At 54.9% G+C, this 140,751-nt stretch overlaps 2 protein-coding genes and 2 long non-coding RNA genes across 7 annotated transcripts; 2 read left to right on the plus strand and 2 right to left on the minus strand.

Moving 5' to 3' along the window:
- Positions 1-17,652: 17,652 nt before the first annotated feature.
- LOC309627771 lies at positions 17,653-20,506 on the minus strand. The gene is made up of 3 exons (XR_014243949.1): positions 19,957-20,506; positions 18,558-18,724; positions 17,653-18,445 (listed from the first exon to the last, which is right to left on the minus strand). It is a non-coding gene; the product is annotated as an uncharacterized lncRNA (long non-coding RNA).
- A 2,985-nt stretch (positions 20,507-23,491) lies between these two features.
- Positions 23,492-25,092, plus strand: LOC309627772. Its single transcript, XR_014243950.1, has 2 exons — positions 23,492-23,644; positions 24,806-25,092. It is a non-coding gene; the product is annotated as an uncharacterized lncRNA (long non-coding RNA).
- A 7,206-nt stretch (positions 25,093-32,298) lies between these two features.
- Positions 32,299-79,902, minus strand: ACOX3 (acyl-CoA oxidase 3, pristanoyl). 4 transcript variants are annotated; one of them, XM_082389947.1, is made up of 18 exons: positions 79,705-79,898; positions 72,844-72,999; positions 72,287-72,517; positions 71,315-71,389; positions 70,733-70,822; positions 68,227-68,370; positions 63,659-63,747; positions 58,391-58,487; positions 56,322-56,504; positions 54,502-54,624; positions 52,852-52,972; positions 50,651-50,773; positions 50,293-50,406; positions 45,398-45,513; positions 39,885-40,059; positions 38,674-38,741; positions 36,280-36,366; positions 32,299-33,043 (listed from the first exon to the last, which is right to left on the minus strand). In XM_082389947.1, exons 2-18 carry the CDS (start codon positions 72,985-72,987, stop codon positions 32,924-32,926), a joined length of 2,100 nt encoding a protein of 699 aa, XP_082246073.1. In that variant the 5' UTR covers positions 72,988-72,999; positions 79,705-79,898; the 3' UTR covers positions 32,299-32,923. The 4 variants fall into 4 exon arrangements, with proteins under 4 accessions (XP_082246073.1, XP_082246075.1, XP_082246074.1 ...); XM_082389949.1 differs by lacking the exon at positions 54,502-54,624 and having other exon boundaries at positions 79,705-79,901; XM_082389948.1 differs by lacking the exon at positions 36,280-36,366 and having other exon boundaries at positions 79,705-79,901.
- Positions 79,903-82,841: 2,939 nt separating this feature from the next.
- TRMT44 (tRNA methyltransferase 44 homolog) lies at positions 82,842-107,504 on the plus strand. Its single transcript, XM_082389946.1, has 11 exons — positions 82,842-84,929; positions 86,617-86,731; positions 89,266-89,485; positions 91,451-91,519; positions 92,317-92,424; positions 93,689-93,760; positions 97,191-97,297; positions 98,594-98,777; positions 100,665-101,070; positions 102,279-102,395; positions 106,783-107,504. The coding sequence occupies exons 1-11, from the start codon at positions 84,221-84,223 to the stop codon at positions 107,010-107,012; spliced, it is 2,337 nt and encodes a 778-aa protein (XP_082246072.1). The 5' UTR covers positions 82,842-84,220; the 3' UTR covers positions 107,013-107,504.
- Positions 107,505-140,751: the final 33,247 nt, after the last annotated feature.

Here is a 140,751-nt window from a genome sequence, read left to right on the forward strand (position 1 = left end):
ACGCCGCCTGCAGTCCCTCCCACGACGCCCCTCCTTCCCTCACTTTGTGGTCATAATTTCCTCCCTTTGCTTTAAAGTTTTATCACCTACGCCCGCATTGCTAAACACAAGTTGAGTTTCACGTGCATCTTACACTATTAAAAATGGGGTCCCATGGTGGGTCCTCATTTGTCTGTTTTACCAAATATGGTGCTTGTCAGCCTCATCCACAGCGATTGTGGCTTTAGTTATTGATGTTCATCAGCACTGCAGAGCGTCTGGTCCACGAGTACCTGTCTCCTGGTGACAGACACTTGGGCTGTTTCCAGCTCGGGGCTGTGCCCCAGCTCCTCCACGCAGCCGTGAGCACGTGTGTGTGTCTCCAGCGACTGGGCGAGCATTTCTGCTGGGTGCCTTTCTAGGAGTGAAACGGCTGGGTCATTGGGTGCATGTGTATCCCGTTTGGGTAGAAATATAAGCTTTTCGAAGTGGTTTTACTAACTTGCACTCCCCGCGCCCCCCGCGTGGATGAGAGTTCTCCCTGCGCCACACCCTCACCAGCGCTTGACGTAGCCAGCCTTGAATGTGAGGCATTCTGTGGGCACGGAGCAGTAGCTCTTGATTTCAGTTTGCAAATCTGTGACTTCTGGGAGCCTGGGCAGCTTTGCAAACACTTGTTGGTCATTTAGATGTGCTCTCTGGTGCAGGACGTTTCACATCTTGCCCGTTACTCTCTAGAACAGCCTTTTTCTTATTGCTTGGTGGTTCTTTTATACACTGTAGAAATGAGCTCTTTTCAGGATTTTTGTGCTGAGAACACCTTCTCTGTCTCTGTAGCTTGCATTGCCACTCTTCAAACGGTATCCTTTGATGAACAGAAGGGTTTGTTTTAATAGCCCAATTTACCCATCTTTTCCTTCCTAGCCAATGTTTTTTATATCTGGCTTAGAAAGTATCTTCCTACCTCAGGATCCCTACCTTCCTGATAGCTTCCTGAAGCTTTATTATTTTACGGTTTACACTTAGATACATAATCCAGCTGGAACTGACTTTTATGTGTGGTGCAAAGGAGAGGTCAAGTCCCATCCTTTTCCATCTGGACATATGGAGATATCATTGTCCCATAAAAGGCAATTATTTCTCCCTTTGTCAGAGCCCAAGCTCCCATATATGCCTGGTCTGTTTCTTGGATCTTCCCCTCTATCCTTGTCCCAACACCATCCAGTCAAAATCACTTTAGTTTTATGATATATTTTATTATTGAGTACAGTAAAACCATCCACATTGTTCTTTTCCTTCAAGGGTGCTTAGCTGTCCTTGACTCTTTGCCTTTCTGCATATATTCTAGAATAAGTTTGTCAAGTTCCACCTCTTGTGAATTTCATTAGTATGGCACTGGATCTACAGATCAACTTTGAGAGAGGTGACATTTATAATATCCAGGCTTCTACTACATGAACATGGGTATTCCCCCATTTATTTAAATTTCCATTAATTTCTCCAAAAATGTCATATAGTTTTCTGTGTAGATAGCTTACATTTGATGTTGTAAATAGTATCCTTCAAAATTTTTAAAAATTTTCTGACTATTGCTGATATATAGCCTTGTTTTTATGATTTTTTTCTTATTTTTCAATAATTTTGTATACTGGTCTTATATCCAGCAACCTTGTTAATTCTAACAATATATATAGAGGGAGTATTTTGGATTTTCTACATACTCAATAATATCATCTATAAATAATGAGTTTTGTTTCTTCCTTTTCAATCTTAATACATTTTACTTGTTTTTCTTGCCTTGTTGCACTGGCTAAAACCGCTAGTTCAATGTTATGTAGAAAAACTGATAATGGACATCTTAATCTTGTTTCTGATCTCAAAAGAAGAGATTTCCACATTTCACCATTAAAAATAATGTTTCCTGTAAGTTTTTTATACTAACCTTTATCAGCTTAAGAAAGTTTCCTTTTATTGCTAGTTTGCAATAATAATAAAAACTATGAATATTGAATTTTAACAAAAACCTTTTCTGCTTCTACTAAAATGATTAAATGATTTCCTCCTTTGCTCTGTTACTGTACTGAAATACCTTGATTTTAAAATGCTATACCAACCTTGCACTACTGGACAAAATCTTATTATGGTGTAATATCCTTTTTTAATATTTTGCTGGCATTTTGTTTGAGTTTTCTGTGTTCATTAGTAGTTGGTCTATAATTTTCCTTTTTCCAGGTGTTCACTTTGGAGTTTTCTATCACGATTATTCTGACCTCATAAAATGACTTGGGCAGTGTTTAATCTTTTTCTGTTCTCTGCAAAAATTTGTATAAGATTGACATTATTTCTCTCTTAAATGGTGATAGAATTTTCTGGTAATGACATCTATTCTTGGAGTTTTCTCAAAGAACCTTCTTGGGAAGGTCTGAACTATGGATTCAACCTCTTTAGTGTAACAGGGACAATTCAAATTTCCCATTTCTTCTTATGTCAGCTTAGGCAAGTTGTGTTTCTCTGGGAATGTGTTTATTTCATCTAAATTTTGCAAGTATTGACAAAATTGTTCATAATTTCCTCTTTTTATTTATTTAATGGCCTCTGTTTCTCGCATTATGTCCCATTTTCATTCTTGACACCACCATTTGTGCTTTCCCCTCTTTTTATCCTGATTAGTCTTATCGGGGGTAATACATTTTATTACTCTTTAAAGAAGATTTGACTTTGTCGACCCTTTCCATTGTATATTTGTTTTCTATTTCACTGATGCACAGACGTGTCTCAGTGTCCAACCCAGAGTGGACACCCAGACCTGCTGTGCCCCAACTCCTTGTTCAGAAGATGAACCATTTCCAAACAGACCCAGCTCTGTTCTCAACTCCCCTTGGCTCACAGCTTTCCCAGGGCTCCTGCCCCAAAGCTGGCATACCTTTGGGCTGGGATGGATATGTCTGAGTCTCTGGGGGTCAAGCTTAGGCGCAGCTGATTCCCCGCCACCTGCAACCTGCTCACACACGCGGACAGTGTGCCATCCCGCCCTCCTCTCTGCCACCCAGGCCCCCCTCTCCATCAGCCAGGGCTGAGCTTTGAGCAAATCTCCTGACAAAAGACTGTGCATGTGAAGAGCTCAGGGACCCAGGGCCGCACCAGCCAGGGGCCAACAAGGCCCTGTGTTTATGCTTACGTTCACTGAAATAAAACTATGAAGACCACCAATCTGTTAGATGATCTGTCACGACCCAGATCACAGGGTACTGAGAGGCAGGGAGTCTGTGAATCAGTGTACTGAGGGGCAGGGCGTCCTGGGCGCCTGCTTTCCCTTCAGTCCAGACCTGCTCTGCTGGCCCCACAGAGAGCAAGAAGCATGCCTCTCTGTGTTCACTCCTCCCGGCCTTCTGACCCAGCATCCTCACTCCTGCCTTCAGGCCCACCTGGATTCCTGAGACCCTGAGCAACTCCGCTGCTTGACATGCTGTGGGTTCATCCATCCCACAGTCACCCAGGGTCGCGGCATCCCCGCCGGGCTGTGCCACTTCCTGCACCCGGTCCTCCTCCCGCACCTGGCTCCCTTCCATGGTTCCAAGTCCAGGCTCACCTGCGCATTCTCAGCCTCTTTGAGGCCCCAGGACTTCTTTGCAAACCCTCTATTCTTCCCAGCCATCGTCTTTACCTTTATCTTCTATCCCCACCTGGGACCTCTTTTTCTGCTTGTTCTAAATAGGAACAACAGACTTGTCAGATAACAGATGTCATTGTCGCTGAGGGGCAGGTGTGCAGGAAAAAACACCATATCCTGGAATTCTCTGAAAAGAAGAGTTGGCAGGAGGTGAGGGTTGGAGGCACACCAAGGTCGAAGCATTTACACACGAGGTGTCTGAGGCCAGGTCCCCCAGATGTTGACCCTGAGCCATGGATTCAGGCGTAGGTGACCCCCAGAAGCCCTGCAGGGAGTGGGGAGTTGGGACAGGGAGGCAAAGGGAGCCAAGAAGCTGGTGACTTCAGAAGCACCTGGGGCGTGATCCTGCTGGGGGAGAAGGGAGATGGGGAGGAGGAAGGGGAGGAGGGGGAGGAGACAGAGGCTCCTGTCTGAGCCTCCATTTTCTCATCTATGAAATGGGATAGCAATGTATCCATCTCATGGGGTGGTTATGTGGCTTGAGAGAGGATTCAGGTGAAGTATTAGTACAGCACCAGCCCGTAGTGAGAATGCAATGAATAACTAGGGGCTATTATGATTTCTGTGTTCCTGAGATGGTCCAAAACTCCCAGTTCCCACATCCAGTGGCTTTCTAACTCAGGGAAGCCATGATAACGATAAACGACATCGAGCACACTCCTTTAGCAAGTAGGATCCACTGTCTGCCTGAGGTCTGCCTCTTCCCACATGCCTGACACCGAGATCTGCCCCGGGAAGAAGTGCCTTTTTATGAGGTTAACTGCAACATGTTTCTGCAAGCATTTTTATACTGTATTTGGGTAGGAAGCATCGATGTGTCCGGGTCATCCAAGGGCGGGGCTGTCTGGATCTGTCCGCTGAAGGCGAAGCCTTGGCCAGCAGGCCATGACATCCACAGATAGAGCCATTTTCTATTTTGGTGTCGCAGAGTGGGCTGCTCGTGGACAGGATCCAAGTTGGCCACTACCTTGACAATGTGTTTGCGTTTCCAGCTGAAATGGGTCTAAAAGTAGGTCTGGGAAAGATGGCTGCTGAGGCCGGCATTCTGAGTGCCCAGTGGCAGGTTTGGGGGCTCAGGATGGAGCCCCGGCTAAGAATGTGAGCAGAGCAAATACAAGACCCTGCCTGCTGGCCTCCCCAAGCCGCCATCTGAGCATGCCTCCTCTTCTCTCCAGGGCCAAAGGCCACCTCCTCCAGGAAGCCTTCCCGACCCCTCAGCTGAGGTGGCCTTCTTGTTCCTCCCCTGTGGTCAGTTTACCTGCCTGTCTCCTCCATGAGACTGTGAGCTCCTTGAGGCAGGGCTGCTGCTTCTTTGCCTTTCTATCACTTGGCCTAGATGCTTAGTGAAAGCTCTGAATCAAGCCCACATGAATTTTCATCTTGTCTCTGAGTCCCCAGCTCTGTGACCTTAGGCACAGGCTCTCCCTCTCTGGGCCTCAGTTTCTGCACCTGGGAGGCAGAACAGCAATCCCTCCTCATAGGGATTGGTTGTGAGGCTCAGAATATCCAGGCATCCCCTTCCTTGGTGCCCTTGCACTCTTACACCTGCAGGAGCAGCTCTTTCACCTGGAGCAATAGGGACATGGAACTCGTGCTGGGAACGATAATGGTGTACACTTAGAGACGGTTCATTAGGAATAAATGGGATAAATCAGGTAAAATAAAATTAATACTGTGCCTGAGACTTAGTAGGTGTCCCCAAGTATTAGGAGCCATCATCATGATTACCATCAACAGTCATCACCATCACCATCACCATCATCGTCACCACCACCATTAACATCACCATCATCATCACCACCATCATCACCATCACCATCACCATCACCGTCATCGTCACCACCACCATTAACATCACCATCATCATCACCACCATCATCACCATCACCATCACCATCACCATCACCGTCATCGTCACCACCACCATTAACATCACCATCATCATTACCACCATCATCATCATCACCATCACCATCACCATCACCGTCATCGTCACCACCACCATTAACATCACCGTCATCATCACCACCATCATCATCACCACCATCATCATCATCATCACCATCATCATCACCATCACCACCATCACCATCATCACCACCATCACTACCATCATCATCACCACTACCCCATCATCAGCATCACTATTGTGATCACCATCTTCTTCAGTATTTCTCAAGAAGAATCCTCTTGCAAACTATATGAGAGAAATATTGACTACTGAAGATTTCGTGGAGAACAAGGGAGGGAAGGTACATCACAGCCTCACAGCAAACAACTTAAAAATGTCTGCAAACTACAATAGGGTTGCTTCCCCTGGAACCCCAGTCCTCACTGGAGGACCGCCTTCCACTCTGACCCCGCTCCACCTGCTCTCTGCATGCTCCCCCTTCTCCTCCCTGGTCTCCCCAAGGAGCAGCAAGTCCCCTGCCCTGGTTTGCAGAGTATCCTCCCAGCAGGCAGGCTCGCCACGAGGCATTCCTTGACTCAAGCACATCCATGGTGGCTTCTACACACTTGTTCCACAGTGTTAATGAACATGCACCCAGCCCCGTGCTAAGTATTCAGGGCACAGCATCTCATCCAGTCTTTCCAGAAGAAACTACAGCTCAGAGATGCCAGAGGACGCACACTCAGGGCACAGCTGTAGGTGGTGGTTCCCACAGGAGCACTGCCCAGCAGGGTCAGCTGTTATGTCATCTGTGCCATTAGTTCAGTGGAACTAATGTGGGGCCTGGAACTGGCTGAGTGGGCCTCAGTTTCCTCACCTGTAAAATGGGGATAATAATACCTGTCCTTGTGGTTTGGGAAGGACGGACACAGGCAGGCGGAGAAGGCATCCACGAGGCTCCTCTGAGGAAAATGGGCCCAGCAGGTTTTTCTGTGAAACTCCGAGGACGGTCACGGCTGGTCTCAGCCACACAGTTCAGTGGGCAGGCCCGAAGTGTCCGAGACAAACCCTGCCCACTGGGGGAGCTGCCCACATACAGAGAGGGACGCCTGACGCAGGCAGAGCCCCTCGTTTCGGGGGACAAATGCTCTGGCCCCAGAGGAGCCCACCTGTGGATTAAGGTGCCGCCTGCCCAGCTGCTTCTCTGACCCTCCTTGAAGCAGGAACAGCTGGGCCCGGGAGGCTGCGGCGGGGAAAGCCTTCCTGGGTTGTCCCCAGCAGGCTGGACTGTGTGCCCCTCCCAGCGCCAATGCTCACCAGCATCATGTTGGTGGCTCAAAATCAGCCACTGTGGGAGAATTTACACGTGACAAGTGGCAGACCCCACAAATCAGGGCTCTGTCTTTGTTTTACCCACGGAGCCAGTGGTTAAACAGGTACCAGCACCTGGCCCTCCCTCTGCACCTACCTCCTGCATTTACACGGGACCCAAGTGTGCCTCTTCCCAGCCACCCTGGGGAGTCAGCCGGACGACCCCCTCCCCCCCTCCCAAAGCCTCAGTTTCCCCATCTGTGAAATGAGGCATCTGGGCTCAGACTTTTGGAGTCTAGAAAATGAAGTCTTTCTAAAACTGGGACAGTTTTTCTGCCTCAGTTCTCCTAGCGCTGTTCTTAAATAATTACCGTAGACTCAGGGCACCTGAGTTACCTTCCACCCTCCTGCCTGCAGGCTTCTGACCCTCTGGGAAGCCAACCGTCCAGGCAGTGGGCTGGTCTGTCTCGTCCTCAGCATCGGCCCCGCAGGCTGCGGTCCCGGCTCCCTGCTCCTAGGGACAAGGCCTCCGCCACCAGAGCCCCAGTGAGCGCTGCTGATGTTCCCCAGAGAGGGGACGTGTCCCCTGCCTGCTTGCACGAGGACAGGGCCAGGCACACCACACAGAGGACAAACAAATGTCAGCAAGCACAAGGGAAGGGGCCAGCGTCACCAAGAATGGGGGATGGAAAGTGACGACCACCACGAGATGCCATGCTACCATCACCAGCGGAGCTTGGAGGCACTTAGGTCCATCCGGGCCCAGGTGCGGAGACAGGCCACACACCCACCGCGGGCAGGAGACCTTCTTGCAGGGCAGTTTGGCCCATGTGTCTATTAGAGGGTTAAATGCTCATCGCTCCAACCCAGAAATCCATACCAGAAAAATACACGTCTGCGCAAAAGTATGTGCACTCCTGGCTGGTCCACTCATTCCACGGCTAACGAGAGCCTCGCAGGGCTGCCCTCGGGAAAACTGTGGTCACTTCCCCGGCTCCTGCTTCCCACAGGCCACCCCTCCCTGCTGCTCTCCCTGGGGCCACTTGCCCTGGCAGGAGGACTCCTGGGCCGGCCACTCTGCAACGTGGCTTCAACCCCTCCGCTCTGCAAGGGCTGGTGCTCCTCCCCCGTCCCCCTGCTCGCCCGGTGCCCTCGGATTTTCCACGGCCGCGCCCAGCTCTGTGTGGCTCGGAGAGACATCTTTCTGCCGGCAAGTGGTTCCCTCCAAGCCCCGCACCCGGCTTGGGGCCTGCACATGCCTCTCCTCTCACCTGGGGCTGGAGGCGCACAGCTCCCGGGCAGCTCGCCCCTGAGCAGCCTCGCTCCGGTCCCTCTCAACCACGATCACCAGAAGCGGGTGACGGCTCGGGTCGGTATGCCCAGCACCCCTTAGTCACCCCTCAGTCACCTTTTCAGAGAGGTTCTGGCTCCTTCTTTAGAAAGGGTGGGCATTAGCCCGCTTTGCTTTCAGAAACAAATTCTGGGTGGGGAGAGCCCCATCTCATGGCCCGTTACCATTGTGATGCTGTGCTGACCACTCGCCAGGTGGAAGGCTGTGCTCTGAGCACGTGATGTCTGGGTGACATGGAATCCTCTGATGACCCTGGAACTGAGTTTGTTTCCCACTTTTGCAGATGAGAGACGTGATCAGAGAGGTTAAGGGTGTGCCCAGGCCACACAGCACAAAGCGGGTGGAGCTGGAATGTGATTCCAAAGTCAAGCTGCGAGCTCCGCGCACACTGCCTGCAGGGCCAGCGCCCCTCCCGGGCCCGAGCCTGTTTTACAGGGACCAAGGGTCCTGCTTTGACTCAGAGTCTTGGAGCTACTACCAGCTCCTGTGACAGCCTCAGGTTCAGGGCCTGGCAGATCTGGGGCTGCCGATAAATATTTGTTGGATGAATGAAAGCTTGTCGCCTCCCCGGGATGGGTCAGAGCTGGCACGGACTCTCCCGGCTCTGTTTTCTTCATCAAACCTCCGGATACCCGCTCTGGGCGCAAGGAGAGAGGGGCTGGGGGAAGTGGCAGGTGGCCTACCCGGGCCCTCAGCCTGCCTTGCATCAAATGCCGCTCCAGGCTAGCGTGGGGGGCGCAGCCTCTGGGGTCCTGTGGTTGCCCCAGGACACGGGAGGAGGCGTGGTGACGCCCCATCCGCACCCCTAGGCCAGCCCACCTGCTGACGGTCCTGTCACTCCAGCCAAAGGCTGCCTCTGTCTGCCATTTCAGGCCAAAGGACCAGCCTGCAAGTGTGCCAGCAGGTGCCCAGGCAGGACGGACATGCCTGGGAGGCTACGCCCAGGAGTGGCCCTCAGCCAGTGAGGGATGGCCGCCTGCGGGTGATGCCAGCTTCCTCATGCCTGGGTGGGACCACTCGAGGTGTGCTCCACAGTCTCCCAGGGGGCCCCACTGGGATTGAGCCCCAGGAGCCTGCAGCTGTGATTCTTGATGCACCCTCCGTCCCCCACTCACTTCCTCACTCCCCTGTCAGGGGTCACTGGGGTCAGCCTGATCCCCTTCCCTAGGTTCCTCCACAAGGAGAAAAAGCTCAGTGACCCAAGACAGGGCAGGTCAAGCACACTAGGACACCAGGCAAAGGGGTGAGCACTGTGGGCCCAGGAAACCAGAGGGGGCTTCCTGGAGGAGGTGGCACTGGAGAAAGGCCTTAAAGCCAGAGCAGAGTCCAAGGAGCAATGCCCTCACAGTCCTTGGGCCTCCTTGGGGCCTTTCCGCTGCAGGCTCTGTGGACAGGGGACTTGACCGTGAGGAACTGCAGTTGGGCTTTTCGGCAGTATCTGCTCCATCATCTATTTCAAAAGCCTTTTAAAAGAAAGGACTCCAGCTGGAGAAATAATCCCCTCTCGGCCCATCCAGACCATAGAAAATGGATGCTTCCCAGGTGTTCCATCTCCGCAGATGTAAAATGCAGAGAGGCCCAGACCCCAGGCCAGTCTGAGTTGAATTTCACTGTGGGACTATCTCTCCAGCAAAGCGCTTGGATGGGGCAGGCTGGGGGCGGGGTGCCCAGACACCGGGAAGGAGACGTATGACAGCTGGCCCCAGTGACACTCCTGGGCCCCGTCCAGCCAACTCCAAAAGGCTCTGCTGCTAAACTCTTCTCCCCGGCCCCTCTCTGCTTACTTTTCTTTCTTGCTGCATTTATTTCTTTTAAAAAATATATAACTTCATTGCTCTTTTCTAATGTTAAAAGCAGCATATGCTCGTGGCAGAAAAATCAGAAAAGCACAAGTAAAAAAATTAAATCACTCGTAATGTCAGGGCGCAGTGGCAGTATCTGCTGACTTTGCTGTGTCCTTCTAAGTCTTTTATCGACGTCCACAACAAAACAGGCTGAGATTTTAATTGGGTTGCTGTGAATCTATAGATCAAGTTGGGAAACTGACATCTTGACAATATAGAGGTTTCCTGTCCACGAACATGAAATATCTCTCCGTTTATTCTCTGATGTTCGTCTTTTTCCTATGTCCGAATCTTGCTGCATTGAGATCACACTGTAGGTAAATTTCAGTGCTGCTTTCCCACTTCATATTATGTAACGTTAAGCCTTTCTTCAAGCACAGATGCTAATTCCTGCCTAATTTTCTGATATGTGGAGACACAAGAATGCACTAATCATCCCCCATTATTGTACCTCTAGGTTGTTTCCAGACTTGTTTTGAACTATAATAACAATAATGAAGAAACGCTTGTCTTCTGTTCACTAAAACTTGAAAGCAGTTCAGCAAAAAGCTCAGAAAACGGCTCATGCACGCTCAGTCAGCTGTCCTTCTCACCATGCAAGCTGCACCCACCCTGTGTGATCACTGAGACCTACGGTGAGCAGGCCCGGGGCACTCAGAGCACAGGAGAGTCCTAAAAGCATGGGGTCAGGACAGGAGACCCATTCACCGATGCTCGACCAGCGTGAGGGCACGGGACTCACCCCCACCCCCACCCCGGGCATAGATCCTTCTGTTTCCAAAGCACCTCAGACTGATTCCCTTGGGGGCTCTTTGAGCCTCTGCACACCGTGGGCATCCTCAGAGCTCGCTGTTGATGTAAGACCCTGAAACATTACGACATGTCCTTCATCCTACTTGCCTGTGATTCCTTTGCTAATGAACCTTCTCCTGGCTATAACGTACATACAGAGCAGCTCTAATCATCAGGGTACAGCTGGTGACTTTTCACAAGGTGACCGTGCCATGCACCCAGCCCCGGATCCGAAAGGGAACGGTACCAGGAGTGCCTAGGGGTAACCTCTAGTCCGGGGCTCTCGGCTGGGGCAGTGTTGACCCCGGGGCACGTCTGGCAAGGGATGCAGACACTTTTGATTGTCACAACTGAGAGGGCGCTGCTGGCATCGAGTGGGCAGGGGCCAGGGACGCTGTTCAAAACTCTGTTCTGCACAGGCTGGTCCCCAAATGGAGGACTATTCAGCCCCAGGTGTCCACAACCCTGAGTTTGGGAAGCCCTGCTCTCGTCTATCCTGACTTCCAACTGCATAGACTAGTTCTGTCTGTCACTTAATTCAATGACCAAACCTGGTTCAATTTGATCTTTCCAGAATCAGTTCACAGTTCCCATCCATTCCTTCCTATCCTCCCCGACCTCTGAGTCCAGACTCTCATCACATCCTGCCTGAGTGAGGGTCAAGCCTCCCCAGCCCAGACGCGGCGTGGTGCCTGACTTAGAGGTCAGGGACGAGTGAATGGAGGAACGATGCCTGCCACATCAAGCGAATGCTCCCCAGGGCTGGGACAGGTCACCAGGGTCCCATCTCTGAGCAGGACCCCAGCGCCAGGCAGGCCCCCGAGTCGGGTTCTAGAGAAACCCCAGGCCCCTGGGAGGAACAACGATACCCCAAGGGAGGAGGGGTGGTCAGGGACTCTCCCACGCTGGGCACCCGGACATGGACCCAGGAGGCCCGTGCCCCTCAGGAGCCCCTGTGCCGAGCCCGACCAGGAAACAGTCAGGGGACCTGCAAGAGAGTGACTCTGGCCAGTGGCTGGGGGGCAGCAGAGGCAGATGGAGAAGCGGGAGGAGTGTCAGCCTGGGAGGAGGCCGGAACGGGGGAGACCAGGAGAGATGGGGAGGCCGTGACTTCTCAGGGAAGCAGGAGGCTAGGTGACGGTCCTGGGGGAGGGGACAAGCCAGGCCCAGGAGCTGGATGCCGGGAACAGGGGCCAGGCAGGCACACGGGGTGTGGGGGACGAGGTGCAGCTGAGCAGCAGGGCCACCGGGCCGGGTCCCTGGCATCGGGTGACACCCCCATCCACACTCCTGGCAGGCTGGGGGCTGCCTGGCAACCCAGGAGAGGCAGCTCTGCCCTCTCCGTGTGCCACAGCCGCTGGTCACCCAGCTGCCGAGCAGGCATCAGGCTACACCTAGGATACCCAAATCACGCCTCTGCACTTGCACGCCCCCGAGAGTGGGCACCTCGTTAACCTGTGCCCTGGGCACCCACCCTAGTCCAGCCCTGCGTGAGCCACTGGGAACAGGGACCCATTAGCACGTGAGGCCCCCTGGGTAGGGCCTCACCCTTCACCTCCCGAGCGCCAGGCCCAGGAGGACGGCACCCCGCATGGAGCTGGCTCGTGAGGGAGCCGTGTGGTGGAGACACCCGGGACCTTCTGGGGTGTCAGCGTCTCCCCAGAAGCCAGCAGGGAGCAGATGGGCTGCCGATTGAGGGTGCGGGTGGGGAGGAGGGCGGGTTTCAGGCCCCTGTCCCAGTCGGCTGGGCTGCGGTACAGACCGCATGCTGCTTCTGAGGGCACTGGAGGTGGCACGTTTGAGGAGACTATGTTATTCTTCAAACCAGAAAGAAATAAATTGTATCTAACCAAAAATTAAAGTCTGAGAATGTTTTAGCACTACAGCCCTCCGGGGAGAATCGCTCCTGGAACCAGAGATCAGACTCCGCAGCGTGAGACCGGACCAGCTCTGGAACATCGAAGCCTGGAGTCCTGGATGCCTCGGCTGGCCCTCGCGTTCTTTTTTTTTTTGGCCGTGCCGCGCGGCATGTGGGATCTTAGTTCCCCGACCAGGGATCGAACCCGCGCCCCCTGCACTGGAAGCACGGAGTCTTAACCACTGGACCGCCAGGGGAGTCCCCTGCCCTCTTATTCTAAACAGGTCCTTGCTGCCCAAACCATGACTCCTGGCCCCCACTCCCACCCCCTACCTGGGGGGGACCAGACAAGGAAAGTGAGGCACCCGGCGCAGCACCGGAGGAGGTGCCGCTCGCAGGCCGACTCCCGAGAGAGAGAGAGCTCGGCCTCCTTAAACGTTGCCCCTGGTGCCTCTCTCCCCTCGCCTGCCCCACCCTGGGCTCAGGCCTCGACCTTGACTTCTGGACCACAGAAGACAGCGACCTGTCACCTCCTCACCACATGAAAGGCTCCAGCAGGCTCCACGCTCAGCCTGAGGCTCGTTGGTGGCATTTCAGGAGGTCATTGGGCCTGCTGTCATCAGAAGGCAGGGAGGTGCATCCTGGCCCCTCCACCCACGGCTCTGAGACCCTGAATTGATCAGTGTACTTCTCAGACCTCAGTTTTCTCATCTGTTAAATGGGTACGGGCTCTACCCCACAAGGTCACTGTGAAGAGTCTCCGAGACCACCCCTGGGCGAGCGGTCCAGCGCTGCACGTGCTGCCTGCCCCTCCATCCTCATGATGTGAGTAGCAGGATGAGTCTGAGACATGAAACACACCCACCCCCAGATCCCACACCCAGCTCGAAGCAGACTCAGGAACTTTTGTCCCCTCTCTTAGGCTGGCCGGCTGGCTGTGGCCATGGTCCCGCAGCTGGCAGCCCTGGGCGGGTGAGGTAGTGTCTGTGCCGGGCCCTGCTCTGGTGCCCGCATGATGTGGGTGCAGGAGTGGGGGGCTGGCGGTGCAGAGCGGAGGTCTTTGGGGAGACTCAGGGAACAGCAAGCTGGCTCCCTCAGGCAGGGGCCCAGGTGGAGGGCACTGGGCCACCCCTCAGCCCCTTCCCCTCGTGGGACCACCCCCCCACCTGTGCTGCAGGAGAGAAAACTGAGCTGGCCTCCTGCCCAGGGGACTGAGGGAGGTGGGCAGAAAGATGAGGTCACAGGGACAGAGGGCGTCACTTGTTTACAGTCAAACACCCACAGCCAGAGACACTGCATGGACACACACGCAATCCTGTGGACAGACAGCCCTGCACGGAGAGGGTCGGGCAGGCAGGGCCTCAGTCGTCAGCCGGCTGGCATGTCTGGACAGCAAGGAGGTGACACATGTCACATGCGAGCAGCGGGCTATCAGGGCTTCCGCCACATGGCCCAGTAGGAGCCGTGCACAAGGCCCCCTGCTGGGCTCCACACGAGGGGCCCAGGCACGGCCAGGAGACCTGCACGGGGGAGGGGCCCAAGGGAGAACCTGGGCGGCCTCGGACCCATAGACAGAGAGACCCCGCAGGCCTCAGAGGGACCACAGGCCTCGGTCTCCCCAGGGCACCCGGGGGAGCAGATGACAGAGGTATCAACCCCTCCTGGGTTTTTTTTTTGTTTGTTTTGTTTTGTTGTTGTTTTTGGTTTTCGGGTTTTTTGGCCAGGCCGCGCAGCTCGTAGGATCTTAGTTCCCCGACCAGGGATTGAACCCGTGCCCCAGCAGTGGAAGCGCTGAGTCCTAACCACTGGACGCCAGGGAATTCCCAACCCCTCCTGTTGTAAAGCAGGAGCCACTAAGGCACGTTAAGCGGGAGTGAGGGGTGACCAGGCGTGTGCCAGGTGGCCTGGGTCCCCCTGCAGCCCTGGGAGAGGGGGAGGCGGGCAAGTCTGGGGGCTGCAGGGGTGGGCAGCCAGGAGGTCACCAGCCAGGAAGTGACACACCCCTACTGATCTCACATGCACGCTGGGCGGACTCACAAGTTCCCACCCACTGAACTCACGCTCACACACACACACACCCCGTGCGGTCCAAGCCCCAGGAAGACGTGGGCGGCCCTCCTCTCAGCTCACCAGCTGGCACCGCATCCCACACGCAACGCCTGAGCCTCCGCCGCCCAGAGGAAGGGAATGAGAACACCACGTCCACTTCAGCCTGGTGTCGGGACCTGTCCTCACCGCTCAGGACGCGCACAGCTACCTCCCGCCCAGAAGCCGCCAGAACCAAGGAGGCTGCCCTCAGACGACCCCTTGCCTGTGGTTGGCAGGAGGAAATAGAAGGAAGGGAGCAGGTTGACCCGCCCACAGGTAAGATCAACATATTGCAGCCCCTGAAGCACTGCTTGAGCACCATTTATGCACCAGGCCCAGTGCCTGTCCCACGAGACAGAAACTACTACTCACTGCTAACCAGGGGCTCCCAGGGCTGTGGAGGGGTGGTCTTCACCACTGGGGCAGCCGAGCTGGCACTGTGGGACTGCTGAGAGAAAAGAGGGCCCGTCTGAGAGGCACGGTGGGGCCTGGGCCCTGACAACACTGTTTGAGCCCTGGATCCAGCAGTGCCTGAATCCTGACGTGCACTTAGACTTATCAGTCACTGAGTCAATCAGTCACCCTTTGCCTGAAGCTGGTTTGAGTTGTGTTTCTGCACCTTGTGACCAAGAGGGTCCAAATGAACCCAGTAAACGTCTTCTGAATCTGAAAGTCATCATTTGAAGACCTGTGTCCTGAGGAAGCACGAGGAGGCACCGCACGTGCACCCCACTTAGCCCACATGCCTACTTTGCCCAGGGCTGTATGATGACCTCCGTGGTGCTCAGCACTTTTGCTTTCGTGGATTCCTTCCTTCATTAAAAAATATTAAAATTATATCTTACAACTGTGTTGGTACAAGTGTGAATGTGATCCAGGCCAGATTCGTTATTACGTATTTATTCTTATTTTCACTTTTTATTCTATTTTAAAAAAGAATTAAAATCGAACATTTCCAGGGGCCCCTAGGAGCCTGTCAGGCCCTCAGGTATGTGGGTGCTGTGTCTTCTGGAGAAGTCGGCCCTGACCTAGCCCAGAGGAGACTGGGTGCTGTGCCCACCCAGCAGCCCACCCTAAATGCGGGGCGAAGCTGACACAGAGGAAAACCACCCTCCTGGCAAACTGTGTTCATGGAGGGGGCAGGAGGGGGCAGAAATCCTGCTCAAAACTCCCACAAAGGCACCAATACTCGAGGACCCCGCTGACTTGGACCCGTGGACCACCAGGGAAGGGAAAATCCCGAGGATGGAGACCCGAGAGGCGTGATCCAGGAGACAAAGATCAGAGCATCCCAGGCAGGCCTTGGGGACACAGAGGGAGTCCTCTCCCCAGCACCTGGCCAGGTACCCAGTGACCTCCTGGATCCCTCCCCCCATCAGCCCCACCTGCCCCATCCCGTCACAGAAATCATTCTGGACACCGCCCACTCCCTCAACCCCACGTCCAGGAAATGCACACTGTCCGGCGGCCCCTGGGGTCCCCAGGGTAAGGGCCGGTTCCTTATTCCAGGGTTCCAGCCTCTGCCCATCTCTGCCTCGGGTCCATCCTCTGTAGCCACGCTCACCTGCCTGCAAGAGAGGCTTCCGACGCGATCCTCACCCACGCCTGGAAGGCCCACAGGCCCCCCGGTTCAGCGCCAGTGGTCCAGCCCAGGCCTGCTCACGGACCCCGAGTCCACGTCAGGCCCGTCTCCACCTCCTTTCTGGAAGGTGCAGGTCCCCTGGCTTGACCCTGGTGAGCTGACGGCACTCGGGCTGTGACGGTCCCAAGGGGACTGTGAGCCATGGCGCTGCCCAACAGGGAGGGGTAAGGGAGGTGACAAGTCCTGATGAAAACCAGAGGGGGAGGGTGGCCCAGCCTTTCTTGGCGGGAGTTCCCCGGCCTCCCAGAATGCCGCAGCTCCAGGTCGGGGACAAGGGGGCTGTGGTCCGCATCAGGCTCCAGCTCCCTGGGGACAAGCCTGGACCCTCTCTAAGTGGAGCCTCAAGGGCATGTATCACAAATGTTAGGCCCACCAAGGACCCCTGGCTCCTTGGCAGACAGTCCGACGGTGAGTGTGAGGACCCACCTTGTGCCACTAAGTGCTTATCAAACCATACCTCGTTATTGCTTTAATTTTCAAAACAGCTCTCCTCTCCCCACTTTACAGGTGTGGAAACTGAGGCCCAACGGGTCAAGCCCCTAACCTTGGTTTACACGGCTGTGAGGGTGGCCCTGTGATTTTAACCTTCTAACCCATGCTCTAACCCAACCCAGCACGATCCCACTCAAACCCAAGGCAGACAGGAGGAGGGGACACAGTCTGCCTCCCTCGGAGGGTCGCGTGCAGCATCGGGGGCCTCACGTGCTCCCCACTGCACCCCGAGTTGGGAGAGATGCACACCGTCAGCTACCTGAAGGGCCGTGGGGACCCGGGAGGCGGCTGATGTAGAGGCGGCTGGGCCAGGTGGGCGCTCCCGCGGGTGCACGGGCGGAGGAGGCAGGTGCCCTGGCGCAGGGGATGATGGTGCTGGGCGCTCCCCCTGCCAAGGGCCACTGCGTACCGGGCACTCCACGCAGCGTCCGCGGCCAGTTCTACAGCGCACAGACCCACAGGGGTAAGATTCGTGACAACAAGGTTCACCCCCCCACCCTCACATCACCGTGCCCGCTGGCTCCACACTAGATGGAACATAAAGCCAAGATTTACTCCTGAGATTAATCTGGGGCGTGAAGTCAGCTCCCCCGGACATACGTAAAACCAAGACTTGCTTTTGCCTGTTTGAAAGATGCAGGCGTGAGGGCCAAATGAGAGCATTCACAATTATTTTTTTTAATTACTTTAATTTTTGAATAAGTAATAGAAGAGCAAAAGGTCACACGTGCAGGCGTGAGGGCCAAATGAGAGCACTCACAATTATTTTTTTAAATTACTTTAATTTTTGAATAAGTAATAGAAGAGCAAAAGGTCACACGTGAAGTATTAGGGATCAGGATGGCTTTGGACTTGACAATGGTTATACCAGCAACTAGAAGATGATAGAGAAATTCCTGCAAAATTGGCCTCTGACCACCCTTTTCTATAGGGAAGTGATTTCCAAATTAGAATTTTATACCCACTACGATAGACTGAATGTTTGTGTCCCCCACCCCCAAATTCACAGGTTGAAATCCTAACCCCCAATGAGATGGTGTCGGGAGGTGGGGTCTCTGTGAGGTGATTGGGCCACGAGGGTGGAGCCCTCATGAGTGGGATTAGTGGTCTTATAAAAGAGACCCCAGAGAGCTCACACACGCCTTCCTCCACATGAGGTCACAGCAAAATGATGGCATCTACGAACTGGGAAGCTGGTCTCACCGGACACTGAGTCTGCTGGCGCTTTGATCTTGGACTTCCAGGCTGCAAAACTGTGAGAGGTAAGTGCCTGTTGTTTCTACGCCGCCCAGTCAACGGTATTCTGCTGTAGCAGCACGGACGCCCTGGGACAGCCAGCCAAACTATCAATCAAGTGTAGGATGGCATGGACCTTTCCAGACGGTTGAACTCTCCCCTGCACTCTTGTTGGAAAGCCAGCAGACTACAAGCTCCCAAGACAAGGGAGTAAATCCAGACCAAGGAAGATGCAGAACACCCCATGTGTCTGAGGTCTGGAGATTTAGACAAGAGGCAGAGGGTCTGAAGCTGGATTAACAATAAGCACATGAAGAAAAAAAAAAAAACAGATAAAACAACATAGCGATTGATAACCGTAGGGGAAAAAGGTAAGGCAGGAAAAGTAATGATAGTATATTACCTGGCTCTGCCGTAGGCTCCATTTACATGATCGTGTGAATGTAACTGAAACCACGCTCTCTGCATCGCTGGGCTGGTGCTGGGAAGGAGGTGGTAGGGGTAGGGGCAGTGGATGAGGGGAAATTTATGCCCCTTCTCCATAAGGGAAGTCAGTAGATCCTGATTCAGCTGAAAAAACAAGAAGGAGCAATACAAGAATGTTATTTAGGAATACAGACAGAAATACCAAAAGAATTACTTTTTTAGAAAAGAGGAAGTGGCTGCCTCTGGGGAAGAATAACTGGGGTGGGTGGGGTGGGGGGTAGGGGATTGCTGTTTTTTTATAAGAAGCCCTGGGAATGACTTAACTCCTTAGATTATATGCACATACAACTGTGATTTTAAAAGACTTTAAAAAAACGTTTTCCTGTGAGCTGTGGATAAGCGAGAGCTCAGACTGCAGCTCAAGGGAAGTAGGCCCAGGGAGGCGGATGGAGACCCTGACTTGCCTGAGAGGCACGGGGGAGGGAGGACGAGTGAGAGCCAAGGGCCCTGGGCTCCCTGGTGGAGACGGGGATCTCAGAGACCACCAGGCAGTGTGGCGGGTACCCGCTCCGTGGGGCATGTCCACCTCCCGTTGCAGGTCCGGAGGAAGACCCTTGGCAGCAGGGCCCTGAGATGCTCAGGGAAGTCACAGCGGACAGGCCGTGAGGGGTGGGACCCAGGTCTTCCCCCCCTGGTCTTGCCTCCCCTTAGATCCTATCTGGAGACCCTTAGGGGCGGGGACACAGGCTTGGGCGACGCTGGTGCCCCGTACTGAGCTGACTTGGCCGCCCTCAGGCCATTCCGGGGACTCTGTCCTCCCGTTTCCAGATGCAAAACCAACACTGGATTTTTGCCATTTGAAGGACGCGGGAGTGAGGGCCGAGATTCCTTTGTGTTCTGAGAAAAATACAACATCTGGCTCCTCTGCCCCCAGCGTGGGAACAAACAACCCTCAAAATGTGTGGGCGTGCGTGCGTGTGTGTATGTGTGCAGAATCACACTCCTAGGCCCCATCTGTCCTTTGGGCTTCAGGATAGTTTCCTCCACGTTGCTGACAAATTCTGCAGTTCTGACAACAGCTGTGAATACTCCGCTTAGTCTCTGTGAGCCCCATGGCCACACAAAGGGTTCAGTCTGCCGGCCCCTAAACCTGCCCCCAGCGGTGTGCCGGGCAGTGACACGGGGGGTGAGGGGCCAGCTCGGGGGCCTCGATGTGCTGGGCCCGTGTCCTTGCTGCTCAGAGTGTGACCGCAGTTGGGCAGCTGGGTGTCACTTGAGAGCTTGTTGGACAGGGGGCTCGCCAGTGGCACCCCCAGATCTACCCACTCGGGACCCACGTTCAAGCAGATACCTGGGAGGTTAAAGTCCAGGGCTACCTGGTTTATAGGACTTAATGCTCACCCCAATCATGCAAGGTTGGGCTGTCACCTGAGGGTGAGAAAAGTGAGGTTCAGTGAAGCTGGGTGACTGACCCCCCTCACCCAGCCATGAGTAAACGCACTGGCCTTGACCCCAGGGCCGGGCCAGCTGGGCTCAGAAGGGCTGCCGGCTGGTCTGGACATGGCCTCTGGTGACATACAAGGGACACCAACTGTCTGGGGCCATTTCCTCAGCTGGAAGGTGGGGAGGATCGGATCTAAGGGCACCTTCATTTCACACACGGTTATGAACCCCACTCCGCTGTGGGCCAGGCAGGCCCGGCCAGAGCCTCCGAGGGGCCAGACACAGGCACGGGGCAGACAGGCGGTGGGCGGGCAAGGACCCAGGCGGCCAGATGCACGCACCAGGTGCCTATCTGCATCCTGACTCTGCTCCCGGCGGGCTGTGTGACACTAGGCAAGCGACCTGCCCTCTCTGTGCTTCAGGTTTCCTCCTCTGTGAATGGAGAGTAACTGGAGATGAAATACTTTACTACCTGTAGGGTGCTTCCAAGGGAGCCTGGCTTGACAAGCACTCTACACTTGTTTCTTAAACAGGTATTAAAAAAAAAAAGCGCTAGGCCAAGTTCAGCTCAGGGGCAAGAAGGAGCGGGGGGTGAGGGGGTGGTACGTAACAGCCAGAAGGGAGGTGGGATCAGGGGAGGCTTCTGGGAGGAGGAGACCCCCAGGCTGAGATCACCTGGGACAGAAGGAGCAGGGGTGAGGGTCCAGTGGAGAGAAAGGAGACCAGGGGCCCCTCGGGGATGGGATGCACCCCCGGGAGCTGGCTGGTCCCAGTGGGGTGGGAACAGGCTCCCAGGCAGGTGGGGAGAGATGAGGGAAGGCGGGCCTGCTGGACCCAGTGCCCACCTGGGGGGTGAGATACCAGGTCCTCAAAGTCAGAAACGATGCCCGACCCCTAAGTGAGATGTTTCCAAAGAGCTTCCTTTGTCTTGTAGAAAGAGCTGAATGAAGGACGTTGCCAGGAGTGAACGCTGGGCTTGGGTTTGGACTGCTGACGGCTGCAGCCCAGGGCGCAGCTCACGGGAAGGATCCCAGGCCACTGTGGGCACAGAACCACACTCCATTACGGGCACCCCCTCTTTGGGCACCCCTCCCAGCCTCTCTTCCTTCCCAGGTGGGGCAGGTGTGGACCGGTGGACCGGGAGATGCCCAGGTGAAGGGTCCCGAGGTCCAAGGACACAAGCTCCGGACTGGGCAGGGGCAGGGAGGTCATGCAGGAGCAAGCTGGGCCGCGGTGGTGGAGCTGGGGGACCAGAGTGACCCCTGGGAGCTCCAGGAAACGGTGCCCAGGGATGGGGCAGATGACCAGCCTTCAGAGGAACGGCACCAAGCACGGACGTGTAGGTGAAAGGCTTCCCGCGCAGGGGATGCGCCCAGACCTGTCCAGCGGCACGTGTGTCTCCTGAACTGTCAGGAAGCAGACTCAGGACTTGTCACCTGTCCCAAGTCACAAGGTAACAAACGGCTGGGTTCAGGCCCATCCGAATCTGCCTCCTGGCCACCTTCAAAGTCAATCTATCCCCTTCAGGGTCTACCTCCTGGAGACTGTCATCTGACCGGCTGTCACCCCTCTGTCTACCACCATCTCAAGCATCTGACCAGCAAGTCCCAAAGGCCTCACCACCCGCAGACCTAGAACTTTCCCACCACCTCGCTCGGAGCCACCATCAGCTGGTGGCTGTCTGCCTATCTCCCTGCTTCCGCCCTTGCTGCCCGCGGCCTAGCCCTGCCCCGTCTTTACTTTCCCCAGAGGACATGGCGTGCTCTGTTTACTGTTTACGCTTTAATCTAATTCTCCCCATGGGGATGTCAGCGCCATGGGAGCAGTGCTCTCTGCTTTCTCCCTTTGTGCCCCCATCCTACAACAGCATCAGAGAGGGCGCATGCGCAGGCAGGGAGGCCAGCTGGGGGGCTGCAGTTCTGATGGAGAGAGTAGGGGTGCTGACCCAGGGGCCCAGGAGGGCTCCCTGGAGGAGGTGTGACTCAGTCGAGTGGGCTTGGCTGTGCACGCTCAGTGACTTACATCAGCAGAGGCTCAAGAAGGACGCCTCACCTCCCTGCTAATCAGGACGCAGCTCTGAAGGAGCATCTGCAGAGGCCCGGCCCTGGCCACTCAGCTTTGTGCCTCAGGAGTCAGCAGGCACCCAATGCGGTAGGACTCCGTCCCGCAAGTATTAAAAGGACTCTGTCATTTATATGCGAGGCTAGAGGAACCTGGAGGGGAACCACAAAGCCGACTTCCGCGCGAGAGCACGTTTCCGCGCGAGAGCACGTTTCCGCGCGAGAGCACGTTTCCGCGCGAGAGCACGTTTCCACGAGAGAGCACGCCTTCCGCGCGAGAGCACGTCTTCCGCGAGAGAGCTCGTCTTCCGCGCGAGAGCACGCCTTCCGCGAGAGTATGTTTCCGCGAGAAAGCACGGCTTCCGCAAGAGAGCCGTCTCTGGAACGCAGGCAGGCCACCTGGGGCACAGAGACGGGGAGGCAGAGTGAGGGTCGGTCTGGGAAGAGGAGCTGCTGGGAGGACAACGAAGGGAATGGTGTTGGAGGCAGAGGGAACAGCCTGTGCAAAAGCTCTGAGCAGGAGGCCCCAGCTGCCTCTCTGTCCTCCCAGGGACCTGGCGGGATTGTGGGAGGACAGCGCTGGGCCCGCCATACCGCAGTTGCAGCTCTAGGGGTGGGTGCAGGGCCCTGTCAGGTGGACTTTCTCCAGCACAGCTGTTGGCTTTGCTCACGTGTCCGCCAGCGGCCTGGCAAACGTGCCGCTGAAACCCCACTTGGTTGTTCTGGTTTGGGTTTGTGTTTTTCTTTTTAAGGAAAAACAGCTGCAAGGCCAGGAGAGAATGGCCGTTTTGGAGAAACTTCCGATGCCGCGGGCCTGGCTTATACACTCAGGGCCAGGCCCCAGAGCCACCCCCTCCCACAGGCCTGGGCACTGGGCTCCCCCGTCCAGCAGGATGCCAGCCCTGCCCCCTCAGGCCTCGGGCTCAGGCCTGCACGACATCGATCTCCCTTCAGCTTTCTCAGACGAGGGCCTCCCTCTGGGCGGAGCCCAGACCAGCTGCTCAGCGTGCTCTCCGGAGCCCAGCTCGCCAGGCCGGGCTGAGCCCAGGGCCCGTGCGCGGCCGCCCTAGCCGGGGCTCCACCCTGAGCACCTGCCGGGCCTGGGGCTGCCCTCCATGCCCCCAGAGCCCCAGACGGCACCATCCTCCCCGCCGTGACCCTGCACAGCAGCAGGTGGTCACCACCTGCTAGACGTCTCATGGGAGCCCGGCCCACTATCTCCTCAAACCCTCACAGGAGCCCTGCCATGTAGGCGGGCCGCCCCATTCTACAGGTGTGGAAACTGAGGCACCAGCAGTTTGTGTCGCTTGCCTGATCCCGGGAGCAGGGGTCGGGACCCCTGATGTCAACACACAAGTTCTCTCCCCTCCGGGTATCTGGATCCAGCCTAGAAAAGGGACGAGAAGAGGCACGGGCCCGGAAGTCCGAGCCTGGGATTGCAGGCTGGGCTCTGACGTCACTGCCGCCGGAGAGGCTGGGGATGGAGTCCCCACCTCCCTCACCCTCCACCTCTGCCGTCCCACGACCAGTGCGGGAAAGAGGGTCCCCATGTGCCTCTGAGGTGAAGCGGAGAGGGAGGGGCTATGGTGGCCGTGGGGGCAGAGGCAGGGGAAGGTCTCAGAGAGGGTCCAAGCCGAGGCTGGCCAAGGGCTTGGTGAGTGGCCTGAGGTGACTGGTGCTAGGCTGCAGGGGCAAGAAGGGGAGCAGGTGGGGGGTGGGGGGCGTGGAGGCTGCCATGAAGGGCCCTGAATGCCGTCCAAGGAGCTCCCCCCTGGCCCCCAGGGGCGGGGAGCACGGGGAGGCCTCTCCATCAGGCCCAGGTGATGGGCGCTGGCTCAGAGAGCTTCACGGGTGGGCACGGAGAGGAGGGGCTTCTGAGGGAGGGGGCACCCCGGGGCCTTGTCAGGACCAGGTTGCTAGGGGCCAGCGGTGACTCCAGGGTGTCTGGCTGGGGCTCCCACAGCTGTGCCCTTCCCTGGGGCGGGACCTGGGGAGCAGAGGTGTAAGCTGACCATAGCCATTGGGGTGGGTGAGATGGGACCCCGGGGCTCCCGGCCTGCCCAGCGCTCTCCACGTCCACCCTGCCTCCCTCTAGTCCTGGCCCACCTACTAAATTTAAATGTCCTGCAGTAGCAGTGCCTGCACTGGGGGGTAAGCTGACAGCCGCATCCCCAAGCCTCACTGTTGACTTGACAAATTGGGGTTTAACAAGTGTGAAAAGCAAACTTATATGAGCCGGTAAACATCAAAAATGTGCATGGACCTCGACCCAGAAGTCCCACTCTGGGAGGGCACCGTATAATCCCAAATACACAGGGGAGGACACGCACATGACCTTGTCCACCCCTCGCTGGGCCATTTGTCATAGTGGGAATCAGAAAACAGCCTTCACATCCAACCACAGGGAAATGGCTACAGCAGCCGTGGCTCTGCTCGCTTGATGGAATATCATGCAGCCACTTGAAAAGATGGGTGTGAGCGCTGTACGGTGCCATGGAGAATACTTAGAATCGAATATTAACAGAGGAAACAAGAAAAACCACGTGAGCCCAGGAGTGTAATGACGTCCAGAAAACCCACTGCAGGTGAAGGTGCAGGGTAGAGCTCCCCACGATGAAGGATTTGCTGTTTGGAGGCGTGTGGCTCAGGCTGTGGGTGATTCTCTTCCTTGAGCTGAGAATTTTATATGATGTGTTTATATTGTTTTTCTGATTTTAAAAAGAACCCTTGGGCTTCCCCGGTGGCGCAGTGGTTGAGAATCTGCCTGCTAATGCAGGGGACGCGGGTTCGAGCCCTGGTCTGGGAGGATCCCACATGCCACGGAGCAACTGGGCCTGTGAGCCACAACTGCTGAGCCTGCGCGTCTGGAGCCTGTGCTCCGCAACAAGAGAGGCTGCGACAGTGAGAGGCCTGCGCACCGCGATGAAGAGTGGCCCCCGCTTGCCACAACTAGAGAGAGCCCTCGCACAGAAACGAAGACCCAACACAGCCATAAATAAATAAATAAATAAGTAAGTAAGTAAGTAAAGTAAGTAAGTACGTAAGTAAGTACGTAAGTAAGTAAGTAAGTACCCTTAACAGAGAGAGATGATGTCAGCTGGAAGGCTCAGGGTAGAGCTTTGAGTTCACACTCGCTCCTTTGGTAGACGGGGAAGCTGGGGTGCGGAGGGGAGGTGAGGTCCGCCCAGGCCAGGGGTGCTGCTCCAGCACCAGGGCCCCCCTCTCGCCCCCGACCCTCTGCTGGGCCAGGAGCTGTGGGGGCCTCCAGGGGGCCCGACCCGGAGGCAGGGATGGGGTGGGGGAGGGACTAGGAGACGCCCTGGGGAGGGGGGGGGAGATGAGCACTCCCGCGGACCCGCTCTCCTCGACCCGGAACCACGTGCTTCCCCGACGCTGACAGGCAGGCAGGTGGGCTAGGCAGAGGGGCTTCCCAGAGTCTATCCCTCTCTTAAAACGTCCCCCAGAAACCCCACCCCCAAACTTCTGATTACACCTCACTGCCCAGACCCACCAGGCACGGTGTGCTGGTTTCCCGGGGCCCCCGTAACACAGAACCAGACTGAAGTTTATTTCCTCACAGTCCTGGAGGCTGGAAGTCCGAGATCAAGGTGTGGGCAGGGTTGTTCCTTCTGAGGCCTCTCTCCCTGGCTTGCAGACGGCTACCTTCTCCCTGTGTCCGCACAGGCTCATCCCTCTGTCCCTGTCTGTGTCCTGATCTCTTCTTACAAGGACACCAGTCATACTGGACTCAGGCCCACTCTCAGGACTTCATTTTCCCTTAATTGCCTCTTTAAAGGCCCTAACTCCAAATGCAGTCACTCTGAGATATTGGGGCTGGGGCTTCAACATATGGATTTCGGGACAGAATTCAGCCCGGAACACACGGCCATCCCCAGCTGCAAGGGAGGCTGGGAAAGTAGGCCTGTCAGGCCCAGCCACAGAGAGGAGACGACAGCTGTAAATCACGCACACGTGGTTCTGTGAACCAGCCCCGAGTCTGGTGAAAGGCACACGAGAATCAGGAAGGGAGCTGCGGCCCCGCGTGTCTGTGTGACCCTTCGTGCCCAAGGCTTACTGTTGATCCATTTAGGCTAAGATTTCTGTTACGATGCCGTGGTTTCAGCTCGACTGTATTCATGGGCTCTGCCGCGGTGGGAAGTTTGCACAAAGGTAGCAAGTCGTGAAATTCCATCGGCTTCCTTCACAGCCAGAGCTTCTGAAACTCCGCTGCTGTTGACAGAGCCCCTAGCTTGTGCCCGGCACGGCGGAGCGCTGGGAGCACAGAGGAGGGTCCCTGAGGGTGGCTTTCGCGAGGGTCCAGGGTAAGCGGGAGCTGTCCAGAGGCAGCGGGAAGGGTGTTCCAGGCAGGGGGAGCAGCTCGTGCAAACAGTCTGCGGAGGGGCTGGAAGGGGCGTTGGTTTGAGGGCAGGGGGAGCCCGGGGGAGAAAGGAGTTGGGCTAGGTGGTGGGGGCGGGGCGAGGTCTGAACAGAGGTGCCGTGGGGAGTGGAGGCGTGAGGCTGGGACAGAGGGACACTGGGCAAGAACCATGAGCGGCTGCAGTGAGAAGGGAGGCAGGGCGGGTTCGCCCAGACATCTGGCGTGAGTGGACGCACGGTCATCGTGGCTTAGTTAAATTTTTAAAAATTGCTTTAAGAGGCCCCATGGTGCCAGCCTTGCAGGGCAGTGGCGCTCCCTGCAGGTCCCCGTCCTGCTGCGTGGGGCCCCCTGTCTGCCTCTGCAGGCTCCCGGGGTGGAGGCACGCCTGCCCACTCACCACCGTCCTCCATCCTTCTGGCGCTAGGCGGGAGGGAGACCCAGGCTGCCCGGCCCTGCCCACCCCGTCCTGACGCTGGCTCTGGGCTGAGCACCCGGCAGGTCTGCCCAGGCTGCTGACTAGGGGACCCGAGGCAGCAGGCCTCGTCACGTGACCCGGGGTGAGTCTCGTGACCTTGCTGAGCAGGGGACCCGAGGCAGCAGGCCTCGTCACGTGACCCGGGGTGAGTCTCGTGACCTTGCTGAGCAGGGGACCCGAGGCAGCAGGCCTCGTCACGTGACCCGGGGTGAGTCTCGTGACCTCGCTGACTAGGGGACCCGAGGCAGCAGGCCTCGTCACGTGACCCGGGGTGAGTCTCGTGACCTCGCTGAGCATACCTACTGAAATCTGGGGGAGTGGGGGGTTCAAGCGGTCACTTAGCTCGGGGGTCTGGCACAGCCTCGGCGTGCCAGGTGGCAGACCGACTGCTGCAGCTCAGCTCTGGACCGGAGCTCGGTGGCACCTGAGTGGTTAATGTACTGCCTGGCAGGAGGCTGGGAATTCGCCAAAGGAGTTGTCAGAGTTTACCAGGGGGCCTCTCTTCCCAAGACGCTCGCCCTGGGGGCCTGGGCTGTCTTAGAAGCTCCCCCCTGCAGGCGCCCCTGCCCAGCTCCCAGGGTTGGACCTGACCCACGGTCGGGCCGATTAGCTGGACAGCCGTGACCTCACGGGGCGACTCCGCACAGTGCCCAGGGCTCGGTGATAAGGGACGGACAGGGTCCCGCATCTGGGATGGCTCAGCCGCCCTGGACAGGCCGCGGGCCCCGGGTCAGGCCGTGCAGAGACCGCCGGGGCTGGAGAGCGGATGCCGCAGTGCAGGAGTGCGCGGCACAGCCGAGGGGAGCCGGGCACGGAGGAGCAGCCTCCCCTGGCCGCCCCGGGTCAAGGGCTGTGTGTGGCTCTGCTAGATTTGGAAGTGCCAGGCGACCGGGCCGGTGGCAGATGTGCTGCATCTCCTCCATGCCCACTGCTTGGGCGCACACTCTGCGCCCCAGACTTTGTCTCCACAGCACCCAAGAGCCAGTCAGCGGAGATGCGGAGCCGCAGCAAAGAGCACTACAGCGGCCAGCCCCCTGCTGGGCAGTTCCAAGCACGGTGACCACGGAGCACCTCCACTTCCTCACCTGCTCAGAGACCAGCACACAGCAGACGCTTAGTGGGTGTTTGTTAAATAAATGCTTGGTGGTGCAAGGGGCGGGGCTGGGTGGATGTTGGGGAGGGGCTGGATGAAGGTGGGGGCGGGGCTGGGTGGATGATGGGGAGGGCCTGGGTGGAGGTGGAGGTGGGGGCTGGCAGGTGAGGTGCCTATGGCTGTTGGCTGCCCCAGTCCCGCTCATGCCTCTCGGAGCCCATCACCCTGGAGTTTTCAAGGTTGCTTCAGGGAAGCGTGGGACCTGGTCTAAGGCTGAGATTTGTTGAAACCACTGTGGTCCTGGAGCAGAGCAAGGAAAGGAAACCTCTCTCTGGTGACCGGACTGCGGGGGTGCTTCTCCAGCCTGGCTGTAGGAAGACGTCGTGCAAACACAGACCAGACACCGTCTGAGGCCAGCAGCTGGGCAGGATGCCCGCACCTTCTTCCCTCCCGTCCCCACAAAGGGCTCTTGTGTCCCCCTGGCTGGGCCGGTGTCACCGCTTTCTGAGCGGTGTCACCGCTTTCTGAGCGGTGTTGTCTCTGCTGCCTCTGGCGCCTGTGGGCCAGCCAGGCAGGGGTGGGGCAGGCACCGTCAGCAGAGCTGTCACCGTCATCGTGGCTGCAGACGGAGAGGTGAGGGTCCTGCAGAGGCGCCACCAGGCCCCCAGGCCTCCCGCCTCCCCGAGGGCATCCCTGGGTGCAGAGCTTCTTCCTGGAAATGCCCACGCTCTCCGGGAGGATGTTTGCCTGGCCCCAGACCTGGGCTCCTCACGTGCGGCTCTCCCGACCTCAGGCTGCGAGCACGCCCTGGGGACCGGCCGGATACCTGTGGTTCCTCGCCATCCTGGGGAGGATCAATCATCCCAAACCCCTCTGCTTTCCACTCCTAACACGGTCACTAGCGTGACTCTGAACACCCGCCCACCCAGCGCTCCAGACAGAACTAGCACACTGGTCCTGAGGCCCCTGCTATGGACGAAGGAACCTTCTGGAAGGACGATTTCACCGCAGACCACCTGGACAGAACGCAAGGCAGCCGGTTTCCTCTTCCACACTCTTCTTAGCACATGACGGTTCTGCTGCCCCCTCTGGACTCACAAAGTTAGCCTTGGAGGGGCTGCAGCCCCCAGCCCGGGAGCCCCTCCCCGAGGGACGGTGGAAGCACTTGGGACTGCAGGCTGGTCACTTGAGCTCTCGAGCAGCAGTGTCCTCACCTGGAAAATGGGGACGATTCCTACCTCTGGAATCAGATGTACACGGCCTGCAGTTTCTCCCCAGTGGCAGGCCAGTGCGCTCTGGAGCCGGGGAACCTGAGTCTGCATCCCAGCCCGACTGTGGGCTGCCTGACCCGAGAGCCCACTTCCTCGCTGTGGCCACCACCCCCGGGGCTGGTGGAAGAGAATGGCAGGCAGGGGAACGCCGGCTGTGAGGTGCCACCTGGACACCGGTCCCCAGGCCAGCCCTGCACACGTCTCCTCCTGGCTTCCCTTTCACTGTCCCACGCCAGCCAGCGCCCACATGCCCACGATTTCCCTGGAAACACACACGTAGTCCCTGTCCCCTTAGCCTTTTCCCTCTGGGCAGCGGAAACACAGGTTGAAATCTGCCCACTCTGGGTGCAGAGTGCCCGCTGTCAGAGGAGCCCTGGACCAGCCACCAGGCCACCCGCTGCAACAGGTGGAATCTTCTGGCCCCTGGCTGGGCTTGCAGAGATCATACGGGAATGGGTCCTGTGCGTTTCCTTGCTTGGGCTTCCGAACCACAGAAACTGATTTCCTCACAGCCCGGGAGGCTGGAAGTCCAAGATCAAGGCGTGGGCAGGGCTGATTTCTTCTGAGGCCTCTCTCCTTGGCTTGTGGACGGCCGTCTTCTCCCTGGGTCCTCACGTGGTTACCACTCTGTGTGTGTCTGTGTGCTGATCCCTGCTTCTCATTAGGACACCAGTCTTACTGGATCAGGACCCATGTGTATGACCTCATTTTACCTTAATCGCCTCTTTAAAGGCCCGTCTTCAAGTACAGTCACATTCTGAGGTGCTGGGGGTAGGACTTTGGCATATGGATTTGGGGGGACACAGTTCAGCCATAACATCTTGTGTGGTCATTACTGTGGGGAAGAAGGACATCAAATCCAAGGTGCCGTAGCACTGTGGTCACAAGGGAATCCCCCGGACTCCAAGTCCTCCCTGCTGAGCTCCCCTAATTCAGAAGATGCCGAGGATGCTCCTTCCCTGGGCTTGCTCTTCCCACCTGGACCTCCCTTCTGCTTTTCCCATCCTGTAAGTTCTCGTGGAAGGTCAGCATCCGCTCGCTGAATGACCAAGCCTGAGCATGACCACTGCTGCTTCCCTGGCCAAGTCGAGTTCGTGTTCACAAAGCCTTTATCCAGCGTTCTGTCATTTGATACATGATTTTCTACATAGGAGTAGAAATACACTCGTTAAAAAAACGCTTGGTTACTGAGACGGGCAAGTGAGTAGCTCTGGAAATAGCATTTGTTCATTTAATAGGGCTGGAGGGGAGCAGTGGCTTTGGCTTTTTTTTCCTTGTGATGGTTTTTAAAGAATTGCAACTGCAATGATGTTGCAAGATGAAAAATGGACTTTTCGCTGGCTGGTGGGCTCCGTCTGGTCATACTGTACTCCAGCATTATTTCCACGGCGGTTCACACATCCTGCCTGCTGTAGACGGGATGCCTTTGGTCTTCAGTGTGAAGGACGTGTCCACCCCTCTGCTCACCTCTCCCTCCACGGAGCACCTCATTGGTGGCGCCCTGTGAGGGGCAGAGCTAGGAGACCATCCCTGGTCCCGGGGATCTAGAGGGGAGGCAGCCCCACCCAGGGTAGAGACCCCTGGCTACTGCCTTGGAATGGGGCTGACCAGGAGCTGCTGCCAGTACTGGAGCTGGAAAGGTGGGCAGGGGTCAGCATGGGCTCAAAGCAACAGCACAAGCCCAGGATGGAGACAGGAAGGCCCGAATCTCACACAAGAAGGCGAGCAGCCCCACTTGATGGAGTGACTGGGACCACAGCTGTACCTGCCATCGCTGGGCATTGGGGCCAAAATGGTCCTTCTTCCTTCAGCAGCATCTAAATCCACCCAAATCATTCTTTTACTCATTCATTCATTCATTTCTTCACTCATTCATTCGTGAGTTTTTTCATGCAACTCATTCACTCATTCATCCATCCATCCACCCGCCCATCCATCCACCCATCAATCCACCCATGCCACCACCCATCCACGCATCCACGCCTCCCTCCAGCACTTGCCAAGCACTTCCCGTGTGTGTGGCCTCGAGCTGGGAACTGGAAACAGGTGATTCAGTCCTGGTCCCTGACCTCAAAGAGCTTCCAGACCAATGGGAAGACTGACTACAAGCCAGTCAGTGCTGTGCTGTCCAGGGAATTGGGCTACTCATGCGGTAAAGGCAGCATGTCACGTAATTCCTTCTGGCAGACGAGTGACAGCTCAGCAGGGCAAGGGACAGGCCCCCCCTGGCTCAGATACCAGGTGGGAAGGGAGTCCGCTGCCAACACCACATCCGTGTCCACACAGAGGCCGTTGGTTGGTCAGGGAAGGGGGACACGCCAAGGAAGGACGGAGGGAGCCGGGGATGGGACGCCACGTGGTCAGCCCTGGGACAGAGCAGATCGTCCGTGGGGCCCCTGGCCCTCGACAGCCAGGTGTTGAGGGCGCTCACAGACAAAGACCACGTGACCAGGGCTCCCCCGGAGGGCAGGCTTCTGTGCAGCTCAGTATTTGCAGAGAAGGGCCGGCCTGGAGCCACGTGAAGCTCCTCCTGTGGCCCCACTGGCCCCTGGTCCTCAGACAAGACCCTCCGCCCAGGCAAGAGGGCTGGAGGCCGAGGGCAGAGCCAGTCCCGGGCACACGCAGGAGGTGGGGGGGGCCGCACCTGGCCAGCCTCCATCCTCCATCTCAGCCACTTCGTACGGCCACAGGACAGCCCCTCCCCTGCCCCAGAGGCCGGGGGGAACGGAGACGGGGTGTCGAGTGAGAACTCACCCACCAGCCATCGTCCTGACCTGGGACACTCGAGTGACTGGTGGAGACGCCCATCAACCTCCTCCATCTGTCTCCCCCCACCACCCCATCAGGGCGCTCAGGACCGCGGAGCCAACGCCCCCCCCCCCCCCCCAGCGGAGCCAGGCAGCAATGGGTGTTCCGTTGCCTGTAGGAACAAACCGATTCACGTAACAGAGTGACAAAGTACACAACTGGGAGGTCAGAACTTAAGGATGACCAGACGTTCAAATCATTATGCATTTTTTTTTCCTTTGGAAACATTTCTTTGATGGAAGCTTCCAGTTCCACACAACAAAGTAATAAAACTGATTTTCTTTTCCTTCAAAATCTTCAACTATGTCATTCGGGTGGTCCATGGTGCAAATTAGTAAGGTTATAATTTAATTACATGAGAAAGTCAAACCAGAGTGAACAAAGAATCAGACTGGCATCGTATAGGGCTTACTGAAGCAGAGCCTTGTAAGAAATCTCAGATGAAGGCAGAATATTGCCTAACGCGAATTACCAGCGGCCAGTTTCATAATTAGCATATGAAAATAGAACGTACAAAGCTCTAATTATCAAAAAGTGCTCAGTCCATCAGGAAGAAATGATCTTACAGGTTTTCTTTTCACCCAGCAAATCAGGATGGACCCAAATCAGCCCTGCCCTTCAGGCTTTACCCATCCTGCTGGGACTCGGGGTGGGGGGCAGGCCAGGATGAGCGAGTCCCGCCTTGGGCTCGACAGGACGAGCAGCCGGGCAAGGGCAGAGCTGTGGGTTCGGAGAGCGGCAGCCACCTCTGGGGGCTCCGGAACTTGAACTCGAGGTCCATGTCTTCACAGCTTCATCATAGTTGGCCAGTGCGACTACAGCTTTGATTTCAAACTTCCTATGACGGGCTTGTTGGCAGAGAATTCCGACCACCACGATGCCCTCTCTAGCACCTTGCTTTCCTGAAGCACAGCGCTCCAGAGGTTTTTATAGAGCTGCAAAAAATACATACAGAACACAAACGTACGTAATAAGTAAGACTTTGAGTGTGCCAATGCAACTGTGAAAACCCAGGAAGTTCTCTCCTGTCACTTCATGGAAACATTTTAAGATGATTTAACTTTAATTTACGTAAACCAGTCTTTGTCAGTAGAGAACAACTGTGAAAATGCAACTATAAAGGACCATAATGTGCACTTAATGATGAAGACATCCTGCTTGCCCTTTGCTTTGGAAATTCTCGTGGAAGGTGGATTCTGCAAGTCGACGTTTCTCTCGCACCCACGTGGCTGCTGGCTGGCCGGCGGCGGTGCAGCCAAGCAGCAGGATGACGGCTTGTCCCCTGGGCCACAGGGCCTGGGCACGCACTGCCCCCTCTCTGCCTGCCCCGTCAGACTGTGCCCACTGGGCCAGCTGGCCGTCGCCTCGGGGCCCCCCAGGCGGAACTGCTCTCAGTTGTTATCTTAGAGGAAGGTCCTGAGTGTGGCAGGCAGCCGCCTGACACCTCCCTGCTCCCGGCACGGCCAGCGTCCAGGCTGAGGTCCGTGGAGACAGGGAAGGGGCCGGTTTTGTATCTGGCTGATGTTGACAAATGTTACTTTTAAGAAGCCACCCTCCCCTGCACCTGCTAAACACACTCAGCAATTCCGCCCAGGTTCTGCTATTCTTGGCTCCCAGGGAGACACAGAGACAGGCTTTGTCTCCACAGGTCATCAATCCGAGGCCTGGAGCATTATGCTTCACTTACTGATGATCTCAACCTCCTACAGCTGTGCTTGTTCATCTAAAATGAATTTCTGGGACTCGCCTGGTGGCGCAGTGGTTAGGAATCGGCCTGCCAATGCAGAGGACATGGGTTCGAGCCCTGGTCTGGGAAGATCCCACACGCCACGGAGCAACTAAGCCCGTGCGCCACAACTACTAAGCCTGTGCTCTAGAGTCCGTGTGCCGCAACTACTGAGCCCGTGCGCCACAACTACTGAAGCCTGCATGTCAAAACTACTGAGCCCGCGCTCTAGAGCCTGCGAGCCACAACTACTGAGCCCACGCACCAGAACTACTGAAGCCCGCGTGCCACAACTGAGCCTGCACTCTAGAGCCTGTGAGCCACAACTACTGAGCCCACGTGCCACAACTACTGAAGCCCGCGTGCCACAACTGAGCCTGCGCTCTAGAGCCTGCGAGCCACAACTACTGAGCCCATGCTCCACAAGTACTGAGCCTGCGCTCTACAGCCCGTGTGCCACAACTTCTGAAGCCTGCGCACCACAACTGCTGAAGCCCGCGCACCTAGGGCCCGTGCTCCGTGACAAGAGAAGCCACCGCAATGAGAAGCCCGCACGCTGCAACGAAGAGTAGCCCCCGCTCGCCGCAACTAGAGAAAGCCCGCATGCAGCAACGGAGACCCAACGCAGCCAAAAATAAGTAAATAAATAAATTTATAAAAAGTAATGCCTGACATTGAAAATAAAATGAATTTCTTACCCAGGAGCACCTAGTTCAAACCTCAGCCCTTACACCAGGAGGAACACGTGCTGTGTAAGGCACCCTGTTGGGTGAAGCCTCGGGCTGTCTCTGGTGTCAGCGTGGAACCCGGGGCCCGCGTCTCGGGGCAGGATGGGATGGGACGGCCCTCCCCTACTCCTCCGCCGCCCGCCCGTGAGTCAGGGCCGCCGGGCGCCGCCTGTTCGGCGCTAATGCTCCCGTATGTGCTGCCCGCTGCTGGGAGCCCCGTGTCGCAGAGGCCGGCCCCTCTGCCACGGCCTTGTGAGCACGTCCTCCTCGTGCTCCTGCTGGGGCCCTGGCCAAGAGCGAGGTTCGCCCTCTCCTGCCTTCCCTCCAGACGGTCCACCTCAACCCCAATCCTGGCTCCGCTACAACCCGCCCGGCCCCTCCGGAGGCTGGGTTTCTCCCTGGCGAAGTGGACGTGGTAACACACACGGTGAGCGGGGACGCCCCGCCCAGCTGCGCAGCCAGAGGACAGCAGGCCGTCCACAGATATACGGTCCCCGCCGTCCTGAATTCGATGGGGGACTCGTCCGAACTGCCCACCCCAGTGCCTGGTACTCCTGTCCCAACCCCAGGTGTGGCTTGGGCTGGTCAGAGGTCCAGGCGCCTGCTCCCCCGGACTGATTGCAGTGTCCCCTGGGGACAGACGGAGGGTTCCTAGCACCCTACGTTCAGTCTCCTGGGTCAGCAGAAGTCTCGGCAGAAAGAACACGACAGCCCTGGAACCCCAGCACGGGACTTCAACACTTTGAAATGCCACGTCTCCATGGAAACACAGGGACAACCACCCACAGGTAGTGGGCGGCATCGAGCAGACGCGTGGGTGTCGTCCAGCACGGGCATCTCCACGTGGTGGAGGAGGTCAGGTAGGGATACCTGTGGGCACTGTGAGGGTCCCACAGCAGGACAAAGTGGGGCCACTCTTGGGGGTGGCACTTCAGCTGGAGGCCGGAGAAGACCTCTCTGAAGAGGCGGCATTCCGCTTAGAATGAACAGAAGTGCTCCGGCAACAGGAACGCAGGTGCAAAGGCCCTGGGGTGGGAATGAGCCCAGTACGACTCAGAAACGGGAGGACAGTGAGGCTTCAGTCCAGAGGGTGGGAGGGGCGCGGTGTGAAATGACCTTGGAGAAGCGGGCAGAGGTCAGGCCGCGTGGGCTGGGGACGCAGGAAGGGATTTGGGTGCCATTTCAGGTGTGGGGCATGTGCAGGTGCAGGGCTGCATCAGAGCAGCGGTCTGACAAGGTCTGCTTTCTAAGCCATCATTGCGGAGCGTGGGGAGGAGGGGGAAGAGAGGAGCTTGGGAGCCACATGCGGGCTGCGGGGGAAGCACAGGGAGAAGGGGGAGGGGTTACGAGCTAGTGCTGTGAGACGGTCAGAAGACCCAGGAGCGGAGAGGCTCCCAGGAGAGCGTGAAGACAGCGAGACAGCTGCAGGGCCCCGAGCTTCGCACAGGCTCGGGCTGACCTCGGCATCACGGCCCAAGGGGGCGGCAGTGCCATCCCCTTTCTCGGAGGAGGGCAGGCTGGGGGACGGCCAACCCGCCCATGACCACCCCCACTTCTCCCAGCCACTCCCTCCCTGCTGCCCACGTGTGACCAGAGACTCCCGAGCCACGCCATCATCTCAGGCTCTGCAACGACCGCCATCAGGCCCCAGAGAGCCCCCGGCTCGCGGTCCCGAGTGCAGTGCCCCCAAGCGCCACGGGAGCGGGCTGCCCTTTACCTCGCCGTCAGCTCTGCCAATCGGTGAGTCCAGGATGAAGTCAGGAGGGGCGATCACATCCACCAGGGCAGCAGCGTCATCTTTCAGCTGTGGGAAAACAAAGTCCGTACACTTGGCAACTCCCGGCGTCTCCATGGCGACCACCGAGCAACAGAGCCTACAACCCACTAGCAACGGCAACTCCAGCAGGCAGGCGCATGCGGCTCGATTACTAAAGCATTATCTTTTCATTGGCCTGGATTTTAGGTTCCCTGAGTGTGTGTCTGAATATTTTCACCATGTTGCTAGCCACTCAAGACTTCCAGTGTTCTATTTTTTTTCAACAAGGTACGGACCGCTCGTAAAACTGATGATTCTGTAGCTCATTAATTGGCAACTGTCTTCAGAGGTTTGTCTCTGAACCCTGACTCATCTGGGCAATTACTGTTCCAACAGAGGAAAATATGTCCGGAAAAAAATGTAAGAGAAAAAGCATTTATGAGCACCTGGAAAAGCCATCATTCCAACGCTCTTCGGTTCCCAGTAGTTTTATTACCCTCCCGTCCCATTATACAAATTGTTCTTCAATATGACAAGTGGAATTTATATGAGAAGACTCCCAAGAATTTTCTTGAAATGCAAAAAATAATTTTCTTAAAATAACTATGAAATGCCGTGGCTGAACTGAAGAGAACGCTGGAACGGAGGCGACTTGAACGATGTATTACAGCAACTGTTGAGCAAAGAGTCACAGGAACAGAGGAAACGCAGCCCGCTTCGTGGTTCACATGCTGCTCCACGGCCCCCGCACACCCTTGGCACCACGGTGGGTGAGGGGAGACGAGCCTGCCCCACTGCAGGGGGAAACGTCAGCAGAGCAGGGTCCTGGTCTCGACCGGGGTCGGCCAACGTTTAATGTAAGGGGCCCACAGGAAAGAGCCCGGCTTCGTGGGCCGCAGGGTCTCTGTCTCACGCTCACCACTGCTGCGACGGTGTGGACAGACCCACAGACGATGCACAAGGGAATGGCTGGACCAGGGAAGGAGCTGGCGCCCTCCACCCGGCCGACCCCGGCCTCCCCGAGTCAGGACGAGCCTGGATCTGCCAGGCGGCTCGGGCTGCATTATGGCCCAGGACCGCCAGCCACCAGCTCCGTGGTGTGTCACGTTTGAGAGCAAGGAAAATGATGGCTGTACTTTTTATAATGGCAACTCACCACCTGTGGAACACACGAAGGAAAACCCCCTCCTGTTTAAGTAAACGTGGCCTGTGTACGCAGCACGATCACAGAGACGCCCTTACCCAGAGCCCACGTGGGGAGAGACGGGCGCTTAGGAAACACACCGGGGGAGAGCCTTCATGCCAACCACAGAGCCATCACCTGGAACTACATCAACTTGAAAGCCCTGAAAGGGGAGAAACAGAGAGGCCTGTCGCCCGTCGTGTGAGACACTGGGCAAAATGCTGGGGACTTTGGTTCATGTCTTACCATCAAAAGTAGAGAAATGCCTCTAACTGCACCGCCCGATATGGCAGCCACGACACACATGACTGTTTCGTTAAAATTAAAGAAAAACTGGACTTCCCTGGTGGTGCAGTGGTTAAGAATCCGCCTGCCAATGCAGGGATCACGGGTTCGATCCCTGGTCCAGGAAGATCCCACATGCCACGGAGCAACTAAGCCCGTGCACCACAACTACCGAGCCTGCGCTCTAGAGCCCACGAGCCACAACTGCTGACCCCGTGTGCCGCAACTCCTGAAGCCCACATGCCTAGAGCCCGTGTTCCGCAACGAAGAGTAGCCCCCGCTCGCTGCAACTAGAGAAAGCCCGCACGCAGCAACGAAGACCCAACGCAGCCAAAAATAAATAAATAAAATATAAATAAATATGTTTAAAAAAAAATTAAAGAAAACTAAATATCCTTGGTCACACCGGCCGCCATTCTACCACCAACAGCCCCAGGTGACCAGTGGTGATGGTATGGGACAGCGCCGCCCCAGAACACGTCCACCCTAGGAGAAAGCTCCAATGGACAGAGTGCCGCCAGAACGTGATGTGGGGCTGAGGCCATCTCACTTTTCTGGGCGACAAAGGTAGAAGGATGCAATAAAAAAGGAAAATACCATGAAATGAACTAAAATTGGAGGCTAACTTGAAATGCTGTAGAGAATTATCGATTTTGCTGTAAAAAATATTATTAGAGCGAGCTGAACGTGTACAGATTCTATGACAGTCCCTGAAAGTGACGCTTCCTGAAATTTCTGACATAAGCACGTTCTCTGTAAGTTTCCTGGCTGCGCTAACAGCTGCACGCACACAAACGAGTGGGAAACTAAGGTCAGTGAACGTTGACATACAGGTGATTGCATGTAATGTGGAAATCGTATAAGGATATAAGGGGATTTCAACTCACCTGGGCACACAGGGCCAGGATGGCGTTCTCTACCATTTTACCTGCTTGTTCACCAGAAAAGTAGCCACCTGTAAGCAGAGCGCTGGTTACTCTGGGGTCTGCTACCCTAACTCCCAAATTACCCACAAATTGCAAACATGCTGAAACAGCTTTCCAAAATAGCCCATTCTGTGTGAAAATGCCTCGCTACTGCTGCCCGAGCCCCGCTGTGACCCCTTCACAGAACGGCACCGGCCAGGGCTGGGTTCCTGTGTCCCCATTCCCGCCAGCTCACTGAGCCTGTGCTGGGGGTCAGAGCCGGGAGCTGGGGAGGTGGAAGCCCAGGAAGGGCGGCCTCGGGGGGCTGGGGGGAGACCTGCGGGGCAGGGCGGGCGGCAGGCAGAGCGCAGCGCGGGCGGTGGCAGGAGGCTGGGCTGGGGGCCGACAGGGGCTGCAGGCACACAGCTGCACCTGCGGGCATGTGGGCGTCTGTAGCCACCAGGGGCTGGGCACGAGACCCAGCTCCTCCGCCTCACCTCCTACACTGCGGCGGGCTGTGCCGTGCCGTCCAACAGGCCTAAAGAGGTGGCCCCGATTTTGCTGCGGGACTGGCTTTTGTCTGACTTTTGCTGCAGAGAATGGCGCCTGCTCACTCAGAGTGGGTGGGGTCCTCGCGCCACATCCCGCTGCTCCCTCCACCCGGGGGGCCCTCGGGCATCACCTCCCAGGGGCAGCACCAGCCCCAAGAGGGAAAACATGGGTTCTTGGCAAGGGGGAGGGGAAAAATCTACTCCTCACACAGCCCAGATGTACACACAGAACGGGAACAGATACACAGAATAGCTGTAGTGTTAACACGTCATGGGGGTGGTTAGGAAAAAACGTCTAAAAGGGCTCCTTGGGGGATAATAATGAAAACGAAGGTTGAGAAACTCAGATTTACCCCCTTCCCACCAATCTTCCAGGAATCAGGCCATTCATCACCGCCTCCAGGAAGCCCTCCCGGATCCCCAGTCTGGGCATTCCTGGGGGTGCTGCCCCAGCAGCCCGGGCTCAGCCCTGTGGGCGCCATCCTGCTGCTGTGCTTGTCTTCTTGTGGCCTCTGGGCTCCTCTGCTCCTCACTCAACATGTGACGAGTGCTCAGTAAATGGCATGGAAGGAGCACCACACGGGCAAAGCAGAGTCTCCTGGGTAAAGCGGAGGGCGCCCAGCTCCTGGGCAGGGGGCTCACCTCGGTAGAGCAGGGCCGTGTGCTGGTTCAGGGACCACAGGGCGTAGAGAGCACTGAGCCGCCCGAGCACAGCCCGCAGCGAGGGTGGCACGTGGGGCTGGTGCACGTGCTCGTGGAACCTCCGCACGACCGTGAGCTCCAGGAATGCCAGGGCCAAGGGGCGGCAGCAGTACACCTTCAACAGAACACAGCGCACCACGTTAGGGAACGCACACCAAGGTCTGCGTGCCAGCAGCACTAGTGCAGCAGGGGACAGACGGGGCCGGGCAGTGCCTCTGGGGAAGCACCATGGAAAGGCCAGCTGCAGCGGCTCTGGACCTCAGGCCCGGCGACCTCTCTCAGCTCAGTCCCATCTGGGATGCGGGGTGACCCCACAGCCAACACACAGGCACGGCGGGCTTGTCCAGTGCGGCCTGGCACTGCAGAGCAGTGGCGTCTCCAGGAGGTGGGCTCCCTGAGAGCACAAGGTCAATTCTCTTGTACCCGGGGCCACAGACAAGGCTACTCCGGGGAATACCTGAAAGTGACGTCAGCTCGTCCAAGGGTGTGGCTGCGCCCCTGCCTTGCAAGTTTCTAAAGATCAGCCTTTGTCTCCCACTCTCCTATCACGTCCAGGAATAAGGGAACCGCTGAACAGGGGCCAAGATGTGCAGCCGTTCCCAGCCGAGTTTTACTTGCGTGTGAGTTCTGATGCTGGCTTTGTTTGTGGAAGCAGGAAGTCACCACGGATCTGGTGACCAATATCCAAAACATCTGCTGCTAATCATTAGCTTTGCTTGTCAGCTTTTCTTTCCCCATCTCTAATTTATCAGTTTACTGTTTTTTTATTAGAACAATTATAGATGCGTTCCTGATTTGTTATAATGAGCATGTGTTGCTTGTGTAATTAAAAAAATAATCCAGCAAGGAGGTGACCGGGGATGGGGCAGGGTGAAGACCTTTATTCGGTGCCTGCCTACTTTGCCCCCGAACATCAGCCAGAATCAACAGAGCGCGGTCCAGAGTGCGGTCCGGGGGCGGCGGGGGGAAGGGGGCGCAGTCACCAAGGGGCAGGAGCTATGATTTCAAGGCCTGCTCTCGACTTTCAGAGCAAACACTGGGTCGTCCCTTGGTCACTTCCGAGGCCGAGGCTCTCCCAGGGCCTGCCCGAGACTAGGCGCCCTCAGGAGAAAATTCAAGGGGAGGAAGCTTCCCCGGCCTCGTGCCAGTCTGCCTGGTCCGACCCCAAGACCCCGCTGGGCTTCTGAAGCCGCGAGGGCACACATCCTGCGTCCCCGTGTCCTGCCTGGAGGGCCAGCCCGGGGCCTTCAGAGCGGCTTTGTCCCCTTCCCTCTCGCACACGCCGTGGTGTGTGCGCCCTTGGCTTTGGAGGGTGAGCGTTGGGGGAGGCTGGGTGAGGAGACCTCACAGGAGGGAAGCTGACAAAGCTGATGACGGAGGTGGGCAGGGAGTACCCCACCCTCACCCCAGGCCAGGCACTAAGCTAATAAGAGCCAGCAGTTTATCACCTTGATCCTCCCTGGACCCCACGGATGAAACAAGGTCACGCAACGGGCAAGAGGTGGAGACACAGTTGAACCCAGGCAGGCTGGCCCCAATGTCCACCCCTTCACTATGTCGCTAGAGCATGTCATTACAGTAACCACCAGCACCCCTAAACGTGCTCACGCGCTGTGGGCTCCGCTCGGCGTGGGGACCCTTGCGAATCCCAGAGGCCGGGCTCAGAACTGAATCCAAACTCTCCATGCTCTCCACTTTACTCTCTCCTTTTCAACCACGTGGACTTTCTAGTATTAAATCGCATTGCGTTCATCTTATTTTCCCGTGCAAGCAGCGCACGTCTATTTCAGCTATGGCATCAGCTGGTGCAGGCCTGGAAAGGCGGCGCCACCTCTGACCTCGCCACCCGAAAAACGCATCCTGAGCCCCGCTGAGCTTTGAGTCACTGACGCAGAAGTGATTCAGGGTCGAGGGGACCAGCTTCCAAATCCACCCGGCTTTTCCAAATGTGCACGTGTGGACAAGTGGTTTCCGCCCCAAGCCCAAGCTTCTTGGTCTGAGAAGAGGGAGCGTCAGGGTGCAGCCTCCGAGCGCTGCCGGCAGGACCATCAGACAGCATCTCACGTGTCCAGCACCTGCTCAGGGTCCTAGAAGCTGCTCTGTGATAGTGGCTGCTATTCTACTCTGTCTCAATCCCAGGGCTCGGACACGCACGAAGCTGCTACGTGTGCTTCTGGAAATGTTCAGATGAGGCCATCAGCTAGCTGCCTGGGGGACATGGGCTTTGGGGGTCCGCCCCACCGTGACCTCCGTGCCCAGGACGCCCGATGCAGCAGCGGGCTCAGGAGCCCACGTCTACTCCCCACCCCGCGGACTGGGCGCCAGGGGCTGGCTGGCTGGCTCTCCTGGCTGCCCGTCAGGCCACCTGACCTGCTGCCTGAGAACCTAAATGAATAGCCGTGGAGAACACAGTGCACGGGCAGTATGTGCTGGGCCTGGGTGGTCACGTGGATGCAGGGTGACGGCCACGCCAGGCCATGGGCAGGCAGGAAGTGTCTGAAGGGAGACATGGCAGAGCCGAGATTCCACGAGCCACAGAGAACAGACCTGCTTCCGCTTCCCATCAGCTCCCCGCTCCACACAGGAGGCTCCGCTGACTCAGGGGTCCTTGACTGGGGCCGGTTTGCCCCCTGGGGCATCTGGCACCGTCAGGAGACAGTTTGGGTTGTCACAACTCGGGGGTGCTGTTGGCATCTTAGTGGGTACAGGCCTGGGGTACTGCTGGGCACCCCACAATGCACGGACAGGTCCCCCAAAATCACACCGCCCAAACATGCATAGGGGTGAGGGCCTCACTCCAGCTCCCGTGCCGTCAACTTCCCTCCCAAATCCTTACACACGGTGCCCGTCCTTGACTTCTCCTGGACAGCCTGTCCTTGCCGCCAGCAGATCTGACCGCACTATTAACAGACGTGGGCCAGTGCCCACAAAGGGTCCTGTATGGTGTCCACTCTGGGGCCGTGGTGGGGACAGAAACACTCAGGGGTGGTCCTGCCCCCCGTGGCACAAGCCGCTCCATACTCAATGTTTCTGCCGCTCTGTCATCATGAAAAGCTCCAGAGAGAGACCAGCAGTCTGACGTGTGAGGCCAGGAAGGTCCGTTCCCCTCTCCCCACACGGGTCCCAGTGCCAGGCTCCTTCCTCTCGTGAATCCCCGCCCCCAATAAACCTACAGCCCCAGGGAAAAGATTCGGATCCAGGTATCAGTTTCTGGTGTGCTCTGATTTCTGAGTATATTTGCATTTTAACAAGTAATAAATATTTTAGGCAGAAAACAAACTCTGAACTATCCAAGTGTGGACATCAGCCGTGCAGTGTGGGGAAAGAGCTGGGCTCAGGGGTCAGCTGGCTCGGGTTCAATGCTTGGGAGTTCTTACAAGCAGCAGCAGATAAGGAAAAGTTTATCAACTCCCCCCCCCCGCCCCCCGCTGAGTCAAAGCGTGAACACGCTTTATATTTTCACAAAAGCAGCCAGTTACCTCCCCCAAAGGGCACAGAAGTTCACACCCTCGGCTGATGGCGCATGGAGCCGCCCTTGTCCGTCAGACACTGTCCTCTGACCCGCACATCCCTGGCCCTGGTTCACGGTCAGCGACTGCTCTGGCTGCCACCTCGGGCCAGTGGCTGGTTTCCGGGCCAGGCTGACCCTCAGTCTGTAGGGACTCTTTCCTACCGTCGGTTACGTACGTTCCATGCTTCCCCAGACTGGAATCTGTCTCCTGACTTCGCTTGTAGTACCTTTTGCTGTTTAGAAAGGGTGAACGTGTGTGTAGTCAGAGCTGACGGTTCTCTCTTCTTTCACAGCCTCTGAGTTTCCTGTCATACTTGAGCAGCTCGGCCCGCCGAGGGCACGTAAACACTCGCTGAAGTTTCCCTCTCAGGCTCTACTGCTGCTCCGATCACCATACGGGCAGGGACCACATCTCCACAGGACCCTGAACGTCCAGCCCAGGGCTCTGAGGCGCTCTCAGCTGGCAAGATGACCCAGCGCTGACTCCTAATGCTCCGTGATCCAGACCAGGTCTGGAGAATGCAGCCCCCCTCTCGGGTCACCTTCCCCTCCAGGCCCCGCGGCCGCCTTCCAGCCCACATCACGGCCGCTCCGTCTGGCTGGACCCAGGCTGGGTACGCTGGCTCCTCCTATCCTCTGCCACGAGGCTCACTGAAGTGCCCTTACCAGTCGAAGGTCTAAATGTGAATTCCTTCTCAAACGACCAAGCCACACACTCGGGTTCTGTTTTCTGTGTGTGCAGGTGCCAGGCACAGGCCGGCGGGCACGACGGTGTCACAGAACGGCTCAGACGAGACCTGTGGTGACCTTCTGGGCAGCTCTGCGGGATGCGGATGTTGTGGGAATGGGCGGCCTCTGTGTCCTCCATCTCTTCGGTGTCTTGGGTTACAATGCAGAGAAAGGAGGAGCTCCGCAGCCATCCGTGTCCAAGTGACCGAGTGTGCCGTGGCCCCAGCCCACATGGAAGGATCATGTTCACACCTCCTCTCTCGGGTTCCTGGACTGAACTAGGGTTTCACCGACCTTGACGTCTGCTGAATTCATTTAAGACACAGGTGTGATCTTGGTTTATTCGCCCTCGGTCGGAGCCTTTCCAGTCGAGAGCCATCCTTGTGAGCCCCTCTCCCTCCCCGGGGCAGGCATGCCCAGCCGGTCCCTGGACGCCTGCTCTGCTCTGGCTGCATCTGCTCAAGGGCGTGAGGCTGCCCCTCGCAGCACAGGGGGCGGGGCCCCCGGAGGTGATGGGCAGACGCGGCCCCAGGCTCCCGGGGGAGGCTCCATCGCCCAGTGTCCAAGGAGAAGGGGTGACACCAGTTTTAGAAGCTTCCTGGGCTACGTTTTTCCCAAACGACACCCGTCACTGTAGAGGCACGGGGCCCACGGACCACAGCAGGACCAGATCCCGCGTAAAGAGGCGTTTAGAGCGGCTGTTTTCGTGGTGGGGATTCCAGACACGAGAGGCAGCCCTGTCCCGGAGTGAGAACCAGAGCTGCCCTTGGGCCAATCTCACCAAGCCTCCTTGGAGAGAAGCACGATGACTAAGGAAGCAAATGCAGACAGAGCGCGGGTGGGACCTCACAGGAGTCACTGAGCCGTCACTCTGCTGGTCGGGAGGGACCCTGGTGGCTGATGGGCTCCACTGTGCACCTCAGGCTCCCACGGCCCCGGGTCCCCCCTCCAACCAGCACAGCTCCGGCCGACGGGCCACACACTTGTCGGGCACCTTAGGTATGATGCCCACAACCTCTTCCACACGGGGCAAGGGCGGCGCCACCGTCCCAACAGCAAAACAAGGTGCGGAGAGGTCAGGCCAAGTGCCCGAGGTCACAGGGGCTGAGCACCAGGGCCTGCCACCACCAGGACGTGCAGCTCACCAAGGACACGACAGTGCGGGAATTAGGAGCGAATCGTTAGAAAAGCAACTTTTAAAACCAACACATACCTGACAGTTGTTTCTTGCTTCAAAGTCGTTGCTTCCCGATTGTTTCTCTTGATTTAATTTCTGATAACTCTCGCGGAGCAGGTAACAGACCAACCACTCGTAGGCCGCCAGCGGGACTTCAAAACGAGAAACAGAGAGAACTGTAACCGATGCAACCGCAGGGCGCCTCACCCTTGTCGAGAACTCAGTTCTCCAGTTTACAGGTGCGGAAACTGAGGCCCAGAGACGGGGGACTGCCCGCGGCACCCCCCCCCCCCGGGGGGTGGCCGGGCTGGGACAGGCGCAGGTGAGGGTATTTCCTGGCTCTGCTGTGAGGCCAGCCGTGTTCTACACGGTTCTAGCGGCCACGGAGTCCACAGGGCCACGGAGTCCACAGGGCCACGGAGTCCACAGGGCCACGGAGTCACTCTGGGGGCAGCCACCTGGTTTACGATGAGGATACACAGTCTGGAAGGAGCTCGGATCCGCACGGACGTCGGGACGACTTTCCAGCAGGTGGTAGGAGGAGGGGCTCCCTGTCCACCTGACCAGCCCGGCCCTGGGGTCCTGGGCCTCACACCGGCCCCCCCGAGGCCTCGCCCCCCTCGCCCGAGAGCCCTGAAGGGCAGAGAGGAAGCACCACGGCAGGGGTGTAGACAGACAGGGGCGGGCTGGGAGGGGCTGGAGGGAGACCGCCGTCCTCCTCCCCATCCCCCAGCGCTGCGCCCGCATCTGCGGGTCCTTCTTGTCACATCTCCGCTAGTTCCGAGGCCTCGGCGACCTCAGAACACACACCCTGCCCAGCAGGACTGCTACCGCCTCTTCCGTTAAGGACACAGGGCGTGAGGAGGAGCCCAGGCACATGGCGAGTGAGCGGGGCAGGGGTTAGGAGTCTGAAGCCACCACGCTTTCACCCCCGACCCAGGCAGAGGGCCCAGGGCCAGGGCGCCCAGGCCTGCGGGACCTGCAGCTGCTCTCGGCTCCGGGCTCCCGGGTGGGATCTGGCCGAACTGGGTCTGGGCACAAAGGCGGGACACAGGGGACCTGGGATTTCCTTCGATGTCACACAGCCCGTTCCCTGGGAAGATGACACATGGTACCCACTGGGGTCCTGCTACAGACCCCCGACTGTTTCACGCTGTCGTATCCGTTACCTCAAAGCACAGCTGAGAACTTCATTAAACAGCAAACGATCCATCTCACTGGGCTGAGGAATTGAAGGCTCCAAGGCTGCAAGCAGCCTGCCCGAGCTCACACAGCTGTTCTCAGGGAGCCCAGTGAGGTGGGGGCGGGGACCTGGGACGAGGCACCCCTCCCAGAGGCCTGCCAGGTGGGGTGGCTGGAACAGGGCCCCCCGAAGTCACATCCATGTCCTAACCCCCTGAAACCTGTGAATGCGCCCTTACTTGGGCACAGGGTCTTTGCAGACGGAATGACGTGACAACACGGGGTCATCCTAGATCAGGGTGGCCCTGAATCCAATGAGAAAGAGGAGAAGCGCAGACACAGAAGAGAGGCCGTGCGAGGGCAGAGGCAGAGACACGGGATGCGGCCACAAGCCTAGGGACACCTGCAGCCCCCATGAGCTGCAGAGACGAGGAGGGAGCCTCCCCGGAGCCTCCGGAGGGAGTGCGGCCCCGCCCACACTGGGACTTTGAGCTTCGGTCCAGGACACATTCCTGCTGTTTTCACACCCGGTCCTGTGCCACGGGACGTCCACAAACCAGTGGCCCAGGGCGCTGCCCTTCAGGACATCCCTGAAAAGCCAGGTGGACGCTGGAAACCAGCTCTGATGCCGACGGGGCCCACTCTGACGCATGTGTGTCCCAGGGTCTTTGTGGCTAAACTCTTCCTGCCGGATGGACCGTCACCAAGACGGTAACAGGTGGGCGCCACGGGGACTCAGATTTTCCATGATTTATTGACGTGGCAACAAAACCCAAGGAAGTCGCCAAGGCCAGAAGCCGCTCAGGCTAATTCCTGACTCCAGCCAGAGGCCCCACCATTCCAGGACGCAGCAACCGCGGCTGCTCCAGACTGTTCCCAGACGCTGCCCGGGCAGGCGACCCTCTGCAGAAGTGACCCGGCTCCCCGAGGGTCCCGCACCACGTGGAGCCACCGTGCCTGACGTCAGCAACCCGTTCAGTTTGCTCTGTGCTCCGAGTGAGAAGCAAGCTTGATACGTGAGTTGCTGGAACGTTTTTCTTTAGAAATTCCACGTTTAGCCCTTAATTCTTCACAGAGAAGTGGGTCACGCTGCTCTGTGCCCACACGGAAGTGGGGAGGCCCCAGCGAGCACACAAAAGGTACAGTCGTAGCCGGGCGGCGTGTGGGCCACTCGGAGAGTCCGTCTGGGCGTGAGGAGTCATCGGGAACAAACGGGAAAACTGGCACAGGTGGGCGGTAACGCTGCTGCTTGGGGGGCTGCTGAAGGCCCAAGACAAATGCTGCCTCAACTGCAGTCCTCAAGTCCTTGCCGGTCTCCTGGGTCACAAGTGGCCTTTGAGGCGCTGCCACACGGGGCCTCCTCGGGGCTCCCCGGCTGCTTCCCTGTATCCCTCGAAGGCCCTGAGCGCCGCCTGTCTCCCCATGCCGGCCCCCCCAACCCAGGCGTGCTCCCAGGGCGGCCACTGCCACTACCGTCAGTCACTCCGAGGTCTGCCCACCTGCATGGGCTCTCAGCGTCGCGGCTCCCTGACACGCCCACCGGGCACTCAACGTGGGACACCTGACCTCCCAGCTTCACCAGCACCCACCCCCCCGGGGGGGGGGGTCTCACCTGGCCCTCCATCGAACGTACCACTCAAGCCGTCCTTTCCGTCTGACCATCCCCCCTGCCCTCACCCAGCTCTCCCAGCTCTCTCCTGCACTGCCCCTGCCCGGGTTCTGGTCTCCTGGCTGGTCTCCCGAGTCCAGCCTTGCTCTGCGTCGGCACCAGAGCATGCCTTCCAAAGTGGGGCTCTGGCCCAGGTGCGCCCCAGAAAGCAAGGCTTGGCCACCTGGCCCCAGATCCTCGGCTGGCACACAGCCCCAGGTGTGGGAGCCACCTGCTCTCCCACCACGCCCACCCCGCGGCTCCCGTGTGGCTGACGGCCCCCCAAACACTCCGCTCTGAACCTCCAAGACCCACCTTGCGAGCCGCCTTCCTGGGAAGCAGCTAAGCTCACGCTGCAGGGGTCGTTCTGCACCCACCATTCCCAAGGGAGGGCCCCAGCTCATGGCGGCGAGCCCCCCTCGAGGGCGGGGGGTACCGCATTCCCTCCTGACACCTTACAGGGGAAACTGAGGCTCAGAGAGGTTAAGCATCTAGCTCGAGGTTACACAGCTGACTCCAGACCCTGAGCTCCCAGCCTCTGGGCGGTGTGCTGACCGCGTCATGTACCCCCCTGAACACGTGATGCTACACAATCCTACTGTCCTGTGTACGTACACAAGGGTCAGAGCAGCCAACACGCTGAACTCCAATTATTTAATATTTTTGCAAATAAGCCAACTAAAGGAAAGAACTGGGCCTCAGTTATTAAGCGACGTGCAGCTCCTCAACGCTCAGGACCATTTGTTACACCCATCCTCAGCACACACGCACCCTCAGCACATAAATCAGAGGAACCAGACAGAGAAGTGCCCCACCCGGCCCCTCCCTCTCCAAATAAACCTTTTAATCCCTGAAGGAAAAATCTCCTGACCTTGCAGACAGCCCTCGCTCAATACTGGAAAGGTCCTGAGTGTCCAGCCCTACGGAGCCCCAGGGTCATATGTCATTTACGGACTTTTTACCAAAGATGCAGCTGAGACAAAGGCTGGCCCCGAGACGTGGGATTTGATGATCGAATGCCCTGGAGACCAACGGCTGGCCGTGGGCTCCCTTCTCCACGTGGGGAAGATCGTCAGTGTTGGACGCCAAGCCCCTGTTGTCAAATGAATTTTGTTTGCGTTCTTTGCTCCAGAAAATGTTTTCACTTTGTTGGAACGAGCAGAAATTAGAGCACCCACAGGAAAAACAGATGACGCTGCCCTGGCGTGCTTCCTGATGCCGGTGCACAAAACAGCTTCTGCGTCCACGGTTCCAGCGAGCGGGGAAGGGACACAGCAGGCATAGCGGACACATCCTGAAGCTGGCACACCACGTGCTTACATTCTGATTTTACAGCGGGGGACAGTATCAGGGGAAAAAATTCCGGTGGGGTTGATGTTATTAGAATGATTAGGTCATTCCGGGGGCTTCCTGGAGCTCCATTTGGGGAGCTCTGCAACCATCAGAAAGAGATCTTCAGGTGTGTCCCTGCGTCCTCTTAGCGCTTTAAAAAGGGAGATGAAGGAGGTGAGTTATTGTCAGAAAAGCTGTAACAAAGTGTGGTGAGGGAGACGAAGCAATTACTAGCAGAAACGTTTCTGGCTGATGATGGCGATGAAGAAGATGGAGGAGAGACGGCTGGCAAGTCAGCCCAGCCGGGGTCTGACGCCTGCTCCGGCCGCGGGCACGCGCTGGGGTGGACTGGGCAGCCGTGGTCTCCTCTCCTGGAGACGTGAGCAGCGGTGCAGCCCGGCGGGGTGCCCCAGAGACGGCACGCCCAGTGCCCGCAGCTGCCGATGCTGCGATGTGTCACATGCCCTCCATCCTCCGAGTAAGGGAGGGGGGCGGCTCCTTCACCCGGAGGACCCAGCGACCCGCCCCCAGGGGACACAAACACTCCGTAAAGCCAGGTGCCCTCCTGCCACGCCGAAGGCTCTCTGCTAACAGCGTTCCGTGGACCACACAGCATCTAGACAGCGGTTTTTGCGATTAAAATCACAACCGTTAACACGGTGGGGGGCCAGGAGCAGACCCAGCGCCCCTTGCTCTCTGGCAGATGGGCTGCCATTCCGGCTTCTGCCGGGCACAGTGCAACCTGGAGACACGGAGGGAGTGTACTTACCTGAGGAGTTCAAGCAGTCCTCAGGGCTGCAACCCTCGAACCTGTGGCCAAGGATGTTGGGATAGGCTTCCAGAAAGTCCACGGTCTTCAGCGGGCTCTCGATGCGGGCACCACCTAGGAGCACAGCCAGTGACTCAGGAGAGCCAGGGACCGCCCCCCCCCCAACCCCAGGGGACGTCTGGCGGAAGGACCCCACCTGGCCCAGCCCATCACTTCAGAAGCTGGTCCATCCCCATTTGATCACACATTTCCTTCCTGCAAACCCAGGGTCCATCCTGACAGAAGAGCTAGCTCAAGGGGGCCTGGGAACCACACCCTCCCGCCCCCAACTGGGCTGCAGGGGCGCCAGCCTCCTCACCTTGGTCCCGGCGCACCAGCAGGCCAAGCAGGTAGTTGCTGGTCTGCTGCAGCAAGACGTTGTTGTCGCCTTCGTATGTGCAGTTCGGGTCGTTGTCATCTCTGAGGTCTCCCAGACGGTTCACTGCAAGGAGGCCCCAGCGTTCTCGTCACTGGGGGTGCACATGTGAGAAGTGCCCCCCAACCCCCAACTGCCACCTGGGACTCTGAGGTCCCAGGCCCGGCTGGACCGGATGAAGCACTTCCCACCCTGCTCCCAGTGCCGACTCCACCCCCGACCCGCGGTGTGCCCTCTCGATCCAGCTGCTCCCTCTTTAAGGACATATTGGTGACACCCGCAAGGTCCCCAGGAAGGGAAGCGGGTGGCTCCACATGAAGTCCCAGTGCCGCGCTCGAGAAGCATCCGCTGGCATCAGCCTCCCTGTCCCTATCATGAGCCTCTCAGGTCACCTGGCAAAGCGCCCTCCAGTGGGGTCACTGACAGAGCTGACTACCTGAGCGGCGGGAGGGTGCCCTTCTTCCTCTTCCAACTGAAGGAACCCTTCTTTTGACACGAGACATTTCAAATGTCTGAAGACAACTCTCGTTTTTCTCTTGTCTTTCCTACCAGTGAAATAACCCAATTCCTTTGCAGATTTTATAAAGTATGCTTCCCAGATCCTCACCACCTAGGTTTCCATCCTCTGACAGAGAATATTCTCCAAACGTGAGGCTGAGACGGGAGAAAGAGTAGAACCCTAACTGCTCACACTCACTATTGCTATGAACAGCCCAAGAGGGTGTAAGATGTTCTGCAGCAGACGTGAGGCTTGTGGTCACCTATGACACGCTGATCGTCTTCCTCTGACTTGCTGCCCATGCCACAGTTAGACCACTGAACATGAAGGGCTAAGAGCGCCCTTAGAGAAATGATTTGCAACTGATATTTAAATCTAGATAAACGGCTTTACGTTTATCCCTGCTGAGTTGGGCCTCACTGGCTTCAGCCCTGTTTGTATTATGTGATGACACTTCCTTTAGTCATTTTTGTTGTCTGCAGGGCTGCATGATTCAAGTTCCTCCTTCTAAACTATTTATAGTGTCTCTATGAGCTATAACAACAAATAAATACTACAAAGAGCATTGCACAGAGGACAAAACACATGGATGAGTAACTTCTGCAGCCCCACGGTTACCCACACGTCAGTAAACGTGGAGTGTGGAGGAGGGGAGGGGCCCCCCTGCCTGCTGCCCCCGCACGAGGAGTAACTGGGACACATCCCAGTTACTAAAAGCTCCTAAAAGGCTTCCGGAGGAATAAACTGTCAAGAAGGTCTCTGCCAGTTCTGTTGTTGCCTTCTCTGAGTAACCAGACTTCAACCAGTCAGTTACTGAAGATTAGCACATGGGGAGTTAGGCAGGTAAGCTGCAATAATGATGATGACCACAATAATAATGATAATAATAACAGACCAAAATAACCGGGCACACGCCGTATGCCCACACTGTGCTAAACCCTTCACGTGGGTTAGTTCACTTACTCGTTGCAAAAACCCCCGTTGTGCTATCCTATCATTAGTCCCATTTTATGGAGAAGAAAGCTGAGGGGCGGTGAGGGTGGGCAGCTTGCCCGCGGCTATGAAGCCCGTGACCGGCAGAGCCGGGATCCGGTCCCGGCTCTGTCGGTCACCCCTCTCTCCACCATCCACCAGCTGACCGAACAGCTGCCAGCGTCAATAAAAGCCAACTCTCTTTTTCTAAGTTTCAGAATTTTTCTTCAGAACAAAACTTGGTGCCGGTTTACTGCCAAAGTCATTAACTAAAAAGTTCCAATTCAGATGAACAGATAAGCTCCTTTCTGTTCTGGTTTTCGGTCTCCACGCTGCCTCGTGACACCCGGATTTCGACAGAGGAACATCAGGTGGCAGCGAGCCGAGGGATTGGACTAGAGCAGGGGTTGGCAAACTTGCTCTAGAAAGTTCCAGCCAGTAAACGTTTTAGGCTTTGCTGAGACGGCTCAGCTCGGCGAGTGGAGCGGGAACACGGCCACAGGAAGTGTGTAAACGAATGGGCGTGACCGGGGGCCAATAAATCTTTATTCACGAAAACCTTTACCCACAGAGACAGCCTTTGGCCCGCAGGCTGTCGTTTGCCGACCCCTGGCCGTGAGCCGCATGGTGCGGGCGAGGACAGAAGACCAGCCCACGTGTCCCCAGAACCTACTGGCCAGATAGCCGTGTCCTCCGCACGCCTCCCGGCACTCCTGGATTCCGCGCTGGGCCGTCCACGAGGCCAGGGGCTTGCCGGCCGACGCCAAGGCGTGGATCTCGCGTCCCAGCTCTGCCTTGGGAGAGAGAAGCCGACGAGAACAGGTGAAAAAAAGGCTCCGACCCCAGAGGTCAGGGGTCAGTTCAAGCACAGCCTCAGAGGCTTACATCCCCTCCAGTCTAATCCGAGGTACCCGACAACTACAAAGGAAAGAAACCCAATTTTAGTTTAAAAAACAGGATTCAGCTAAGCACAGATACCCTGCAGTACAGTCACACAACTTCATGACAGTGAAAATAAACGACCACAGCTCTGCCTAGCCGGTAAACACGGGGTGGGAGTGCGGGGGAGCGGGGAAGGCTGATCGCAGGAGAACATAACGTTATGACTCGGTTTACGCGAAGTTTGCAGCGGAGACTAAGAGGAAACCCAAGGGGTGGGAGGCGGTGCTGAGACACTGCCCCCAGGGGAGAGGGTGGCAGGCGGCCCCAGAGGACTGCACAGACATGGCCACTCGGTCCACACTGCGCGGAGGGCCCAGCCAACATCCCCAGCCTTAACACGTCTAGTAAATACCCTTTCGCCTCGACTCTATGTTCAATGCGAACAATTACAAGAAAGACACACACGCACACCCGCTAAATAACGTGATGTGTTTCACCAGCATCTTCAGCTTCAGAGGAGGGCTACTTTATAACCTGTGCCTGGGTTGAAGCACTGAGTTTCAGAAAGAACAGAGCTCGATGACACTTCAAAACATTTTTAACAGGACAACTCCATTGTCAGCTGGCAAAAGTTTCAATGACTCACGCTTGGGAGAAAAAACACGCGTAACCCTGCACTCCTGATGAAACGGTCTTCAGGGTCACGGTCGTCGCGGTTGGCCTGTGTGCTCAGCAGTGCACACTGCCGGCAACCCCCCGCCACCCCCCACCCACCTCTTGACTCCTGGATGTTTACGCTGAATATTCCAAAACGTGCTAATTCGATACAGGCTTTTCAGGGTGTGGTACATAACCCCGATCTGCAGCATTCCTAATCAGTTTTCAGACGCCCTTGGTGTGATTCACATTTCACCGCTGCCCATGAGGCAGCATAAGGGGGGAAAAAAACAACACGTGAACCATCCACATAGAAATTAGCGGAGGACCCCTTTCTACGAAGGGGCCGATCTCAGTGGATTTGCACGCTCGTTTCTGGAGCAAGGCCTCGCCTGTCAAGTCAAATCCAGTCAGCTGGATTCAGACCTTTGTCGGGTTGTTTACAGAGAGATCAGAACCGTGAAATCGACGGAGGGGCCGGTAATGTGGATTTTGCAAAACCATCATGTTCTCAAGAGGAGAACAGCAGCTGAACTCACAGACGGGAACCAGGAGACGTGTCAGCACATCCTTGAGAATCGGGAATGTGGACACGTGCCTGACACGTTCCCATCGCAGCGAGGGCTCCGAGAGGACACAGCCCAGGGGTCAAGTCGGACGGAGGCTTCATCCCCGCGAATCCACGCACCGAGGTTGTTTTGAAAGAAAGGCTGAATCTGTGCTGTCCAACCCCAGTGAAATTTAAAGGATGATAAACGCTGCGGAGAAAAGCAGAGACCCTCACCTGCCTGGCGCTCCGGTCTTTCCCCAGAAGGCCTTGCTGAAGCTCCACCAGATCCAGGAAGAGCGATTTGGAAAAGTGGTCCAAGGCATAGGCCGCGGCCAGGTACGGAAGTAAGCGCCATTGCTGAAACAGACAAATCCCTGCCTGGAGACCTCCAAGTGCCCCCAGGGCCCGCCTGCCTTCCGGGGTGGGCGACAGGGCTGGAGCGCCAGGAACCCGCTGCCCACCGTCTCCACTTGTTGCAGAAGGTCCTGCACGTCTCCCGGACCCACCCCCGTGACACCTGCCCCCCGACGCTCTTCCAGTGCGGCCAGGTCTCCCGCACCACCCTGATGACCCCACTCAAGGAGAAACTGTGCCGTGTGCACCGCCCTGCACGGCCCCGTCACCGCTCTCCCATCCACATGACCCCTGAGCCAGAGCAAATGCCGATCTACAAGAGAACTAAGAAAGCCAGGCGGCCGTGCCCGAGCGCGGGGCCCACCCGGCGATGCCTGTGCTTTGGGAGCCTATGGGGAATGAAGCGACCACCCCCCGAGCCAGACGGGGAAACAGGCTCACGGAGAGCCGAGTGAGGGTGTCTCTTTCACCAGCGCACATCCGCTGTTGCGTGGATGGAGGGAGCAGAGCCTGAAAGGACCTGGGAGACAGGTGCCACCATCGGCAGCACCATGGTCACCTGCCGTTTCCTGGGTGTGGTCACGGTGCCAACTGCTTCTCATGCACTGACGTATTTAATCCTTACAGCCACTCACAGAGACGTATTATCACCAGTCCCAACTTACAAAGGAGAAAACTAGAGCACAGAGAGGTTCAGTGGCTTGCCCAAGGACACACAGCAGGGAGGGGGTGGACCTGGGGTCAGGAGCCCAAGCATGTGGCTCAGGTGGGCTCTCGTGACCGCTGAGCCAGGCCTGATGCCCAGGCAGTCGGACGTGCCGTGACCTCACCAAGGCCACGGGGTTAGTGGTGTGGTGGACACTGTGCCAGCCAGGCATGAACCAGGCACTGGGCTTTTCCTTACTTGTTTATTTGGCATTAAAACAGGTTCACGGCCATAGCAAAAGAAGTGTTAAAAGAAACAACTTCGATTCAGTTACAATTTCCTGAAACTTTCGCTCAGATACACCTTTGCTCACGCCTAACTGACCAAGACCTGGGTCCGATTTAGCTGCTGACTCTGGCAGGAGCCACCGACTCGATCCTCGGGGACCCACCTGGAGCCCGGGGACAACCACCAGCCCACCTGGTGTGCAGGGCGGCTGCGCGGTGTGCACGGAAGGGCTGGGGGCTGGGGGCACCGGTGGGGGCTCGCTGTGATAAAATGCATGCCCCGCCCCGCCCCGGCGTCCAGGTGAAGCTCAGCCTGGGTTGCACCTTTGCCATCGAGGGCTGCCTCATCTCGGAGGACCTGGGAGGCGAGCATCCCCTCTGCCTAAGGAGGACGTCACCACGAGCAGTGCTGCCCACGCAGCCGCTGGGTCCTGGGGTCACTGCCCAGGGACGGGACGGGCGCGTTGGAGCGCGGCCCGGACGTGCAGGGCCCTGCAGGTGGGCTGAGCGTGCACACCTGCTCCCTCGGCCTCACCAGAGCGCCTCCTGCTGGTCGTACACGCTCCTTTTCAACTAAAGACCACTCATCGAGACCACGCGGGGCCCCAGACGCCGCACTCCTTCCCTGGGAGCGTCTGTCACTCCCGCTGTTAACTCCCGAAGAGGGCTGAGCAGCGACCAGTAACCCCGGTGCAGCGACCTAAGAGAGAAGCTATGTCTGCACGCGGAGCAGAAAGGAAGTGAACTCACGCCTGCGCAAGCTGTACCTGCGTCGGATACTCCAGCACCGGTGCTTCCTCCTCGTCTGTCGGTCCAAACTGACGCCTGGTGGCTGAGAAACGCAGAGCTATGGACACGGCCAGCTTCAGGTTCACGACGGACATGCCCGCGATGGCGACCCGGCCGGAGGATAGGCTGCGCAGGGAGTCGCTGAAGTGCTGCCTGGCGTCCTGCAGGAGGAAGGCAGGTGAGGGCGGACCTGGGACCCGCAGGCTGCCTCGGGGACGGGCGCGGACCTGGGACCCGCAAGCTGCCTCGGGGACGGGCACAGACGTGGACGGGCGCTCCTTTATTCACTCAACCCTTCCAGGCCCTGCCCCCGGGGCGCCCCAGACACAGGCCCCTGGGCCCAGGAGGCCAAGCTGCATGGGGGCCGGCGTCCCCGTCACGGGAGGCTGTGGGGGGGCCCGGAGGATGCCTAGCGACAGGAGGACGGGGCCCCGGGCAGATGCACCACCTGCAGAGACCTGTAAGCTGCCCCCTGGAAGTACGAAGCCCTGCTCCCGACCCCACCGAGGACCGGACAGCGTGCTGAGAGCGAGGCAGGAGCCGAGGGCAGAGGGCACGGCGGGCACCGACAGTTCGTTTGTAGTACAGGCTCCTTCCCCCACCCCCTCACCCCCCACCTGGGGTTCCTCCCGGCCCATCAAACCACCATTCTAAGGGGTGTGATGGTCATCTGTTGTCCTCTGTGATCTTTGAAACTGGGTAATTGCCTGTGTGCATCTATTTTTAATGTGTGGTAAATCGCAATGCACTTATCGCTGTTTCCAACAGTGGCTTGTGCTTTAAGGGCCATCGGCGGCGTTTGGGTACATCCGCCCGTAAGCCTCACCAAATTATTCGATCACGTGCACCTCCCTTACCCGCTGCTGCTTCTCCTGGGTTCACTTATTTTACTATTCGGGCTTTTCTTCCAAAATTATGTCCACTCTGGTATTTGTATGGCAACACTTCAAGCCTCTGGCCGAGAATATTTATTATGTTCCCACGCACGAATGACAGTCCAGTTGGATTTAGAAGAAGCATGTTTACAGTTGTCTTCCCTCAGTGGTTTGAAATGTCATCTCGCTGACTTCTTGCGTCCGGCGTCGCGCCGCAGAGCTCTGAGACGAAACGGGGTTTCATTCCGTGGGAGGTGGCTCAGCGCCCTGTCTCCGGAAGACCTCAGCATCTTCTCTACGAGGTTCTGCCATTTCTCCACAGTGAGTGTGGGATGGGAGATCCTGACTCCCCCTGTATGCGCCCCTCCGTCAAGGTTTTCTTCCTTCTTGACTTTAGAGACATTTATCTTCATCGTTTCTGCAAGACATTGTCTCCGTGGTTCTCTCCATCCCTTCCTGCCGCCTCCTTCACTCTGATTTCCAACCGCTAATTCACTCTCCCGCTGTATGTACCCCATCTGTTGGGTTCTCTCAACGACTTACTTTCGTACTTTTCGTTCATTTTTTTATATCGCTGTTTCCATTCTTGAACGGCTTCCTGTGTCTCCTCTAGCTTCTCTCGTCATCTGAAGGTACTTGTCACACTCGTTGAAGCCCTGTTCTCTCGGCTCCAAGCAGCCGACGCTCAATGTCAGGCAGGGATCTCACACGCACACGTGCTCCTGGGACGCGTCATCCCGGCCGTGGGTTCGGGACCGGGAGGGCTCAGCTACCCTGACTTGGCCACGTCTGGAAAGCGCCCGGGGCCGTGCCACTGCATGTCTACACTCAATGAACTTAGGTGTGTGGTCAGCCCCAGACACCAGAGGACACTGTCACCCCCGTTGATGCACAGCCCACCAGGCGACCCTTCACTCTTAAGCCCCTGGTGGGAAACAGAACTGGCGGGGGCAACCTCCCTAACTGAAGTGCCGGGGGGCTGGCAGGGGCGGGGTGGGGGGAGGTCATCGTGCTCGGGGCCCTGGGGGTGTGGCCGACCCAAGCACTCCCGTCCCTGTTGGCGGCACTGGGACCTGATCCTAGGCAGGTCTGCACGGGCCACGGCTCCTGTGGTGACTATCCCCCTCTGAGCACCGAGGGTGGGTGTCCTGTGGGCCTGGAGGCAGCTGTACCTTAACATGGGTGACGTAGGTGCCCTCGGGGGTGATATCTCCTGAGCGGTTCAGCAGGTCCTGGCGAGGAATCCTGACCTTGTGGAACATGGCAAATCTGTGCGGAGACACAGCGCTTCTGGTTAAACTGGGGTCGGCCCCCGGGGCTTATCTCCTCTCCCTCCTGAAACTCAGTCACATAAAAGCAAAGGACAGCTCAAAAGGTGACATAATCCCCCCACAAAAAACCCAAAAAACCCAACAAGACAAAAACGCAGGAGAGGGAAGGCACCAGTAGACAGGACATTTCAACAAATTGTTCTATCCAAGAAAGCAGGCGTAAGCAAAAGGTGGTGTGAGTGATGGGCTCTGCGTGAGATAAAGCGGCCGTCTGCCGGTAATGATGGAGGCCAGCCCTCCCACGGCCCTACCCCCGGCGCTCGGGCCTCAGGGCTGCACGCGGGCTCCCGCTACACTGCACGCTGGGAGGAAGCGTCCTCGCTCGCTGCGGCCAGAACACCCAGGACCGGTCATTCAGCAGAAAAGGCGGGACCGTCTCCGTAAAGACGAGAATCTCCGGTTCCCACACTTGAATCCCACGCCGGAGCCCACGCACGGAGTGACAAAGTCAGCAATCTGAGGTTTTAAACGTCCCACGTCAAACAGGAGAACCGCACCATCCCATTAGGGCTCCAGAGGCAGGCGAGTCAGCTCCCCTGAGCAGCTGAGAACACGCGTGCACACGCATCCCTGGGGATCACGCGTGTGTCAGTAATCGAAGGTATCTTCTGTGGTTGTCAGGAAGGAAAATCTGTCTCACGATAGTGCAGGGAACAAGGTTATGCGAAGTAACGGGTGGTACAGAAACTGTGCAAAAAAAACCCCAAACCATCTTAAAATATCAATAGTTCCGATGGTGCCTTATCTGATTTCTAAGCAGTTTCGATGTCACACAGAACATTCTTTTACGGAACCACGGGAAGCGGCTCTGGGAAGAGCAGCGGCGCCCTGCGGAGAAGGGGGGCAGCTCCTCGTGCCACCCCCCAGCTCCTCCTTGGATCCCAGGCTGTGCGGCTTCCCAGGCACCGTCCCGAGCCACGGCGCCCCCCCACCCCGAGCTGTGTCTCGATGGTCTGTACCTCTTCTTGCCCCATCTCCTGCCACAGTCTCCCCTTGGCTCTCTCCAGACCCCACCTCGTGCCCCTGTCCCGCACACGGGAGCAGAGGCCTCTTTAAACTTCAGCTCGGAACGGTCACACCCGGCACGAGAATCTTGGGTCCCTGGGGCCAACAGAATCTAAACCCGTAGGAAAACGTGGTAAGCCCTCCGGCGGGACCCCTGTCAGCTGCTGCGACAGCACCGGCCTCCTGGTAGCCCGCAGCCCGCAGCTGGGTCACATCTGCCTGTGACCGTCAAGCCGGCCAGGCCCTCTCCTGGCCTCTGGGCCGACGGCCCTCAGAGTGCTGCCACCTCCTCCAAGATGCCTGCCACGATTCCCACCCCTGCCCCGAGGTGAGCACCCAGGGGTCCCACAGCACCATTAGATGGCGGTCCTGGCCACGTTGCCCACTGAGCCACTTGCTTCTCGGTGGCAGTTAGTGACCCTGTTAGAAGGGGGCCACGTGCCTGGCACCTAGCAGACACGTAATAAGTGCCGGGGATGAGTCAACAGCGGCGAGACATTGTCCTTAGGGCGCTGGTGCACCCCCACAGAACCCCGAGTCCCGGGGCAGCCTTGAGGGGTGACACAGCCAGTGCACCTGGGGAAGAGCTGAGACCCGGGGCTGGGCGCGGGGCGGCTGGAGGGGCCCCTCCCCAATTCCTTCGGAAGCGACTAGGATTTCTGCACGCGAGGCCGCCAGGCCCCCACCAGCATCCAGGCCAGGGTCTCCCTCCGGCGTGTGAAACGCAGGCCCGGCCCAAGCATCCGAAGGCACTGCCTGGAGGGAGCCACTCGTCAGGGCCTTTGTGGGGTGGCTCTGACTGGCCCCGGGAGCCTTTGGGGGGTTCAGACACCCACGTCTCAAGAACGCCCGGCCTCAGTGCCGATGTCCCTGGTCTGGTCCAGCTCGTCACTTGAAAGGCAAGGAATGCTCCTCCAAGTCTGATGCTGTCAGCTCAGAGCGCCCTTTTTAAGGAGTGGAAAATCTTCACCCCTCCCTGCCGCACAGGGATGCAACAAGGCTGAATATATTTATAGTTGCGAAAGTATTCGCTGGACTTTAACTGAAATCAAAATTTTACACATTCTCCTGAGCACTGCCATGTGGCAAAGGCTGTTCCAGAAACAGTCGACGCTGGCCAGCCTGGTCAGAATCCCCAGTGTCCCCAGAGGGCACGGGGGGGGGGGGGCGGGGGCCGCATAGGCTGTATCTGACATGGGGTGTGCGTGACTTGGGGTGTGTGACCCGACAGTGTGAGCATACGGCAGGGCTGGGGAGCTTGCGGGCGGCAGGCCCTGCTCCCAGGCGCCGCACCCCCTTCCTCCCGGGCCTCTCGCTCCACGTCCCAGTGACCTCCTTGCTCCTGGGGCCTCTCACTGCTGCCCCAGCCCCACCGGGGCCCCAGCGCCTCGTGGGACGTCCTCCCAGCCGCTCTCGAGATGCTTCCCCGCCTCACCTCTGAGCAAGTGTGAGGAAGCCCTGCAGCCCACCTTGAAGGTGAGGTTCAACAGTTCACTTGAGGGATCATTTACTGGTTTGCTTTCAGAGTTATTTGGCTAAAAGTAATCCGTGCGATTTACGTCTGCCTCTGATTTCCAGACAGTGTTCCCACAGACGCGCGAATTCTTGTGACCTACCTATGAATCGTTAACCACTTTTTCAAAATAAAAGATCTCGGACAGAACTCACTCAGTCGCGACACTGCTCCGCACGCAGCAGGCAAGCAGGGAAAGCCGGGCACCCAGAACCGCGCGCCCTCTGGTGGGCGTGCGCCCCGAAGCTGGCGGGCACAGCTGCGCTTCTGGCGGGGCGGGCACTGCCTGCGTCACCGCCCCTGGCCCACATCCCAGCCCCGGCCCAGGGGCCGAGGGACCCCAGGCACCACGGAACCTTCAAAGGCTCAGGGACCGGGTACGGCTGCTTCCACGTCCCGCCCGCCGGCCTCCAAGTGGCCCCGTGGGAACGGCGGCTCTGGTTGGGGGGGGGGGGCCGCTCTGAGCCGGCTTCAGGGTGGTCACCATGCTGCCCCCTGGCGGCACCCGGGCTGGCACTGCTGAGTCTCAGAAGAGCTTGGCTCCTCTGACGTGACATGTTTATTTAGGAGGGCCTTGGCGACGTCGGTGTGACTCCCTGGGACCATGGCCATAAGAGACAAATACTCAGGCTCTAAAACGGGACTTGATTTGGGAGAACCAAGTGCAGGGTTTTTCACGGATGTCCCAAAACGGTGTTAAAGGTTCTAACTCGTAAAACCAAACGAACGGGGACTGGAGATCTGTGACCTCGCCCAAGGCCTTCCTTGGACGGCAGTGACCCGGAAGCACTTGTTCACAGCTGGAGGGTCATTTCCCACCGCCAGGCGCCTGGAGATACACCTGCCCGGCCTTATGTGTGAGCACAGACCCTTCCACAGACGGAGTCACCACACACGCATTTTCCGGGACCCACACTGGGACGCGTGGATCTGATAAAAGGACGCTGGTGGTCATAGAGTGCAGAGCAAGACGGGGCCTTCCACCTCCACCTCCCGCACGGTCCTCCTTGATGCTGGCTCACCTCGGCCAGATCGGGTGCATCTTCTCAAACACACCGAGCCGCGTGGCGGCCTCGCTTTGAGGGCTGCAGAGCTTCCCCTGCCCCAAGGACCACAGGCCACATGGCCCGTCCCTGCCGGGGGGGCCCCATGCACCCGCACAAAGCAGTGATGGAAGGAAACTGACACCCTCCTCCCCCCACCCCGGGCTCCAGCGTTAATTAACAGGCTCTTTTCACAGGCCAGCGAGAGAGGCACTCGAAGCTCTAGACAGGTATAGGTTAGAAGGGCTGTGTGTGTGTGTGTGTGTGTGTGTGTGTGTGTGTGTGTGTGTGTGTGTGTGTGTGTGTGTGTTTCTGGTTTCACTTTTTAGCGACATCCTTCCATTTTCTCCTCCAGCTACACAGAGTGAAAATCGATGGTTCTCCCGCCCTGTCTGGTACAGGCTGGGGCCCCACCTGTTCTGAGGGTCCAAGCAGAGGTTTGAGACACTCTCCGTGCCCCCAGCTCCCCTACCTCTGGGGAGGGGCGACAGCTGAAAGGAGGTTTCTCCATGCTTAGGGTGGTGGGAGACCACCTGGCCCAGCTTCTGTCTCGGAGATGAACTGCCTCCTGATTTACACTCAAGATGACCGGGGTCAGGATAACCAGCTCAAACTACGGCGAGGCGGGCTCCTCTGTTCTCTGCCCCCTGACGAAGCGGCAGGTATGCAAACGTTCCCGAGACACAGTGTGAGGTACACGACTAAGGAACCCCCGGCTGTGCTTCCCCCCCAGGTAGAAAGCATCTCAGGAGAACAGAGGGGCACAAAGCATCTCAGCCAGGCTTTCCGGGAGACGGCATGTGAGTCCCGCCCGCAGGCGCAGGTCGGGGAGCGCTGACAGGTAGCAAAGGTCGGTAAGACCGTGCCCGGCCCCCAGGCAGGGCTACGCGGGGGCCCGGCTTGCAGACATCATGCCCACCTTACAGACGAGGAGACGGCCAAGAAAGCTGGTCGAGACAACACAAAGAGGCAGAGGTGGACCCAGGATTTGAACCCAGATCTGTCTGATTCCAAACCTCATGCCGAGAATGAGCCCAGGAATCCCTCAGGGAGACTCCAAGGCCCTTCCTGACGTGGCTTCCCCTGCCCACCCGCCCCCCTCCAGCTCCCCAAGCCCAGGTCTCATCTCAGACCACTCTGCCCCCGCTACCCGGAACCCGGCTCTATCCCCAGAAGCAGCGTGGACACCTGTTGGGTGCCTGAGCTCCAGGATGGGGAGCAGGCCCGGGTCACAGGCTGAGGCCCCACGGGAGACAGGTGTCCAGCCTGAGCCTGGCCTGAGAGCTGGAGCGGCCAGCTGCCGGGGAGAAGTTTGTGTGCTCTGCACTTGGGGCCACTTATGTCTCCTGAAGTTGGGAGTACAAACAGGACCCGGCCCTTTCCAGCATGATCTCAGGTGCAGAGGTGAGGCGCATCCCGCAGGAGTCTGGGAGGGTACGGGGACAGCACTGAGGGACCCGGTGGGCTCACAGGTAGGACGTACTGAGCAGGCAGCCTTGAGGAACGACCCCTGGAGGAGTGACCGTCAAGCACAAGGTACGCACTCACCCATTGTCCAGACCGTTCTGTCCAAGCTTCTTTCCGATGTCGCCAACCATCACCCCTGGCATGGGAAGAAGGGTCTTCGGGTCCCGAATCTGCACAAACCACAGATGGCAACTCTTATGACCACACGAATATCAAGATGAAAATGTTCGAAACCCCCAGTGACCCAGCCACAGGCTCCCTCCGTGTAGCTGCCGTGGGTTAAAGTGTCCTCCAAACATGTGACCTTGATGGGACACAGGGTCCTTGCAGATGTAATTAAGGATCTGGAGGTGAGGTCCCTCTGGGTTATCTGGGTGGGCCCTGAATCCAATGACCGCTGTCCTCCAAGAGTCAGGGGAGGAGAGGGCATGGAGAGAGTGGGGCCACGTGCAGACGGAAGCAGAGACGAGAGGGAAGCGGCCACAGCCCAGGAACTCTGGGGTCACCAGAAGCTGGAAGAGACAGAGGAAGGACCCTCCCATGGAGCCTCCGGGGGGAGTGTGGACTTTCTGACACCTTGATTTCAGACCTCTGGCCTCCAGACTGTGGAGAGTAAATTTCTGTGGTTTCAGGCCCCCAGTCTGTGGTGCTTTGTTTGGTTATGGTGGCCCCAGGACGCTGACGTAGGAGCTGATTAGTACGTGCTGCCTGGAGAATGCCAGGCGTGTCCCAGTCACGTTTTAGATGGAGGACTTTCCACTGGCTTTTAATGAAATGACAAAACGGTTGTGCGCATACTTGCTGTGGAGTATTTCTGTAAATCTCTGCTCCCCCAAATGAGTTTCCAGTAAATATACTTACTAACACACACACAGACAGCTAGCTGACTGGCCCTCGCTTCGTGCGCCCTAAGCGGACAGCATGGAGTTTCGTTCTCAAAGACTTTTAGTGATTTGTACCAGGCGTGATTGCGCCACCCTCCCCTCCCAGTGTCATTTGCCGATGTCTGCTGATATTTTTGGTTGTCGTGAGTGGCGGGTACTACAGGCGTCAAGTGGGTAGAGGCCAGCAACGCTAAGCATCCTGTATAGGGTGGTCCCGCAGCCTGGAATTTTCCAGCCCCGAATGCCAACGGCACGAAGGCTGACAAAAACATCCGTGTTAAAGAACTACTGAATTTGCACTATTAGAAATTTAGCTGTTTGGATGAATTGCTAGTTTTTCTCTCTTTCAGTGGAACAGTTGGCTAATTTAGTTGAACTTTATAATACAGATAAAATAAAATTGAAGGCTAGCGACAAACAATAAGGCTCAGTAAAGATTCAGATAAAAACTCTTGAAATCCTTAGGAAACAGAAAAAAACAGTTTTACAAAAAAGATGGAGAGGAGAAGAGATATAAAAAACAGTTAGTGATTTTCAAGTCATCAAACAGAAAAATACTGCTAATGCCAGTTTTCAGTTCATCTAGAAAGAAATGATAACATAGTCCTTACAAACTTCATGTTAACCTCTCAAATCAAGGAAAGGACGCTCACTAAAGTCAAAACCAGAATTAAGTTAACGGTCTCCTCTTCTCAAAAGTATTTAATTGTATCAATTTACATATAACATTTCCCACAATATTTGGAGACTGTCCACCTGATATGATAATAAACCTGCAATAAATTATGCCCTCCGGTAGGTACACACTACTGCGTATAAAGTAAATAAGCTACAAGGATACGTTGTATAGCACAGGGAATATAGCCAATATTTAATAATAACTTTAAATGGAGTATAATCTATAAAAATTTTGAATTACTGTATTGTACACCTGAAACTAATATAACGTTGCAAATCAAGTATACCTCAATAAAAAAAAAAAACTTTTTTACTTAAAGAAAAAGAAGTATTGGTACCTAAGTAGTGTAAGCCACTACACTGTATTAAACTAATCCTGTTGAATTTTCCAATAAAAAAAACTATACCCCTCCACTGTATCAGCTAATGACCTATGGCACATATCACATTCTAATTAAATAGTTTTGTGATGACTTATGTCAACCTCTCTTTCTGAGTAGACGGTAAACTCCAGGAGGACAGGATTCACGCCACCCTCGAGCCTGCACTGGATATGCACTAATTACACAGAGAGGATATGCCAGATGGAGGGGCGACAACATCCTACCGAGTGTTTAAAGCACAACGTGTAACAGAATCCAGAACACCATGGCTCTATAGTCTAAGAACCAGAGACACTGAAAGATGTTGCATTCAAGTCCAATTTCCATAGGAAGTTCACTTCGGGTACAAATCTATACTCCAGAAACAGTGTATGGTGGCCTTAGGTATCAAAAAATACACCTGGTCTGCAGGGGTTCATTGCAAATTGAAAAATAAGGACATGAGCACCAAAGGGAAATGGGTCAACTGGACGTTGTCAAAATTCAAGCCCTTGTGCACAGAGGACGTTATCGAGAAAGTGAAGATAATTTTAGAACAGGAGGAAATTTTGCACACCATCCATCTGATAAGGCTTAGTATGCAGAATATATAAAGAACCCTTGTGACTCACCAAAAATCACAAACAACCCGATTAAGAAATGAACTGAGAGTCTGAACATACAACTGGACGATGACCAGACCACGTGTGAAAGCAGGGCTCTGACCCTCGGCCCGCAGCCGCCAGCCCCGGGAGCCAGCCTGGTGGGAGTCAGACCTGCAGGAGGGCAGACTGCTGTCTCTAGTGACAAGCCAGGAAGCCAAACAGCCACCCCTGAACAATCGGCCAGGACTCGATCAATACTGACAGCCTGCCTAATCGTTGTCCTGCTTCCAACTCAGGACCAACCCCAGAAGGTCCAACCTGCCCCCTGAATAGTCACATGGGATGCCTCCCTCTTCCGGTAGCCCCTCCCCCCAACCAGGCCTCCAGCCCCATCAGGCACCCTGAGCCCCCTTTTCCCCACTGGGAAGCTCACCCACTCCTCTGCCTGCCTCTGGGTCTCTGCCAGGCACAATGACGAAGGCTGACCCCCAGCTCAGCCAGCTCTGAGCAAACAGCCTTTGCTTTCTCAGTCCCTGCTTGGTTCCACAGGGCAAAGGATTTGAATAGACATTTTGACAAAGAAGATAAGCAAATGGCACAGGAAAATATGTTCTACATCGTTGGTTATTAAGAAAAGGCAAATCAAAATCACAACCAGATACAGCTTCATACCCACTAGGGTGGTTATGGGGGAAAAAAAGGAAAATAACAAGTGTTGGTGAGGACGTGAAGAAACTGGAGCCCTCGGCATTGCAGGTGGGGATGTAAAATGGTGGAAACTAGTATGGGATTCTACAAAAAGTTTAAAACAGAATGACCATACGACCCAGCAATTCCACTCCTAGGTACCTACCCCAAAGAACTGAAGACTGGTGTCCAAACAGACACTGCTCATGAATGTTGACAGGGACATTACTCCCGACAGCCAAAAGGTGAAACCACCCAAGATCCATCAAAGGACGAATGCATACACAAACTGTGGACCATCCATATAATGGATCATTCAGGCTTAAAAAGGAAGGGGGTCCTGGGACAGGCTGCGACGTGGATGAACTTCAAAAACACGTGAAGAGAAAGATGTCAGACACAAAAGGTCACATAGTGCATGATGCGTTTTATATGAAACATCCAGAAGAGGCAGATGCATAGAGACAGAAAGCAGACCACTGGTTGCCAGAGCTGGGGAGGGTGGCAGGGAGGCAGTGCTGAATGAGGGCGGGGTTTCTTCTAGAAAGGAAACGCTCTGAAACTAGAGAGATACAACATCGTGAATTCCCTAAATGCCACTAAATTGTTCACTTTAAAATGGTTAATTTTGGTAATTCCCTGGCGGTCCAGTGGTTCAGACTCTGTGCTTTCACTGCCGTGGGCCCGGGGTTCAATCCCTGGTCGGGGAACTAAGATCCCGCAAGCCACACAGCGCAGCCAAAAACATAAATTAATTTAATTTAATTTAAAAATAAATAAAATGGTTAATTGCATGTTACATGAATTTCAGCTCAATTTAAAAAAAATGATTATTTTCTTCTCTCATGAGAGCACCGCCCCCATCAGAAAAGCCTTTGAGAATAAAAAATGCCAGGATGGGTCTGAGGGCGGGGGAAGCAGGGTGTCATTCAGTATCCAGTCAGCCCAGATAGAAAGGTCCTGGAGAACCTCCCAGAGCTCCAAGTCCAGGGACACTGCAGCCGCCCTTGGCAGCGGGAAACAGGCCGGCCATCCCAGACACCCCCCGATGGCCAAAGCTCCGTTTGTGACCCAGGAAGGGGCTACATGAAAGCCCCCAAGTCAGACTTCACGTCGGAACGCCTGGAGCCCCTGAGACCGGCTGCCAGAGCCTGGGGGGTGGGGACAGGTGTCCCACCATGCCAGTGTGGCCCCCAGGAGGATGGGGATTCTCCCCCAGATGATCCTGGGCTCAGGGTTTCTCAGCGGCAGCACACTGACATTTGGGGCTGATCAGGCTTCTGGCGGGGGGTGGCAGCAGGGCTGTCGTGGGTACTACAAGGTGTTTAAGGCACCCTTGGTCTGTACCCCAGATGCCAGAAGCACCCCGTCCCCAGCTGTGATGAAAATGTCTCCAGACTGGCCAGACACCCCCGGGTAAAACCTGCCCCTACCTGCACGACAAAGGGGTGCAGCCCGTGGCACTGGCCCCCTGGCGTGTACAGCTGAGCGAACACCACCGCGTGCGTAGCTGTCTTGCCCATATTGCCAACCCAGAACTTGGCGGCTTCGAAATCAGGCGAATGTATGATGATTTCCTGCACGAGGAAAAAAAATTAAAGTTACAGTTGGAGACTGGGGAATACACGGAATTTCTTTCTCTCTTTGACACACTCAATTTTCTCTGTTCAAAATCTTTTGAGGAAAGAGCAAGAACGGGCTGAAGGTTATCTCCTGCATGGCACAGGTAGCCCTGCTTTTAAACAGAGCATATCCTGGGTCTTATGACTTAAAGAAGCACCTTCCTATGGAAAACGATGACCAGTATGTCGAACAATAAACTATACGCAAGATACCTTGGAAGCTGCCAACGCCCGACAACGTTTACCTTCCCAGCAAGCCTCCCCTGAACACGGCCTTTGGGAGGAGGGACGGGTCCCCTCCTCTGCCTCACGCCTGCCTGACCCCTCATCCGCCTCTGATCCACGACGTTCTGTCCCTCTGCTCGCCCTGTCTCTCCCACCTACAGGCTGGGGGAGATGACGGGGGGATGACGCCCCACGAGCCCAGGAGCACGAGGCAGACAAGCACAGGAATTAAAGAAGGAGCAGACAGGAGGACACAGCCGGGGCCCTGGGGAGGCAGGACACAGCAGGAGAGCAAGAGGAAAGCAGGGCTGGGGGCTGCCCCCGGGGAGGCGCCCACTGGAGGGCCCGGGAAAGACTGAGCCACTCCAAGGAGAGGGCCTCCTGGTCACTGGACGGACAGCGCCTGCGGGCAGAGGAGAGCGTGTCACCTCCCGCATAAATTCCCGAGGCCCCTGGAGGCCAGCTCCAGTTCAGCTTTCCTTGTTCTTGCAGGACTCACGGGGAGAATTTCCTTCTGTAGCCGGCGGTGTGTATGATTTTATAAGCTGTACGTGTGCTACTGCACGAGGCACTACACAGGCACCGTCCCCGCACCCTCCACACTCTCCCCTCACCCCCCGCGTCTCCACAGCCCGGGCACACCCAGCTTCTCCACGCCGGTGACCGTCGGCATCTCCCCTCCAGCATAAGAGGCCCACCGGCCTGCTCACCGCTATGAGTCCAGGCCCTCGCCGCAGCTTCTAGCACACAGTAGGTGCTCAACAAATACCCGTTGTCTAGACCAACACAACCCGCGGCCCGTGGGAGGCTCGGGGATCCTAATCTTGACCGATCTGCACTTAAGGACAAACGCCAAGGGGAACGGGGTCAGAAACAACTGCCTGTCGCGTTCCGCCCAGGCCACCAGCCAAAGAGGCACTGACCTCTCTGTGCCGGAGTTGGAAGCCCCCCTTCCCCCTCCACCGAGAGCCCAGGGGCACGGGAGCCGAGGAAAGAGAAGGCCGAGAGCCAGAAAGACCTGGGTTCAGACAAAGGTACGTCGTGGCTTAAATGACAGGTAAGAACCCAAGAGGCCACGCGGCCTGCTCTCAGCCCCGAGAGCGTGGCTGGCCCCCGGTTCTGCTCCCAGGCGCCAGCCGGCAGCCTGCGGGCGCCCGCTGTGACCCCCTCCACTGCCCCTGCTCCGCCGGGGGCTCCTCGGGTTCATCCTCTTGAGCCCCCAGCCTGCAGCACGGCAGGCACACAGCCCACACTCGGCCGGCGCTGCCCCGTGAATGACTGGCCACGTGGTGAGCAGACGCACGGGACACGGCTTCACTCTGCCGAACCACACGACCAACCGGGCGGGTGAAGGCCAAAGGGTCCCACGACACCAGAACCATGAGAAAGTGGCAGAAGGACGCGGGCCTCTGGGAGACAAGGGGGCAAAGGGGCCCGACGCCAGTGATGGCAGAGGGGCCGCAGGATGCGAGCAGCAGAGGTCACAGATCCCCCGCACGCCCCGTCCTCTCCGCCTCCCTCACTGCTGTCCACAGTGCCGACCGCCCCACACACCACGACCCCATCTGTTCACAGGCTCGCCTCCTCTAGAGCACGTGCCCCCTGACAGCAAGGACCACCGGGATCCCACGGACACGTGCCACGAGAATCCACGAATGCAGGAGGAGTGCCAGGACCGGAGGGGCCGGGCCACTGCCCGAAAGAGCCTGGCCACAGGCAGGGGATGCAGACAGACAGCTAGAGAGGGACAGGGGTCACAGAGAATCTTCTTTACTGTTTGTTCTACAAAGCAGGAGCAGATTGAACAGTTTACAAATCATACACCAAACCTGGTAAACAAAGAAATAAATTTTACCAAACGATAGCTCGTGCCTTCACCACATTCAAATTCCACCCAAATCCAAACCAGGACAGATTTCCGGGTGGGACTGGGTTTCACCTCTCACAGCCTTTATCTCCTAAGCTCCACTGTTCTGCGTGACAGATCTCAGTGTGCACTCACGTAGAAAGACGGGTTTCTTGGTCTAATTACATGACAACACCACGTTTCATGTGCTCGAAGCCCACAGACAGACGGGCGGGTATCACCTACCTCAGTGGTGGGGTCATAGTGAGCGGTCGTCCGCATGGCCTTGGTATTACTCCCGTGACTCACTTCAGTCAGAGCAAAGCATCCAAAAATCTAATGTGGAAACAGAAAACGATGTAAGGCGAGGGTCCCCTTCGTGGAGGGACCCTGCCAACACCCTTCCCTTACGGCCTAAACCACCCATCAAAGCCCCAAATCTCCACTTCCTATCTAACAACCAGTGACCTTACTGAGCCATCCCGCCGTGCCGGCCGCTGGCCGCAGCTCCCGCCTGTGAGAACAGCAGGTTGGATGAGCGGACGGCGGCCTCGCTAAGTCAGCACGGCGGCAAGAACGGCTCCCGGGCGGCAGGAGAGAACGGGAGGCTTTACCTCGATAACAAAAACCTAAATTCCTATAACGCTGGGAATCTGGCACACCCCAGTGTGGTAAACAACAGCCTTAGCTATTTGGTGAAAAGCCTGAGAACATCATGAAATAAGACGGACATCCCTACCCTCTGCTGCAAGCTGCCCCTTCCACAAACCTCTAAGGGGAACAGGGAACAGGATATGAGCTCGCGACTTACCACGAACCTCCACTGACCTCCATATTGAAGATCTTTGGAAGATATTTGAAATGCCTTTCAGAACCAGAGTTGTAGATCGCTGATCCAAAGGTCTGAAAATATAACATCATGATGTAAAAGGGTGGAAGCTAATGAGTGCTGCCCCCCTGGGACTTCACACCCACCCTACCACGGTCCCTCAGCACCACAGCGTCCCACAGCGAGGTCACCAGGTTCCCAGAGGTAAGGGCACTGGCGTCCAAGGTCCAGGGTCCCCTGAGACACAGCCTTGAGCTCGTGCAGTGGCGAGACCTGGGTCCTTGTCCCAAGCAGTTCACGTGAGTTACACAGAACTGTGCGGGTCCATGAACAGCAAGGAGATGGGGATTGGGTGAGGGATGAGGGTGCAGGAAGGGCAGAGTGAGCCCACCTTTCCTTCACACAGCACGTGGATGAGGCCGCCTTCTCAAGTTCAGCTCTACCCATGTATTTGAGGCAGAAACACGGGCTTCACCTTTGACCTACTTTCTCTCTCTCTCTCTCTTCTCTCTCTCTCTCTCTTTCTCTCTCTCTCTCTCTCCCTCCCTTTCTTTCTTTCTTTCTTTTTTGGTATAAAGCAAAAGTCCCAAAGCTCCTGTTCCTATGGGGCTTTAACTTCACAGCACTGCACTTTATCCAAGGACTTAACGCGTAAATATTTGCATAAATGGCTGAAAAAACATCGGCCTTCTCACTAAAAGTCACAAGATCTGCCCACACGTTCTCATCTCTGCTTTTGTTTCCTATCTTATTTTCTAGAAATCGCTCTAAATGAACATTTCCCCAACGCACAGATCTCCCAAAACTTTAGAAGCAGGCAAACGCTGACAACCACGAACCCACAAAGGCACCTGTCTCCCTCTCACGGGCCGAGTGTGCCTTAGGTCCACGTGGACAGACAGCCGTCGTGGCCCCGGGGCGCAGGGTGAGAGTGGGGATCTCTCTCCTCTCCTCTCCTGGGGCCGACTCACCAGCGTGTGCAGGAAGAACTTGGTGGCCAGGGACCAGTCGTACATGCCCAGGCACTGGATCAGCGCCAGGACCCTCTGCGGGCTCCCCAGGAAGTCCTCCACGCGGAGGAAGTCGTATTCGAAGACCCGCTTGCAGCGCAGGAAGTTCAGCTCCCGGTACTTCTCCAGCGAGAGACTGCCGGGGGGATGGGCGAAGAGGGGGTCGTTCTCCAGAGCCGAGAAGATGTTTTTCTGGAAACGCAGGGGGCACGGAATGGCTGATTTGGAGGTAAAGCATGGAAAGTCGCTATGCTCTGGCTTATGTGGATTTCTCATGGCCACGTCTCATGGCCTCAGACGTGCAGTCTAACCCAGAAATGCAGGGACAGAGGTGAGAGTCCTTCCCAGGGGGGAGCGGAGGGCCCCAGGCTTAGGAAGCTCCACCTGTCTGTGTTCATTCGTTCCCAGCTCCCTATGATTCCCCGAGGGCCCGCCCCACCTTCCTGCCGAGGAACCAGCCACCCAGCAGACCCTGCCCGACCGCGAGGGTCCCCCGGCGCCGCCCAGCCCAGCCTCACCTTGAAGCGCAGCATGTCCGGCCCTTCCCAGAACAGCGCCAGTTCCTTCCAGGGGAAGGAGGCGCGGGCGCGGGCCGCATGCAGGGGCCCCCGGGGCAGGTCTGGCAGCAGGGGGTCATCGCTCCCTTCCCCAAGGGGCGCCATCGCTCCCGCCACCTGCACAGACACATGAGCCAAGTCAGCTCGTGTCCTACTCACACCATCACCAACGACGGCATGTGTGCGGCAGGACGTGAAGGACAAACGAGCTCTGACTCTGAAGGGACAGCCAGAGGGGACCACAGAGCTGACAGCCATTCTCCCAGGAGAGAAGGTGAGTGCTCCGCGTTTCTATTCCTGAACCAAGGTGATGAGGAGTTGGACGGGGGCAAAGGGCAGCCCAGGGCCGGTGCTGTGAAGCACCAAGGTCCAGGGCTCTGTGTGCTACAGCCTGGCCTGAAGACACCTCGCCCCCGCCGGGCCATCCAGACCGGCGGCCCAGGAAGCCTCGCCCTGGAGTCGAGCCAGTGCTGGCCAGTGCACTCTGGCCACACCCCTAGGGTGCCCGTGAGCCCGCCTGGACGGGGGATGCCTGCCCAGATCCTGGACGGGGGATGTCTGCCCAGAGCCTGGACGGGGGATGTCTGCCCAGAGCCTGGACGGGGGATGTCTGGCTTCTACTAACAGAGCAACCCAGCTCTCTTGACCAAAGGTTCGATCTGGAATTTTCTGAGCAGACTGGCTCCTTCTCCACAGTGCCTGGGCCAATGAAGCCAGGGACGGGAGAGGCTTGTGAACACAGACCTAGAGGGCCACCAGGAGAGCAGAGTCCTGGGCGTGAACCCCCAGCTCAACTCTCTAAGGCCCAAGGGAACCTTTAAATCCTTCTAGTTAAACATTAGAATAGTCTAGGATGTCGGACTCTGAGTATGATGGTCAAGGTCGCTGATACACAATGGGAAAGTGGTCTCTTTACTGGTGAAGCACCTCTGTCTTCTGTGTGTGAGACAGGGGAAAAGATGGGAAGGGGCACATCTGACCACCCACTTGTGTGTCAGGGATGATACCGCGACAGACTGCAGCTTATTTCACCCCCCAAACTGTGAGCCAAGTACTACTCTCCCTCTCGAAAGATGCAAGAACCCCAGCTCAGAGAGGCTTGCTGTCTTTTGGGAGCTCCCACCGCTGAGAAGTGGTAGAGAAGGGACCTGAACCCAGAGTCTGACCCCAAGGCAAGCTCTTCAGGCACCACTTTAAGATGCTAGGAAAAAAGCACAAACTAAACCTAGAGCAAGCAGAAAGGAAGAAGATAAAAGATTAGAGCCAAAATTATGGAATAGAAAAGAGAAAATCAACAAAAACAGAAGTTGGTTCTTTGAAAAGACTGACAAAATTGACAAAATTCTAGCTTGATTGACCCAGTTAAAAAAGAGGGAAAACACAAATTACTAACCTCAGGAACCAAGGAGGGACTATTACTACTGACCTTAAAGAAATAAAAAGGATTCTAAGGGAATCCTATGAACCACTGTATGCCAACAAATCCGATACACTCCATAAAATGGACAAATTCCTCAAAAGACACAATCTACCAAAACTGACTCATGAAGAAATAGAAAATGTGAATAGACCTATAACAAGTAAAGAGATTGAATTAGGAATCAATAAACGACACACAAAGAAAAGCCAGAGGCCTTCGGTTGTGAATTCTACCAAACATTTAAAGAAGAATACCAGTAATCTACAAACTCTTCCCCCCATCCCCTGCCCCCCAAAAAAGAGGAAGGAACATGTCTGTAAAGTGTTCCATTAAGCCAGTATTGCCTTGAAACCAAAACCAAAGACATCACAAGAAAACTACAGACCAACACCCCTCATGAATATAGCAAAAGTCCTCAATAAATCTTGCAAACTAAATCCAGCAACATACAAAAAAGATTATACACCATGACCAAGTGAAATTTATACCAGGAATGTAAGGCTGATTCAACATTTGAAAATCAATTCATGTAATACACCATATCAACAGAATAAAGGACAAAAAATACATGGTCATATCAACAGTTGCAGAAAAAGCATCTGACAAAATCGAACACCCTTTCATGATAAAAACTCAATAAACTAGAAATAGTTTGATAAAAGCTATTTAACCTGATAAAGGCATCTACGAAAACCCCATAGCTATCATTGTACTTAAATATGAAAGACTGAATGCCTTTCCCCTAAGATCAGGAACAAGACAAGGATGTCCACTACCTCTTCTAGTCGACACTATACTGGACGTGCGAGTCAATATAATTAGGCAAGAAATGAAATTAAAGGCATCCAGATTAGAAACCTATCTCTATCTGCAGATGACATGACTTTGTATATAGAAATTCCAAAAAACGATTAGAATTAATAAATCAGTTCAGCCAGTTTGCAGAGTACAAGATCAGTAAGCAAAGCTCAACTGGTTTCTATATACTAGCAATGAACAACTCAAAAATGAAATTAAGAAAACAATTCCATCAACAACAGCATTAAATATGATAAAATACTTGGAAATAAATTCAACAAAAGAAGTGCAAAACTTGTACTCTGAAAACTATAAAACATTTTTGAAAGAAATCTAAGACCTAAATAAGACTGCCCTGGTGGCGGAAGTCTTGTACCCCTTGTTCACGGATCAGAAGACTTAACATTGTTAAGATACCAATATTCCCCAACTCATCTACAGATTCAGTGTTATCCCAGTCAAAATTCCAGCTGGCTTTTTTTGCAAGAATTAAAAAGCTGACCCTAAAATTCATATGGAAATATAAGGAACTCAGAATAGACAAAAACACCTTGAAAAACAAAGTTGGAGGGTTCACACTTCTTCTTGATTTCAAAATTTGCTACAAAGTGACAATAATGAAGACACTGTGGTACTGGCATAAAGACAGACATATTTACCAATGGAATAGGATTGAGAGTCCAGCAATAAACCTTAACATGTAGGGTCAACTGCTTTTTGAGAAGGGTGCCAAGACAGTTCAACAGAGAAAAACAGTCTTTTCTCAAATGGTGCTGGGGCAGCTGAATAACCACATGCAAAGCAATGAAGTTGAACTCTTTCCACACGCATACACAAAAATTAACTCAGAATGGATCACAGATCTAAATGTAAGCGCTACAACTATAAACTCTTAGAAATATATATGAGTAAATCTTTATAATTTCAGGATAGGCAAAGCCTTCTTAGAGATGATACCAAAAGCACAAGCAACAAAATAAAAAATATACATATTGGCCTTCATCAAAATGAAAATGTTTTGCTACAAAGGACACCATCAAGAAAGTGGCAAATCAAAACTACAATGAGGTATCACCTCACACCGGTCAGAATGGCCGTCATCAAAAAATCTACAAACAATAAATGCTGGAGAGGGTGTGGAGAAAAGGGACCCCTCCTACGCTGTGGGTAGGAATGTAAATTGGTACAGCTGAGACAGGCCTGGGACCTGGGACCCTTTGCTGCAGTGCTTGCACATGGACACACCTCTCCTTGAGCAACAAAAGACAAAGAAACTATATGGGACTAAAAATAACTGCATGCATGGGCAGTTGGGGCAAATTCTGGACAAAATATACAAAAGACCAAAAAACTCAAATGCCACTTCCGAAGAGCCGGGAGCAAAAGCAGGGTACTGCGCATGCCCCCTGCACTCAACCCCACCTAAGCCACCCCTCCGGCTCGACCCCTGTACACACCCCTACCCTCACCCCATATAAGGAACCAGCTCACACCTGCTCAGGGAGCGAGCCAGCAAGGGAACCTGTTGTTTGCTCCCCCCTGCTGCAGCAGGGGTCCCAATAAAGCCTTGTTTGAATTTCTTGTCTGGCCTCTGATCAATTTCTACTGGTTGGGGAAGGCCAAGAACCCTGGTCACTATCACAGCCACTATGGAAAACAGTATGGAGGTTCCTTAAAAAACTAAATATAGAGTTGCCATATGATCCAGGAATCCCACTCCTGGGCATATACCTGGAGAAAACCATAATTCAAAAAGATACACGCACCCCAATGTTCATTGCAGCACTATTTACAATAGCCAGGACATGAAAGCAACCTAAATGTCCATCAACAGAAGAATGGATAAAGAAGATGTGGTACATATATACAATGGAATATTACTCAGCCATAAAAAAGAACAAAATAATGCCATTTGCAGCAACGTGGAAGGACCTAGAGATTGTCATACTGAGTGAAGTAAGTCAGACACAGAAAGACAAATATCATATGATATCACTTATATGTGGGATCTAAAAAAAAGGGTACAAATGAACTTATTTACAAAGCAGAAGTAGAGCCACAGATGTAGAAAACAAACTGATGGTTACCGGGAGTAAGGGGGAGGGAGGGATAAACTGGAAGATTGGGATTGACACATACACACTACTATATATAAAATAGATAACTAATAAGATAACTAATAGATAACTAATAAGTTCCCTGCTGTATAGCACAGGGAGCTCTACTCAATACTCTGTAATGGCCTATCTGGGAAAATAATCTTTAAAAAAAAAAAAGAGTGGCTATATGTATAACTGATTCACTTTGCTGTACACCTGAAGCTAACACAACATTGTAAATCAACTATACTCCAACAAAAATTTTTTTTAAAATAGTGAAATGACAACCCAGAGAATGGGGGAAGAGATCTGAAAATCATATATTGATAAGGGACTTGTACCCAGGCTACATGAAGAATCTTAAAACTTAATAATAAAGCCAAATAACCCAATTTAAAGGGCTCAAATAGACATTTCTCCAAAGATATACGAATGGCCAACAAGCTCATGAGAAGACTCTCAACATCATCAGCCATCAGGGAAATGCAAATCAAAACCAAAATAAGATACCACTTTGCATACTCTAGGATGGCCATGCATCAAAAAGATAGATAATAACAAGTGTTGATGAGGATGCGGAGAAACTGGAACCCTTATACATTGCTGGTGGGAATGTAAAATGGTGCAGTGACTTTGGAAAATTTGGTAATTTTTCAAAAGCTTAAGTATACTGTTACCACATGACCCGGCAATTCCGCTTCTAGGTATATAGCCAAGAGAAATGAAAATAAATATCCACACAAAAATTTGTATAAGAATATTCACAGCAGCATTTATAATAACCCAAAAGTAGAAACAACCCATATGTTCATCAATAAAATGTAGTCTCTCCATACGATGAAATATTATTTGCCACAAAAAGGAAGGCAGTACTGGCATATGCTACAATGTAGACGAACCTTGAAAACATGATGCTGGGTGAAAGAAGTCAGACTTGAAACATAACAGAACTGCATGATCCCATTTAAGTGAAACGATCAGATAGGGTAAAAAGAGAGAGACAGAAAGTAGGTTAGCAGCTGCCAGGAGCTGGGGAGGTGGGAAGATAAGGATTGTGACAACTAATGTGTCCAAGGTTTCTTTTGGAGTGATGAACATGTCCTGGAATTAAACAGTGGGGTTGGTTGCACAACTCTGTGAATACAGGATAGGGAAAACCATTGATCTGTACACTTTAGATGGGTGAATTGTACAGTGAGTTATAGCTCAACAAATAGGTTAAATTAAAAAAAAAAAAAAGTAAGGCACAGCTCTTGGCAGAGACCAAGTGCCCCCAAATGCAAGCTACAAAGTCCAAGGGAACTCTGTATCTTTCTGGACTTCCCTGCAGGTGGCCCCATCCCTGTTGCTCCTCAGGGTCCCTCCTGTTCATTGGTCCAGACACCACACTTCTCCCTCTGCTGCTCCTCTTCTGTCTCCTTGCAGACTGGGCCTCAGCCACTCTCGCCCTGCATCATCTCATCCGTTTACATTGACTTAATTCGCCAAGGGCTCCCAACTCCACACCTCCAGCCCCATGTGCTCATTGGCAGCTTCCTGGACACCCCTCTCCTCTCATGTTCCAGAGGTCCTCAAACTCTGAATGTTCAGCACGGAACTCACCCTCAGCCCCCGGCTCTACCTGTCCCCCTGCAGGGCCAGTTCCTTGCTGCCAGTGGCCCAAGGGTTAGTTGATCTATAAACCCAAGTGTCATCCTGGAACTCCCCTCTCCCTTGTGCCCCATAATCCAATTAGTTTCCAAGCCCTCCTCCCCCCCACCCCGACCCCCCATTGCACCTCTTTAATGCCAACCGAACCCTTTCGTTTCTCGTTGCTCCTATTACATCTATCATAATAACCTCCAATTATTGAGCAAACATTGCGTGTGGGTGGGTGTGTTAATCTCACACTTTGCTAACAGAGATTGAATAGTTGATGTCCATGGTGCTGGCAACCCCAGTATAATCAGTACTCTCACTTCCCACGTGAGGAAACCGCAGCCTGTCAGAGTGGAGTAAATTGTCCAAGGTCTTAACGCTGTCATCAGGCACATCCCACCCCAAATGCCAGGATCCTAAGCAGCAAAATGCCGCCTGAGGTCACCAACAGTACTGCATGATGGTTCAGCTGTTACATACAAGGATCTGAAGCCAGTCGCCTGGTGTCAGATCCCAACTCTAGAGCTTACGCGTCGGGCGAATTTGGCAAAGTCACTTCACCTCTCGGGGGCGATGACAACACGGTAAGGCTAGTCCTGTATCTAGTCTGCAGGCTGTTACCATTCACGGGGGCACTTGGAGCAGTTCCCCGCATGGAATGTCCATACCATTACTGTGGCAATAGCCGCTTGCAGACAATTTCAGAGATGGCCCTAACATGCGGATCCGATCATTCTCCCTTTAGGTGACCTCAGGGGACAATGTCGTAACTCCTCAAAACGTCTCGCGCAGTTACCCGCCGGGCCGCCGGCCCTTGCAGCCTCTGCGCCCAGCAATCCCGCGCGGGACACACATTTGCCCCCGGACCTTTGCACGTGCCGCCCCCGCGCTAATGCGGGCTGGACCTTCGGAACTCGCCAGGCCCTCCGCCTCGCGGGTCCTCGCACCGCCCAGCGCACACAGCAGGCACTCAACGCTCGTCCCCAGGACGGAGGCCGAAGTCCCAGACGAAGAGAAGCGCGCGCAGCCGCAGACAGGCCCTGCTGTCCGCACCGCCCCGCTTCTCCTCCCCCGCCCCCTGACGTCATCTCGCCGCGCCACCCGCCCCGTCGCCCGGGAAACGCAGGACGCGTCCGCGCGCAGAGGCCGCTGAGGCTGCGCGCAAACGGGGGACTTGACTCGGACGGTCCCTGGCGCTCTTCCCAGTGGACCTTCCTGCAGAAGAATCCCGGGATTCTGTTCCCTCCCTGGTTTTAGGGCACTGCTTGACGTGCATTTGACAGGGAACGTGCTTTGGACATCTCTAGGTGGAATTGGGTGGACATAATGACTTTTTGGGCGGCGGCGAGGTGGGGAGAGAAGAAGGGTTCACACACTACTCAGGGTTGTTTTGCTGGGTAGATAGAGATGCCATGGAGACCGACATAGGAGGAGCCACTTGGGGGAAGAGAAAGGGAGTTCTATTTTGCACATGTTTTCTTAGCTGCTTCCTGGTAAACTGCCAGGAGCTGGTGTGAGCAGTAGGGCAGGGTGCGAGCTCTTTCGGTAACTCAGCTGGCGATGATCTGGCTGTCCTCTGCTGGGGCTCTGCTGTCAGTCCCCAACCGCCCACTCTTGTCCTTTTGACATCTGTCCCACTCCACCCTGTTGGGTGCACCCATTCCCTGCTCATTTTGAGTCATTTGCTCTTTTGGCCATTGTCGGTAACTGCAATTATTTGAACACATTGTTAACACTAAAGTCTCCTCCAAAACTCTGGCCACTTGTCTCTCCTTATCCCCTTCCTCCTTTCTCTCTCACCACCACCACCTCCCTTACCAGTTCAGGATCCGCAGAAGAGTGGTTGGAAAGGAGTCACCAGGTCACTGGGTTGGGATGGGCCGTGATGATTTGGTGCCAAGTATGGTCCTGTCACAGCTCTGCCAGGACCACAAGCATCAACCTCCTTCCCCGTAGTAAACCTACATCAAGTACTAGGCAGCTGAGAATGGTATTGGGAAAGAGTTATGCAATGCAATATGGTTTTGTATGAGATGCACACACAAAGGGCCGAAGCTTTGATCTTCATGGCAAATGTTACAGGCATGAGTCAATGAAAGAATTTATTTTTGGAAACCATAAACCCAACAGTTCAATCCAAAGGGTTTAAACACTGAAGGAGGCTTGGCATCAGGGGAGTGTCTGGCTGAGGACCTAGAAAGTAATGGGGAGGATGGGCTCCTACTGAAGTGGCGTGAAGCCCACGTTCAGTCAGCATGATGGGTCTGGCACTCAGGACACTCAGAGCCTAGAGAGCCTTCCCGCTGAAGCCTCAGCCGCTGCTTTCCCTGAGCTCCACCCGGCGTCCAGCACTTAGATGTTGAGGACCCAGCCTGGAGGGTGTTTGGGAGTCCCACTTGGGTCTCTCTAGAGCCACACTGTCCAATACAGTAGCCACTAGCCTCATGCGCCTATTTTAATTCACATGTGCATTAGTTAAATACATTTCACATTAAGTTCCCCTGTTGCATTAGCTACAGTTCACATGCTCCAGAGCCACATGTGGCTACTGTTTCAGACAATGCAGACACAGAACGTTTCCATCCTCACTGGAAGTTCTCTAGGCTAGCAGTATCCTGAGACCACTCCCAACCCCAGGCCACGGCTTACAACCTTGACCTAAGCCTGGCTCTGACACACTGCCTTCCCTCACGGACATTTTCACTCAGAAATTATCACTGGGTGTATCCAGTGTGCCAAAAACTAAGCTAGGGCTATGGTGGCAATCAAGCCAGAGTTCCTGACTTAAGGACGCTTGTGTTTCAGAGGAAGGAAACAAAACACACTACAACGCTTGGATAATTATAAGAAAACAAAACAGGGCAATAAGATATGAGGTGTCTGGAGGGCTCTTTTTTTGGCGGGGGGCGGGGGGGGGGCGTTCAGGAAGCCCCGTCTCAGGAGAGGACATTTAATCTGAGCTCTTAATTGGGAGAAGATAGGGAACGAGCATTCCAGGCAGAGGGAACAGAGTGGGAGAGAGGGGAATGAGCTTCCAAGTTCCAAGGACGAGAAGCGCCCCGTGCAGGGCTTAGCAGGTGAGGGAAGGGAAACGAGGTGGCAAGGGAGGCAGGAACCAGCCTGTGTGGGACGTCGGAGGCAGGTGCCCAAGAGTCAGGTTACCTGCAATTTTGATTCAATGTGTGGGCTTCTGGCAGGGAACCGGCGTGAGCTTATGCAGGGATACTGCCCCCATCGAACTGGAATTTTCTACCTCCCCCTAAACATTGGCCTCTGGATTTATGACCTCACATTGCTGCACTCAGGTCCAACTGCTTGACACTTGAAAGCTGATACTTGAGAGGCAGGTGTTGGTATAAAGGAAAGGTTGCTTTATTCAGGAGTCAGCAACCAGGGGAAAAGGTGGACTCCTGTCCAAAGGCCAACTACCCACTGCCAATCAGTGGGCAAGGGCTTTTATTTTTATTTTTTATTTAATTAATTAATTTATTTATTTTTGGCTGCGTTGGGTCTTTGTTGCTGCGCGCAGGCTTTCTCTAGTTGCGGCGAGCGGGGGCTACTCTTCGTTGAGGTGCATGGGCTTCTCATTGCGGTGGCTTCTCTTGTTGCGGAGCACGGGCTCTAGGTGCGCGGGCTTCAGTAGCTGTGGTGCACGGGCTTAGTTGCTCTGCGGCATGTGGGATCGTCCCCGACCAGGGATCAAACCCGTGTCCCCTGCATTGGCAGGCGGATTTCCTGCGCCACCAGGAAAGTCCCAGAGGAGCCTTATAGTGTAAAAAATCTTCCCCTCCTTCTGCAGCCTCTGCACCCCGTATATCTTGACTGTTGCACTTTTCATATTCCTTGATCATTGTCTTACCTGTCTGCCTCCTCTGTCGGCCTGAAGGTTCCTCAAGGGCAGGATCTTACTTCACCCTGCATCCTCAATACTTAGCCCAGGTCCCTCCACATGTTAGCAACTAATAAAGTTTGTAATTATTAATCTTTTGGCTGCCCCACCTGGCTAAACATCTTTGGATAGTGGCGGAGGTTGAATTATGTCTCCCCCCAAAGACATGCCAAAGTCCTAACCCACCATACCTGTGACCTTATTTGGAAAAAGGGTCTTTGCAGGAGAAGAGACACAGAGAAACACAAGAAGGCCACATGATCATAGAGGCAGTGATTAGAGTTATGTGGCCACAAGCCCAGGAACACTTACAATTGCTGGCGACCACCAGAAGTTGAGAGGCAAGAAATAGATTCCCCCTCCAAGCTTTCAGATCTGTGAGAGAATAAATTTCCATTGTTTTAAACCACCCAGTTTGTGGTAATTTTTTATGGCAGCCCTGGGAAAGCAATACAGACGGCATGAAAATCAACTCCGTTGTCAAAGACTATGAGGTTTAGTATTCATTTATCTTTTACGTAATTCAACAGACATTTGGTTTTTGCTCTTCTCTCTGATAAATCACATCATCTGAGTTAGTTTTCACTCCTTGATTCTGACAGAGACCCTTTAGGGAAAATCCCAACTGAGGGACTATAATGTACAAAAAGAATGAAGAATCTTTGAGGTTTTCGGGATATCACTAGATTCTGCAGACTGTGCAGGTGATGTTGGCCTAAACCCACAGTACCTGCCCTTCTCTGCTCCTCCTGGGAACACGCAGGTGACAGCTGACATTCACCTGTCCTAATAAACACCCCAGGGCAGTGGTCAGACGCAGGAACGCACCAGCTGCAACTCTCCCACACGAGAAAGCACGCCAGAGTAAACATGGAGACGCGCGAGCTTTCATAAGAGCACAACCCTGAACATTCACAAACGTAGGCTCTATGACTTTGATCGGTAACAATACGGAGACAATCAGATGTCAGATGCAGGATTGACCTTTATGATTCCATAAATACACCATCTCCAGAATTCTCCAAAACTCAGCTCTGGTCATGTTACTATCCGGCACCGACACCCTTGGATGTTTCCCCAGAGAATAAAGCAAAGGTTAAATTCCTCAGCCCCCAGAGTGAAGTAAGTCAGAAAAACAAATATCGTATATTAACGCATATATATGGAACCTAGAAAAATGGTACAGATGAACCGGTTTGCAGGGCAGAAATTGAGACACATGTAGAGAACAAAGGTATGGACACCAAGGCGGTAAAGCGGGAGGGCATGGGGCTGGTGGTGTGATGAATTGGGAGATTGGGATTGACATGTATACACTAATATGTATAAAATGGATAACTAATAACAACCTGCTGTATAAAAAAAAATAAAATTAAAAAAAAAAAATTCCTCAGCCCTGAACTCCCCAGTCAAATGATGCCAATGAATCCAAAGCAGGAAAGGCAGTGAGTCCGTCTTCTTCCCTTTCACTTCCGGCCCCAGCGTCCCGCCCCCATGACGCAAACACGCCGCGCCGTAACGTGCGTCATCCCGGCGCGCCGCCGAGGTTCTCGGCAGAGACAGAACATGGCGGAGCTGGGAAGGGTTGCTGTGCGCGACCCGGATTCGCTGCTCCCTGGGGGCTTCTGGGCGGCGGTGGCCGTGTGGGTGGAGAGGCCGCAGGTGGCCAACAAGCGGCTGTGTGGCGCTCGCCTAGAGGCCCGGCGGAGCGTCTCCTTGCCCCGGGCCGAGCATGCCGGCCCCCGGCCGAGCTCAGGCCCCGAGCGGGAGGAGCAGGCCCCGGCGGAATGCGGGCCCAAGGAGGGGCCGGGACACGGCCAGCGTTTCCCCGAGGGGGGGCCCGGCCCTCGGCCGAGCGCAGGCCCCGAGCAAGGCCCCCAGGAGTCCCAGGGCCGGCGCCAGCAAGGGGAGGACCAGCGGGAAGCAGCCAAAGCGCCTCTGCTCTTTGGGGCCCCTGGGCAGCCCGACAAGGCTGGAGCCGGGGAGGGCGACTTCCTCGCCTCGGACCTGGATTCTCTCTGGGACGATTTCTCCCGAAGCCTCGCCAGCGGCAATCGAGAGATGCTAGCCTTCTTCACCCGCTCCTGGGCGGAATCGCAGCTAGAGGCTCAGCACGAGCTCGACGTGATTCTCAGAACCGTCATCCCGAAAACGAACACGCATTGCCCGCTCAGTGCTCCGAGGAGAGAAATTGTCGTGCAGGGTAAGAGTGTTTCTGATAGTGGCAGGTGCCAAAGATACATAGAGCCGGACACTAGTGAAAGTGGCAAGGATAGGTTTTAATTGGTAATGCGCACTATCACAGTAGGGAGAAGAGTCCAGCGTGAACTGAACTCCACTGCGATTTGTGCAGAGGTGACTGGGCTTTCTACAGGGAGAATGAAGGAAGAGGATGGGGCGGTAGAGTCAGGGAGGTGAAAAATTAACCAGAAGCAGGAAAGGTGGGGGATCGGTCCCTGTGACACCTATCTAGTTTGCTAACTGGTGCCTGTGGATGTTCGGTCCTCCCCTCCCACAGAGGTGGTCACAGGGGCTCTTGTTCAGGTGTGGGCTGGAACAGTCTATTCTTCTCTCACCCTTGAGTTTTTTCAGGTGGGCACTTTAAGGGGGCCTAGAGTCATGCTAGGGATGTGGCCTTGAGCTGTTGGGAACTGTGACAGTGTTTATTCAGGTCTTCATAGGCCAAGGTTGAACCCTAATTGACACAGGCCTCAGAGGAGCCTGCCTAGAGTTTGGTCCCGAGGAGAATCTTTCGCAGAGGATGCAGTTAGATTAAAAACCAGCCAGTAAGTGAAAAGGCACTAAAGGCACCTAGTCTGCCAGTTTCCTTGCCATGTCCTAGGGAGGTTGTAGATTTTTCATTGTTTTTGGAGGGGGCACGTAGAAATGTGAATCCTTAGTACAGAGGGTGGGGTTGTGGTTTGGGATGGTGTCTGGAAGGCTTGGGGAAGACGGTGAAGGAGCGCTGGACCATGAGTGGTAAAGAGGAATTTACTAGGTAAAGGGATAAGGGAAAAGGCCAGCTCCTGGGGCAGCTCGTAGAGGCCTCCCTCCATCTCAGAGCCGCACCCGTGCCGAATTTGTCTCATGCTCAGAGCCTCGTTGGCTTCCCCTGCTGCTGCATCTTTTCTGCCTCTAGCTGGAGACGGTTCTCAGCTGTTCAGGGCTTAGGTGGCTAGGCTGAGCCCACCTGCGTAATCCAGGATACCCTCTCTCTCTTCCAAGGTCCGTAACCCTCGTCACATCTGTAGAGTCCCTTTTTGCCATGAAACAACTCCGTGTGGTCACAGGTTCTGGGTGTCAGGGTACGGGTGTCTCTGGAGGTTGTTCTGTCCACCACAAGCAGCGATGCTGAATTACTGGTGGGTGCGTACCCCCTCCCCGCCCCCCAATGCTGTGGGCCTCTGTGCCCCTGTAAGACTCTCGGCAGGTGTCCCCTCCTCCAGGAGGCCCTCTCTGACCCTGCTGCCCAGACTAGTTTAGGAGCCCTTCCAGCTTTGATCACCTTTTACACTTCACCTCTCCCGGCCTGAGGGGATGAGCGCATCTGCCCACGAGGCCTTCAGACGTGGATGTCTGCGTACTCCCATGGGCTTCACGGAAGAGCGGGGCCGGCTAAGCCTGTCCTCTTCCTCTTGGTGAGCATCGCTCCTCCACAGGGGGCGCCCTTTCAGGACTACGCTCAGCTCTTTGAACACGGCTGCTCCGTGTGGCGCGGTGCAGGCTCGGGGATGCGGCCGTGGCCAGGACATTCGCTGATGTAAATCGAGTGGGGAAAAGCCCTGGGGGTTGAAGGCACGGTGGATTCAGTACTATTTTTTTGAGACCACTTTTGATGAGACTCTGAACTAAGCAGTTTTAATTGATCATCTCTATCTTTTTTCCCCCAGATGTCCTCAATGGAACTGTAATTTTTTTACCTTTGGAAGAAGACAATGAAGGGAATTTAAAGGTCAAGACGAGCAACGTGTATCAAATTCAGCTCAGTCATAGCGAAGGAGAATGGTAAGGACTGGAAAACTTATTCCTTTCTCTCAACGATTGATGCCTTAAATCGATGATTTTTTAAAATTAATTAATTAATTAATTTTGGGGGGCTGCATCGGGTCTTCGTTGCTGTGCGCGGGCTTTCTCTAGTTGCGGCGAGCGGGGGCTACTCTTTGTTGCGGTGCACGGGCTTCTCATTGCGGTGGCTTCTCTTGTTGCGGAGCACGGGCTCTAGGCGCACGGGCTTCAGTAGTTGTGGCACACGGGCTCTAGAGCACAGGCTCACTAGTTGTGGCTCTACGGCACGTGGAATCTTCTGGACCAAGGCTCGAACCCGTGTCCCCTGCATTGGCAGGCGGATTCTTAACCACTGCGCCACCAGGGAAGCCCCAGTCAGGGATTTCCTTAGGCGGCTGTAAGATTCCGGTCATCAGGGAGCAGCAGGGACTCTGTCTCAGGCGGTTCAGGTTTGTGGGAATGTGTTTTCTAGTTGGTGTTTCCCTGACGCGTCCTTGTCCCTGTTGGCACCTGGGTGGTCATAGCCTGGCTGGAGGGCCCGTACATTCCGTGTGGCCTTGATGGTTCGTAGCACCTGGTTCTAGCACCGAATTCAAATAAACACAGTCCCTTCGTTATTTTGTTATTTCCTACACCTTGGTAATGGGTGGTAAGTGGAACCTTCTTTTTTGTTGTCCACTGAGGCTCACGTGGTCTTAGACGTAGTGGGTATTCTGTGATGTTTATTATAAAAGCAGCAGTTTCATCCGTTCCCTTAATTCCGTGTGGTGTTTGGGCCTGTCTGGAAAGTGTGAAATTTGATTTACTTCCATTTGGTATTTTTTAAATGAAAAAGTCAGAGGAAGGTTAAATCACTCGCTATTCTTCTGCTGATGTTTTCCTGAGAGCCACGTGGGTCTATTCTTTCAAGACAACCTTGGGGATGAGCTTTGCATATGGTTTCATAGAGAGCTAAGGGGTACATTGGGAAGAGCTTGGTTTTGGAGTCATGTAGACCTGGGTTTCCCCACCAGCATTGAGCTTGGGTACGTTGCCTCTGTGGCCCTCAGTCTTCTCACCTCTGAAACGGGTTTAATCATTTTTGAGCCCCCCAGGAGGGGGCTGGGCTGGGCTTACCAGGGACCTGTTGCAGGCTTACACGCTGGGTGGAATACTCAGGGTCTGCTGGGGCGAAGCCTCTTGCCAGTTGTTAAATGCTCCCCGAGGGGCCTTGCCCCGAGGCCCTTTCCTCTCCCCTGGAGAGTGAGGGCAGACCCTGTGGGAAAGCTGGTGTGCCCGTGTGGGTCACCCAGGGGGCGCCGATGCCGGAGCTGCGGGGTGCGCGCTGGAGGCTGCTGTCCCCTCGCCTGGTTGGGGAAGCCCGGCCCGAGTCCGGCCGCGGCAGGCGCTCAGTGTGGCTGATGCGGTGGAATCCCAGGCCCTGTTCTCCATGAGCTTCTGAGTGCCCGGCTGGCTACTCCCCACCTTTCCCGGCTGACATCTCCTGTCCCCGGGGACACCTGGGAAAGAGCGTGGGGCCCAGGAAGAGCAGAGGAAAGGCCCGAGGCCATCAGCCCCAGCAGGATAGCTTCTGAGGGGAAGGGACGGGAAAGGTGAGCATCTTGGGGCGTGTCTCTCAGTGGACACTCGGCACCTGTTACTTACGGGAGTGAGCTGTGTCCCTTTGATGTGCCTGGTGGCAAAAGCCTGACAGTCCAAACTCTCAGCAGACGGGCCACCCCTTGCCCTTGCCCCTGCCCCACGCCTGCCCCCAGCCCCGCCCCCTCACCCAGCCGCCTGTGCTTCTGCTCCTTCTTAGGGGCCCCCATTGAGCGCCACCTCCTTCTCTGTGCGCCAGCGAACTTGATGCTTCTCCCCTTCATCGCACTGCCTGGGTCGCAGCCTCGGTGGATGTGTTGTCGTGACCTGGGCCCGCGGGTTGCGTGTTTACTCAGCGCCCAGACAGTGAGCGCCCGCTGTGATCAGGCACTGCTGGGGCCCGGGTCGAGCAGCGAACAGAACAGACAGGGCCGCGGCCTCTGCGCTCTGGTGGCAGAGGACACACGGTGACCTAGAAGGCCTGTGAGCCACAGGGACTGTGTATGTGTCCTCAGCTTGGTGACCGAGCACTCAGCTTTCTGGATGCGAGATACTCAGTGGACCAGCGTTCTACATCTGGGTAGCACATGTGAAACGTATAAAACCTAGAGAAGTTAAAGAAATCCATAGATGTTTTAGAATCTAGCTAATCAGTGCATGAAGTGGGAGGTGAGAGGAACTTCGTCGTTTGCCATCCTTCTGATGGGCTTCGTAAGTTGTGTAAATGCATTTTAACAACGTTTGCAAGAGAGGAGGAATTCTTGCTGCTTTTTAAATGTGTTTTTCTCTGTAGGATGAAAATTCTGTAACTAGTTCCAGATTGTCTTGTGTTTGGGGTACAATATTTTGTCATCGTAGCTGTCTTAATTTCTCTGTTCTTTTGGCAAAGAAATGTGTAGTTTAAAAATAAGAATTGAAACCAGCTCTGCTTATTCATATTTCTCTTATTTTCAAAGGTTCATATCTGTTTTAATTTTCTGTCCAGAAAGATGGCATTCAGATGGCATTGTGTATCCCAAACCCACCTGGCTTGGAGAAGAGTTGCTGGCCAAACTGGCCAGGTGGTGTGTGGGGAGCAGGCAGAGTGGGTTCAAAAGCACCCTGTCCCTCATTTCCATCATGAAGTACAGCAAGGCTTACCAGGCGCTTAAAGAGAAGTATAAAGACATGGTCAAGGTAATTCTGGGGAAAGACGTCTGTGACCTCCCCCACCCCCATTTAAACGAGGTTATATACCAAGCTACTGCAGGTAACGTTGTTTCGCCTGTGTGCTACAGATGCAGACATTAAGTCAAAACATACCCACCTGAAGTCCCACATTGCAGCCTGTACTTTGACATAGTTAGGGATGCAGACCATAAAAACATTGGGAGTTACGCTGTGGAAAAGGATTTGGTTTTTTTTGTTTTGTTTTGGCACGTTACTATTTTTTTTCAAGAGAACAAAAGGAAAATAATTTAATTTAAAATAATTGAATATTTAAATACTAAATTACCATAATTCTTTAGTACAAACATAAAGGTATTTGAAGAAAATACATGAAAAATTAAAGTACAAAAGCATATACTTACAAAAAGGAGACAAATCTTGTAAAATGTCCTTAACTTTAAGATGTAAAAAGAAGGTAACAACAAACATCTGTGTATTCACACCCAGCTTAAGAAATAAAGTATCACAAGCATATCTCCATTTTTTGTGCTTTGCAAATATTGTATTTTTTACGAATTGAAGGTTTGTAACGGCCCTGCACGGAATAGGTCTGTTGGCACCATTTTCCAACAGCGTTTGCTCACTTTGTATATCTGTGTCACATTTTGGTAATTTGCACAATATTTCAAACTTTTTCATTATTATTATATTTGTCATGGTGACCTGTGATCAGTGACCTTTGATGTTACTACTATAACTCACTGAAGACTCAGATGATGGTTGGCATTTTTTAGCAATCAAGTATTTTATTTTTTGGCTGCGCTAGGCAGCTTAACGGGATCTTAAGTCCCCAGCCAGGGGTTAAACCCACGCTCTCTGCTGTGAAAGTGCTGAGTCTTAACCACTGGACTGCCAGGGAATTCCCAGCAATAAAGTATTTTTTAATTAAAGTACGTCCGTTGTTTTTTTAGACGCAATGCTATTGCACACTTAATAGACTACTCTATAGTGTAAACAGAACTTTTATATGCACTGGAAAGCCAAAAAGTCTGTGTGACTCACCTTACTGCAATATTTACTTTGTTGGGGTGTCTGGAACTGAACTCGCAGTATCTCCGAGGCGCCTGTGCTAACGGAGTTGAACTTGCTTTGTCCTCTTCCTGTTCGTATCTCCCTCCCTTCTCCTAGAAGTAACCGCAGTTCATCGTTGCCGTGTGTTTTTGTATCAGTCCCCTCCCGCTGTGTAGCAAAGCATCCCCCAGAGTCTCAGGTGTGAAACAGTAACCACCCGTTCCTACTGGAGCTGGCTGACCTCGGCTGGGTTCCCCTTCTCTCCCAGGTCCTGGCCTAGTGGTCCTTCATTATCGTACTGTTTAGTACCTTTAAGAAGGGACTTCTTTATTCTTCCAGCTTTTAAAATTGTCCTTGGTGAGATGGTTCGTCCAAACTGTCTAATCCACTAGACTGGAAACAGAAATCTGAACGTTTAACATTGGCCATTGGTTTTTTTCTCATCTCCCAAACTCCCGTTCTGCACGTTACTGATTTTAATAATGAGGCCTCACGCTTGCACAGCCAGTATTTTCTAGTTTCATAGTACTTGATGGTCATCCTGCATGGTAATTAAGTCAAAGTCTTTATCCCTGCTTTACAGATAGGGAGACGGGGACAAAACAGCTGAGTGACACTCCTGACAAGTGACAGCAACTCACTGACAGACCGGAGGGTGGAGCACTGACCTCCTGACCCCTGCGCCTTTGCGTCCTCGACCCCCCCGCCCCGCCCCTCATTTCCTTGTTTGTCATACTTGTCTAGAGAAGTGATGAGGGTAGCATAGCTCAGCGTTTCCCTCTGATGCCCAGTGGCCCCACCTAAATGTCTTACAGACAATGTGTTTATTCCACAGTCTTGCTTCAGACTCCATTGGTCTCAATGTGTCCTGTTACACACAGATGCGGTGAAAATTTACATATGCCCTTGAAAATGTTGTAGGTGTGGCCTGAAGTAACTGACCCTGAGAAGTTCGTGTATGAAGACGTGGCCCTTGCTGCCTACCTGCTGGTAAGACTGTTTGTGGGCTGAGTTCAGGTGGAAGGGCGGGAGGTTGCTACGGGTAGCTCAGGGCTTTTATAGTTCTGTTTGCCAAGGTTGGTTACACAAGTGATTTTTTTTTTTAACTTTGCATGGTGCTTTTGCATGAATGTAGAACAAGTCTGAATTGTGAAATGTAACCTCAGGAACTGAACTGAAGCAGTGCTTTCCTAATTAGTAGTCAGCGTGGAACACGGAGATGCTGGCTGCGTGTGGGGGCTGCCGTCGGGGTCCGTCTGAGAAGCACCTGCCTACCCGTCCTCGTGTGCGGTCTTTCTAGTTCTAGACCTTCTCGGCTGCCTTGCTGACCGCCTGGATCTGGGCAAGCCTTTAACTTCATAGTCTTGATTTTCTCATCTATGAGCTGTTTAGAGGAGATACCTTCCAATTTCCTTTCACCCGTAATTCTCTTAGTCTTTGAAATAACATTGCTTCTCAAAGCACACAAAGCTTGAAGAGTTGAGAGAACGCCTGAAGGAGCTAACAGTAATCTGTACAGCCCTTGCCCAGAGACGACCACGTGAACGTGGACTCTGGGTGGAAGAAGACGGCTTCGATGCCCGCGCGGTGTCCGGCTGGGGCCACGGGCGAATCCCGCCTCCCTCTGCTCACCCGGGCACCACCTGCGCGGAGGCCCGGGGCCTCGGAGGAGGCCGCTCCTCCTGTGTGCGAGAGGATCTGTCGTTCCACGTGGGGTTGTGTCTGAATTACTCTGGCGTAGAGTGAATCACAAACTGACTTTGGGTTTTTTTTTTCTGTTTCCTTAGATTCTATGGGAAGAAGAGAGAGCTGAGCGGGGAGAGCCAACCAGGCAGTCCTTTGTCGACCTCGGCTGTGGGAACGGCCTCCTGGTCCACATCCTGAGCAGCGAGGGGGTAAAGCATGCCCGGGGCCGTTTCTCGTACCTTTGCTAGAGCGTCTTCAAGCCCAGCGCGAGGTCTTTCTCTGCTGGTCCGGTCTGGACTCAGAGGCGGCCTGGCTGTCGGCGTAGTGGCCGGTTGTGAACTGTGGAGCAGGCAGCTTGTAAACAGGACCAGAGACAGCTTGTAAACAGGACCAGAGACAGTGGTCTCGTTAGACTGGAAGAGGGCTCTCAGACACTCGGCCTGTGGAACCACACACTTTCAACAGCTCTGATGTTTTTGTTGTCAGTATTTTCTTGGGAAAACCCACCATTTCAAGGCACAGGGAGGGGAATATAAAGGATAAGGTGGGTTCTGCCCTAGAGAAGTTTAGATTCTAGCTCAGAGGACAGTCAGGCACCCGTATATTGTATTGATACACATACATATGTAAAACTGTGATAGTCAGTCTTGCACCCATTTTCTGGATTGTGAAGCAGAGGCATTGAGAGCTGAGAACAGCCCCGGCCCTGGGAGCAGTTTAGGACTCGCAAGCATCAGCTTTTCCCCGGCGTCTCGCAGCGTCCGGCGAGGCCAGTGACCTGGGTACAGCAGCGCCGTCACCTGGCCCAGTGAGCTTTGTGCTCGAGAGTGACAGTGGGGATTGAAGCCCAATGGTGGTGACCCGAAGGCTGGTTTTCTTGTGACCATAGCGTCTTGCCTTATGGACAGACACATTTGTCCTCACCTGTGGGACTTTGGAATGGGACTGTTAGACGGGGCTTTCTGAGGTGCTTTGTAAAGGAGTGAGGCTGTAGTTGTGCCCCTGTGAACAGGTTGTCTGTGGGGTGTTAGCGCACCTGGTGGTGACTAGGAGCCAGTGGGTGGAGACATGGGGGTGGGGCCCCGGGAGAGCGGCGTGTGGTCAGGGTGCGCTGGGTGAGAATGACCCTGAGGACGAGGCTCGTCTGGGGGCTGGAAGAGAAGGTGAGCCCGAGAGCTGAACTTGACCAGCTCAGAGGAGCCGGCGCCCTTTCCGGGCAGGCGTATTTCCCGGGGCTGCGTGTGGCCGTGGAGGTATTCCCACGCCTTGGCTCTGTTCCCCCTTCACGAAGCCTCGGCAGCACAGGTTCCATCTGTGCCCCGCGGGACGCGAGTGTCTGTTCTCAGCAGCCGAGGAGCTGAGGGTCTCCTGCACTTCACGCAGTGGGTGATACCTGCAGAGTTTGATTTGTTCTTGCTAATTTATTATGGTGTACTGGCCTTAACCTTTGATTCCTGAAATTCCTCGTTTCAGCATCCAGGCAGAGGGATTGATGTCCGAAGACGAAAAGTTTGGGACATGTACGGACCAGAGACGCACTTAGAGGTACTTCCTCTGTCCCTTCCCTTGACCTCAGCGCGGTTGTTTTAAGGGGTGTCTCTGTGTACGGGCCCGTCAGAGATGGTCATAACCACAGCAGTCCACATTCGTCTCAGTGCTCTGAGACGGTAAAAGCGGATGAAGCTTTAGACCTCCACAGCCTTCCGGTTAAACCGAAGGAGGGATGCCGGAGCCGGAGGCGTGTCTCCTTCCCCGGGTCTGCCTCAGGCCCTTTGCATCTCCTGTGGGTGCCCGAGGGGGCTCTCGGACGCCTTGGGGGCAGAGGCGGAGGACGACCCCTCCTCTGCATCTCCTCTGGTGCTTGGGACAGGCCACACGTTCAGACCTCCACTAGGCAGTGGGTGCCCACCCTGCCAGGACCGGGCCGGGGCGGGCACCGTGGGCGGTCCCGCTCTGTGAGCAGCGTGGCCAAGAGTGGCCTCCAGCAAGACAGCGAGCTGGCGAGGAGTCGGGGGAGGGGAGCGCAGTGGAGAGGCCGGACTGGGCTGCACACGTGCAGCCGTCCAGCGGAGACGGACAGCACGCCTGGCCTCAGTCGTGACCGCGGGGCTACAGGGAGCCCCGTCCGCCCCGCCGTGGTCCAGGGCAGCTCCGAGCCATCAGAGAGCGGGGTCTCCTCCGCAGCACCCCACGGCAGGTCTGGGCTCTAGCGTTTCCCGGCGTTGGTCTCTAAGAGCCCAGGCCTCCAAGCCGGCAGGGGAGCGCGGCGGTGGGGCCGCACCCTTGGCTCTGGGGCGCCGTGGGGCCTCTGCTGTCCAGCTGCCCGCATCGCCTCTAGACCCCGTTCCCGCGCGAAGACGCGCGGGGGTGACCGGGACGCCACGTCTCATCTGCTCGAGGGCAGGATGCTGGCCAGAGAAATGAAAAGGGCATTTGCTTTTCATTGTGGGGAATGTCAGGAACATACCAAAGTGGAGAGAAGCGCGTGCCAAACCCCAGAAACTCATCGGCCCGCCTCAGCGATTCTTTTGTCTCATTCCTCCCCATCCCCAACCACAGCATCCGCCCAGCCGTGGTTTCGAAGCAGATCTCGGGTATATCATTTCATCTATGAAAAGAAAACGAAAGTTTCAAGACTTACTTGGATATTTTCTCTTTGCCTTTCTATTAAAGTCGAGAATATTATTGCAAAATATAAAAAGATTGGAGGAAGGGAGGTTTGTTGCAGCTGCCCGACAGCTTTTTATTTGCTCAGTTTCTCATTATATTTTTATACTTTGCTTTATGCTACAAGGGTTTACATTTGCTTGTATGTTCATACATTACAATAAATTAGAACATTTAAAAAAAAAATCTCAGGTTTGAGGAATGGTGGTAAACCAGATGAAGGACTAGGGGAGGCTCTGCAGCTACATGTACAGACCACGTGTCCTTACACAGGTAATAAAATTGGGCTCTGAATTTCGATGAGGCTGATGATCAAAGCTAAGGGAATAACGTGGTTGATTCCAAAATCCCCTGTGTCCCAGGTGAAAAAGCAAGATAATTTCTTTGGGTAAAAAGTTCACACAGCAGTTGAATAGGCTCTGTTTAAATCATGACCCCAAGGAAGAGCTGGCTGGCACAATGTGCCCCTTGGAGAACAGATAGAAGATTCTAGTTCTTTATTCGAGGTTCCCTGTGGAGTGGGGGAAACCCCACCCCATCACTCCGTCAAGGCCTGCTAGTAGGAGTGCTGTGTCTCACCTCTTGTGGATTTTTTTCTCGTTACACCTGGACCTCTGGTCGCGGAGCTGGAAGAGTCCCGCGTGTTCTGGTGTTAAACGTGAGGGTGGAGGCTGGCCACGCTTCGAGGACACCTCTGCTCTAGAAGAACGTGGCCAGGAGCGAGCCTGCCTTTGTTGGCAAGGGCTTGGGGCTGTGTGTTTCCTAGTAAATGGCTGATTTCCACGAATAGGCACAGTCTGGGCATTCGAAGGCCAAGCATGGGGTACAACTTTCCTTTATTTCAAAAACCTCATTTGATTGTAAGCAAGAGACAGTTAAGAAAAACACATGCTTTTGATAACAGCATTGTGATGAGCACAAAGTGTCCTAATTTTGTTTGTGAAGCTCTGTAGGAAATAGGAATATTGCAATTTGCCATATTCAAAATCCCAAAACTTTTTCTAAGACAGGTAGAGCTTCGTTGTCTAGCATGTTGTTGGAAAGAAAACTGTAAATGTGATTATGATAATTACTAAGCGTAATTTGTTTTTGTAAACATAGACCATTTAAAGAGGCAGGCAAATTTAAATGTAGACTGGGTGGGAAGAAAGAATAAATAGTATCAAAAGTTTGTTTTGCCTACTTTTGAATTACGTATAGACCATTTTCAGTATTTCACTGAAATACTGTTTTCAGAATTTTAACATATGTGAAAATAGCACATATGCTTATTCAAGAACCAAAAAGATGAATTTAAATTCAATTTTTATATCTATCAGCTTTGCAAAACACTCCCGTGACCTTGAAAGGTGAGTGTTAACATCACGTCTTCCCCATTTGTTCTGACCGAGAACTAACACGTCTGCTTACTTGCCTTGGGGGTTCATTCTTCAATTCTAAAATTAGAGGATTTTGAGTGGTTATATAGTCTCTTTTGTCTCTCTTTCCAGTTTTTTTTTTTTTAACCCTTTTTTTTACATTGAAGTATAGTGAATTTGCAGTGTTGTGTTAGTTTCGGCTGTAGTCTCCAGTTCTCACTGACAGCTTCACCATTGAGACTGTTGACTTTGATAATTAATGACGGCCTGCTGATTAGCAGAAAGGATAAGGTGTTCACTTAAAGTTCTTAAATCCTCAAAGCAAGCTGTTCCCAGCTTAACTATAGAAACTATCACAGTGGTGAACATGCCTGTTCAGTGGGTAAAAACTTGCTGTCTGAGAGTTCACAAAAGATAATAGCGTAATAGCAAAGGCTGGCGCACACTTCTGTAAATTCTTCCTATATTTTCTCTTTTCACAGATGCGCTCATTCCGTGGGTTGTGTAAGTGCATCAGGTTCTATGTCAAGTCAGCATCAGACCTCCCGGCTTTGCGCTCACCCCTCTGCAGGCCGTTTCTTGCTCCTCCTCCTGCCAAAAGTAAAACGGTTCACATGTCCCCTGTCTCCTTTAGCTGCTCTTATATTTATGTGAAAAGGCTATTTTTAATATCAAAAGGAGATGAGCACCCAGAAGTGTTGGCTCATCCGGCGCAGCGATGATGCTAAAAGTTGTCAGTAGCCGTGCCCTCGGGCAGGCCGGGCCGGGCACACACTTCTTCACTCCTGGCCCAGCTTCCGCCTTTTGCAGATGAAGACCTGCAGCCCAGAGGGTCTGAGACCGGGCCGGGAACAGCTGCGGTTCTGCAGGGGTGGCTGCGTTTGTTGTTGCCCTCTGTGCTCTGATTTTATTTACTAGACGTTTAGTCTTGTTCCGTGTCTTCCTTTTAGGAAAGTGCAATCACACCAAATGATAAGACCCTCTTCCCGGACGTCGATTGGTTAATCGGAAACCATTCTGATGAACTGACGCCATGGATACCTGTGATTGCGGCCAGGTGAGTAGGTGGAGGTGTTAGCACAGTGGTGTCCGGGGATGTTTTGTTGCCTGAACCTCGCTGTCCACAACCGTAGCCACTGGCTGCTTGTGGCTATCGCGTACTTGAAACGTGGCTGGTCCAGATTGATGAGATGATAATCTGTTGGATATATTGGGTTAAATTTAAAATAAATTCCACCTGTTTTATTTTGCTATTGAAGATACGGATACTAGAAAATATAAAATTATGTATGTGGTTCACACATCCACATTATATTTTCGTTGTGATTACTTCCACAGTGTTTATATCCAGTGTTGAAAGATGTGTTTTTCCTAATAACAGGAGGGTTTGTCTTTCAGTGTAAAGACCCTCTGCTGAAATGTTTGTCTCTTCAATTTTGGGCTCTCTGCCTCAGTCAGACTTCTTTAAGATGCACGTTACCTTGCTGCCCTTTCATATTTCATTGCCGAGTCTCTTTTATCCAAGGTTCTTTTGGACTATTCTATTTATTTATTTTTTTAATGCCCTCCCCCCCCCTTTTCTTTTAGGTACAGTTGATTTACAATATTATGTAGTTTCAGGCGTACAACGTAGTGATTAAAAATTTTTTTGGTCATACTGTATTTGTAGTTATCATAAAATATTTCCTGTGTTCCCTGTGCTGTACAACATATTCTTGTAGCTTATTTATGTTATACATAGTAGTTTGTACCTCTTAATCCTCTACTCCTGCCTCGCCGCTCCCCGCTTCCCTCTCCCCACTGGTGACCACTAATTCATTCTCTATATCTGTGAGTCTGTTTCTTTTTGGTTATTTTCATTCGTTTTATTTTTTAGATTCAGCATACAAGTGATAATGCACAGTATTTGTCTTTCTCTGTCTGACTTCATTTCACTAAGCATAATTCCTTCCAGGGCCATTCTTTTGGACTTTTTTAGAATAATATAGGTCAAGGAGCAAATCATAATCTTTTTTGTGCTTACCTCTGAAATTTCCTATCCAACAGCTGAAATCTCCAAGTACTTCAGAAAGTTTTAGATTACAGTTGATGATCATAATTGCAATAGAAAAAAAATATTTTTAATAAAAGTAATTAGATTCATATTTTATTGAAAGATACTATGCTACATTGTTTCTAGAAATTAAATTGGGGAAGGCTATAACGCTTCTTTTTATATAAAAAACAAAATTAGCCAGTAGCACATCGTTTGCATTTTGCCCTGACACACTATTGCCGTGTGGCTTTCTGGGGAATTTTCTGTATTGAATCTGTTTAAGACTTTGGGTTTCCGTGTCGCTGATTGTCTTTGAAGGTCTTCCTACAACTGCCGCTTCTTCGTCCTGCCCTGCTGCTTCTTTGACTTCATTGGGAAATACCAGCGGAGGCAGAGCAAGAAGACCCAGTACCGAGGGTACCTGGATTTCATCACCGAGGTGGGGTCGACCTGTGGCTTCCACGTGGAGGAGGATTGTCTTAGGATTCCTTCCACCAAGAGGGTGCGTCCTGGTCACCTGGGCTGTCCTCGGCGGGCGACACGTGGTGTTTAGATGGAAAGCTTGGGGCCATCCTTGTCACAGAACCGTAGACGACACTGGGATGGTTGCAGGTGTGACTGTCTCAGAGGTGCCCTTGCTGATCCCAACATCCCCGTCACTGGCGGGTCCAGAGGCTTGTTCTGTGCCTGCCGTCCCCTGCTTTGCAGGCGTTCTGGCACTTCCTTCTCCAGCCCTGTGGCAGCTCTGCAGGAACCCTCAGCGGGTCTTCATGCCTTTTCCAGAAACTGTGACTGCCCCTCGGGGACCCTCCCAGAGTGGGTGTCAGCTTGGCTTCTCTACAGGTTTCTGGCCGTAGTGCTGCCTGCGGCTGAACGCTCTAACTTCTGACTTAGGGTCCCAAATGACTGGCTGAAATCGCTTCAGAAGTTCAAAATGATTTCACATTTCCTCATTAAAAGACTCATTGATTCAGATTTACTTGAAATGAATTTTTCCAGGTAGAAATTGACCCTTGCACTGCCTGTGACCCTGCCAGGTGGTCGGGGCCGACCTGCTCACCACGCAGGGGGCTTGAACTTATGAGAGAGTCAGGGGAACCGTTGACATCGGTTTTATTAATCTCTGGTAACTTTCTTTCATGAGACTCTATGGCCGTCAGTGCTTTTTGTGAAAAACTAAACACAAAAACCTGTCATCCGATCTCAGCTTGATGGCTTGACAGTGGTGAAAAGGATCGAAGGTTTGAGCTTGACTCTGGGCTCTGCCACTTCCTAGCAGTGCATTCGGGGGCACAGTACAGACACTCCCTGCCCGTGTCCTCACTGCCAACGAGGGGGAGCAGCTCGCCGGCCGGCGCTGGGCCCTCACTCGGGCTCCCCTGCCTGCGCTGGGCCCTCTGTCGGCTTCAGTTACGTCACTGCTGTCGCTGCTCAGGATCGTTTTGGAACGTCCTTTAGGGCTCACCTTCAGAGCCTTCATGTCATTCTATTAAATGTCCTCTCTTCTGGCAAGTCAGCCTTCTGAGGTTGGAATGGAATTCTGCTGGAGTCTGGGTCACGTAGGTACGAAGAGCCTACAGTTTCGATGTTTGCATTTGCTATTCGTTACTGGTTGCCAGAGAGCATGGAGCATTGCTTAATCTCTCCGAACCTCAGTTTTCATATAACTGGGGGTCAGATGCAAGTGCGGGTGTCCACACACAGCAGCTGTTAATTGAGGACTGATTACGTGCCCCGCCTTCTCATTCCACGCACACAGAAGTTGTCACCTGCCCAAGATCACACATTCAGCAGGTGGCACAGCTGGAGAGCAGTGAGGGGTGGCTCTGATTGCAACCAGATTCGCCTTCATCGGGTTCGGGCCCGGAGAGGACGTCCAGAGACGCTGTACCCACTGCAGCGTCGCCGGACGGGGCCTGGCTCTCCCCGGGGCTCCTGAGGGCAGCCTTCGTCTGGACGTGCGAACGGGGAAGGGGACGGCGTGAACTGGACGTCCCCGCCATGCCAAGTGCTCTGCTAGGTGCACACGTGCTCTCCTCGCTCTGGCAGCGCTGCCCCTTGAGAGCTCTGGAGGGTTACCGTCAGGGTCTGTGTGTGGGGCGGAAGAGGGGTGCAGTGGGGTGCGGCTGGTTGGCTCAGTAGAGGTGACCTTGGTCTGTCGTGTCTGTTAGGCTCTGTGGAAGTCTGAGGAGTGAAGCTTCCTGTGGGCTTTTGCTGATAGTATATTAAGTCATTGATTGGTATGAGTTTTTAAAATAAGGATTCCTTTCATGATGGGTGTCTAAGACATTCGTGGAATTTATTCTCCAGAACAAGAGAGTTCCCTGGAGAACGTTGAAATACGATTGGAACCTGCTAAAGTATACTTCTGTGCTCTTCTCACGTGCAGGTGTGTCTCATTGGGAAATCCAGAACATACCCGCCCGCTGGAGAAGATTCTGTGGATGAGCGGAGAACCCGCTACATTAACAGCCGGCCGGGCGGCCCTGTGAGCCCACCTGGCCAGGTCCCTGCCCCTCCCCCACCCGGAGCCGCCGCCGGTGGTGCCGATGGCCCCGAGGGGCGTGGAGCCCTGGACGCCGGGGCCGGGCACACACCAGAGTCCTCCGCTGAAGGGCTCTGGCTGTCTGGATTTCACCCCAGAGAAAAAGTCAAGCGCGTGAGGAACTGTGCCGCCCTCCCTCGAGATTTTCTCGACCGAGTGGTTTTGCAAGTGGCGAATTTGTTGTTGGGTGGAAAGCAGTTAAACATGAGAAGTTCTCAGAGCAGGAGTGCGAAGGCCTGGAATCGAGGAGGTAACGACCACCCTGGGTACTGGCTGGGTTTCAGGCAGTGACTCTGTTCTCTTCTAAGAACCAACTTAAAACTGTGTGGTCATTTTTATTTTTATTTTTTTTATTTTTTAAATATTTGGCCGCACCGGGTCTTAGTTGCCCACCTGCGGGATCTTCCTTGCGGTGTGTGGGATCTTTTAGTTGCAGCAGGTGGGCTCTTAGTTGCGGCATGTGTGTGGATCTAGTTCCCTGACCAGGGATCAGACCTGGGCCCCCTGCACTGGGAGCGCGGAGTCTTAACCGCTGGACCACCAGGGACGTGCCTGTGTGGTCATTTTTAATTAAACGTCAAGAGGAGTCTTTGTCATTTTTGTCACGTCGTTAGGAGTGTGCAGATGGGCTGAGGGAAGGAGCTTGTTGGTGGGCTGCCGCCCGAGGGGGTGTAGGGCTTCCTGAGAGCCAGGCGCTCGCCCTCTGAGTTTTGGGGTCGCTGGAGGAGATGGAGGCCCCACCCTCAGCCTGTCGGGGACGCTGCCCGCTGGCCCCGTGGGTGGGCCGGCCCAGGGAGGGGTGAGCAGTGGGTCCTCCTCCCCCCGCAGCGTGGATGGCGCTGTGCTGAGTCTCCTTCTTCATCCTCACGCCCCTCCCATCCCAGCCTCGCAGCTGCACGCTCCCCCCTTGGTCGCTGGACTTAGTGAGCCCTGCCCCAGCGTCAGGCTCGGGACCCCCAGTGTGTCTGAGCCCTGCGCGACGTCAGTGAGCGGGTCTGCCCCCAGGACCTCACTCATCCCAGGCTGGGGTCTACCCTCTGCCAGGCATGGCCGAGGGGACGCAGGGTGGGAGGTGGCGGGGTCGGGACACGCACACGTGGAAGGGTGAGAGGCGGCGGTGCGGGGCTGCACGTGCGAGCCCGCGTCATGGGGTTCTGGGCGGGGGGGGGGGCGGGGGTTTAATTTTCCCCTCAGACTTCCCGGCTCCTCTCGGAAGGGGTTTGAGGTGGCTGCGAGGTGGGCTTGGTGCGGGGAATTGCAGTCCCCTCCCCCGAGCAGCGGCCGGGCCGCGCGGCAGGGCTGGCTTTCCGTGTCTGGGAGGCTCGGTTGTCCTCGGGGGTCAGACACGAGCGCGCGGCCCGGCATCTCAGGTGCGATGGCTCTGCCTGCGGAGTTCCAGCCAGCCGTGGACTCAGTTTAACTCAAGTTCTCGTGCGGGGGAAACCCCGTCTTCCACAGGGAGCCTGTCCTTGGCGGAAGTGGCCGGGGAGCTGGACAGAGACACGCTGCGGAGGCTGAGGCGGGAGCGCGGGGGCCTGCAGACGCTGCTGAGGAACAGCTCGCAGGTGTTCCACGGTGAGGGCCGCGCCGGGGCTGCCTCGGCTCTCGGCGCCTGAGGGCGGGTTCCACGGTCCCGAGGCGGCGAGAGGTGGCGCTCCTGCAGATTCCACCACCCTCTCCTTCCTTTCCCCCCGTTTTTTAATGAAATGAACCTTATCGGAGAGGAGTGTCAGAGCTAGAGGATAGATCCCCTCATGTGCATCTCAAGTCCCGACAGGACGTGGGTCGCACCTCTGCTTCTGTGATGCTGCCAGCCTCTGCCCGGCACCCCCGGGCCCAGCCCCGCCCTGTCAGGACGCGCCCCCTCCTCCCACGGAGGGAAGAGCCGCTGGCAGGGCCTCCTGTCACTGGGGCGCTTTTTCGGGTGGAGCTTCAGTACTTGGCTTTGCTTTGGCCCCTGGCTGCCTGCAAACTGGAAGCATCCTGAGCTCCCATCCAGGCCCTGGGCCTAGAGGAGGGAGGCCTCCCTGCCCCGGCCCGTGTGCCTGCACCCACCCCTACCCCCCCCCCCACACACACACACGCAGGCGCCCTGGGATGCAGGTGGGTGGAGGGAGAACCCCCCCCACACGCAGGCGCCCTGGGATGCAGGTGGGTGGAGGGAGAACCCCCCACACACAGGCGCCCTGGGATGCAGGTGGGTGGAGGGAGAAGGGCCCGGGGCCTGCGTGCTCTTCCACGCAGGCTGCAGAGCTCTGCAGAGCGGGGCGCCGCCGCTCCTGCCCTCCTGGAGTTTGCAGCCTGACAGGGAGGGGAAACGTCGCAGATGTGTACGTGGGCACCTGGGGTTCCAAGAAGTTCTGTTAAACTTCACCAGCGTACACAGAGGAGATTCTGTGTACACATCAGCCGGAGGGTCCATCAGCTGTCGTGTTTGCTTCGTAAAGCTTTTTCCCCTTTGTCTTTGTGGAAGTATTTTAAGCACAGCCCAGCTGACGTGCTAGTCACCCCTAAGTACTTCTGTGCGTGGCTTTAAGAATAGTGGGCGTCTTCTTGCATCACCCTAATGTCGTAGGTGACCTTCTCGCCCAGGGAGGCCTGGCCTCACCTCAGACAGGCATCAGGAAGGCTTTGCTTAGGAAATGACATCTGAGCTCGGACTTGGCGAAGTGAACAAGGAAAAGCACTTCAGGCAGAGGGAACAGCGTGTGTGAAGTGGCAGGGTGGGGGCTTGATGAGCGAGGGGGAGGGGGAGGTAGCGCTGGCAGGCTGCAGCCCCCCGTGGCCGTGCGGAGGATTTGGGCTTCTGTGACTGGCAGGGGCATGCTGACTCGCGGTGATGGTGGGGAGGGGCAGGCCCAACCGGACCGTGGGCTCGTGCAGGCGGGGCCGAGAGGTGGCCGGAGACCAGTGCGTCAGGCTCAGCGCCTGCGTGGATGAAGGATGGGGTGTCCGACAAGGAGGACATGCCTGCCTGACCCCACTCTGTCCGTGCTGGGGGCTGCACGCCCAGATGACGGCCTCCCTGTCCCCACTCATCCCCGGGACCTGGCGGGTGGGTGGGCGCTCCGAGCAGTGGGTCCAGCCCCTTGGGACAGGTGCCTTGGGGGTCTGTGTGGGGAGGGGTGACGGGCCCTGCTGGGCTGGGGCCTTTGCAGAGGCGGGGAGGCCACTGTGGCAGCACGGAATAGAAGTCTGTCCCGAGGGTGCTGGCCAGCACTGGGCCTGAAGGCCTTGTCCCGAGCCCCGGGATCTGGACCTGTCCGCCACACCGCACCTTTGTGCTCCTACCGCCAGGGTGGTCGCCGTGTGACGGGGGCCGTGGGTGGAGGGGCTGCGCACGGAGATGCGGAAGCACATCTGTCCACTCCTCGGCCTGTGGACCTCCTCGGGAGGTGAGCGCTGCCACCTTGTGGTCCCGCCTCCACGCGTGCACCTGAGAGCTCCGTGCGCAGCGCCGTGTGTGCACCACCCCGAGGCATACACACCTGTACCAGCCGCCCCGTGTGTGTGCCCCTGAGAGCGCGTGTGTTCACGCCCGCAGCGCCTTCGGGGGGCCTGGTTGTTTGTCCTTCTAGAGCTAACGTTGGTTTTCGTTTCCACTTGACCTCAGTCGGCTGACTGCTGCTCTGGCGGTGGCAGTGAGCCCGGCAGTGGAGCTGGCGGGTCCAGGGTTGGGGGGTGTGGCGGGCAGCCCGCTGGTGGGCGGAGAGGCAGGGGGACGGTGGGCCTTGCGGCTGGGAGTCCCCACCCAGCTGGGCTCCACCGCATGGAGCTTTAGCGACTACAGCTCGCTGTGCCCAGGGGGCCGCTCCGCCTTCTGCTGTTGCCAGCACGTTTTCCGGTTTGGTTTCACGAAACAGTGTTCTTTTCTCCCCCGCCATAAATATGCCTGTGTGTGATGGGTCTTCCGTGCGGTTTGCATCGAGGAGCACGTTTATTTTTGGAAACACTTCTGCGTAGGCGGCTTGGGGATTGAACTCCAGTGAACATTCTACACCCAGTCATGCAAAAAGTAAGCACCAAAGCTGGGTCTGACCTCTGTAGGAGATTTTTTTTTAAACTAGCATGGTTAGTTTTACACGAGTGAGGAGGTGAAAACAGTTTCGGGTGAGCACCTTGTGGGGCGGGCATGCGCCGGGCGGGCGCGGGAGGGCAGGCGCCGCCCTGGGCCGGGCTTGGAGCCCGCGCTCAGCCTTGAGGACACGGACGCAGCTCAGCAGAGGGGGGCCTGCCCAGCCTGGGGGCGGGGGCCTGTCAGCCAGCCTGGCCCCCCGGGACTCGCCGGCCCCTGCCCCCTGCAGGGCCACCCCTCGTCATCAGCGCCTGCTCCACAGGCCGTACAAATCCTGCCTGGGTCCCCTTCCCCCGACCCTGCAGGGATTGCTCCAGAAACGTGGTACGGCCGGTGGAGGGCCCGCTGCGAGCCAGCCCGCCCTGAGGGGAGGGGACGGGCCAGCCTCTGTGGAGGGTGAGGGTCTGCACTCGGCTTTGGTCCCAGCGAGCCCCTCGCCCTCTCGCCCGGCTTTCTCTTGAGCCCGTCCAGGCCATCAGGGGCTCCTCCTCTTTCTGGGGCACCCATGGCAGGAGTCCGGGGGAGTCCCGCCTCCCAGGCTCCTTGCACACGGCCGGGGGGCTCCGGCCACCCCGCCCCGGCTGGGGCGTGTCGTTCCCGGCTGTGCCGGGAGGGGCTGCTGTGGGAGCGCCTGTGGAAGGCCGTGGCTGCCTGCCCAGCGGCCGGGCCAGGACAGCCGAGCTCTGTGCGTCTGCCGCGTTGGAAGCAGGGCCGGCCTGGCCCTTCCGAGGTGCTTCTCGGCCGCCCCCGAGGGTGAATCCCTGCCTTGTGTCCCTCGTGCGGAGAGGCACCTCTGCAGTTCCTTCCTCTGGTTTCAGGGGACAGTTTTCGATAAACATCAGTCTGCAGAGACAGACAGTCTGGTTATTGTTGCAACACGAGGCAATTTGAAAGCGAAATTCAAGCTTGAATGCACACTTTCAAGTTTTCCTTAGAAGTTGGAGAGCCAGATTTGTTCACTAAGCTTCCTTTATTTCTGCTGAGCCTTTCCGTCTCCAGGTGGCTGTATGGCTTCCAGGAAAAGCAGGACGGGTTTGGTTGCTCTGGCCCCGTCTCACGTGGGGGTGTTGGCTTCTCGGGAGGAAACGGCCCAGCGGAAGCTCCCAGCGCAGCTTCAGCCGAGTTGGGGCGACCGGTTCAGGAGGCGTTTGGGCGGTCCCGGGCCCTCCCCCTGCACCGCCCTGGGGTCCTCCAGCGGCCCAGCTCTGCGGTCACCCCGCCCACACAGGTCCCCCCGCCGCATCTCAGCCCCCTGCTGCTCTGTGAAGGCCCCCCGCCCTGCCCCTGCCGACAGGGCTGCCGTGCCCCTACCCGCTACTTCCCGTTTACGTCTGGGGGCTCTGCCTGTCACCCCGGTGGCCCCCGCAGCCTGCCCCTCGCCTCCACCTGCCCGGACAGGGCCTCTCCGCTCCCTCCTCATGATGCGGACGCGTGCCCTCGAGGGCCAGTGCCGCCACGCAGACGTCCTGCCCGCGTCGGGACCACGCTCGGGGTCGTCGTTAGCCTTGTTCCACGAGCCGGTGCCCACGAGTGGTCACGCCCGGGTCCTGTCACCACCAGGACCTCCGGCGCCAGCCCCTCGCCCTCCCCCTGGTGTGCGGCAGCTCCTCACGGCTCCCAGGCGCCACAACCCTGTCCTTGCTCCCCCCAGCCCCTCCCTCGTGCTCCCGTGTGTGTAGGGGGGACTGCAGGCCGCCAGCAGGTGGGGGGCTGGGGCCACCGCCCGGGATCCCAGCGCCTCTCCCCGTCCCGCCGCCGAGCCTGCCGGGGGCTGCGTCTCCCGTGGCCGCACCCCGGCCCTGGACAGCTGTCCCCACAGAGCCCGGCGACCTGCCCAGCTCGCGGTTCACGCCTCAGCTGTGTCTTTTCTCCTTGTTCCCACCCCAGTTCTGGACGGGCGAGTTCGCCTCCGCGACTGGCGGGAAGAGAGGCCTCGGAAGGAAAAGGAACCAGAAGTAGAACGGAGGCTGTTCTCGGAAACCTTCAAAACCCGAATCTGTTGGTTTTTCACTCATCACCCTGACGGTTGTGTTCTGCCTTCGGACCGCTGCCCGTTTGCCCACGGGCCTGGGGAGCTGCGGCCGGCCACCACCAGGAAGAAAAAGCAGCCTCTGTGAGCTGCTCCGCCTGCGTGGAGGCCTGGTGCGGGGACGCCGAGCATGAGGGAGACTCCCAGCTCTGCCGAGCGCTGCGCTTCTGACCTGGTGGCGTTCAAGGTCGTTTTCCTTCCTCCTTCCTCCTTCCTCCAGGTTCTCACAGGGGACGTGATCACGCCCCACAGAAGCTAAAATCCCTCACCCCTCCCCCCGCCCCGTCCGAGTGCTGGGTTTGTTTTAAATGTGGTCAGCATCTTTACATCAGGAAGAGAGAGTGACAGTCTCCTGGTGTCTCGTGGCTCAGGAGGTGCAGGGAGTGCTTGACCTGGCCCTTCTCAGTGTGTAGCAGGGTGGCCGCCCCGCCAACCACTAGCCGCTCCGGGGTTGGCCTCCTTCTCCTGCCCTAGATTTTCTCCCCACAGGTACCGTTAATTCTCATTCCGGGAAAACAAAAAAATCCCCAAATCCCGATGTGCTTCTATTTAAAATTGCGTTTATAGTTTTACACCAAAAGCTGTGTCAGTGATATTGTTCTGCCCCTTGATTTTCTGTGGAACGTATCCGGTGGCCTTTTCCTTGTGGAGTGTTCCTCGTGCGGGATTCTGCATTCATTCGTGAGCGATGAGAAGGAACCCACTCCGTTCCGCTCCGTGCAGCATGACTGGGGCTGCCGCGGGGCACAGGGCCCTGCCCTCGGGAAGCCCTGGTCAGCTGGGAGTCCCCGGTGCCAGGCTGAGGTCAAGGACAGGCCAGCAGGCGCCTGGCCAGCCTCCAGGAACGGGCAGAGTTGGCCGGGTGGGGACATGGGCTGTGCCTGCCTACCACCCGCCCAGCCTCTCCCTTGCGTGAGGCCCCGCGAGGACATCCTGGAGGGCCTGAGTGGCCGCACTGACGCCACTCCGGCCGTGGTTGGCTTGGCCTGTGCAGATGGAGCCATTCTGACCAGTGAGGTGGGAGGGGACCACCGGGGCTCCCGGGGGCGGTTTCCTGGCTGTGGAGACCCCTCCTGGTGTAGGAAGTCAAGGGGGGCAGAGCGAAAGCTGGGAGGAGCCCAGGTTCCCAGAGTCTCTGAGCTGTTATTCCCAGAGCCGAGGCGCCTCCATCCTTGAAGCCGCTGAGCTGAGGCTGCTGTTGCTGGCTGCCCGGCACATCCGGGCTGATGCCCTTCCGGACGAGCCCCCTGGCCTCCCTGCGTTGGGATCCGCCCCCCTTCTCCTCTTGGAAGGGAAGCATCCCTACGGGGTGAGCCCTGGGGCTGCCTCAGGCCTGCCCCACGTGCAGCGTGTGCCCCCCAGGCAGCCCGTCTGCCCGGGCCCGCGAGCACCTGCTCTCATTTTCCAGCACGAGGGTGTGCACTGCGGCCACCGTAGCCTGGGTCTGCGGGATCTGGACTCAAAACCCCATCCAGAGCTGCCTGTCCTGGGGCAGGCGGGGTGGCCCTCAGGAAAATGAGCCGCACCCCTACCCCCAGGTCCCGGGACGGACATCTTGTCCTGAAAAGCCCCAAGGGTACGTTCTCAGCCCGGCGTCCAGTTTGGGGTCAGGAAGATGACCTCAGCCCTCCCTGTTGCCCCGGGGACACCTGCCCCAGCTGGCAGCGTGGTCTCTGCCTGTCCCGATGGGGGCTGCCAGGCTGAGAGCTGCGCTGAGCGGGGCGCCACGCCTGCAGTTCCCCCGTGTGCCACCCAGCGTTGCCGAAATGGCTGCGATGGGCCGTGTCACCCAGATCCAGCCTCTGGGTTCCGGGAGCCATTTCTTACCAGCCCCCAGGACCGCCGTGCCCTCTGCCCAAAGGTCACCGTGGCATTGGGCGTCACACACGCTGTAGCGTCGCAGCAACGTGCCGCCCATCTGTGGGTGCACAGGCCAGGTGATCGCTGAGCACAGTGGCCTGGCTGCGGCCTGCCCCGAGGACACGCCGGGTGACGGCTCTGAGCCGGAGCGTCTTGTGGGATGTGGGCTCTCGTGGGCGCCGCACAGGTGGCTGTGAGGTGGACTGAACCAGGCCCACGCGGTCTAGCCGCGGGCCAGGCGGCGTCAGGGCCCACAGCGGCCTGTGTCCAGGCGGCCCAGCCCGAGGTCCCATTTCCTCCAAGGACCAGGGAGCCCTGTGGACTCATAGGTGCGTGGCCCTGCAGCCCTCGCCCGTCCCCAGAGCCTGGCTCACCCCGTCTGCCTCGGAGGAGGTGCACCGAGGGGAACAGTGGTTACCGTAGTGACTGGCCTGCCGCCAGCCGGAGCTGGTCGGGGTTAGCAGGGCAGGAGGTGACCTCTGAGCGTCCCGAGGGCTGGGTGGCTGTGAGCCTGGTGGCTGGTGCGTTCAGAGGCCGTGGGCTGAGTCAGTGCTGGTGGTGGAGCGAGACCCAGAGGGGAGGCTCCTGGGGGGTCCTGCGGGCAGGGGAGTGACCTCGGGTCACGTGGCACATCTTCCAGGTGCCGTCCAGCCTCTCTCTGTCCTCCACCCTGTTCTGTGTCCCTGGCCGGCGGGGGGTCTGCCTCCCTGGGCAGCCACCTTCCTGTCCCACCCAGAGGTGACCCCCACCCCCGTCTCCCCATTAAAGACCCCCGTCACCTCAAAGGGGATCGGGAGCTGAGGCTGTGCTTCGTCCCTCTGGGCTCTGCTTCTGGGGTGACTGCCCGCCAAGGGTCACCGTGGAGGCCCAGGGCTGCTGCAGGGAGAGCTCCGGCACGGAGAGGTGAGAGCGCCCTTTAACCTCCTCCCCGCCCGTTTCCGGCTGGCCCCTTCCTGGGGTCGTTTTTCTTGGGGTCTCTGTGGTTAGGGGAAGAGGCAGCTCATAGGAAGGTGCATTAAAAGTGGGTGAACGGTGGGTCTTCACTCAGGAAACGGTTACCGTAGCTGCTTGGAGCCACCCGACTCATCCAAGATGGAGCCCTCGGTCCAGTGTGGGAGACAGGACTTTTGGGAGGTCCTGGACCCGGCGAGGATGGGCTGCCTGCAAAGAGATTGCTCTCGTCCAGACGGGAGGCGGACAGGACAGCCACAGCCGTCCCCCGAGTCCTGTTGCACTTGACGGTTTATATCTGTTATCATAGTTAAACCTCACCACCCATAGGGTGTCAGTGACCTGGTCCCCCAGAAAGCAAATTGAGGCTCAGAGAGGTTGGGTGACTTGCCCAAAATCACACAGCAACTGCCAGAGTCAAAATTCAAACCTGGGACCCCACCTCCCAGGTGGCTCTTTCCTGGTGGGGCCCTTGAGCCGAGGGGCTGAGCAGAGGTTTAATCTGGGTGTGTGTTTATTTCTCACTCTCCATGTAGGGCAGGTGGTGCCGGTCTCCCATGGTCAGTGGTGAAGTGTATTTTCAAAATGAATCCGTTTTAGTAAAAAGCAAGTCAGTATGATACAAAATGTTAAGTAGATGATGGTTTAGTTGGTTCGTGGATGGGGCCAACTTCACAAAAGCGGTACAGACTCGAATGATCCCAGTGTGGAAATCGCTGCCCTCTAACTTCTTCCAGAATTAAGATCGGGCAGCATCTACATCTCGCTGTTTTGCAGGCAGAAACCACTGATCTCCTTGTCCCCGCCCCACCCTGAGCCGCAGTGGCAGTGGCTGTTTCCTTGTCTGTCAGGCTTCAAGGATGCGACTAAGGGGGGAGGAGTGGATGGGTTTTCGGGGTCGCCGGCCGGCCCCCAGGCAGGAGCTCGGCTGGGCGGTTGGTATGGTGTCAGTTGCTGCAGTGGGTCGGACTCCAGAAAGGCCCGATGGCTCAGGATCGGCTGGGAGGTTAATTAAAAGCACATTAATCCATGTGGCCTTCCCAGCCAGTAAATTTCCACCTTGGGCGATTAGCAGTCCAGTGATTCTTAGTCTGTAGAGGCCGAGGCAGGCCTTTGTAGTAGCCCCTGCCTCCCCCCATTCAGGTGGTTTATCCACGTGAGGGCTGCCAGGCGTTTGCCCACTGGGACTTTTCTGCTTTTTACCCCACACCGGGCATCGTGGGCTGGATGCACCGTTCCGGGAGAGAGGCAGTGGGGACGGGTGCGGGGCAGGAAGAGACAGCCAAGCCCGTGCTCAGAAAACAACAAAACCAGCCCAAACAGACCTGGGTTTGAATGTGGGCTCCGCCTCTTAGCTGTGTGACCTCGGGCAGGTTAGGGAGCCTCCATTTCCCATCTGTAAAATGGGAACGTGAACGCCGGCTGTGAGAGAGGCTCGCGTGGCCCACCCAGTGCAGACCCAGTCTCTCCCTCCACCTGAGGCTCAGTCTCTCCACGCCTGGTGAAGGTACATGTGATATATTTCTTACTATAAATCACAATATCACACCTGCCCACCCACAGCTGATGGGACCAGGCCAGAGGATCAGACCCCAGGGAATCAGCCAGAAGCAACAGACTCAATTGTGTGGGAATCTGAACCCGAGAGGTATGGGGTGTGGGCTCAGGTGGAGGGTCCCGAGCAGAAAGGCCAGCAGGGCCACGTGCCGACTGGCGAGGAGCAGGGAACTCCTCTCCTGCCCAGTAAGATGTAGATCGTGGGTGATGTCCCGGGTGGGGGATTAGCTGGCAGTGCTGCAGCCTCGGCTTGTGAGACTTGGGGTGGCTAGAGACGCCCCATGGCCTCCTCTGTGGCCCTGGAGAGGCAGCGGGGTGGGCGGGCTGGGGTCACGGGGTGAGACGGAGCTGGTGCAGCAGAGGTGCAGGAAGTCTGCTCATCCTCAACCCCCAGAGAAGGGTGTCCTCATCGTCCCTCTCTCTGTACTGATGAGAAGTCAGACAACAGAGAGGTTGAGACACTTGCTTAAGGCCACACAGTCAGTGGCAGCACCAGAGCTGGAACCCAGGGCTGTCTGGCTGGAGTGCGCGCGGGACATGAAAGGAGAGAGGGCTCCCTGCTCTAGTGGGTACTCTACGAGGAGACGGCGCTCAGAGGGACGCCCAGGAGCCGAAGGAGGGGGTCATGGCGCTCCTGACGGGCAGTCCCCCGACTTTCAACAGCACGGGGTGAAGCAAAAGGAATTGCTCCTGAACCCTCAGCGCCCCAGAAAACGACTTTGCTGGAATTCCCCGTTTCTTAAACTGCCTTTATAACCATGAGAACTTGATGCCACTAAAAGGAAAGCAGAGCCCTCAGCCGGGCCTCGGCCAGGGACCCACAACGCTCAGCGCCCCCTTAGCCTGATTTAACCTCGGGCTCTGCGGCCCCTGCCTGGCTCGGGCAGTTCCCTCCCTCGGCCGGGGGTCCCTGCAAGCGGGGGAGCGAGGGCTCTGCCCGGGGAAGCAGGCCAAGTGCTGCACTGCTCTTCCCCTTGGCGCCACCTCTCCTCAGCACCCACCCGGCCGAGGCTCCAGCGGAGGCCCAGCTGGGAGCGCTGGGAGCCGTTTCCTGACACAAGTGGAACCCCACTCAAGCTCCCTGTGGCTCCAAGTGAAAAATGTGGCTTGGTTAGTAGGGCAGCCCATCCCCCTGTCCCGGCTCACTGAAGGCCTGGCTGCAGCCGGGGAGCTGGGGGCCTCGGTACCAGCTGGCTTCTCCTTAGATCGGCGGATGGAGCTGCCCTCGGAGCGCCCCTGGTGCCCGGTCAAGGGGTCAGCCCACGGCCTGTGACCATGCCAGCTGCCCCTGCCCGGCCTGGGGCCAGCGAACCCCTGTAACCACTCTCCGCCACCAGCACTGAACTCCCCACAGAGCCCGGTTGGGCTGGGAGAGGCAGGAAGGTGACATTCCGGGCACTTGGGCTGTTAGTAGCCAGTGGCTAGGGGCTGCAAGGGCGGGTGAGGGCTGCCGGCCCTGCCTGTGGCCGTAGGCTACTGCTGGGCTGGTGAAGGCGGCAGGAGCCCCAGAACCCCCGCCCCAGCTACTCCCCAGCCAGAGGGAGGCCTGATGCACCCAGAGGCCGCTCCATGTCACCTGTTTGTGCAGGCGGACACTCGGAGGCCCCAGGGGGGCTGGGTGGAAGGGAAGCCTGTCTCAGCCCCTCAGGGCCTTGGGGTCCGCCAGCCCCGACTGTGGCCATGTGGTTTTGGTGACCCGGACAGTGGCTGTAACGTAAAGTGCCGGCTGTGAGCCTCAGATGATGTGCCCACAACACAATCATGTTTGCCAGGGTCCCGAGATTGGTCTGTGGGGTTTGGGGCAAGTCCCTTCCCCTCCCCGAGCCTCAGCTTGCTCACCTGTAAAGTGGGGGAAGAGCCCTTCTCCAAGCCAGTAGCTGCTTCTGAGACCTTGGGCTGCCCGTCTCCTCTGGGCCCTTCCCCTTCCCAGATCAGGCGCTGGCTGGCCAGCCTCACACCCCATCCCGTGAAGCCCTGAAGGGCTGGCAGCTGGCCGCTCGGAGGGGACCCAGTCAGGCACTCCTCTCCTGAGCACGTGCCGGGTAACGTTTGGGGTTTCCATGGAAACTGGAAAGCAGAATACAGGTAAGCCTGAGATTTTGTGATTGTACCTCTCCTAGAATAACCAAAGAAGCACAAGCAATCGTAAATCTAACTCTAGCCTTTGGGGTTGGGATTGCTCCACAGTCCTGAGCACTGGTGCCTCCCGTGAAAGGGGAGCCCGAGGAGACAGGGAGGGAGGGAGGGGCGCCTGTGCCCCTCGATGGATGCCCACTGGCATTTCCCGACGGGCAGGACAGCTGAGGGCCGCAGCCGCTGACCACTGGACAACCCTGCACAAGTGACACTCGGGAAACACCAGGCGGGCGTCGGTTACCTCTGCACCCAGCCTGTGCGAAGCAGGGGGCCAGGTCCCCTGGAAGCGGAGCCTGAGACAGGGATCCCGGAACGTCAGGACCAGGCAGGGCAAGGAGTTAGGCAAGAAAGTAGTCTCGCTGGAGTCACGCTGGGTCTCTCGGGAGCTGTGTGTGAGCAGTGCCCTCCGGCAGGCCCAGCTGGCAGCAAGGGCCCTTTTGTACCTCCCTGTGCTCTGGGCTGGGCGGGAAGCAATCCCCCAGGGGTGGCCCTGATGAGGGCGATTTCCATTGAAAGTGGCAGAGCCGGGCCTTCCCTGCCTGCCACACTGCTCTCGTGAGCAGGGGCCCGTTTCAGTGTGGAAACTGCAGCCCGGGCGGTTGGGCCCCGCGAGGAGGGTCTCACAGGTGAACCGGAGCAGAGGCGCTTGACACGTGCCTCACCGCCCCCCCGTGTCAAAGCCCACCTCGGGTGGCTTCCGGTCATGGTGTTTGACCCAGTGTCTGTCACTCGGTGGGGATGTGAAAGGGGTGGCACGGTGGGTGGGTGGTGAATTCATTCCTGGATGTGCTGAGTTTGGGGTGACACCCCCATGGAGACATTGGGGGAAGTTGGGTTCATGTGTCTGGACGCAGGAGCGGGATCTGGGCTGGAGCTGTCCTTTGGACCACCCAGGTAGAGATGGAGATGGTACGTTAGCTTCCTTTTGCTGCTGTAACAAATTAGCACAGACGTGGCGGCTTATACAACCCAAATCATTATCGGTCTCATGGGCTAAAGTCAGGTGTGGTCAGGGCCACACCCCGTCTGCAGGCTCCAGGGCGAATCCACTCCTCACCTTTTCTAGCTTCTAGAGGCACCCGCACTTCTTGGCTTGTGGTCCCTCCTCATCTGCAGAGCCAGCCCTGTCACATCCCCCGCCCCATTTCCGCAGTCACATCCTCTGCTGATGACCCTCCCTCGTCCACACTGAGGGACCCTCTGATGCCATCGGGCCCGCCCGACAGCCCAGGACCATCGCCCATCTCAAGATCAGCTGGTGAGCAACTTCCTGCCGTCTGCACCCTTCACTGCCCCTTGCAGTGCGACCTGACCTCACGGCTTACAGGGATTCCCGCGGGGACGTCTTGGGTGGGGGGGACACTATTCTGCTGACCCCAGATGGTACCTGGGGTAGTGGGAGGGCATGAAACCAGCAGGAAGTGTGTGCAGAGGATGGAGCGCGGGGGCCATCAGAGGGAAGGGGGCCCCGGAGGGAGAAAGCATTCGGTATAGACGCGGATCTGAGGTGGCACTGCAGGACGGAGCCGGCAGGGACAGCGAGGGGGCTGGATGGGGATCCCTGGGCCTCCGGGACACGGAAGCCGAGAAGGGAGTCGTGGGGCTGAGGGGCACAGGCCCCCACGGTCCCAGGTCTGCTTCAGAGTCTGTGCTGCTCCCCGACCTCCTCCCTCTGCCTGGCCACCTCCACCTGCGACCATGAGCGTCGGTTACCCCAAGAGGACAGAAAGTGACCGCGGCCGGAGGCTCCTGGGGGGTGAGCTCAGCCCGGGGTCTCGATGAGGAAGGGTGAGCGTGGAGATGGAGCCGGAGGGTGCTCCCTGCGGTCACATGTAACCAGCTCTGGGGACTGCCCGAGGGTCCCACCGCGGGAAAGAGGCCGCCGCTGCCGCTTTAGTGTCCGATGGGCGGGGTGTGGGGTGGGGGGTATCCTCGCAGCCGTACAGGGCCCTGTGCTGAGTGTCACGGAAATGCACAGGACGCATTGAGCTTTCACAATAGCGAGTCCCAGAGAGCATGGGTCCCTTCCTGAAACCATGCGCGCTCAGAGAAGAGTCTGGAAGGACAGATGGGAACATGCTGAGTGATGATTTCCAGGGGACTGATGCCGGGGGCTGCTTTCTCCCCGGTGGTGGTCTGTGTTTGCGGTCAGATGACGGCCCCCCAGAGATGTCCCCCACCGTGGGGACCAGAAGCCAGCCGCCCTCCTCGCTCACCCTGTGTGGGTGGCCCCCAAAGAGCACGGGTGCGTCCATCGGCCAGGCGGCTCTGTGCCTGCCCCTGACAGAGGGACAGACCCAGGTACATGGGCACGTGAGTCGCCCAGAGATCTCAGAGGTTCGAGTGCTAAGTCGATGGGAACCTCCAAGGAACCGCTTCAGGGACATGATGGCAGGTGACAGTCCGGCAGAGACAGGAACGGATGAGGGAAGGGGTGCGGGGCTGTGACCTGGGAGAGGGGCGACCTCGGGAGAGGCAGCAGGAGGGCCGAGGCCCCGGGGGGGAGGGAGCTCGTGTCACTTCGGCAGCACAGAGCAAGGGGGCTCCGGGAGGGCCCGGGCCTGTGAGCGGAGGCGAGGCCCACGACGGGTCCCACGGGTGACATCGTTCCTGTCTTGGTCCTGCTCAGAAGCCTGGGGTCCGCCCGGTGTCTCCTCCCTGACCCCAGGGCCAGTCAGCAGCCTAGCTCTGTCAGCGTCGCCACCACTCCTCTCTCAAGTCGCATCCCGCCCCCCGCCCTACCGGCCAGTGCCCGGCCACCATGCCAGGCCTGCCGCCCTCATGTGACTTTGGGTGCTGGGGTCAGCCTCGGAGCACGAAGCTTGAAGGACCTTGCTGGCTGGGTCCGCTGCTGTGTGCTCAGCACGAGGACCGGGCGGGACAGAGAGTGGACACAGCAAACATCGTGGACGAGGGAGCGGGTGCGCCCGGCCTGCATCTGCCACGGCGCCGCCCAGGCTCCCTCCTCCGGGCCCTCGGCCGTGCTCACGGTTGCTGATGGCCTCTGTCTGCACAGGCCCCTGTCTGCACAGGCCCCGCTCCTGGCTGGCACAGAGGGAAGGAGGCACTGTGGCCTGTGCTGGGTGCATCTCAGGGGCCAGACCCCTGGGGGAGGCTGTCGTGTGCCTCCCATGACCCGCAGGACCTGGGGGCTGGGAGAGCAGAGCTGGGCCGGCGCCTGGCTCAGCACCTTCCTCCAGCCCTGCAGTGGCTCCCTGCCCCCAGCGACACGCCTCCCGTCGCCTGCCCGGAGGACACCTCGTGGGACCTGGATTGGGGTGGCAGGGACGGGTTGGGGGTGGCAGGGACGGGTTGGGGGTGGCGGGGACGGGTTGGGGGGGTGGCGGGGACGGGTTTGGGGGTGGCGGGGACGGGTTTGGGGGTGGCGGGGACGGGTTGGGGGTGGCGGGGACGGGTTGGGGTGTGGCGGGGACGGGTTGGGGGTGTGGCGGGGACGGGTTGGGGGTGGCGGGGACGGGTTGGGGGGTGGCGGGGACGGGTTGGGGGTGGCGGGGACGGGTTGGGGGGTGGCGGGGACGGGTTGGGGGGTGGCGGGGACGGGTTGGGGGTGGCGGGGACGGGTTGGGGGGTCACTGCCAGGGTCGCAGGTGAGGGAGCCAGGCACACCCGCCTGGGGTCTCAGCTCAGCCACTGAGTATGCGTTTGCGAAACTCCCTCACCAGCCTGCGCCTCAGCCTCTTCATCTGTAAAATGGGGCACTGGCCTCCCCTGTGGGATCTCGGGAGGGCGGGATGAGAGGCTGGTGGGATCCCGGTATCTGCTTGTTAAATGTGAGCATTCTGGGTGCACCGGGGGCTCACGATGACCCACCGTTTGAGCTCCCGGCGGGGAGCCGTCCCTTGGCGGTGTTTCCCGCAAGGATCCACCTACACCAGTTTAGTCTGACTTGGGCGCAGAGAATTGCTCGAATTGGAAGAGCAGCCCCAGTCGGCTTTAGGCGCCCCGGAAGCCCGCTTGTGCCGAGTCAGCTCCGCGGCACGTGGGCAGTACAGCCCGAGGGCCGTCTCCCTGGGTATTGGCTGTCCAAGCTCTGCGGCGCTGCCCCCTTCCTCGACAGGAGTGATGGAAACCGGGAGAAACGGGCGTGAGCTCTGTGAAGGGCTGAAGGAAAATAACTGCCAATAAAACCCCAGTGGTTCCTTGTTTGGGAAAAATCGACGGGGAATGTCCAAGGTGCATGGAAATGTGAAGAACCGAGAACAGTCATGGCGATCTTGAAAAAGCAGAGCTACGCTGGAGGGACTCACTGACAGGGTTAATCCCTGTTATAAAGGGGCGTAAACGAGCCGGGGAGGTGTTGGCACCCGGACAGGCAGCCAGACCGAGAGGACGGGGCATACAGAGCAGCCCCCAAGTCCCTGCGCTGATGGGGGAGGAAGGTACCTCTGCAGGGGAAGCGTGCACTTTCCCGTTAAGGTGTTGCAGCCCGTGTCTGGGAAAGTGAGCCTTGCCCCCGGCTCTCCGCACACCCCAGCTCAGTCTACGATGGACAGCAGATCCGAACATGGAGGTCAAAACAGAAAGCCTTTTGGAGGACAATGTAGAACACCATCTTCAGGACTCGGGGCGGTGGGGGTGGTGGGGGCGGGGGGCGGGAAGGCAGAGGTTTCTCCACCGGGACACACACGTAAGTTCTACTTATAAAGACAGCATTGTAAATTGGGCTATAGTAGAATTAAGGATGTCAGCCCATCAAAAGCTACCGGTAAGAAAAGGAACCAGCAAGCTGAAAACGGAGGTGTTCGCAGTACGTACAATGGACAAAAATATCTGAATCTACAATAAAGAACAACTACAAACCATTAAGAAAAAGGCAGATAAAACATACAAACGGGTAAAAGAGTTTAAAGACACACCTCAGGAAAGAGGATGTTCAAAGGATTGGGAAACCTGAAGAGGTTTTCAGCTTTCTCAGTTCTCGGGGAGATGCGGATAGAACCACACGCAGGGTCATTAAACGCCCACCAGAAAGAAGTCCTGAAATACACCAGACGTTCCAAGTGCTGCGGCAGCCGGAGCTCGTGGGGCGCCGCTGGGGCAAGCGGGTTCTGGCGCTTTGAGCCAAAGTTTGGGTCACACCGTCTGGCAGCATCTGCTGGGCGGCGACTCAGCACTCCCACTCCCGGGTGGACACCCAGCAAAAAACGCACACGTCGGGCACCCACTGGAAACCACTTAGGTGTCTCCAACAGCGAGTGGCCGACCTGAGTGCGAGGGAGAACCGCATGGCAGTGACACGGCCTCGCGTGGCACACAGCGTGGGTGGATCCTGGGCGCGGGACGGCTGCGCGGGGCGGCCGGACAGAGGAGATGTGTCGTGTGTGCCGCCTTTGAGAAGGTCCCGCCCAGGCAAGGCCATCTGCACCTGCGGGGGAAGGAAGTGCTGCTTTCAGGAGGGATGTGGTGCTTGCGGTGCGGGCGGGCAGAGGCCTCAGAGTGCAGGTGCTGGTCTGTGCTTTCTGATCTGGGCAGTGGCTGCACGGCTGTGGCCGCTTCATGAAACTTCGTCCAGCTGCCCAGTGAGGGTACTTTCTCTAGCTCCCTAAGAAATTTACCAAATACGCCCCCCAACTCAGGGCTGCACAGTAAGACAATTAACTAGACTCTCCGGCACATAGGCGTGTTGGAAGGACCACGTGAGGTGCTCGTCCACACGCATCGGGACTTCGAGTTCATTAACAAATACTCTCAGAACTCCTGCTCTGGGCTGGGTCCTGTTCTAGGCTCGGAGGAAGCGATCTCGAAGAATCCAAGCTGAGCCCCGCCAAGCTGACCGCTAGGAGCTCACCGTCCAGTGAAGGGCACCCCGTGACTTGCACCCTGGGTTCTCACTCTGTGCCAGGCTCTAAAACGGTGCTGCAGACACAGCCCCTGTCCCCACGCTGCTCCCGGGCTGGCGAGGACTCCAAGAGAGGCTAACACAAGTGTCACCAGGGGCAGAACCCGGGCCTTGGGAGCCCGGAGGAGTGTCGGACCCAGACTGGGGAGGGGTGAATCTGGGAAGGCTTCCACGGGGAGGTGACCCTGGGATGAGCCTGAAGAACGTGTAGGAGGCTGGGGCTGGACTGGGGGTTGGTGTTGCCTCTGGTCCAGGGAGCAGGGTGTCCCTCTGCCTGCGGTATTCTTTCACCAAAATACTCATGCAGCTCACTCGCTGCTGTCTCTCAGCCTTGGCTCAAATATCCTCTCCCGGGGCCAGATGATCTGAGGGAGTTCACTTCTGCTTCTAGAAACAGGACTTTGTGTTCTGCCTGGCTGGAGCCCAGGAGTCCAGCCCAGGGCCTGGTATGTCCTGGCAGCTCAAGAAATATTTGTGCAGCTGATGCTTGATCAGCTGGCTGACGTAGCAGCCAGGACCTCCATGCTTTGGGCCGGCTTTTCTGTGTCTGTGAGATGGGCCTTTTGGCTAAAAATATGCCAGATTTTGCTGCTGGCGCTCTGAGGTCCCAGTCTCAGCCTCAGCGCTAACACTTAAATGTTCTGTGATTTTGGTCAGAACATGTCTCTTCTCTGAGCCTTGGTTTCCCTTGTGTTTCAAGGGAGCTACACCTGCTCCCTACGCTGTGTCAGAGCCCGGCATACAGCAGGTGCTCAGTGGGTGCAGAAGACACCATTATTTTGTACGAGGCCATTTATTGGAAGGATTGGGCTGCCTGAGTCTTGGCCAGGCAGGGCCATGGCCACCGGCTTCAGGGGGGACAGAGCACCCCTAGAGGCCGACACGTTGACCGGCACAGCCGGCGAGACCCTTCTGTGCCGCTTGTCTGGCCTCGGATCTCATGACCGGGAATACACTGCAGGCTGCCTGTGACTACCCCGCCTGCTACCTACCACCCCCATCCCCCGCTCGACCCGGAGGCCGCCGGCTGCACCAACTTTGTCTTCTATTTGTAAACAAACTGCTTTCCTTCTGCTGAAGACAAGAGAGACTTAAGTGGTGGGGGCCCAGCCCAGACTCTCTGCAGACGGGACAGAACCCTCCTGGCCTCTGTGCCTGACAGCCTGGCCTTCATGCTCCTCTGACTTCCCTGGGGCCTCTTACGCAGCCATCATGAAGGTTCCCTGGGGGTGCTGAGGCTGAGGGGATCAACTTCTAAGAGGGAGTCTCGAATAAGCTGGTTTCTATTCCCAGGAGGTCCCTGAGCTGGGGAGTTTAGGGGTTGGGGAGAAGAATGGGCCAACAGAAAGGAACCTGGTTCTGTGTGAGGATGAGAGACCCTGAGTCCCCACGTGGCGGTGCGGGGCTGTGACAGCAAGACCCTCAGGAAAATACACCCTCTTTTTTCTTAAGCGTTCAGATCGGCACTTCTCAAATGATCTATGGGGAAGAACGGTTTCAAAAAATTCCCAATCTGTCAGAGCAATACTTTTGGAAAATATAATAAACTGTTAGAAAATGAAATAAAAAGGTAGTCATTCAAAGGACAGGCTCATTTAAACATCATTGTTTTAAGATTTAACAACAAACAAAATTGCTTTGTCAAACTGTCACAAACGTTTCTGTCTACTCTCGATTTCTGTGCCTTTTTTCCCCGACCAGTCACAATGGTTTGCCAATGGCTCTGGACCAGGGCCAGCTCGGGGTCATGCTCTCCCAGCGGGGTCAGCCTCAGGAAGATGGCTTGTGCTTGGCCGGAGACGGTGAGTTGCCTGGAGCTGAGAGGCCTGAGGGCCCTGGGGGTTGGGCATCCTACGGAGCTGCAGGCCCAGGTCCACCTGGGGCCCCTCAGCGTCTGGGGTGGGGAGGTGGCTGGTGCCAAGTCCATTTTGACCCTGAGAGATGGGGGGGGGGTCACGGGCAGAAGTTTGCAGGTGGGTGTGCTACCTCTGAAGACAGGGAAGATGGTTGGGGAAGGAAGGCTTAACTTTGGGAGGGGGGGTTCCCTTTGGACCGTGTGAAAAGTCAGTCTGATTAGACAGGCTTACACTCTTTCCTTTTTACACTGTCGTGTCTTTTAATTTCTTAACCTTCGGAGGGAATTTCATGATTCTTTACAACTTTGGCAGAAGGACCAAAGAGGGAAACGAGGGGAGGGGAGATAAACGGGAGTGGGGTTTGCTCCTTGCCCCTCTGATAGCCTAGGGCAGCCTGGCAGCATCAACAGCAAACCGAGAGGGGGTTGGATGGTTGCGGTGGGGCCTGGGCCTTGGACAGAATGTCTGTGAGCTGCCTAGGTAGGTTCACAGGGCCATAGGGAGCACTGAAAATACCCCTCCTCCAGGAAAGGAGCAGTGGTTCAAGGAACAGGATGGGCCCTGTAGGTAAACACCCCTATGTTTGCAGTACTCAAGAGGGAGGATAAAGCTGACAGTTGAGGCACATTCATAGAAGCTGCCACTTATTGAGAGCATTACATTCTCTCATTCAATTTCCATGACGGCACTGCAAATGGGGACAATTACTTCCATTGAATAGGTGAAGAAACAGACCAAGAGAAGTGAACTGACTTGCCCATGTTACACAGCAGGTAAGCACCAATGCATTGATTTAACCTGATCAGACTCCAGAGTGCAGGCTCCTTCTAATGCACCACACTGCCTTTTATTACAACTGAGCTCATGACACAAATGCAGACATATTCAGCCAAGATTGAACTGCACTGGCTTATGCAAAAGGGGAAACTGCCTTCTACATTCCTTCTGTGGAAATGGAGCATTTTTGTTCCCCTTCCAGTTCCAGGCTGTGAACTCCAGGAAGAAAGACTGTGTCTTTCTTGATTACCACTGAATCCCCAGTGTCTGGAATGGGTTTGGTGCATAATAGGTGCTCCATAAATGTTTGTGGAATGAATGAATGAATGTACCTGTGGGGATGTAGGATCTATCCTCACAGTTACCCATCTTACCAGCCATCCATCATCATCCATTCATCCATCCATTCATCCAACCACCCACTCATCCATACACCCACTCATCCATCTATCCATCCATCCTTTATCTCCCCACCATCCACCTGTCTATCCATTCACTCTCCCTTCCTTCCTTCCTCCCTCCCTCCCTTCCTTCCTTCTGTCCTTCCTTTCTTCCTCCTTCCCTCCCTCCTACCCTTCCTGCTTTCTTCCTTCAGTTCAGCAAGATGTTATTGAACCAGGGACATTCCATGTGCTAAGCACCGTGTTATCCCGAGCGGGGTCCCTAGTGACATTTGCAGTAATGTAACCCTGTAACACTGTAACCCGTGCTACCAAGCAGACAATTTCTTGAGAAGCCTGGCGTCTCTCCTAGCTGATTTCAGACATTGCATGAAGGGTTGGTGTGCGGATGGAGCCTCTTCTTGATGGCGATGCTCTGTCCCCCGGTTCATTCCTGTCTGGAAAGAGAAGGAACCTGAACAACTGCAGAAGGTGCCTAGTACTGGGCGACTGGTCATGATTACCAGGCAGCCTTCAGTGCGGCTCTAGCTGGTTGGGTGGCCCAGTGTTGTAGCCGCATAGCATTTCTTCCGAATGAACCATTAGCAATGAGTTATTTCCAGGATTTAAAAAAGGAGACAGCAGGAAGCCGCCTGACAGGTCAGACGGGACAGAAGCCTCCAGCAGACACAGGCAGTTTTCGGTTTCCTGGTGCCATGATTCATCCAGAAATTTATTTTGAAATTCATTTCTATCCAGTGGTAATCAAGGCCAGACCCTGGGGAAGTTCTCACCCCTAGTGCCAGGGAGGGAGGAGGGGGAGGGAGCTGAGGGAAGGGCTGGCCATTTGGAGGGGAGGGGCACAGTCTCCCGGGTTTGGGAGGCAGTGGCAGGCATGTCCCACCCCTGTCACCAACCTGCTGTGTGAGGCCGGGGGCCCCCACCCTCTCTGGGCCTCCAAGTCCTCACCTGAGGACAGGCTGGGTGGCTCTCTTCTTCCAGCTCAGCTGTCCTCTGACGTTGACAGTCTCCTGGGTTCCTGCTCCTTCACAGAGTCTGTTTTCAGCCCCAAGAGGCCATGGCCGGGGAGGGCACAGGCTTTGGGGTCAGGAACACCTGGCCTTGCCACGCACTCTGAGTAACCTGGGTCAGACCCTTCTGCCCTTACCTGCACAGGTGCCCAGGGCAGCACCTCCTGTCTGCAGGAAGGAGGGAGGGTATGGCAGGGCTGCCGGGGGAGGGGGACAGGGGCTGGGATGGAGGCCTTGCAGGGTCTATGCACTCCTGGGGCCAAGTAACAGAGGGGAGCCCCAGGCACCTGTTGAGAGGGTCCGCTCCGCTTCGTCTCCAGCCCCCTCGCCCAGAAAGCCCCCAAAGACACGCCTGGTGGAGGCTTGTCCCTCTGGCCAGGAGGGGCCCAGGCGATTTGGCTCCCTCGTCCTCCTACTGGTGGCCAGGCTCGAGGCCACGTCAGCTGCAGGCCCACGGCTGGGAGGTGGCCCCCTCCTCTCAGGGTTTTCACGAGGTACAAACTCCTGGCAGGACGCGAAGAGGGCGGGCACCTGGGGAGAGAGAAGGAAAAAGTGACTTCCAAGAACTGAGTTGCATTCAGGGATCTCTGCCTTGACGGTGCCCTTTCCCTGTGCTGGCCCGCACTGGCCTGACTTTGCCCGTCCAGGCTTCAGTTGGGTGTTAGGGCAGAAGGCGGGCAGGAAGCCTGCCGAGGTTCTCCTGACTGGGCTGGTGTGGGGTGGACGACAAAGGGGCTGGGTCAGGGGAGTTAGGGCTCTGGGCAGGACAACAGAGCAAGGGGTCTGAAGTACCTTGGGGCAGTTTAACTTAAGTTCCCGTCTGCAAAATGAGAAAGGGCCTTCCCAGTGCAGGGTGGCTGGGAGATGACTGACCGAGGGCACGGAGTAGCCTTTGCTGTGGACGCGTCTCTGCTCACAGCCCGCCTGCAGCCAGGCCCTGACTCTTGTGGCTGCATCAGCCTGGACAAGGTGCTTCTGGGACCCTCAGGCGGTCCACCTGTGGGCGGGGGACAGAAGACAGCGTAGGGGAGCTGCTGTAGGATCATCTAGAGCTTTCTCCAGTTCTTTCCAACACTGGTGATCTGAGTGTAGGGTGGGATTGTGCCCGTGCTCTGGGGTCATTTGCCTGTTTCTGTCCTGGTGTTTCCTCAGCTGAGGACACGGGCAGGGGTCAGTGGTGCCCACCCTCTGGGAGATGGGAGGTGAGTGAGTCGCATTAGGGACTGAAGCACTGTTCTAGGAAGACAAAAGGACCCTTTGCTGAACCCTCATGCTCGGCACCACGTCTGACCTGTGTTGGGGGCTGAGCGGACTTGGGGAGTGGATGAGAGAACCCGCCGTGGTCAGCAGGACCACAGCCCCGTTTCTGGAGGGCTCAGAGGCACCTGGCACCTTGGCTGTGAGGTGACTCATTCAGCCGCTTACTGGGTGGTCCTGGATCCTGCAGTCAGTCTCTTGGAATGTCATCTTCAGAGAGCCAGACGGATTGTACCAGCTAGAGGTCTGGGCGGGAGTAGTGGCTGGCGTGGTCGCCCTTCTGGGGCAGCAACTTTATGAGACCCTGGGTGAGCCCCTTCTCTTGGGGCCTGAGTTTCCCCATCTGTAGAGTAATGGGGAATGAGGACCATCCTCTGAGCCTCTGGTGGGAAGGAGATGGGGCACAGAAGTCTGGTGCGGAGTTGTGTTGGGGAATGAGTGGGCTTGGTGAGACCCCAAGAGACAGGCTGAAGGGAGGAGCAGGTGAAGTTGGAGCTGCAGGTATGGCCAGTGGAGTGGAGTGGAGGTACCGGAGTAGAAAATTAGGAATGTTCCTTAAAGGGGGACAGATAGCAGGTGCTCACCCCCTTAACCTCTCCTCTTCCCTTCTTCTTGGCTGGAATGCATGTGTGCTAGTTGGAGCTGCAGCAGCCAGATTGTGACTTTGAAGATACATACCACACAGTGAGTATGTGGAAGCAGAAAGGGAGCAGGCTCTGGGGTCTCTGCTGACCTCATGTCTCCTGACATATTTTACCTGAGAAAGTAAACTGCTGAACTCTTTAAGCCATTTAATTCTGTTTTCTGTTGTATGCAGCCATACCTGGTCCTACCTTGCTTGGCCATCTTTGGGGCTCAACTGGATACAGGACCAGATGGTATGAGCAGAAGGGAAGGAGGGGAGGAAATGTTAGGGGTTCCAGAGAGAATGTGAAGTAGCTACTGGAGAAGCCAATTCAGCATGTCTTTACTATTTTGTAGGAAATCCTGTTTGGGCAAAGCCTACCAATATTACCAATATCAGGGATGAGAGAGGTGACATCACTACAGATTTCATAGATATTAAAAGGAAAATAGGGAATAGTACATACAATTTCATAAAACTCAACAACTTAGCTACAATGGACAAATTCCTTGAAAGACATGAACTACCAAAGCTCAAGAAGAAAAAGATTCTCTTTTCAGAGTATAGCCCTATAGCTATTAGAGAAATTGAATTAGTAATTGAAACCTCCCCAAAGAGAAAATTCAGGCCCAGATGGTTTCACTGGAAAATGCTACCAAAAATCTAAGGAAGAAATAACACCAAGTATCCCCAGACTCTTCTGGAAAATAGAAGAGGAAGGAATATTTCTCAACTCATTCTGTGAAGCCAGCATTATCCTGATACCAAAACCAGACACCGACATTACAGAAAGTACAGACTAACTTCTTTTATGAACATAAGTGGAAAAATTTTAAACAACTTGAATCCAATAATATATAAATAGAATAATATATTATGACCAAGCCAGATTTATCCCAGGAATGCAAGGGTGGTTTAACATTTTAAAAGCAATCGATGTAATTTACCACATTAATAAGCTAAAAATGAAAAACCACATGATCATCTCAATAGATGCAAAAAAAGCTTTGATAAAACCCAATGTGTATTTTTGATAAAAACTCTCAGCACACTAGGAATAGAAGGGAACTTCCTTCAGCTGAGCAAGGACACCTATAAAACACCCCTATTCATGTCGTACTTTGTGGAGGAAGACAGACTGCCTCTGAGAAGAGGGACAGGACAAGGTTATATGCTGCCCCACTCCTGGTCAGCATTGTACTGAAGGGCCGGCCAGTGCAAGGAGGCAACAGAAAGAAATAAAGGGCATGCATATTGGAAATGAAGAAGTAAAACTGTCTTTTTCACATGCACCATGGTCATCTATGTAGGAAATCTGATGGAATCTGATGGAATCTACAAAAAAGCTATTAGAACGAATAAGTGAGTTTAACAAGGTTGCAGGATACAAGCTCAATATATAAATCCATTTTTAATACACTAGCAATGAATGATTGGAAACTGAAATATAAAAGAACCATTTACGAGAACATCAAAAAGTACGAAATACTTAGGAATAAATCTGACAAAAGAGATGAAAGGCTGGTGCACTGAAAACCGCCAAATACTGCTGAAAGTAAAGACCTAAAGACACAAAAGAGGTTAAGATGACTCTTCTCCCCAAATTTATCTGTAGATTCGACCTAATCCCAGGCAAGCTCTCAGTGGGCTTTTTAGTAGAAATTGACAAACCGATTCTAAAATTCATATGGAAATGCAAAAGACCAAAAGTATCCAAAACAAGTTGAAAAGAACGAAGCTGGGAATTCCCTGGTGGTCCAGTGGTTAGGGCTCAGTGCTTTCACTGCCCAGGACACTGGTTCAGTCCCTGGTTGGAGAACTAAGGTCCTGCAAGCCACGTGGTGGGGCCAAACAAAGTGAAGCTGAAGTATCCACTATTTGAAGGAGGACACACACAACACGGTATCTCATGGCATCCTTTCAACGAGCCCAAGAGGAAGCAGGTGTAGGGAAGTTGTTGCCTTACCCAGATCCCACAGCTCGCAGGTGCTGGGCAGGAGACTCAGGTGGGCAGGACCGTGCCTGCCCTGCTCACTTCTGCATCCTCAGCTTCCAGCCTCGTGCCTGGCACATGGCAAGGGCTTAGCAAGTAATAATAGTAAGAATCATAACAGCCAATGTTAGTGTACACCTTCTGCACGCCTGGCACTCTCTAAGCACTTTCTATCCATATCCACCCTGTGTAGACAGAGTGGGAGCGGCAGACGGCATTTTTCCTCACCTAGTGTCCTTAAGGAGGGATTTTCCTAAACCTGCCTGGAGGAGAGAGCTCTTCCCTGCTGGGGGAGCAGGCCGTGCACGAGCTTCTCCGCCCTCTGTCCCCTCTGAGTTCGCAGCGTGGTCAGCTCCCCCCGGTGGCCGGGTTTCAGGGCAGCCCTGACAGGAGGCCTGCAGGGGTCACTGCTGCCCGTGGCCCGACGATAGCCTAACCCTGGTGGCCGGCACTAGGAAGCCACGGTTGCTACCCGTCCCAGCTATGTTCTTCTGAATCCAGCTTTGTTTGTCTGTTTTAAGTATTAAAGCTGGTATTTTATTCCCAGTCCCATCTGCCTGATTCCTTTGTCCCCAGTTGGCTCCAGGCTTGGGCAGGACAGACGAGCGTGATCAGTGAAGGCCTCCTCCCTCTGGGAAGTAATCCACACGCCATCCCTATGGTACGGGCACTATTTTTTATTTTTATTTTTGGCTGCATTGGGTCTTCGTTGCTGTGTGCGGGCTTTCTCCAGTTGTGGCGAGCAGGGGCTGCTCTTCGTTGCAGTGCGTGGGCTCTAGGCACGCGGGTTTCAGTAGTTGTGGCACGTGGGCTCAGTAGTTGTGGTGCACGGGCTTAGCTGCTCCGCGGCATGTGGAATCTTCCCGGACCAGGGCTCGAACCCGTGTCCCCTGCATTGGCAGGTGGATTCTTAACCACTGCGCCACCAGGGAAGCCTGCAGGCACTATTAATATCCTCATTTTTCAGATGAAGAAATGGAAGCACAGAGAGATGAACGAATGAATGAATGGATGAATGAACAAATGAAAGGACAATTTGCCGCCTGGGCTCTGCCATGAGCTATCCTGCCTTTGACATGAAGAGCCAGGTTTGGCTGGAGGGAGATGGGTGGGTCAGTAGCTGGCCCGGGTACAGACCATCCGGTGGGTAGACAGCAGCTGCCCTGTGCCCTGTTGCTGTGACTGGCCGGACAGAACCCCCCAGGGCCCGTCAGCTCCTCTCTCAGCAATGGGGTCTCGGCCCGGGACTTGGGTGGGTTCCATCCTCTCTGACCCCCTGCTCCTATCACAGGCTGGACACAGAAAGGGCAGGAAAGTCGTGTTGAAAGGACCGGTGGGTTTTAAACATGTCACCTTTTCCGTTCTGACTTTTAGTGCAGGAGGGGAAGCTGAAGGCCTGGGTCCCTATGCTGACCCTGCTTGGCTGTGTCCCCAGTGGGGCGACGGGAAACAAGGTGGCAATGAGCAGCCCACCCTCCGCGCCGGGCTCAGGGCTGCCGCCGCGGGCTGGAGAGCGTTCTCAGCAGGAATTCAGCCGCGGTGCTCCGGGGCCATCTGGAGAAGCCCTCTCCAGGACTCGCCCGCTAGTGCTTGTACGTCCAGCGGGAGGTTGCCAGGGCCTATTTTCCACTGTGAAAAGAGACGCTCTGGAAGGGATGCGGTGGCCACGTGGATTGGAGCCCCGATTCCAAGCCAAGCCCAGGCTGCTCTTCCTTTTAACCGCCTCCTCCCCATCGTGATGGCCGAAGCTGGGTCCTCTCGCTGTCCTGGGATGCGAAGCTGCCTTCTGTTCAGCAAACACAAACACCCCCGTGGGGCAGACCCAGTTCCTGCCCCCAGGAAGCTTTCCATCTACTGGGGGAAACAGACAAGGAAAGAGATGGTCACAACATCCACAATCAGCATTGCAGCTATAATGATCATTTATGGAGTTTTTGTAATATTCTAGGAAGCTTATAAAGATTCCTTATTGAATTCTTTTTTTTTTTAAGGTGTCAATTTATTTATTTATTTATTTTTGGCTGTGTTGGGTCTTCATTGCTGTGCGCAGGCTTTCTCTAATGGCGAGCGGGGGCTACTCTTCGTTGCAGTGCGTGGGTTTCTCATTGTTGTGGCTTCTCTTGTTGCGGAGCATGGGCTCTAGGCGCGTGGGCTTCAGTAGTTGTGGCACGCAGGCTCAGTAGTTGTGGCACGCAGGCTCAGTAGTTGTGGCTCATGGGCTCAGTAGTTGTGGCACGTGGGCTCAGTAGTTGTGGCTCATGGGCTCAGTAGCTGTGGCACGTGAGCTCAGTAGTTGTGGCTCGCGGGCTCTAGAGCGCAGGCTTAGTAGTTGGGGCGCACAGGCTTAGTTGCTCTGCGGCATGTGGAGTCTTCCTGGACCAGGGCTGGAACCCGTGTCCCCTGCACTGGCGGGCGGATTCCTAACCCCTGTGCCACCAGGGAAGCCCCTCCTTATTTAATTCTTACCACAACCTTTAGGGCATACAGTATTACCCTTGTTTTATAGACAAGGGAACTAAGCTAATAGAAGTTAAGGAATTTGCCCAAGGTCACACAAGTAAAAGAGGAGAAGGATTTCAACCTTTCACGACCTACCCCAGTTTATCAGACTTCATTTCTGTGTTTTCTGCTGTGGCAGAGGGAAGCAGAGAGGCTGCAGGAGCCCAGAGGAGACACCAAACCCAGGCCTGGTATCAGAGAAGTCTGCCTGGGAGCAGTGAGCACATCGGGTATTGAAGGATGAATAGGAGTTGGTCAGGGGGAGGAGGTGAGGGAGGGCATTCCGGATCCCAAGTCAGAGAGCTGGTCTTGGCTCCCCTCTGTCATATAGTGTGGAAAGGGCAGGCACTTTGACAGATGGGGCTGAAATAATTGCTTGTCTGTGTGGGCAATGAAGACGTAGGGCCCTATCGTACACAAAGCAAATTCTGGATGCACTGAAGACCTACATGGGAAAAGCAAAACTCCAAAACGTTGAGAAGAACATCCAGGAGAATGCTCTTGCGATCTCAGGTTAGAGAACGCTTTCTCCACCAGGACGGGAAAGTCCAGACCGTAAACGGAAGTGGTGACGTACAGCGTGTGCCGCAGGGCGCCGACACACAGTCGGGGTCGCTCGCACGGCACATGACTTCAGGGGGCAGCATCCGGCGCCCACCGTGCGCTCCCGGAGGCAGAGTGCCTCCCTCCTCTCGGCCACGGGCCCCTTCTCCTGCTCATTCTTCGCTCACACTCACTCATTTCTTCCTTCAACGCGGCCTCTGCCCGGAGGCCTCCCGCTGGGACGTGGCGCCCACGCACTGCTCGGGGGCCCAGCCTGGGATCGGGACACACCACAGCCGAGAGGCCCCAACAGGCGGTTCTGCACAGTTCACACCAGGGAGCTGTCGCAAGATGCTTGTCCCGGGCTCCCGGCGAGTGCTGGGAGACTTCACCGCAGTTTGCCTGGTGGCAGCACCCAGCACGCGCTCGTCAGAGGTCATCCTGATGCAGACATGCCAGTTGCCGTGGCGAATCCCACGTGGCGCAGGCTGCACGCCCACGCACAGTAGGACCTGTAGGTTTTGGTCTGGGATGAGTTGCTTCTTCCCCACGGATGCCTTGCCCAGGTGCTGCCCCCGGGTGGGGCTGGCTGTCAGGAGGGCTTCCCAGGGGAGGTGTCTCCCAAGGTGACACAAGGTTCGGAATCCATCTCCATGGAGGCCCATGGGACCCACAGAGGCTGAAAACGCACAGCCTCTCAGTAAGGCCCCTCCAGGGAACCCTGCTCAAAAGGACGCAGGCCTTCCTGTGAGCCAGAGAAATTGCTGGGCCGCGGGAGAGGCAAAGGGCAGCAGAGAAAGCAGGACAGAAGGAAAATGCATTTCAAAAAAGGCTCAAGAATTTGCTGCTCAGGAAATATTTCTGGGAAAGTTCAATGGGGCCACTGTGTGGAATCTCAAATATTCCCAGTTTAAGAGGAAGGAGGGATTGTGTTCCCGGGGTGTGAGGGCCGGAGAGGCCTCCGGAGTTGGCCTGGGGAGGGCCGAGGTCGGCAGTGGAGGGGGCTCGGGCAGGGAGGGTGCCCGGGGAGGGCGGATATCAGGCCAGAGCTGAGCTCAGAGCGTGGACACTTGGGGCGACCTTGCTCCGCCACTCACTCACCCCGCTTGTGCAGAACTGCATGGTCCACAGCCCTGGGCCCCGGCTTTCTTCTTCAGTGAAGCCCCCGCCGGCACCCTGCCCGTGTCAGCCGCAGGAATGAGTAACCAGCACATCGTCCTGACTCTTAGACATGGACCGCTGCCAGGCGCTCCCTCGTCTACCTGCCGCTAAGAGATAAAACCCGTTGCCTGGAAACCAGACCCGGCGCTTTCATCTCAGCGCCGGACACCGCCTTTCTGAAGACACGCTTAGTGGCCATGAACTGGACTGCGTGCTGAGAGGGGTCTGGGCGACCGCCCGGCTGAGCTCGAGGGGGGGATGCCAGTGTCCACGGCAAAGTCGGGACAGGCAGTGAGGGTGATGGTCTCATTCCCCGGGCGCTGGAGTCTCGGCACCTCCTGTTTCTGTGTCTTCCTGGGGCTCCTTGGGGAACCAGGCCTGGCCGCTCCGTGCGCCCCCGGCTCCCTCCTGGACCCGGCGTGGTGCCCACACATCACAGGTCGAGTGTCAGGACTCTCTCCTCTGGGGAGCTGGTGTTTCCTCTCCAGTGGTCCAGTGGTCCGGTCAGCCACCCCAGAGCTGCCCGTGGTCTCCCCCAGCCGTAACCCCTGGCCACCAGTGACTTGCTTTCCATCACCACGGTTCTGTCTTTTCTAGAACATCTTATAAATGAAGTAAGACATTGGGATTATCTGAAAAAGGCTACGAGCAACGACTGTGAAAGAAACCCAAGGGGAAAGGGAGGCCTGGAGAATGGTTTCCTTCCTCAGCGAGATGCCCTGGGGACCAGCCAAGGAGTTTCCTGTGTCAGCGGGGCCTTCCTTTGTCCACTGGGTGGTTTCCGTTGTACAGATGTAGCCTCATTCGTTTATCTATTCACCCACTGGAGGACATTTGGGTTGTCTCAAGCTTATGTCTTGCCAAATGTGGCAAGTGTTCAGCAATTCTTTCTTGAGGTTTTTTTCTGCACTGCCCCCTTCCTCCTCTCCGTCTGGGACTCTGATGACACAAGCATTCGACCTTACATTATTCCTCACAGGCCTGGGAAGCTTTATTCAGTTTTTTCCTTTTTTAAAAAAAAGTTTTGGCTGCACTGCACGGCATGTGGGATCTTAATTCCCCAACCAGGGATCGAACCCGCACCTCCTGCAGAGGGAGCTCAGAGTCTTAACCATGGGACCGCCAGGGAAGTCCATTTTTTTCCTTTTATTAAATTGTATTTTTTATTGAAATATAATTTATGTAACATAAAAGTCACCGTTTTAACCATTTTAAAGTGCACAAATCAGTGGTGTTTAGTATATTCACAATGCTGTGTAATCATCACCATTATCTAATTTCACAATACTTCTATCATCCCAAGAGGAAATCCCACACCTGTTAGTGGTCATTCCCAATTCCCCCCTCTCCCTCATCCCCTAATGACCCCTAATCTGCTTTCTGTCTCTATAAGTTTGCCTACTATGAACGTTTATAAATGAAATCCTATAATATGTGGCCTTTGTGTCTGGCCTCTTTCACTTAGCATAATGTTTTCAAAGATTCATCCATGTTGTAGCTATGTCAGTGCATCATTCCTTTTAATGGTTGAATAATCTTCCATCGTATGGATGGACCACGTTAAAAAAAATCCATTAGTTGATGGACATGTAGGCTGTTTCCACTTTTTTGGCTGTTGTGAATAATGCTGCTATCAACATTTATGTGCGGGTTTTTGTGTGGACCTATGTTTTCATTTCTCTTGTTCTCTTCATTTTTCTTATATACTTAGGAGTAGAATTGCTGTGTCACATGAAAATTCCATGTTTAACTTTTGGAGGCACTGACAACTTTTCCACAGTGGCTGCACCATTTTACATTCCCACCACCAATGTACAAGGGTTCCAATTTCTCCACATCCTCACCAGCACTAGTTGTTTCTGTTTTTGATGACAGCCATCCTAGTGGGTGTGAAGTGGTGTTTCACTGTGGTTTTGATTTGCATTTCCCTGATGACTAATGATGTTGAGCATCTTTTCATGTGCCTGTTGGCCATTTATACATCTTCTTTGGAGACGTGTCTTTCAGATCCTTTGCTCATTTTAAAGTTGGATTATTTGGGTTTTTTATTGTTATATTCTAGACACCAGATAGTTATCAGATATATGGTTTGCCAATATTTCTTCCCATTCTGTGTGTTGCCTTTTCACTTTCTTGAGAATGTCCTTGGTAGCAAGTTTTTAATTTTTTTAAATAGATCTTTATTGGAGTATAATTGCTTCACAATACCGTGTTAGTTTCTGTTGCACAACAAAGCGAATCAGCCACATGCATACACATATCCCCATATCCCTTCCCTCTTGAGCCTCCCTCCCATCCTCCCTATCCCACCCCTCTAGGTCATCGCAAAGCATCGAGCCAATCTCCCTGTGCTATGCTGCTGCTTCCCGTTAGCTAACTATTTTACATTCGGTAATGTATATATGTCGATGCTACTCTCACTTCACCCCAGCTTCCCCCTCCCACCCCATGTCCTCAAGTCCATTCTCTATGTCTACCTCTTTATTCCTGCCCTGCAGCTAGGTTCATCAGTACCATTTTTTTTTTTTAGAGCCCATATATATGTGTTAGCATATGGTATTTGTTTTTATCTTTCTGACTTACTTCACTCTGTATGACAGACTCTAGGTCCATCCACCTCACTACAAATAACTCAATTTCGTTTCTTTTTATGGCTGAGTAATATTCCATTGTATATATGTGCCACATCTTCTTTATCCATTCATCTGTCGATGGACACTTAGGTTGCTTCCATATCCTGGCTATTGTAAATAGAGCTGCAATGAACATTGTGGTACATGTATCTTTTTGAATTATGGTTTTTGCAGGGTATATGCCCAGTAGTGGGACTGCCGGATCATATGGTAGTTCTATTTTTAGTTTTTTAAGGAACCTCCGTACTGTTTTCCATAGTGGTTGTATCAATTTACATTTCCATCAACAGTGTAGGGGGGTTCCCTTTTCACCACACCCTTTCCAGAATTTGTTTCTATTTGTTTCTATTGTTTCTAGCTTTTTTGATAATGGCCATTCTGACCGGCGTGAGGTGATACTTCATTGTAGTTTTGATTTGCATTTCTCTAATAATTAGTGATGTTGAGTATATTTTCATGTGCCTCTTGGCCATCTGTATTTCTTCCTTGGTGAAATGTCTATTTAGGTCTTCTGCCCATTTTTTAAATGGATTGTTTGTTTTTTCGATATTGAGCTCCATGAGCTGTTTGTATATTTTGGAGATTAATCCTTTGTCTGTTGTTTCATTTGCAAATATTTTCTCCCATTCTGAGGGTTGTCTTTTTGTCTTGTTTATGGTTTCCTTTGCTGTACAAAAGCTTTTAAGTTTCATTAAGTCCCATTTATTTATTTTTGTTTTTATTTCTGTTACTCTAGGAGTTGAGTCAAAAAAGATCTTGCTGTGGTTTATGTCAAAGAGTGATTTCCTATGTTTTCCTCTAAAAGTTTTATAGTGTCTGGTCTTACATTTAAGTCTTTAATCCATTTGGGGTTTATTTTTGTGTATGGTGTTTGGTAGTGTTCGAATTTCATTCTTTTACATGTAGCTGTCCAGTTTTCCCAGCACCACTTATTGAAGAGGCTGTCTTTTCTCCATTGTATGTTCTTGCCTCCTTTGTCATAAATTAGGTGCCGATATGTGCGTGGGCTTATCTCTGGGCATTCTATCCTGTACCACTGATCTATATTTCTGTTTTTGTGCCAGTAGCATACTGTCTTGATTACTGTAGCTTTGTGGCATAGTTTGAAGTTGGGGAACCTGATTCTTCCAACTCCATTTTTCTTTCTCAAGATTGCTTTGGCTATTCAGGGTCTTTTGTGTTTCCATAAGAATTGTAAGATTTTCTGTTCTAATTCTGTGAAGAATGCCATTGGTAGTTTGATAAGGATTGCATTGAATCTGTAGATTGCTTTGGGTAGTATAGTCACTTTCACTATATTGATTCTTCCAGTCCAAGAACTTGGTATATTTCTCCGTCTGTTTATGTCATCTTTGATTTCTTTCCTCAGTGTTTTATAGTTTTCTGAGTACAAGTCTTTCACCTCCTTAGGTAGGTTTATTCCTAGGTATTTTATTCTTTTTGTTGCAATGGTAAATGAGAGTGTTTCCTTAATTTCCCTTTCTGATTTTTCATTGTTGGTGTATAGGAATGCCAGAGATTTCTGTGCATTAATTTTGTATCCTGCAACCTTACCAAATTCATTGATTAGTTCTAGTAGTTTTCTGGTGGCATCTTTAGGATCTTCTATATATAGTATCATGTCATTGGCAAATAGTGACAGTTTTACTTCTTCTTTTCCAATTTGTATTCCTTTTATTTCTTTTTCTTCCCTGATTGCCATGGCTAGGACTTCCAAAACTATGTTGAACAAGAGTGGTGAGAGTGGACACCCTTGTCTTGTTCCTGATCCTAGTGGAAATGCTTTCAGTTTTTCACCATTGAGAATGATGCTTGCTGTGGATTTGTCATATATGGCCTTTATTATGTTGAGGTAGGTTCCCTCTATGCCCATTTTCTGGAGAGTTTTTATCATAAATGGGTGTTGAATTTTGTCAAAAGCTTTTTCTGCATCTATTGAGATGATCATACGGTTTTTATTCCTTAATTTGTTAATGTGGTGTATCACATTAATTGATTTGTGTATATTGAAGAATCCTTGCATGCCTTGGATAAATCCCACTTGATCATGGTGTATGATCCTTTTAATGTGCTGTTGGATTCTGTTTGCTAGTATTTTGTTCAGGATTTTTGGTTCTATGTTCACCAGTGATATTGATCTATAATTTTCTTTTTTTGTGATATATCTTCTTCTGTTTTTGGTATCAGGGTGATGGTGGCTTCATAGAATGAATTTGGGAGTATTTCTCCCTCTGCAATTTTTTGGAAGAGTTTGGGAAGGATGGGTGTTAGCTCTTCTCTAAATGTTTGATAGAATTCGCCTGTGAAGCCATCTGGTCCTGGACTTTTGTTTGTTGGAAGATTTTTAATTATAATTTCAATTTCATTACCTGTGATAGGTCTGTTTATATTTTCTAATTTTTCAGTCTTGCAAAATTGTACCTTTCCAAGATTTTGTCCATTTCTTCGTGGTTGTCCATTTTATTGGCATATAGTTTTTTGTAGTAGCCTCTTATAATCCTTTGTATTTCTGCAATGTCAGTTGTGATTTCTCCTTTTTCATTTCTAATTTTATTGATTTGCGTCCTCTCCCTTTTATTCTTGATGAGTCTGGCTAAGGGTTTTTCAATTTTGTTTATCTTCTCAAAGAACCAGCTTTTAGTTTTTTTGACCTTTGCTATGTTTTCTTCATTTCTATTTCATTTATTTCTACTCTGATCATTATGATTTCTTTCCTTCTACTGACTTTGGGTTTTCTTTGTTCTTCTTTCTCTAGTTGTTTTAAGTGTAGGGTTAGATTGTTAATTTGAGATTTCTCTTGTTTCTTGAGGTGAGATTGAATTGCTATAAACTTCCCTCTTAGAACTGTTTTTGCTGTGTCCCATAGGTGTTGGGTCATCGTGTTTCATTGTCATTTGTTTCTCTGTATTTTTAATTTCTTCTTTGATTTCTTCCATGATCTCTTGCTTATTTAGTAGCGCACTGGTTAACCTCCATGTATTTGTGTTTTTTACATTTTTTTCCCTGTAATTCATTTCTAATCTCATAGTGTTGTGGTCAGAAAAGATGCTTGATACGATTTCAATTTTCTTAAATTTTCTGAGGCTTGATTTGTGACCTACGATGTGATCTATCCTGGAGAATGTTCCATGTGCACTTGAGAAGAAAGTGTATTCTGCCACTTTTGGATGGAATGTTCTATAAATATCAATTAAATCTATCTGGTCTATTGTGTCATTTAAAGTTTGTGTTTCCTTATTTATTTTCTGTTTGGATAATCTGTCCGTTGGTGTAAGTGGGGTGTTAAAGTCCCCTACTATTATTGTGTTACTGTTGATTTCTCCTTTCATAGTTGTTAGCATTTGTCTTAGGTATTGAGATGCTCCTATGTTGGGTGCATAAACATTATAATTGTTATATCTTCTTCTTGGATTGATCCTTTGATCATTATGTGGTGTCCTCCTTATCTCTTGTAACACTCTTTATAAATTATTGATTTTGATGGAGTCCAGTGTATATATTTTTTCTTTTATTGATTATGCTTTTGGTTTTATATCTAAAAAAACTGTTGCCAAATCTGAGGTCACAAAGTCTTATACCTATGTTTCGAGTTAGTAGTTTTAGCTCTTACATTGAGGTCTTTGTGTTAATTTTGAGTTAATTTTTGTACATGGTGTGACGTAGGTGTCCAAATTCATTATCATTTGCATGTGGCTGTCCAATTATTCCTCCACTATCTGTTAAAAAATACTATTCTTTCCCCATTGAGTGGTCTCAGTGTCCTTGTAGAAAATCAATTGGCCATAAGCGTATGGGTTATTTCTGGTCTCTAACTTCTACTCCATTGATCTGTTTGTTAATCCTCATGCCAGAGCCACACTGTCTCAATGATGTTAGCCTAGTAGTAAGTTCTGAAACCATGAAGTGTGCATCCTCTTTTCAAGGTGGTTTTGGCTATTTGGGCTCCCTTTCAATGAGTTTTAGGGTCAGTGTATCCATTTCTGAAAAACAGGAAGTTAGAATTTTGATGGGGATTGCATTGAATCTGTAGATCATTTTGGAGAGTATTGCCTAAAATATTAAGCCTTCCAATCTATGAACACAAGAAGTCTTCCCATTTATTTAGGTCTTTAATTTCTTTCAACACTGTTTTTTATTGTAATATGTATTTATTTATTTGGTTGTGCCGGGTCTTAGTTGCGGCAAGTGGGCTCCTTAGTTGCAGCATGCAAACTCTTGGTTGCGGCATGCATGTTGGATCTAGTTCCCTGACAGGATTGAACCCAGGCCTCCTGCATTGGGAGCATGGAGTCTTATCCACTGTGCCACCAGCGAAGTCCCTCAACACTGTTTTGAAGTTCGGTTAAATTTATTCTTTGGCTAAATTTATTCTTAAGTATTTCATTCTTTTTGATGCTATCAACGGAATTATTTCCTTGGATTGTCCATGGCTAGTGTATAAGAATACAACTTATTTTTGTGTGTTGATCTCATATCCTACAACCTTGCTCCCCTTTTTAGTGACTCAGATGTTTCAGTGGATTCTTAAGGTTTTCTATATATAAGATCATGCCATATGTGAATCAAGATAGTTTTACTTCTTCTTTTACAATCTCATTCCCTTTTATCTTTTTCTTGACTAATTGTCCTGGCTAGAACTTCTAGGACAATATTCAGTAGAACTGATGCTCTTGCCTTGTTCCTGGTCTTAGGGAAAATCTTCCAGTCTTCCCCACTGAGTATGACGGTAGCCGTGCTTGTCTCATAGACACCCTTAATCAGATTGAGGAAGTTCCCTTCTGTTCCAGTTTGTTGAGTGTTTTCATCATGAAAGGGTGTTGGATTTTATGATCATTTTTTAATCTCTTTTATCTCTTTTGTCCATACTGGATAATTTTTATTGCTCTATCTTCAAGTTCACTCACTTATTCTCCCATCATGTTCGTTCTGCTACTGAGTCCATACAATGAGTTTTTTATTTTGATAATTGTATTTATTTTCAGTTCTAACATTTTCATCTAGCTCTTCTTTATATCTTCCATTCCTTTGCCTAGATTTTTAATCTTTCTTTTCAGTAGTGTCCACCTTTTCTTCTTGGGTTATTTTTGCAATATTTGCCTTAAGTTTTAATCGGACAGTTATGACATCTTGGCATTGGTATCTGTTGGTGGTCTCTTCCCAGGTAAGTTGAAGTTTTCCTGGTTCTTTGTATGCCAAGTAATTCTGGATTGTATCCTGGACATTCAGAATATTATGTTATGAGACTCCGAGTCTTGTTTAAATCCTATGGAGAATATTGATATTTTTGTTGTAGCAGGCAATGGATCCGGCTGGGTCCAGCTCACAAGGATCCATCAGCTTTCTGTGGGTCGTGGTTTTAACATCAAGTCTGTTTTCAGTCTTTGCAGTGATTTATCCTGTGTGTGCACCACCCAGTGGCCAGTCCAGGACCTGAGAGGCAGTCTGCCTTAAATGGGTTCTCAATGTCTTGTTTGGCTGTTTATGATCAGATCTACACATGTGCAGCCCAGAGGGCAAGCCAGGGGTTCAGGAACAGTGTTATGATGTCAGAGTCCAAGTTCCTTCCTCTTCATGATGTTCCCTGAGGTCCCCTCCTCTGTCTTTTAGCTGAAAGGCTAGGGCTCTATTTACCTTGTTTTGCTATATATTTCCTGGGACTACACCTGAGTCTAGGGCCAAGTAGTGGGAGGACAGGGGAAAAAGCAATTGGTTTTGTCCCACCCTCTTGGGATTTCAGCTCCTCTGACTGGCAGAGGAAGGTGTGGGCACCTGTGGGCTCCCACTGCCACAGTTGTTAGTGCTGCCACTGTGGCCTGAGAGAAGCCTGGGTACAGCCCACCTGCCAACACGGATGGAGGCCTGGCACCTGGAACTCCATCCTCAGATACAGCCCCCACATTCTCCCTTAGCCGTCGTCAGTCAGGTGCCCACCCACAGGGGCTTCTCCCTGCCCTGCTGAAAGCTCTCCCTACATGCAGGCTTTGTCTTGTTCACCTGGCAGCCCGCTGAAGCTCCTGAGACAGGCTGAGCCTCAGCTCCACTGCAGGACATCTGTTGGCTGACTCTTTTCAGGGGGAGCAATATTCCCTGCTCCCCCACCCCCTCTACTCCTTCTCTCCCTCCCCTCCTCCTCTCCCCCAACCACTCCCCTACTTCTCTCCCCCCTTAGCCCCTGCCTTCCATGTCCACGTGGCACTCAGTCACACCTGAGCACACCTCACACGCACAGCCCAGGGCTTCTCTGTGTCCATCACCCCTTAGAGTCTGCAGTCCTTAAGGAAGGAACTCTTAGGAAACCAAGGCTCAGAGAAGCTGAGGAAGTTACCCAAGGTTGCACAGTTCATCACGGCCACAGCTGGGCCTACAAGCTGCATCTACCAGACTCTGCCTTCCTTGCTCTTTGCACCACAGGTCTCCAGAGAAGTCACTGTCTTCCCTTTTATACTCCACACTGCCTTCCTCCTCTCAGGCCAGGCTGTAATTTGTTAGGCAGCGTAAACAATGAATACATGACTAAAAAGGACCCGGAAGCCCCTGTTTCACCTCATGAAGTCCCACTCACCCATCCTCACAGAAGCCAACCAGGGCCCTGCTCATTTCCACGCCACCCAACCCCAAGCCCAGGCTCTGCCTTGATGGTCTCCCATGGTGTGGAATGAATTAAAGAATTTTCAGAACTGCCTGTTTCCTGGAGCCCACCAAGGGCAG

This window comes from Balaenoptera borealis, assembly GCF_965194805.1.
Source record: "Balaenoptera borealis genome assembly, chromosome: 4".
Classification (NCBI taxonomy): Eukaryota; Metazoa; Chordata; class Mammalia; order Artiodactyla; family Balaenopteridae; genus Balaenoptera; species Balaenoptera borealis.

Coding starts and splice junctions, on each gene's coding strand:
- ACOX3 (XM_082389947.1), bottom strand. CDS start 72,987: ATGGCGCCCCTTGGGGAAGGGAGCGATGACCCCCTGCTGCCAGACCTG. Junction 58,488..63,658: donor CAGAACGGTCTGGACAATGG/GTGAGTGCGTAC, acceptor GTCTCCGCACAG/ATTTGCCATGTTCCACAAGG. Junction 45,514..50,292: donor GGACTGCTTGAACTCCTCAG/GTAAGTACACTC, acceptor CTCGTTTTGAAG/TCCCGCTGGCGGCCTACGAG.
- TRMT44 (XM_082389946.1), top strand. CDS start 84,221: ATGACGCAAACACGCCGCGCCGTAACGTGCGTCATCCCGGCGCGCCGC. Junction 84,930..86,616: donor GAGAGAAATTGTCGTGCAGG/GTAAGAGTGTTT, acceptor TTTTTCCCCCAG/ATGTCCTCAATGGAACTGTA. Junction 102,396..106,782: donor CAGCTCGCAGGTGTTCCACG/GTGAGGGCCGCG, acceptor TTCCCACCCCAG/TTCTGGACGGGCGAGTTCGC.